This window comes from Lithobates pipiens, unplaced genomic scaffold (genome assembly GCF_037356315.1).
Source record: "Lithobates pipiens isolate NorthernLeopardFrog02 unplaced genomic scaffold, aLitPip1_a1.2 Scaffold_27, whole genome shotgun sequence".
Lineage (NCBI taxonomy): Eukaryota > Metazoa > Chordata > Amphibia > Anura > Ranidae > Lithobates > Lithobates pipiens.
Genome location: NW_027507788.1, coordinates 43,022,635 through 43,133,200, shown reverse-complemented (window position 1 = coordinate 43,133,200; position 110,566 = coordinate 43,022,635). Strand labels below are relative to the sequence as shown.

Below are 110,566 nucleotides of genomic sequence, written 5' to 3'. Positions count from 1 at the left end.
ACAAACCTGGTTCCTGCAACGGTCAAGCTGATGCGCTTTCTAGGTCATTTGACACTTTGGACGAGGAGTCCAACCCTGATCCTGGGCCAATCATTCCTACCTCATGCATTGTTGCCCATTCTACCACCCTGGAATCAAAAATTCCTCCTGGTAAGACCTTTGTTCCCACGGAGCTAAGAACTAAGATCCTTCATTGGGGACATGATTCCAAGGTGGCAGGTCATGCTGGGTTTCTCCGATCCTTCCTGCTTATCAGTCGTCACTACTGGTGGCCTAATCTCCGCTCGGATGTTAAAGACTATGTTAAGGCTTGTCATGTCTGTGCTCAGTCTAAATCTTCCACTCAAGCCCCTACTGGTCTTCTCATGCCCTTGCCCATTCCTAAGGAGCCCTGGTCTCATATCGCCATGGATTTTATCACTGATCTTCCACTGTCAGAGAATAATACGGCCATTTGGGTAGTAATCGATCGGTTCTCCAAGATGGCTCATTTTGTTCCTCTTCCTGGTCTCCCTTCTGCCCCTGCCTTGGTTCCCATTTTTGTACGAGAGATTTTCCACCTTCATGGTGTTCCTTCTCATGTCGTTTCGGACAGGGGTGTGCAGTTTACTTCTCGTTTTTGGAGAGCCTTTTGCAAATCCCTCGACATTACCTTGGATTTCACCTCTTCTTATCATCCCCAATCCAATGGCCAGACTGAGAGAGTTAATCAGGAGTTGGAGGTCTTTCTCCATACCTTGGTCTCTGCCCATCATGATGATTGGGCATCACTATTACCGTGGGCTGAGTTCTCCCACAATAATCATGTCAACGTCAGTTCTCAGAAAACACCCTTTGTCACTGTTTATGGATGACATCCTCAGCTTCCTCTTTCTATGACTTGTTCTTCTGACATTCCAGCTTTGGCTACTGTTCAGGAATCATTCAATTCCATGTGGGCTGACGTTCATGATTCCCTCCAGAAAGCTGCCAACAAATTCAAGAGTTTTGCTGACCGTCGCAGGCGTAAGCCACCTTCTCTTCAGCCAGGAGACAAAGTCTGGCTCTCCACCGGGAACATCAAACTCTGGGTTCCTTCTCTCAAATTTGCCCCAAGATTCATTGGTCCGTACACCATAATTTCTAAACTGAATCCAGTTTGTTTCAAGCTCCAGATTCCCAAAAGCCTCAAAATCTCTAACTCCTTCCATGTTGCCCTTCTGAAGCCTTTAGTCTTCAATAAGTTCTCTCGTCCTCTCTCTACCGTAGCACCGGTCTCTGAGGATGATCAGGAGTACGAGGTTAGCCACATTTTGGATTCCCGACTCTGTAGAGGCATTCTCCAGTACCTCGTGCACTGGAAAGGTTTTGGTCCTGAGGAGAGGTCGTGGATTTCGGCTTCCGAGGTCTTTGCACCTCGTCTGTTGAGGAAGTTTCATTTGAAGTTCCCCTCTAAACCTGGTCCCAGGCGGGGAAGGGGGAGGCCTCCTAAGAGGGGGGGTACTGTCATGGTTATGCAATATAGTTTGTCTGCTTACCTGTCTCCATGTGTTCATTTCTAGAGACCAGCCGACCCTCACCTGACTGCTTTTATAATCCATCCTCTGGCATGGCTCCACCCTAGCTCCTATCAGAGAACTCTATATTAACTTGTGCACTGCTAGCCAACCCTGCTGATCAACCTTTGTGTGTTAGCTTCCTATTACCTGCCGTGTGCTCTGCTATTGTTTTCCGTTACCAACTTTTGCGTGTCCTTGACTATCCCTGTTTGCCTGTGATCCTGACCTTTTGGCGTGTCCCCGACTTTTCCTGTCTGCTTGTGGCCCCAACCTTGGCTTTGTCTCTCACCATCCCTATCCTCCTGTTGCCTACTGTGGGTGTGAGCTGGGGGACCCTGGGGGTCGCGACCTGGAGCCAGTTGCAGCCAAGTCCTCCTCACCACTCGAGGCTCTGGTGAACACCTGCTGGCTCTTAGACTCCGCGCCCCAGGGAATCTTACGCTCTAACCCCGGTGGGATCCATCTTGGTGTTCTGGCGGCCCTGCCTTCCTATCACCTTGACCCCCGTCAGCAGCAGTCAGACATAGGGTCCACAACCTTGCGGTGCACTCCTAATCCCTACGGTGTGCATCTGTCACCTGGCCTCAAGGGGACCCGCCACCGAGTACCTGTCACAGTCCTTCAGAGTACCCAAATACCAGTCACCAGGCCATCAGAGAACCTGTCACCTTGCCATCAGAGTACCCGAGTACCTGTCACCAGGCCATCAGAGTACCCGAGTACCTGTCACCAGGCCATCTGAGTACCCGAGTACCTGTGACCAGGCCATCAGAGTACTCAAGTACTTGTCACCAGGCCATAAGAGTACTCAAGTAGCTGTCACCAGCCCATCAGAGTACCAGAGTACCTATCTGCAGCCCATCAGAGTACCCGAGTACCTATTTGCAGCCATGCCTCATAGAAAATATGTTTGGGTGTTTGCTTTCCAAAATGGGGTCATTTAGTAGGTAATTCCATTGTCCTGGTGCTCCAGGACCTTCAAAATTGTGATGGGTAGGATTGAAATGAGATGTGTCATTTATGCTCCTAGAACGCCTGAAGGTACTACTTCAATGTTCGGCCACTCTATGTGACCGGGCTGTGCAAAAGTCCTACACATGTGGTATCTCCATACTCGGGGGGAGTAGCAGAATGTGTTTTGGGGTGTAATTTTTGCTATATACATGCTATGTGTTAGAAATATCTTATAAATTGACAACTTTGTGTTAAAAAAATGTGTTTTCATTTTTTTCCACATTTTCCAAAAACTTCTGGAAAAAAAATGAACTGTTCAAAAAACTCATTATGCCTCACAGATTATACGTTGGGTGTTTGCTTTCCAAAATGGGGTAATTTTGTGGGCAATTCCATTGTCCTGGTACTCCAGGGCCTTCAAAAGTGTAATAGGTGGCTGTGAAATGAGATGCGCCATTTTTGCTTGTAGAACGTCTGAAGGTACTACTTCAATGTTGGTGCTCTGTATGTGGCCAGGTTGTGTAAAAGTCTCACACATGTGGTTTCGCCATACTCAGGAAGAGTAGCAGAATGTATTTTGGGGTGTAATTTGTTGTATGCATATGCTGTGTGTGAGAAATAACCTGATAATATGACAATTTTGTACAAAAAATAAAAATATATTAATTTTGCAAAGAATTGTGGGAAAAAAATGACAACTTAAAAAACTCACCATGCTACTTACTTAATACCTTGGAATGTCTACTTTCTAAAAAGGAGTAATTTGGGGGGTATTTGTACTTTCCTGACTTGTTAGTGTCTCAAGAAACGAGATACACCTGATGTAATGAAGGCCTGATCAGATGTGATCAATTTTCAGTGATTGGCACCATAGTTTGTAGACTCTATAACTTTCACAAAGAACAAATAATATACACTAATGTGGGTTATTTTTACCAAAGATATGTAGCAGTATAAATTTTTGCCAAAATGTATGAAGAAAAATTACTAAGCAAGCAAAATTTTATGACAGAAAAAAAGAAAAAGGAATTTTTTCACAAAATTTTAGTTTTTTTTACTTATAGCACAAAAAATAAAAAACCCACTAGTGATTAAATACCACTAAAAGAAAGCTCTATTTGTGTGGAAAAAAGGATGCAAGTTTCATATGGGTACAGTGTTGCATGACTGAGTAATTGTCATTCAAACTGTGAGAGCGCTGAAAGCTGAGCATTGGTCTGGTCAGGAAGAGGGTGTAAGTGCACTTTATTGAGGTGGTTAAATATCGTACCTGGGGGTGTCTATAGTATGCCTGTAAAGTGGCGCATGTTTCGCATGCTTAGAACAGTCCCTGCACAAAATGACATTTTTAAAGGAATAAAAGTCATTTAAAACTGCTTGCGGCTTTAATGTAATGCCTGGTCTCGGCAATATGGATGAAAATCAGTGAGACAAATGGCATGGGTACCCCCCCCCCAGTCCACTACCAGGGCCTTTGGGTCTTGTATGGATATTAAGGGGAACCCGCACCCAAATTAAAAAAAGGAATGTTTTTTGAAAATTTGGAGTTTTTAGTGAAACAAGGATTGGTGATAAAGCATCAGTGGAGAGGAGACACATTTTTCCCATATCAACTCTTACAGGAGAGAATTTCCCTTCCTAGGGGTAGATTTCATCTCACTTCCTGTTGTCTCCTTCCGTTTGCAAGTAGGAGACGTTTGTAAGTTGGATGTTTGAAAGTAGGGGCCTGCCCTATATGCTCTGCAGAAATTGGGGCCTAAGGTGTTGCCACAACACTGTAAGCCCTCACAGTTACTCTTGGTGGGCGCTGGAACACCCTGCTGTGAACTATTATATCAAGAATTGTAATTACATGCCATTGTTGAACAGTGGTAGAAAAATTGGGCTTTTGGTGGTGATGCTGGTGCCACAACACTGTAAGTCCTCACAGTTACTCTTGGTGGGCGCAGGAATGGGCCCTGCTGTGAAATATTAGATCAAGAATTGTAATTACATGTCCCTGTTGAACAGGGGCATAAAAATTGGGCCTTAGGCACTGGTGCCACAACACTGCAACACCTCACAGAAACTCTAGTTGGAGCGCAGGAATGAGCCCTGCTGCAAAGTATGGCATCAAAAATTGTAATTACACGCCCCTGTTAAACAGGAGCTGAAAAATTGGGCCTTAGGCACTGGTGCTGGTGCCACAACACTGCAACCCCTCACAGATACTCTAGTTGGAGCGCAGGAATGAGCCCTGCTGCAAAGTATTGCATCAAAAATTGTAATTACACCCACCTGTTAAACAGGGGCCGGAAAATTGGGCCTTAGGCACTGGTGCTGGTGCCACAACACTGCAACCACTCACAGATATTGTAATTGAGCGCAGCAACGAACCCTCCTGCAAAATATTGCATCAAAAATTGTAATTGCACGCCCCTGTTAAACAGGGCCTGAAAAATTGGACCTTAGCCACTAGTGGCGGTGCCCAGAACCAAAAATGTTCTTACAAGCTATCAGCATGATCATTGAGGAGGAAGAGGCTGGTCCCCCAGCATAACAGGATAGTCACTCAGCATAGGCAGTCTTGAAGGCATCTGACATTTAAAAAAAAATTATTCGGTTACATCAGCATCAGGTGCTTGGTAGCTGGTGGTGATCCAAGATTGATTCATTTTTATGAAGGTCAGTCGATCAACCGAGTCGGTGGACAGCTGCACTCTGTGATCGGTTACAAAGCCTCCAGCAGCACTAAATGTGCGTTCCGAAAGAACGATGGATGCAGGACAGGCCAGTAGCTCAATTGCATACTGTGCAAGCTCTGGCCAGTGATCCATCCTCAAGACCCAGTAAGCCAGAGGATTTTCGGTGGGAAAGGTGTCCAAGTCTGATCTTGCCCCTAGGTATTCCTGCACCATGTAAATCAGACGCTGGCGATGGTTGCTGGAACTGATCATACCTTGCGGCTGTGGACTAAAAAATTGCCTGAATGCATGTAATATCTCCATAGAGACAATCATGCTGGGATATGTAGTACCACAGCATCTTATTCTAGGCTGGGAGCTGAACCCCAGTTACTTACACAGTGCATGCTGGGAGTTGTAGTTCTTCATGCAGACAGAGATTGCTGGGACTTATAGTTCCTTTAGAGCCTGAGCAGAGGAGGCGGATCACACCGTGACCGGACTGTAGTCTGAACAATGGCTCCTCCCTCCAGAGCTCTGTGTGGGGGATGGTCCCTCCTCCCCCGCTCTCCACACACTGACACCCAACACCGAGGCTGGGGCTCCAACTGCCTGCCCTCCCCCACACACACACAGGGCTGATCCAGGAAATATTCGATCGCCAATCGGGAGGTCAGGAAGGAATTTTTTCCCCAGCTGGAGCACATTGGATCATGCTTTGCTGGGTTTTTTTGCCTTCATCTGGACCAACTGCCCCTCCCACAACCCAATACACCCACTCATCTACCACAAAGAGGGGACGCTGCCACCCTGGGCATGGAGGGAGTGTGGCCAGTGGAACTTCCCCCCTAGTTTCATCTTCCCTCACTCCCCCATGCCCAGTGTACTGGTAAAACCCCCTGCCCCCACCTACATGCAATCATCTACCACCAAGGGTGAAAATACATCAGGCTCTGCTACACCCACTCATCTACCATGAAGAGAGGATGCTATCACCCTGGGTAGGGGGTGATTGTGACCAGTGTAACTTCCCCCCAAGTTTCATCTGCTTTCACTCCCCCGCGCCCAGCGTACTGGTAAAAAACCCAGGCCCCACCTATATGCAATCATCTACCACCAAGGGTGACAATGCCTAAGGCTCTGCTACACCCACTCATCTACCACCAACACAGGGCTGATCCAGGAAATATTCAATTGCCTCTCGGGGGATCAGGAAAGAATTTTTTCCCCAGCTGGAGCACATTGGATCATGCTTTGCTGGGGTTTTTCGCCTTCCTCTAGATCAACTGCCTCACAACCCAATACCCCCACTCATCTACCACAAAGAGGGGATGCTACCAGCCTGGGTGGGGGGTGAGTGTGGCCAGTGGAACTTCCCCCCAAGTTTCATCTGCCCTCACTCCCCCACGCCCAGCGTACTCCCTGCTCCCACCACCAATGGTGGCAATGCCTTTTACTGTATAGTGTTTTCTACATTTGCAATATAGTCCCATCTGTGGGATTTTTTATTGGATATTGTAATAAAATTTGACTTAAAACTTAACAATACATGTCGGTGTGGTGTTTGTTTTATGTGAATAGATGGGGGTGGGGATTCCATTTGGTTTTCCTGATCTGCCCACTGGCTAATTAAAAAAAAAAAAAAAAAAAAAAAAGCACTTCTATGGCCAACCTTAGGGACTTTAGCAGCCCATAGATTATGCAATGGGTGGAAGGAAAGAAAATTGCTTGATTTCCCCCATCAACACAGATGGGGAAATCCCTCCCATAGTGCTATTGTGTTTTGGCGGTGAGGAGCTTTTCCTGCCGGTAGAACAGACTGATCACTGCCGGTGGCTAAAGCTGCCGGCAGTGATCACATAAAAAAAAAAAATCCCACAGACTGGTTGTACTGAAGTCAATCGATTTCAGTACAACCATGGATTGAATCTCAGGCCTGTCCCTGCTGAATCAACCGAGGTTCAATCCTTCTGTGGCCGGCTATAGATTGTAAGATCCGAGAGGGCTGATATGAATGTGCAATATAAATGTGTAAATTGTCGGCATTATAGAAATACCTGTGATAAATAAAGTACATTTATGTTTCAATAAAATCCCGTAAATTGAAAAGTTGTAGCTGGTAACTGGGTCTCTTTATGGGGTATTTAGTGAAAGCAATAAAGAGTAACAATCCTATGTAGGGACAAACCTGCAACTAAACATATATAGAGAGTTAGGGCCACACTTTACAGAGGAGCCTTGGTGGGCCGCTGCGGCTTCCACATAGATTTGCAAATGAGTGCAACAAAAGCCTCTGTTTTTACCCTGAATTGTTAGAAGGGACAATTTGTTTCTTTTGCTGGCTAGCTGGTAAGTCTGCTGGGAATTTTTTTTTGCCTATATTGTGCAATCTCCTTCCATGGGCAACCATAAAAAGACAGAGAGGGCGCCCAGACCTAGTGCTTTATCCTAAAACCATCCCTTTATTAATATAAAAAGTGGTAAGTATTATACTCACAAAATGACAAATGTATCAAGCACATCACATAGAGCACCATCATCCAATCCACATTGCATCATGTGGTAGGGGAAGGTGAAGATCCAATACGCTAACGCATTTCGAGGACTAGCTTCTTCAGGGCTCTGAGGAAGAGGCTAGTCCCCGAAACATGTTAGCCTATTGCCTCTTCACCTTCTCCTACCACATGACATGAGGCAATGTGGATTGGATGACGGTGCACATGTGATGTGCTTGATACATTTGTCATCTTTTTAGTATAATACTTACCACTCTTTATATTAGTAAAGCGATGGTTTAAGGATAAGGCTATTTCACATTGGGGCCGAGTTAGCGCTAAAGCACTGCTCATTTTAGCGGTGCTTTGCAGCCGATAGCGGGACGCCTTTAACCCCCGCTAGCGGCCGAAGATGGGGTTAAAAGTGTTCGTGTTTGCGGCACATCCAAATGGCTTTTCAGGTGCTTCGGAATCACTGCCCATTCATTCCAATGGGCAGGGGCAGTTTGGGAGCTCTGTATACAATGCTCCAAAACCTCCCCAAAGATGCCGCTTCCGGGACCTTTTGTAACGTCCCACAAGCGCACCGCCCCAGTGTGTGAGCACTTGGGTTTTCACATTCAGGCGGCATGGGAGGCAGTTTACAGGTGATATTTCTAGCGCTAAAACACCTGAAAACTGCCTCCAGTGTGAAAGGGGTCTACAGCACTTGGTCTGGGCGCTCTCTCTGTCTTTTTTTGGTCTCAGTTGTTCCAGACTCCCCCAGTCCTAAGAGGCAGCAAGACGAAGTGCATCTATACAAGCCGGGGGGATATATAGCCAACTTACATTGTGTGGATCCTCTCCCAAGCGCAGGAGGTTTTTGTGTGGATTTGCTTTTTGCTCCTTCCATTTGCACCTTACTATGAAGGCAAGTTATACATTGGGGTGGTTGCCATCTTTTTGTATGGCCTGCTCAGTGGATTTGACGTGGGGACACAAAGAATGCCTTCAGCTGCCATTGCGCTCTTGCTGGGTTTCTAATGTGTCCCTGTACCTTTAACACCTTCCCGCCCGGCCGTAAAATGAGGGCTGGCCGGGATATTCACCATTCTGGGTGGACGTCATATGATGTCCTCCCCAGAATGCACCTCGCACACCCCACAGGTTGTGCTGCAGCCGGACACAATGGATGACAGATCAGTGTACCGACGTGCTGCCGGTGCCATGTGATCGCTGTGACCAATCACCGTTGACCACATGACAATTTTACAAAATGAATGGCTTCTATTTATGCCATTCATTGTGTACTATTGTGTTGCTCTCTGTGATTGGCCACAGTGATCACACGGCAAAGACAGGCCCAGTCACAGCCTATCTGTACCATGTGATTAGATGTGGCTAATCACAATAGTAAACATGGAATGAATAGATTTCATTCATCAAAAATGGTTGCTTATACCAGTGAAATATAAGCAAATCATAGTGTGTAAAAAATAAAAATCCTGCTCACCTCCCCTGAGTAGTACAGTGTTACTATGTATGGGAAGACTGTATTGCTCTGGTCACAGTATGTAAAAAAATAAATTATAAAAACGAAAAAAAAGTCATTAAAAAAATTTAGAAAATTATTTTAAAAAAATTTAGAAAATTGAAAAAAGAATCTTACTTTTTTTTTTTTTTTTTGCATTCTGTCACCAGTGTCCCTGATCACTGCCACCCCAGTTATATGAGGACACTGTACTGCACTGGTGACAGTATGTACAAAAAATAAAATAAATTTTTTTTTCTTCATTTCTTCATTTTCCTTGCAAGAAAAGATTACAACTTCAAAAAATCCCCACTGTGCCTCTTGCTAAATACCTCAGACTGTTTACGTTCTAAAAAGGGGGTCATTCAGGGGGTATTTGTACTGTCCTGGCATTTTTGGACCTCAAGAAATGAGATTGGCTGTCAGTACATCAGGATTGATCCATTTTCAGATAGATATCCCATAGCTTGTGGACTCTCTGACTTTATATTCAAAGAAATGTAGCAGAATACATTCTGGCCTAAAATTATGAAGAATTATTATTTATTTGTTCCTTTTCATAACAGAAACAAAGAAAAATGTGTTTTTTAATATCTTCTGTCTTTTTTTGTTTATATAATAAACAAAAAAACCCCAGTGGTGATTAAATGCCACCAAAAGCTCTATTTGTGTGAAAATCTTTTTTTTTTAATTTCATTTGGGTTCAGTGTTACCTGACCGCGCAATTATTCAAACTGTGACAGCGCTAAAAGCTGAAAATTAGCCTGGGCAGGAAGAGGGTGAAAGTGTCTGGTATTGAAGAGGTTAATGAAAAGAAAAACAGCAAAATGGATCCCCTGCAGCTGACCCCCCCCCCCCCCCCCCCCACCAGAAACAACAGACCCCAGCAACAACAGAATTCCAACAACAATAGAGCCCCCCACCAGCAACAATTGGTCTCCCAGAAGCCAGCATCAGTAGACCCCTCCTTCAACAGTAGATCCCCCCCAACAACAATATAGCCCCCCACCAGAACCAATAGGTCTCCCAGGAGCCAGCATCAGTAGACCCCTCCCTCAACAGGAGATCCCCCCAGCAACAATAGAGCTCCCCACCAGCAACAATAAGCCCCCCCCCATCAGAACCAATAGGTCTCCCGGGAGTCAGCATCAGTAGAACCCTCCCTCAACAGTAGATCCCCCCAGCAACAATAGAGCCCCCCACCAGCAACAATAAGCCCCCCCCCCCCCATCAGAACCAATAGGTCTCCCAGGAGCCAACATCAGTAGACCCCTCCCCCAAAACAGTAGATCCCCAGCAACATAAGACCCTCCCAGCAACAACAGTTTCCCCTGCCAACAACAATAGACCCCACCCCCCTCGGGATAATAGATCACCCAGCAGCCAGCATCAATAGACCCTCCAGCACCCCATGGAATTACATACATTCAGCGCTGGAGATGCCGGAACTGCACTTCCCTGCATTAACACTGAATAAAGCCCTGTGCTTCGGGTGGTGTGAAGCCCGCCATCTAGGAAGAGGCAGGGCCCCGATGGCGCCATTATTACATTTTATAGACATAGAAAAAGATCTTCTCACTCCACTTTTTCAGAAAACCATAAATGCGGCTTCTGCCGACCGTCCATTCACCAAACCATCCTTAGACACACACATTGTACTACTCCCCGAACCACGCCAAGATATGATGCATTGCAATATTTAGCCACCAATTTCATGCATTAAACAGTTCCGTCTGCCCCATACCGGTTTTACTCCTACAGAGCAGCCGTGCTGCGCAGGATCACGTATTTGTACGTGATCTGTGTTCCCGAGCCAGGTATGCGCATGCCGGCCAGCCGGGGGTGCTGTGATTTGTTCCAGCACCGATCAGTCTTCGGGTCCAGGCCAATCATTTTTGCCCTGGACCTGCTGATCAGTTCTGACAAATCACAGAACAGCATGTGCCTGCATTTATAAAACACAGGCACAGGAAATGGCGGCCTCTTCTCTCTTGGAGCCTTTTACATTTCCGGAGATAGAAGAGATATTATCAGACAGTGATAAACAACAGCACACTGGACGGGCTGTGGCCAGTGGGAGAAGAAAATGTCCTGGCGTCAGTGGGAATAAACAATGCCCTATCATAGGTATTAGAGGAAGTAATAGTCCTCCCTGTTTTGTATAAGGGGGAGTAAACAATGCCCCATCATTGTCCCTTTCTGATCGATGAATGTGTGAGGAATCAAGACAGCTGCTGCGGTGTAGCCCAGGTGCCAGGACACAATTTCCAGCCCCCATTGTGACCTGGGGCCTGGGTTTTGTCGAGCCCTGGATTAAAGGGAGAAAAAGTGCCCCATCATTGGTAGCAGTGGGAGGAATAGTGCCCCATCATTGGTGTCAGTGGGAGGAATAGTGCCCCATCATTGGTGTCAGTGGGAGGAATAGTGCCCCATCATTGGTGTCAGTGGGAGGAATAGTGCCCCTTATTTGGTGTCAGTGGGAGGAATAGTGTCCCATCATTGGTGTCAGTGGGAGGAATACTGTCCTATCATTGGTGTCAGTAGGAGGAATAGTACCCCATCATTGATGTCAGTGGGAGGAATAGTGCCCCATCATTGGTGTCAGTGGGAGGAATACTGTCCTATCATTGGTGTCAGTAGGAGGAATAGTACCCCATCATTGATGTCAGTGGGAGGAATAGTGCCCCATCATTGGTGTCAGTGGGAGGAATACTGTCCTATCATTGGTGTCAGTAGGAGGAATAGTACCCCATCATTGATGTCAGTGGGAGGAATAGTGCCCCATCATTGGTGTCAGTGGGAGGAATACTGTACTATCATTGGTGTCAGTGGGAGGAATAGTACCCCATCATTGGTGTCAGTTGAAGAATAGTACCCCATCACTGGTGTCAGTGGGAGGAATAGTGTCCCATCATTGGTGTCAGTGGGAGGAATAGCACCCCATCATTGATGTCAGTGGGAGGAATAGTGCCCCATCATTGGTGTCAGTGGGAGGAATACTGTCCTATCATTGGTGTCAGTAGGAGGAATAGTACCCCATCATTGATGTCAGTGGGAGGAATAGTGCCCCATCATTGGTGTCAGTGGGAGGAATACTGTCCTATCATTGGTGTCAGTAGGAGGAATAATACCCCATCATTGATGTCAGTGGGAGGAATAGTGCCCCATCATTGGTGTCAGTGGGAGGAATACTGTACTATCATTGGTGTCAGTGGGAGGAATAGTACCCCATCATTGGTGTGAGTGGGAGGAATAGTACTCCATCACTGGTGTCAGTGGGAGGAATAGCACCCCATCATTGGTGTCAGTGGGAGGAATAGCACCCCATCATTGGTGTCAGTGGAAGAATAGTACCCCATCACTGGTGTCAGTGGGAGGAATAGCACCCCATCATTGGTGTCAGTGGAAGAATAGTACCCCATCATTGGTGTCAGTGGAAGAATAGTACCCCATCATTGGTGTCAGTGGGAGGAATAGTGCCCCATCATGTGTTCATGAAGGGTTAAAGCCACAGATATAAGAAGGTCATCGGCCAACACTTTTCATTACATGTCATGTAAAATGAACGAAAAAATGTCACCGAAGATAACGCTGTGAAGGTGACACCCGCAATAGTATCAGTAAATGATCTCTCCCCCCCCCACCACCTCTAATACTAGAGAGAGAACTACATTTCCCGTCATCCTCCTCTCCGGGAGACATCCCCAGCGTGCATCACGTGACCGGGCTCCTCCGGGAAGATGGCGATCTTCAGTGTGTATGTGGTGAACAAGGCTGGAGGACTCATCTACCAACTGGACAACCAGAACCCCCGAGCCGAGACTGAGAAGACCTTCAGCTACCCGCTAGACTTCGTCCTCAAAGTACATGACGATCGGGTGTTGGTGTCATTCGGTCAGAGAGACAACATCCGAGGTGAGCCTGAAGGGGAGGGGACGTCCTGCCTCCCTGCCCTTCCTTCGCTCTCCCTGCCCTCCCTTCGCTCTCCCTGCCCTCCCTTCGCTCTCCCTGCCCTCCCTTCGCTCTCCCTGCCCTCCCTTCGCTCTCCCTGCCCTCCCTTCGCTCTCCCTGCCCTCCCTTCGCTCTCCCTGCCCTCCCTTCGCTCCCCCTGCCCTCCCTTCGCTCCCCCTGCCCTCCCTTCGCTCCCCCTGCCCTCCCTTCGCTCTCCCTGCCCTCCCTTCGCTCTCCCTGCCCTCCCTTCGCTCCCCCTGCCCTTCCTTCGCTCCCCCTGCCCTTCCTTCGCTCCCCCTGCCCTTCCTTCGCTCCCCCTGCCCTTCCTTCGCTCCCCCTGCCCTTCCTTCGCTCCCCCTGCCCTTCCTTCGCTCCCCCTGCCCTTCCTTCGCTCCCCCTGCCCTTCCTTCGCTCCCCCTGCCCTTCCTTCGCTCCCCCTGCCCTTCCTTCGCTCCCCCTGCCCTTCCTTCGCTCCCCCTGCCCTTCCTTCGCTCCCCCTGCCCTTCCTTCGCTCCCCCTGCCCTTCCTTCGCTCCCCCTGCCCTTCCTTCGCTCCCCCTGCCCTTCCTTCGCTCCCCCTGCCCTTTCCTCCGCTCGCTCCCCCTGCCCTTTCCTCCGCTCGCTCCCCCTGCCCTTTCCTCCGCTCGCTCCCCCTGCCCTTTCCTCCGCTCGCTCCCCCTGCCCTTTCCTCCGCTCGCCCTCCCTGCCCTTTCCTCCGCTCGCCCTCCCTGCCCTTTCCTCCGCTCGCCCTCCCTGCCCTTTCCTCCGCTCGCCCTCCCTGCCCTTTCCTCCGCTCGCCCTCCCTGCCCTTTCCTCCGCTCGCCCTCCCTGCCCTTTCCTCCGCTCGCCCTCCCCTCCGCTCGCCCGCCCTGCCCTTTCCTCCGCCCGCCCTGCCCTTTCCTCCGCCCGCCCTGCCCTTTCCTCCGCTCGTTCAGGAGAGGTTTTAATAAGTCCGTGTACATGAAGCCTTACATGAATGAATCGGGGAAATAATGCATAGAGATCGGGGGGTTTGAATTGAGTGCCTTTTTTTTTACGATTAATCGTGCAGCTCTAACACACATGAACATAAATGCATGTGTCCGGGGCGCCTAACCACTAAAACATCGATTGAGCTACACGTTGCATATTGCCACACACGCTGGATTGAGAGCAATAATTCTAGCACCAGAGCTCCAACTGATGGGCTAAAGTGTTGCCATTTCACTGGCGCACACATTTAACATTGGACATGTTGGTTATCTATTACTTGGCACAATCTTATCATTTTATCAACATTGGATAATTATTACTTTTTTTTTTTCCCTAAAATGAACTATAGTGTATTTTATATTGAAGTTGTGCATTTTAGACCTTTTATGTGAATGTTGTGTAGCGCCGGCTCCTAAAGAGCATGCACTATGTGAAATTTTATGTTACACCTAAACTGCAGTTTGGGTTTAATTACTCCAAATTTTGACCTCAGCATCAGTGTGACTAGACTTCAGGATGTTCTGCCTGGCCACAGGGGGCGCTGTCACTTCTGGCAGTTATGGAAACACAGTCTAGTTGGGTGCTTTAAGGTTATTTTTCTCTCGGAACAAGCCCAGCGGGAGTGTCACTCTTGCTGTGCTTGCTGGGAGAGGGTATTTAAGATGCGGATGTCACGTGTTTCGGGGTTCCGGTCCAGAAGTATGTTCTGACTGCATGGTTCTAGTCCTCCTGACCAGCCCCCAGGAAGGCTATAGCCTGGGGTGCGGATCCACACGATGTTACGTCTTGGGGCTGGCTAACCCGAGGCAAGGGAACTAAAAGAAGGATTCGGAGGTGGTCCAGTGCTGTCTCAGGCTGTGGAGAGGCCCAGCAACTTCATAGTTACCCAGGGGAGGACTCTTCGAGAGAAGGCCATGCAAGAATTGGCTTCTCAGCAAGAGCCTGGTAAAGCAGAAGGACCTAAGCAGATCCAATCTCGTTTCCCTCACGTGTTCCATAGCAAAGTCTGTGGCAGAGACTTGTTCCTGATTTAAAGCGGGAGTCCGCCGGGACTCGACATTTTTTTCTTTTTTTAAAAGCCAGCAGCTACAAATACTGCAGCTGCTGACTTTTAAAATAGTGACACTTACCTGTCCAGCGCGCCCGCGATGTCGGCACCCGAAGCCGATCTCTCGATCGTCTCTCGGGTGCTGCCGCCGCCATCTTGGGTATGGGAATCAGGAAATGGAGCCTTTCGGCTTCATTTCCCGGTTCCCTACTGCGCATGCGTGAATCGCGCTGCGCAATAAGGACGGTCCCCGCTGCCTCTGGGATCTGTGTGTTTCCCAGCAGGCAGCGGGGCACTTGTGGAGAGGGGCGGGCACTTGCGGAAAGGGGCGTAATCTACGCCCCTTTCCGCAGAGAGCTATCCCGGAAGTGGGTGCAGAATACCTGTACTGTACAGGTATCTGCACCCCCCTCCCCCCTGAAAGGTGCCAATTGTGGCGCCGGAGGGGGGGAGGGTTCCGATGAGTGGAGGTCCACTTTAGGGTGGACCTCCGCTTTAAGCACCCTGTTGGCTGCTAGGCCTGGTGAGAGAAGGACTGTCCAACCGTAGTTGTGCTCTCCTGGGCGAATCGCCGTCATGGCACGTCGGCTGCTTTAATAGCTGTAGGGGGTGCGACGCTGGAGCCGATGGGGGTGGCCGCTGGCCACCCCGCGATTGCTCCGGAGACAGAATGGAGATCTATCAATGTAAACAGACAGATGTCCGTTCTGTCAGGGGAGGAGAGACAGATCTGCTCTTCCTACTGATTAGGAACCGCAATTGGTCTCCTCCTACATTTAGAAACATACATTGATGGAACACATTTAACCCATTGATTGCACCTTAGTGTTAACCCCTTCTCTGCCAGTGACCTTTATACAGTAATTGGTGGCTATTCTTGGTGTCAAGTGTGTCCAATCTGTTTGCCGCAATGTCACAGTCCTGCTAAAAATCACTGATTGCCACCATTACTGGTAAAAGGTTTTTTTTTTTTTTAAAAACAAATGCCATAAATATACAGTATCCCCTATTTTGTAGACGCTATAACTTTTTGCGCAAACCAATCAATATACGCTTATTGCGATTTATTTTTATTTTTTTCAAAAATATGTAGAATACGTATTAGCTTGATGGAAAAATAATAAGAAAAAAAAATGGGATGTGTATTATAGCAAAAAGTAAAAAAAAATTTTTTGGTCATTAAGGGGGCAAATTCTTCTGGTTCTTAATTGGTTAACTACCGTAATTTTTATTTTTTCTAGGGTGTCTGCTTTCAGAAAATATGATGTTTTGAGGGTTTTATGTCATCTTCAGGGCTAACGTGATATTTTTTTTTTAAACTTCTGCAACAGCTCTGGGAGCGACATTTGTCATTCTGGGTGGACGTCATATGATGTACTTCCAGAACGTGCTTCGCTCGCTTCCATGCCATGATCTGTCACTGGCTGTGTCCACCGGACTCAGCTGATGACTGATCAGTGTACTGGCCCGCTGCTGGTACTACGTGATCTCTGTGGCCAATCACAGCAAATCACGTGACAATTGTAAACAATGGATGGCTTCCTTTCATGGCATTTAGTGTGTACAATTGTGTTGCTAGCAGTGATTGGTCACAGTGATCACATGGTACAAGCAGGGCCAATGACAGCCCTTCTGTACCATGTGATTAGCTGTGACCATTCATCTGTACCATGTGATTAGCTGTGACCATTCATCTGTACCATGTGATTAGCTGTGGCCACAGCTAATCACAACAAAACACACTGAATCCGTTTCATTTAGTAAAAATGGTTGCTTATACCAGTGAAGTTCACAGGCATAAGCAATCCTAATGTGCAAAAAAAATCCGGGTTCACTTCCCCCGGAGTAGTACAATGTTACTATGGTAACGCTGTATTGCTTTGGTCACAGTGTGTTTTTAAAGTGGTTGCATATCCTTATTTTTACCTACAGGTAGCCTCATTATGTAGGTAAAATATCTCCTAAACTTGTACAGTTTAGGAGATATTCACTTTGATGCAGCCTCTGACGTCAGCGGCACGTGCACTGCGAATGCCCGGCAGACGCTTCCGGACCTTCCCGGGAAGAAGACTCCCGCACGCATGCGCGGGAGTGACGTCCTCGCGGCCCTGGCCACTCACAGCGCCAGAGCCATGAACCTGGGAAAAATGCTGAGGGCAAAATGTCAGCTCCCTCGGCATAGACCGGGCTACGAGGGGATCTCGTTCTAAGGTAAGTGTTTCATAATCAGCTAGTATACGGTGCATACTAGCACATTATGCCTTTGCCTTTACAGGGTGTTTGTCTGTTTTTTTTGCAATTCCCAGAGTTGAGCTTTAATAAAAGTGTAACACTATACTAGTGCGCTTTGTTTTATATTGTATTATAAGGATTCCCAGTCATGGATTCTGTGTATTACAATTCCAACAACAAAAGAGAACATTTCTCTGGAAAGACAATTCCCACTTCTCCCTGCACATTGTTTTTTACACTTGTGAGCCGATTGTATGTACACCCTATTGTCACCTCATTACATCTCAGCTGGTATACCCCTTTACTAATGGAAATATACTTGGTGTGTGATCACGTTTCATGTTTTGTCTCCTCTGAGATTTGTTTAGTAATAATTCTGTCTCGTATGTTTATAATCCCATATAGTTGGACACTCTGTGCTCTCTATCAATGGCATTGATGTAAGTGGAAGATATACAGCTGATGGGAAGGAAGTTCTGGAATTTCTGGGAAACCCCTCCAACTATCCGCTTTCCATCCGCTTTGGGCGACCTCGTCTTTCATCCAATGAGAAGCTAATGTTGGCATCCATGTTTCACTCGTGAGTTGCTGCATTGAGACGCGCAAGTTTACTGTGTTACCTTCACCCTGTTAATCCTGTTTGAATGCTTTGATACAAGTTTTTTTTTTTTTTTTTTTTGTTACGGTATCATAGAATATTGGGTAGCAAGGAAAGATGTAGGGATGGAGAGTAAGGCCGCCCATACATTATACAATTTTCTTCTATAGATTTCCTTTTAGATTTACCAAAACCATATAATATGAGGTCAAATTTGAACACTTTCAGTTTGTGTGCAATCAGGCAGACACAGTATGTATGGTGTATGGCCAGCTTAACACATTTTGCTAGAGGGAAAAGTAATTTTCAAATAGTTTTTTTTTTTTTTTTTTTTTTTTAATCCAGAGGAGACATTTGATTGAAGACCGGCTGCCCTTGTGTGGCTTCTAAATAATCTGTAGTAGAGAAAGCCAATGATGTGGCCGGAGGGAGGGTTCTCAATCCAGGAAGATTTGGATATATAATGGTTCAGTTAGATTGCTGTGCAAAACACAGATGGCAGCTGCAGTGTAATGCCGCGTACACACGAGCGGATTGGCTGTTTTTTTTTCCCAACGGAATTCCGCTCAAGCTTGGCTTGCATACACACGGTCACACAAAAGTTCTCTGAACTTCTGACTGTCAAGCCCGAGGTGACGTACAACACTATGACAAGCCGCGAAAATGACGTTCAATGCTGCTGAGAATGCGTGATTTTTTTTTTTTTTGCGCGTCCGAATTGCATACAAACGATCGCATTTTCGGATAGGAACTTTTACAGACCGAAAAATAGAGAACATGCTCCCAATCTTTTGCTGGCTGAAATTCTGGCAGCAAAAGACTGATGGAGCGTACACACGGTCGCATTTTCCGACAAAAAGCTCTCATCGGAGTTTTGCTGGTGGCATTTCCGATCGCATGTATGCGATATAAGGCTGGCCATACATTATAGAATTTTCCTTTAGATTTACCAAAATCATATAATATGAGGTCAAAGTTAAACACTTTCGATGTGTATGCAGTCAGGCAGGCCCTTCTACTACATAGATAAAGGTAAATCTAAAGGAAATTGTATAATATATGGCCAGCTGAAGTGTAACCATTGGGAGGCACCTACCCAACATGAGGCAGTTATTCCTCCCTGTTATACCACCTTTGGTGCTATAAAATAGTTGAAGCATGCAAATGTATCCAAGTGGTAATCCAGACATAATAGAATTCTTCTAGTATTGCAGTGTATTGTTATTGTAAAATGCTGCAGAAGCCACATAACCTTTAACAATTGAGCCGACCTCCAGGCATACAGATCAATACAGAGCGCTTTTAGCAATAGCTTTGTAATTTTTGTCCATCCTGTCCTCAGATTTACACAGCTGTGGGAGAGGAGTTCATCTTTCCCTGTTGCAGTTTTACCTACAGGTTAGAAATCTGCACAAATCTGAGTCTAAGCTTCTATCTTGTTTTCCAGGCTATTTGCTATCGGATCCCAACTCTCTCCAGAGCCAGGAAGCTCTGGCATTGAAATGCTGGAAACGGATACATTCAAACTGCACTGCTTTCAAACTCTAACAGGTAAGTGGTTGGGTTGCTGGAATGCTTTTTATTAATTTGTTTTGCTTTCCAGTGATGTATCTGCCCTTTGTGACTTAGGAATATCGGTGCTGGAAACATTTAGTATATCTCATACTACTGCTTTACAAGGATGCAGTTTCTTCCTAGATTTCAATGCCACTAGACACGGCATATCGGTGTCGCTGTGTCTTGTTTCCCAGCTAGAACCGGTACATTTTAAACATTCAGCCTGCATACTATTGTGATTATATATCATTTGGCTGCACAATTATAATAATCATTATATCATGAGATTCTATCAGAGTATACAGTATCTCACAAAAGTGAGTACACCCCTCACATTTTTGTAAATATTTTATTCTATCTTTTCATGTGACAACACTGAAGAAATGACACTTTGCTACAATGTAAAGTAGTGAGTGTACAGCTTGTATAACATTGTAAATTTGCTGCCCCCTCAAAATAACTCCAAAAATTTCCAAATTGGGCTTAATTTGCCATTTTTCCCTCCCTGGTGTCATGTGACTCAGTGTCACAAGATCTCACGTGTGAATGGGGGAAGTGTGTTTAAATCTGGTGTTATTGCTCTCTCTCTCATACTGGTCACTAGAAGTTCAACATGGCACCTCATGGCAAAGAACTCTGAGGATCTGAAAAAAAGGAATTGTTGCTCTACATAAAGATCTTGCTGCAGAGGTTGAAGGGGTTGAGGGGTCAGCCTGTCAATGCTCAGACTATATGCTGCACACTGCATTAAATTGGTCTGCATGGCTGTCGTCACAGAAGGAAGCCTCTTTTAAAGATGATGCAAAAGAGAGCCCACAAACAGTTTGCTGAAGACAAGCAGACTAAGAACATGGATTACTGGAACCATGTCAAGATAAGCCTAGATAAGCCTATTTTGTTCAGATGGTGTCAAGCGTGTGTGGCGACAACCAGGTGAGGAGTACAAAGACAAGTGTATATTGCCTACAGTCAAGCAGGGTGGTGGGAGTGTCATGCTCTGGGGCTGCATGAAGCTGCCGGCACTGGGGAGCTACAGTTCATTGAGGGAACCATGAATGCCAACATGTACTGTGACATACTGAAGCAGAGCATGATCCTCTCCCTTCGGAGACTGGGCTGCAGGGCAGTATTCCACCATAACGACCCCAAACACACCTCCAAGACGACCACGGCCTTGCTAAAGAAGCTGAGGGTAAAGGTGATGGACGGCCCAAGCATGTCTCCAGACCTAAACCCTATTGAGCATCTGTGGAGCATCTTCAAATGAAAGGTGGAGGAGTGCAAGGTCTCTAACATCCACCAGCTCCGTGATATCCTTTTTCAATCCTCCATGACGACTCCAGTGGCAACCAATGAAGCTCTGGTGAACTCCATGCCCAAGAGGGTTAAGGCAGTGCTGGAAAATAATGATGGCCACACAAAATATTGATACTTTGGGCCCAATTTGGACATTTTCACTTAGGGGTGTACTCACTTTTGTTGCCAGCGGTTTAGACATTAATGGCTGTGTTATTTTGAGGGGACAGCAAATTTACACTTTTTTACACAAGCTCTACACTCACTACTTTACTAGCTGTCATTGCCCATCTTCTTTTTTTTTTTCTAAGCCAGTTAGAGCCTCAGGCTGTAATCGTGCTTAAAAAACAAAAAACAAATACAGTACTGTACAGGGACACAACAGACTGATAACAGGTCAGGCTCACCACTTGCATTTGCAAAATTAATTTTAATGATGTATTAACCATTACAGAGGTGCATTAAAGCGGAAGTCCGCCGTTTTTTTTTTTTTGTTTTTTTTGTTTCTTTTAAAAAAGCCAGCAGCTACAAATACTGCAGCTGCTGACTTTTAAAATAGTGACACTTACCTGTCCAGCGTGTCCCGATCTCTCGATCGTCTCTCGGGTGCTGCCGCCGCCATCTTGGGTATGGGAATCAGGAAGTGGAGCCTTGCGGCTTCATTTCCCGGTTCCCTACTGCGCATGCGCGAGTCACGCTGCGCAATAAGGATGGTCCCCGTTGTCTCTGGGATCCGTGTGTTTCCCAGCAGGCAGCGGCGGACCTTCGGAAAGGGGCGTAGCTTCTGCAGAATCTACGCCGGAAGTGGGTGCAGATACCTGTACTGTACAGGTACCTGCACCCCCCTCCCCCCTGAAAGGTGCCAATTGTGGCGCCGGAGGGGGGGAGGGTGCCAATGAGCGGAAGCTCCACTTTAGGATGGACCTCCGCTTTAATGTATAGCTAGAGCTCAGTTTACTCAGAAAATGTCTATTTTGTTTGCAACATTTTCTTGTTTGTTTACATGTTTACTGTCCATTCCTTCTCTTCAGGTATAAAATTTATGGTTTTGTCAGATCCACGCCAGGCTGGCATAGATGCTTTACTACGCAAAATTTATGAACTGTATTCTGACTATGCGCTCAAGAATCCATTTTACTCCCTGGAAATGCCCATTAGGTAAGAATTATTTACCATGTTACTGTAATGCTTCAATTTTCAGGAGCTAAAATCGCACACTGTGCAGCAATCTTGGGAACCTACAGACCAGTCTTTTGAATGCCAACTTTAAGTGGATTTCTGGGTAAAAAGTAAAATGTCTTTTTATATTTTTATTATATATCTACACACCCATGTTAAAAGGTCAGGTTGCTGTGATGTAAAAAAAAAATGAGACCGCGAGAAATCATTTCAGAACTTTTTCTACCTTTTTTTAATGTGACCTATAAACTGTACAACTCAGTTGAACGACAAACTGAAATCATTTTAGGTGGAACAAAGTAAAAAGTAAAAAAACTAAAATAGGGTTGCAAAATTGTGCACACCCTTAATCACTTACTCAATTTTCAGCTTTCAGCACTGTCAAATAGAGCTTTATTTCGGTGGTATTTGATCACCTGTGCGTTTTTTCTTTTTACATTTACAAAAAAAAAAAAAAGACAGAATTTTAACCACTTCAGCCCCGGAGGATTTTACCCCCTTCCTTACCAGAGCACTTTTTGCGATTCGGGACTGCGTCGCTTTAACTGACAATTGCGGGGTCGTGCAACGTGGCACCCAAACTTGGCGTCTTTTTTTTTTTTTCCACAAATAGAGCTTTCTTTTGGTGGTATTTGATCACCTCTGCGGTTTTTATTTTTTGTGCTATAAACAAAAAAATTTGGGAAAAAAAAACACAATTTTTTTTAACTTTTTGCTATAATATCCCATTTAAAAAAAAAAAAAAAAAAAAAAAAAAATGTTTTCTTCAGTTTAGGCAGATACGTATTCTTCTACATATTTTTGGTAAAAAAAAAAAAAAAACGCAGTTAGCGATTATTGATTAGTTTGTGCAAAAGTTATAGCATCGACAAAATAGGGGATAGATTTATGGCTTTTTTTTTTTTTTTTTTTCCCCGTGATTGCGACATTATGGCGAACGCATCGGACACCTTTGACAGATTTTTGGGACCATTCACATTTACACAGCGATCGTGCTATAAAATTGCACTGATTACTGTGTAAATGTGACTGGCAGGGAAGGGGTTAACACCAGGGGGCGCTGCAGGGGTTAATATGTTCCCTATGGGAGTGATTCTAACTGTGGGGGGAGGGAACTCACAAGGGGAGGAGACCGATCAGTGTTCCTCTGTACTGGGAACACACCATCGGTCTCCTCTCCACTGACAGGACATGGATCTGTGTGTTTACATACACAGATCCACGGTCCTGCTGTGTTCCCGGGCAATCGCGGGTGCCCGGCGGACATTGCAGCCGCCTGGCACACGCACCGGGTCCCGAGCGATCGCGCGCCCCCTAGACGCCCGGGAATCAGAGGAAGTCCTATGACCCCCCCCTACCCAGGATGGGAGATCCATCTGTGGGCGTCATGTCTATAGGCCAGGGTTGAAGTGGTTAAAAAAATTTTTATTTTCTTTTAAAATTTTATAACGGTAATTTTTGTCTATCATTGATGTGCCCTGATGAGGCGGCACTGATGGGTGCCAGTTATGGGCACTGGTTACACTGATGGGGTGCACTTCTAGGTGGCACTAATTGGCACCACTGGTGGGCATGGATAGGTGGCACTTGTGGGCACTTAGACTCTATAAATGAGGCATAATTGCCTCTTCCTTTTCAGGATCGATGTCCCTTTAAGATAAGCCGGTGATCGTGGTGTTTTTTTTTTTTTTTTTTTTCCTCCTCTGCTGTCAGCGCGAGGAAAAAAAAACGATCACCAAGCTTTTGTTTTGAGCTGATCACATGGTATGGGACCGGGACCGGCCCCTTACTCAGATCGGTCATCACCTGAGTCTCAGTGACTCTGTGATCGCAGGGAGCGTGCACAGGGGAGGCTGTCATATGACGGCCTCCCAGGAATTCACATCCGCACTGTGGCCGTCATTCGGCTATAGCGCGGATGCCAGGTGGTTAAACGAATACTTTGTTGAAGCACCTTTTGGTTTTATTACAGCACTCAGTCTTTTTGGGTATGAGTCTTATCAACATGGCACATCTTGATATTGGCAATATTTGCCCACTTTTCTTTGCAAAAACACTCCAAATCTGTCAGATTGTGAGGGCATCTCCTGTGCACAGTCCTCTTCAGATCAGCCCACAGATTTTCAACGGGATTCAGGTCTGGGCTCTGGCTGGGCCATTCCAAAACTTTAATGTTCTGGTGAAGCCATTCCTTTGTTGATTTGGATGTATGCTTTGGGTCGTTGTCATGCTGAAAGATGAAGTTCCTCTTCATGTTCAGCTTTCTAGCAGAAGCCTGAAGGTTTTGTGCCAATATTGACTGGTCTTTGGAACTGAGAAAATGTGGTGAGATACAACTCAGAATGTGGCACCACATCTAAATGTGAATAGTAAAAGAAAAAATGTTGAGTGATACTGGACTTTAAATCGGTAGCCACCAGTAGACCAAAAATGAAAGGAAAAGCGCACTCAATAGAATTAAAACCCAAAATTTATTATGGCAACATTGTAAAAACCACTTAATCACAAAATAGATTCAAGAAAGGTAAGTACATATGGTATCGTCCCATGTGGGTAGATGATAGATGTACATGATGTTTAAGTGTTTTTAATGTCATAATACATTTTTGGATTTTTATTCTATTGAGTGCTCTCTTCCCTTTTTTTAATTTTTGGTCTACTAGTGTCTACCAATTTAAAGTCCAGTATCACCCCACATTTTTTTTTTCTTTTTTTCTTTTGATATTTTGATATTTTGCAATGTTCAAAATTCCCTCTAACTTTTCTGCTGTCTGCTGTTCGAGGTGAAGAAAAACAGCCCCACCATGCTTCACTGTGGGTATGGTGTTCTTTTGGTGACGTTCAGTGTTGTTTTTGCAACCTTGGTTACATCATACTAGAACACATTTTCCCACATGCTTCTGGGAGCCTTCAGATGGGCTTGGATGTTTTTCTTAATGAAAAATTAAATTGGGTTCAAACCACACATGTAAGGAATGGCCACGATCGTTAGAGCGAGAGCAATAATTTTAGAACTAGATCTCTCCTGTAACTCAAAACTGGTAACCTGTAGAAATTTTTAAATGTTACCAATGGAGATTTTAAAGTGTCAAAGTTTGTCGCAATTCCACAAGTGGGCGCAGTTTTGAAGCGTGACATGTTGGCTATCAATTTACTCTACGTAACATTATCTTTCACAATATAGAAAAAAAATGGGCTAACTTTACTGTTGTCTTTTTTTATTATTTTTTTATTTTAAAAGAGTGTTTGTTTCTTTCTCCAAAAATTGCGCTTGTAACACCGCTGTGCAAATACGGTGTGATTATGTATTGCAAACGACTGCTATTTTATGCTCCAGGGTGTCTTAGCCCCCCCCAACCCCCTCCCCCCCGATATTCATACCCAAAAAGACTGAGTGCTGTAATAAAACCAAAAGGTGCTTCAACAAAGTATTAGGGTTGCAAAAGTGAGCACACCCTTAAAACTATTTTTAGTTTTACTTCCTCCTCGCAAGAGAATTTTTTTTTTTTCTTTCAATTGAGTTGTACAGTTTATAGGTCACACTAAAGGTCCAAAAAGTGAAATGATTAATCTTTGTCTCATTTTTTTTTTTCGTATCACAGAAACCTTTAACAGGGGTGTGTAGACTTTCTATATCCCCTGCATATTTAACCACTACAATACAGGGCACTTTCGCCCCCTTCCTTCCCAGCCCAATTTTCAGCTTTCATCGCTCTAGCGCTTTCAGTGACAATTGCGCGGTCATGCTACACTGTACCCAAATGAAATTTTTATCATTTTGTTCGCACAAATAGAGCTTTATTTTGGTGGTATTTATTCACGACTCAGTTTTTATTTTTTGCGATATAAGCGGAAATTTGGATAAAAAACAATATTTTCTTTTTTCTATTTTAAAAGAAATCCAATAAAATCAAATTTTGTCATAAATTTAAGCCAAAATGTATTCTGCTACATGTTTTTGGTAAAAAAAATTCCGTTAAGTGTATAATATATGGTTTGTGTGATCACGGACATATGTACGCAAATGATCATGTACATATGTGTGCAGGTGATCACGTACATATGTGTGCACATAATCATTGGGACAAGTGATTTTAGTGGGACATATGTGGGGGACATGTTTTTATTATTAGGGACATGTGTTTTTATTTTTTGGGGACATGTATGTTTTGGGGACATGTGTGTTATGGGGACATATGTGGGGACTGTGTTTACACTGTGTGATGTGTTGTGTGTTTACACTAGACTGAAGATCAGTGAGTAAAAAGCTGTAAAAAACAGCTCATACTCACTGATCATCAGCCGGCTGCAGCGATCTGCTCTCCTCTCCTCAGCGATGACTTCTGTGTGAGGAGAGGAGGAGCCGATTGCCTAGCAACCGGCTGTTTGTTTACATCACATGACGGCCGTGATTGGACACGGCCGTCATGTGATCAGGAGGGCCAATCACAGAGCCCTCCTGCCGATCTGAGATGCGCCGTGTCCCTTGCGCATCGGGATCGCGCCGCTGCGCGGGCGATCCCGCTCCTCCTGATGGACGTTCCTGAACGTCCTATCAGGAGTAGACGGCTCCCACCCGGCCGTATATGTGCATTGGCCGAGTGGGAAGTGGTTAAAGAGGAAGTAAACCCTGCTGGGTTTTTTCTTTTTCTTCCTTCTTCCCTGCAAAGTAAAGGTATAATATGGCACAGTAAAGGTATGCATCGCATATGGCACATTATGTGACCCTTACCTGCAAACGAAGCCTGCGTGGTCCCTGCTGCAGGCCGCATCCATCTTCACCCCTCTTCCTTCCAGGGTCGTGGACTCCGGCTCTGTGACTGGCCAGAGTCCAAGTGATGTCACTCCCGTGCATGCCCGGGAGCCACCAGTCAAGGCAAACTTGCCTGAAGAAACGGCACAGGTGGCAGTTCCTTCAGAGCGCATGCGCTGATGACCTCATTGGTGCAGTAAACTGTAAATATCTCCTAAAAGGCACATGTTTGAGATATTTACAGTACCTATAGGTGAGCAGTATTCTAGGCTTACCTGTTTGTACAACTTACAAAGGGAGATTTATAACTTCTGGGCACTTAAACCCCCTTCCTAACCAGACCAATTTTCAGCTTTTGGTGCTCTTACACTTTGACAATTACTTAGTCATGTAACACTGTAGTCATATGAAATTTGTCCTTTTTTTTTTTTTAACACAAATAGAGCTTTCTTTTGTTTTTATTTAATCACCGCTGGGTTTTTTTTTAAACTTTCTCAAATCGCCTTTCAGGACAACCCCGGAGAGAGTGTAGCTCCACCTTGTCATTAGGAAACACATGCCCACTTTAAAAACCTCTTCCTCCATGGCTTCAGTTATTGTGTTTCCTCCTTGGAGGAAGCATGTGCCTGAACCAGGGAGAGCTACACTCTCTGCAGGGGAGTAAGGCTTACCTTTCGTTGCAGGTTGTTTCTTTTTGACCCCCAGCAGCATCTCCACGGGGAGAGGACTCCTGGAGCTCCTGGTCCCGCCATCTCACGGGAGTAAGGACCCTCGGAGTGCCGGCGTCGGGTGCCCGGTGTCCGCTGGTTAGCGAAGGGAGGTCTCTGTTGCTGGCGGAGGCCGCTGCAGGTCAGCGGCATGGCTCCGTTTTCGGCGCCGGGTCCCGGGCGGCGACGGCGTCGTTCACGGTGACGCGCGGGCGCTCTGAGGGGGCGTGGCGCCGTGGTTCAAGCACCTGGAACGCAGGGATCATGGGGCGGGTCAGGTGACCGCGTGCTTCCGCTTCCGGCCGGCCCTGATGACGCGGCGGCCGGGAAAATTTAAAATGACAGAGCTGTTTGTGATAGCTGCCTCACTCAAACGATGGAAGAGTGTAAGCCAGCTATGGCGGAGACAGGCGCCCCTAGCACCGGTCCAGCCCAGGTACGTAAGGTGCACTGGCACCCTCTGCTTTACTGTTGGGCTATGTCTTTGTCTGTTCCCCCCCTCTTGGGGGCCTGTCGCTGCAGGTCAGAGGTGGACTTCGCTCTGACCTTTTGCAGCCTAGTTCTGGGGTCTCACTAGTGGTCTGTTTGGTGGTGGGTCTCTGCACTGGCTTGGTGTTAAGCAACTGGTTGTTGAGAGCTTTTAGTGAGTTAAACCTGCATGTCGTTTCAGGAAAAATCGCTAGGAAAAGCTAGACCAGGTCAGAGAAAATGTCCTTCTTGCAAGACCCCCCTCAGAGATTCATGGCAGAAGGCAATGTGCAGAAATTGTATCAGAGAATTGGTGGAAGAGGAAACATCTCAACAATATAAGGATTTGTTTTCTTCGGTTAAAGAGCTGACAAACTCCTTGAGTTCAGTCAGGTCCATCCTGATACAAAACCCTCCCGCACAGACCGAGCCTCAGAACTTACCGCCCAGCCCCAGGGCGTTGTCATCCAGACAGGTGGAAACTGAAGAGTCTGGAGACGAAGGGGGTAGTACTCTCATCTCCTTCAGGGATTCTGAGGAGGAGGAAGAGGAAGAAGATAGCAGGGGCTCCAAATTCAAGCTATCACTAGAGGAAGTAGATGATATTCTTAAAGCAATCTACACTACTCTAGAAATTCAAGAAGAAAAAGTACAACTGTCAGTTCATGACAAAATGTACCAGGGGTTGGACGAAACAAAACGCAGAGTTTTTCCAGTCCACAGGGTCCTCTCAGACTCAGTAAGAAAGGAGTGGAAGGACCCAGAAAAAGCCCCTTTCTTCTCTAAAGCTCTCAAGAGAAGGTTTCCCTTCGAAGATAAGGACTCAGAGGTTTGGAACAAGAAACCCAGAGTCGATGCAGCTTTCTCGCAGGTATCCAGACGAACGGATCTAGCCTTTGAGGATATGGGGATCCTTAAAGACCCAATGGACAAAAAAGCTGACTCCATCCTTAAAAAGGCTTGGGATGCTGCGTCAGTCAGTCTAAAACCAGCAATGGCAGCTACGGTAGTGGCCAGGAATCTGGAATGTTGGGTAGAGAAGCTGAAGAGCCATATTGAGGTGGGCACACCCCGCAAGGATCTCTTAGAGTCCTTTCCACTGATCCTGAATGCAGTCAAATACATGGCGGATGCATCAGCAGAATCGGTTAAACTGGCCGCTAGGTCTTCGGCTCTTGTAAATTCAGCCAGGAGAGCAGTTTGGCTGAAAACATGGTCTGGGGACACTGCTTCTAAGGTCAAGCTGTGTGGTCTTCCCTTCTCGGGTGACTTGCTCTTTGGTCCCGATTTAGAGTCTGTACTGGATAGAACAGCCGATAAAAAGAAGGCTTTTCCAGTTAAGAAAAAGCAGATTGCCAAAAAGAATTTTCGTGCTTTTCAGCAGTCCCATAAAAAAGACCAGGAGCGCAAGAGCAGATGGGGTTCACAGAAGGGCAAAGGCAAGGGTGGAGTCCTCTTTAGATCTCCCCCAGAGCAGTCCCCTAAGAGCAAGTGACAATATCTCCCCAGTGGGGGGGGAGACTGTCAGCTTTTCGCGAACAATGGGACAGGCTGTCTCCAAATCTGTTCGTGAAGAGCGTTGTCGATCAGGGGTACAGGTTGGAGTTTTCAGAACTACCCCCGAGCAGGTTTTACGTGACAACATTGCCAAGGGATCAGGAGAAGGCCTCTGCAATGAAGCTTTTGTTACAGGAGCTGATACAGCAAGAGGTTCTGATTCAAGTCCCAGTAAACCAGCAGGGCGGGGGTTTTTATTCACATATTTTTCTGGTGAAAAAACCCTCAGGGAAGTACCGTCTAATCCTGAATCTGAAAGTTCTGAACAGGTTCATTCGGTACAAACATTTCAGGATGGATACAATTTTCTCCATCACAAAGCTGTTGACCCCAGAATGCTTCATGGCATCCCTGGATCTAAGGGATGCCTACCTTCATATACCAATTCATCAGGCATCGCAGCAGTTCCTGCGCCTGGCATTGAAGGTGGGGAGTTCGGTATGGCACCTCCAATTCAGGGCTCTGCCGTTCGGACTCTCGTCCTCTCCCAGGGTCTTTACGAAGATTATGGCAGAGGCTTTGGAGCCCCTGAAATTGAAGGGGATTCCAGTCGTCCCTTACCTGGACGACCTTTTGTTTTTTGCAGACTCCAGGGAGCAGGTCCTAGTCAATCTCCAGAGGGCCCAGTCTCACCTCGAGGGCCTGGGATGGCTTCTAAATCTAGAGAAGTCAATCCTGACCCCCTCACAGGAAATGAAATTTCTGGGGTATACGTTGAATTCGATTCTCCAGAAAGTTTTCCTGCCGTTGGAAAAACAGGAAAAGTTGCAGCTAGCTGTACAGCGGATACAGAGCAACCAGACAGTCTCAGTCAGGACGGCTATGGCAGTTCTGGGCCTGCTTACGGCAGCAATCCCGGCTGTTCAGTGGGCCAGGTTCCATTCCAGACCCCTTCAGAGGGAGGTTCTGTCAAGCTGGTCCCATCAGGATCCTTTGGAAAAACAGCTAAAAATTTCGTCAAGGACGAAAAGGGCTCTTTGGTGGTGGAGAGACCAGGCAAATCTCTCAAGGGGCCTGGTGTGGACCTTTCCTGTGGACAAGCGCCTTACTACAGACGCAAGTGCCTGGGGCTGGGGAGCCCATCTGGATGGTCAGACATCTCAGGGGGTCTGGTCCAAACAGGAAGCTCAAAGATCATCCAACTGGAGGGAGTTGAAGGCGATCTTTCTGGGATTAGTGGCCTTTCAGCAGAGTTTGAGAGGCCACCATGTCCAGGTGTTGTCAGACAACACAACAGCGGTTACCTACATTATGAAGCAAGGGGGAACCAGGAGCAGGAGCTTGATGGAGCTGGCCAATCTGTTGTTAGCCTGGGCAGAGCAGAACACAGCCTCACTATCGGCAGTGCATCTGAAGGGCTCTCAGAATTTGTTTGCGGACCTCCTTATCAGGCGCAAATTGCTAGAGGCAGAATGGAGTCTGAATCAGGAAGTGTTCCTGATGATCTCCGAGGCCTGGGGGGTTCCACAGGTAGACCTTTTTGCCAGCCAGCAGAACTCAAAGGTGGACAGATTCTTTTCTCTTCACCGAGGAGATGCAGCAATAGGGTTGGATGCATTGGCTCACCCCTGGCATTACCAGCTGTGCTACGCCTTTCCCCCCTTTCCTCTAATTCCACTAGTACTGAGGAAATTCAGGGAAGAAAGGACAGACTTAATACTAGTCACTCTTTTTTGGCCAAAAAGGCCCTGGTTCGCGGGTCTTCGAAACCTAGCCTCGAAGCCCCCATGGAGGTTACCACTCAGAAAAGATCTGTTATCCCAGGGGACAGTAAGTCATCCAGAGGTGGAACTCCTACAGCTAACCGCCTGGTTTCTGAGGAGGACCTATTAAAAGCCAAAGGTCTCTCAGATAAAGTAGTAAAGACCCTGCTGTCTAGTAGGAAGGCAGTTACACAGGCAATTTACAGGAAGGTCTGGAAAAAGTTCAACTCCTGGTGCAGTTCTAGAGAACTCAAGGTCAAGAGCACGGTGTCCGTCTTGGAGTTTCTCCATGAGGGAATGGAGAAGGGTCTTGCAGCCAGTACCCTGAAGACTCAGGTGGCTGCCTTATCAGTTTTCCTTGAAAAGACTTTATCTAAAGAAACTTTAATTTCTAGATTTTTTAGGGCTCTTGCTCGAAATAGACCAGTAGCCCTTAAAGACTTTCCCAGTTGGGATTTGTCTACAGTTTTACAGGGTCTCTCGGGAGAACCGTTTGAACCCTTACAGGAAGCTTCTTTACAGAAGGTGGTTTTTTTTTTTTTGGTCTTTTTGGTGGCCATCACCTCGGCCAGGAGAGTCAGCGAGCTCCAAGCTCTAGCTATTACAGAACCCTTCCTTAGAATTTATCAGGACAGGGTGGTACTGAGGACGGATCCAGCATTCCTACCGAAAGTATCCTCAGCTTTCCATCGATCGCAGGAAATAGTGTTGCCTACATTCTCTGCAACCCCAGCAAATGCAGGAGAGGAAGTTTTTCACACATTGGATGTGAGAAGGTGTCTATTACAGTTTCTGAAAGTTACTAAAGATTTTAGAAAATCAAACGCCCTCTTCGTGATATTTTCTGGATCACGCAAGGGGGAGAAAACTTCTAAAAGTACGCTGGGTAGGTGGCTTAAGTTGGCTATAACGGAAGCCTATAAAGCAAAAGGAGAAATACCTCCCTCAGGTATTGCTGCCCACTCTACTAGATCCACGGCAGTTTCCTGGGCTGAAAGGGCCGGTGCAACGTCTGAACAAATCTGCAAGGCTGCCACTTGGTCCAGTTATTCGACATTTCTCCGGCACTACCGGTTAGATCTACTGTCTGCAGCAGATCAGGCCTTCGGCAGGAAGGTACTGCAGGCAGTAGTCCCGCCCTAGGGTAAGTTTCTCGGTTATCCTCTCCGGGGTTGTCCTGAAAGGCGATTTGAGAAAGACTAAGTTAGACTTACCGGTGACGGTATTTCTAAGAGCCTTTCAGGACAACCGTTACTTCCCTCCCTAGGTTATGCTTAGTAAATGTATTAAGTTCTACCATGGTGTTGTGCTTTCTGTGCTTTGTTTTCCAGCGTCGGAAGGCCACAATAACTGAAGCCATGGAGGAAGAGGAGGTGTTTTTAAAGTGGGCATGTGTTTCCTAATTACAAGGTGGAGCTACACTCTCTCCGGGGTTGTCCTGAAAGGCTCTTAGAAATACCGTCACCGGTAAGTCTAACTTAGTCTTTTTGTGCTATAAATCAAAAAAGACAGAAAATTCGGTAAAATTAGTATTGGCGTGTTACACAGTGTGGCAGAGTGTTGCAGAGTATTGTCATTGAGCAGTACTATGGGCACTACACATCCAGCCCACAGCCCTGCTGCCATCTCTCCCCCTCGCACTGTAACAATTGGTACAGAGAAGGGAGGAACGCCGGTTTGTTTACAAGTGATGGCTACGTCTTTTGACAAAGTGGTCACATGGTAAACGGCCACTATCAGCAGCCGTTTACCACGATCTTTGATGCGCCGGGTATTCCGGACCCGGCGGTCACGGATGTTTACCAGAGCGTGCCCCCTGGGGCGCGCAAGAGCAAGATTCTGGGAGGACGTCCATGGACTCCCTCCCAGAATAAGCCGACTGCGCTGTAGCCGTCATTTGGCTATGGCCCGGTCGGCATGTGTTTAAGGCAGTATTAAACATAAAAAATAAAAATAAAATTTTGACAGAAGCCACACTATTGGTCACTTTAGTCATAAACCCTTCTCCTTGCCAGCCCAAGCATGTGCAGCTCAGCATACATTTACAGCATGGCTCTTTCCTGTAACTATGGGACACCTGTGCCCATTACATGATCATAATGTAGCCAGCCAAACTGCTGAAGAGTCATAATCTGATGGATGCAGAAGACCATTCAGCCTCTGTTCAGCCCATGCTGTTATCTATCACTTTGTCAGAGAGCCTCTCTGCCAAGCAAAGTGATTGGGGTCAGTGGCACATAGTGCAGTCTGAATGCTGCATGCATTGTTTGATTCGCTTGACATGGTAGCTGACAAATACAGAAGTACCGTATATATTGAACTGTTCAAGTCAATTCACATGGTACATCAGTTCAATGCTTGTGAGTGTGAAACAAGCCCTTTGTCACTGTTCATGCTGTGTACACCCCCTTAGCTGTGGGGTGTTCTGCTATTCTTATCTATGACCTGTAACTACATAACTCGGCTGTTTGTGCTGACAAGTAAAAAGAGGCATGCTTGTTGATGGCAGTGGTGGTTAATTATTAGCAGAATTAACTATCATGGGTGGACTTTGTGATGAAATAAGTAGATCACAATCCACTGGAATTATTTTATGCAAATCCATTTTATTGAACGGGCTATTCATGATACATTTCTAATGGTACTAAAATCTGCTGGGGAGCCAAATCTTGCATTAAAGCTATCCTAATTAATAACATTTATATACCGTATTTATTGGCATATAACACACCTTCATTTTAGGAGGGAAGTTTCAGGAAAAAACTTAAAATTTAAATAACTTTGAAGCAATAAAGTGGTCAGTGCCCATCAATGCAGCTTGATCAATGCCCATCTGCAGCCTCACAATTGCCCATGAATGCAGCTTGATTTTATAGCAGAAAGTAAAAAAAAAAATATATATATATATATATATATATATATATATATATATATATATATATATATATATATATATATATATATATATATATATATATATATATATATATATATATATATATATATAAAAAAAATTTTATTTTTATTTTTTTCAGAATTGTCAGCCTGTTTTTGTTTAGTGCAAAAATAAAAACTGCACAGGTGGTCAAATGGAATCTCTAAATTTTATTTAGGTACAGGGTTGCACGACCGTGCAATTTGTCAAAGTAACGCAGTGCGGTATCGTAAAAAAAATAGCCTGGTCATGAAGGGGGGTAAATCTTCCAGAGGTCAAGTGATTAAAGTAGAACTATCTTGTTAATGGGAAGGCTTTGTAACTCGGTCCCAATTTTCTGTATATCTGTTTGGTCCTCGGAGAGATGTAACCTCACATCCTGTCCAGGAAATATAACAGGATGTGAATGGAAATCCTCTCAAAGTGAAATTCCACCTTGGACAAGTGTTGTTTTGGTAGCAACTGTCAAATTTTAACTGCACTCACTTGCTGTCATCAGCAGCACATAAAGTAAGGCCTCATCTCCCAGTGGAGACTTGAGCAGCGATACAAGCCTCACATTGCTTCTGGCTTTTTCCTGAACTGGACATGTTTTTGTAGGTGCTTTATAGGGGCATTAAAATGATTGATGCTGGTAAACACAAGGCGCATTTAGCGCTTGAGCGTTCATTTCAGTGGCCAAAATTAATTCTTCTGGCCAATGAAATTAACGCCCAAGTTCTTGACCCCTGTAAATGCGCCTAAAAGCTTTAGACATTTTTACAAGCGCCAGGCTTTTTTTTTTTTTTTTTTTTTTTTTTGTCTGCCACAATGCTGCTGCCAAAAGGAAAGGCTTCTAGGAGCGTTTGCCCACTGTCAACCGATGTATTTTATTTTTTCATTTTAGGTGTGAGTTGTTTGACCAGAACTTGAAGTCTGCCTTGGAAATATCAGAGAAAGCAGGAACATTTGGACCCAGTTCCTAGCCTTAAAGTCGGTAAATAACAGTGTGCATGACCGAGCTGGAGCTATTGCTGGTCTGTGGAGTCTGAATCTGATGTACTCTTCACATATAGCATTGTTGTTTCATGTTAGGTGAATGCTACACACTGCCTTGCTTGTATATATTGTAAAGTTTACTAATGTATGGTGGTTTATATTGAAATAATAAAGGTTGAGTATGTTCTGTTGAAATGCTAATATATGTAGCAGTGTTTAAAGTATTTAAAAATAAAAAAATATATTCATGTCGGGTTTTCAACTTTTTTTATTTTTTGTTTCCAAATCCAAGTTTGGCCCTCCTCTTTTTTCTGTCTTATCTCAGTGCTGCTGATGTCTTTCAAGCTCTTCCAATCTATATGTTCTGGCTTCCCAATAATAACAGTAGAGTGTACTTGCCCAAAGTGAGGCTGAGTTCTCAGCACAGCTAGACCTTGCATTCTTGGTGTCCTTTCACGCAGGCTTGTCCGCTTGCTCAGCAGGGGAATCTATTCGCTGAGCAGGCGGATGACAGGTCCATCTCCGCTCACTGTGCTGAGACGGAACTATCGGAGCCCCGCTCTCCTCTATGGGGAGATCGGATGAAAACTGACTGCCTGTCTTTCATCTGATCCGCCAGACTGATGGAAAAAAGGGTCGCCATCCGTCTGGATTTCATGGATCGAATAGCAGTGGGGGTGAGCGCACATGTCACCACTGACATCCATCACTCCATAGGAGTGAATGGAGGCTCTAATTAGGTCCGCCTAAAAAAAAATTGACAGGCGGACCTGATCGGAAAGCCCCAGTGAAAGGGGCCTTGGAGGGTTATTTACTAAAGAAAAATCCACTTGGAAGTAAAGTCGCTGTAGATCTGAGGGGGACATGCAAGGAAAATAGCATTTTAGCTTGCACATGATTGGATAATAAAATCAGCAGAGCTTCCACTCAAAGTTTCATAGTTAGTAAGGTTGAATAAAGACACCAGTCCATCCAGTTCAACCTGAGTATCTACAATTGTCCCTATCCCTGTACATTGCACACTCACATCAGTCCCTATCTACACCTTAGATTTCCAGCGACTGCACTTATAAATGCACTCACAGTGCAAAGTGGATTTGCCTTTCGTAAATAACCCCCTTAGTGTGGTCAGTTTTTAATAGGAAAGCAGAGGGACTGGCCGGAACACCAGGGATTTCACACAAAGAAAGCAATACAAAGAACAGGAGACTCTCATACAAGTACACGGTACAGTGGGAATATGACATGTTGGGTTTACATATTTAACGTTAAATTTTCCATCTCTTTAAATCTGCAGCCTTTATTAAAGTAGTATTAAACCCTTTTTTAGCTTAAAGCGGTTCTCCACCCTAAAGTGGAAGTTCCGCTCATTTGATCCCCCCCTCCCCTTCCGGTGCCACAATCGGCACCTTTCAGGGGGGGAGGGGGTGCAGTTACCTGGATAATCCAGGTATCTGCACCCACTTCCGGGACAGACCGCCGCAGATGCACGCCCCCCCCCCCCCCCCCCGCACAGTTCCAAGGACACAGCGGGGACCAGCAGAGACGTGCAGCGCGACTCGAGCATGCGCAGTAGGGAACCGGGCAGTGAAGTCGCAACGCTACACTTCCCGATTCCCTGACAGAGAATGGTGGCGGGGGCAGCAGCGATCGCTTGTCATCTGCCACCGACATCGCTGGACCCTGGGACAGGTAAGTGTGAATTTATTAAAAGTCAGCAGCTCCAATATTTGTAGCTGCTGGCCTTTTAATATTTTTTTTAAAGGTGCAGAACCACTTTAACACATTGAGTGCAATAAAATGAACATTCCCCACTAAACTTTTTGTTAAATCCTACCCAAGCACTTGTAACTTAAAAATGTTGATGCTGATGGCTCTTGCACTCTGTGCTACTTCCCTGAACTTCCAGCATTCACAGGAAAGCCTTAACATTGGACAGTGTCATCTCCAGTCTGTTTGGAAGGGGGAGGAGAAGACCAGGAACTGCCTTTGACAGCTTGGGCACTGTGCACTCTGCAAAGAAACCCCTGCTGCCCATGGATGCATACATGTGGGTGTGTTAAAAAGCCCACCCTTTTTGCCACTGCACATATTCTGTAAAGATTATAAAGCAGACTCTCAAATGTTTTACCCTATAACCATAAACAAATTTTTCAGGTGACCCCTGCCTACAAATATATCTACAGCTCATAGTACATTAGTGATTGGTAAGTTGTAAATACAACAAGAGTATAGAATGAAATTTACCTGTAATGTAAAACCCACCCGTTTTTTTTTTTTTTTTTGCTGCTTTATGTTGGTGGGAGAAGGCGTCTTGATATTGGTGGTCAGTATAGTGCTGGTTTACCTTGGTGGGTCATTGTTAGAAGGTCCTACCCCTGTATTGGTGGCCATTACAGACAGGAAATAAAGATCAACTTTGTCCATGGTCACTTACCGTACAGAGGTGGGGAGAGGTTTTTCTGCTGACTCTGAAAAGTGACATCCGTTCCAGAACCAGACACTGTAGGGAAATAGATCTGTGTGCCTGAATGATAATCACAGATCCCTTCTGTTAGCCTCTTCCAACCTGGGTTTCTATTATTGAGCACTAAGAATGGGTGTACTTGGCGCACTGCTGTGTTGTGCTATTGAGAGCTATAAGACTACAAAATGTACTAAAACGGGTCGCTCACACCTATACACAATCTCTAAACGTGTATGAATTTTTAATGATATATTTAAGCTTCTTATGGTGCAGATATTTAAATATGCCTAACATGAGGTTTATTCTGCAAGAGATGTTCCTGAAGACAGGATGCAAGCCACTCTTGAGTGTATTTGACTTTATTTCCATTTCTAGTCAACACTTCCATTCTCAACACATGGCTTGACCTCTAACCTTATTCAAAATCTGGCTGCAGAGTACCTCTGAACATGTGCCTTCACACAACAAAATATACAGGAATCCCATTATTATCTGTGCTTGTTGTAGGTGGGCAGGTCTTGCATCTTGTTTTACACCTACTTTGCTCCAGTCATAAAATTCCAATGCTGGTGATAGCCATTCTTTTCTCAGATACAGTGTAAGCTGTTATCACCAAGAAGCAAAATATAGTTTTGGTTTCTTTTCAAACATATAAGCCTTACCTGAGGGTGGTTGGGGAAATGTAATATCACCGTTCTAAACTTTCCATGGTCAATTATAACAGTCCTAATACCCTTCCATCGCATTATAGCTGGCCATAGATGGGTAGAATTTCAAAAGAAAATCCTTAGGCAAAGAATAGTCTAAGAAGATTTGAAAAAAATAGGGCCACATCTCCATAAAAGGCAAAAAAACACAATAAAAGGGAAGGGAAAATATGCTAGAATGGGACTTTTGAAGCACACCATCTTGCATAAAAACAGGTTTTTCTTTAACATCCATAAAAATATTTTCCATATTGTTATACTAAAACATTATAGTAGACGGTACAGTTTTGATGGTGTGCCTCAATAGTCTAGTTTTAGTGTATTTTTTTTTTTCTTTCCTGTTTGTTTATAAGAAAGTTTGTTCATTTTTCTCATCATTAGTGGATCAAATGTTTGTTTTTTGACTACAATGGCAAAAAAAATTCCAAGGAGCAGGATGGCCTTAGCAACACAGATGTAAAATGTTTCTATTTGGTTAAAGTCCATTCTTTCCTAAATCAAATGTTACAAGTAAACGAAATCTTTCAAACGACATTCAGATGTTCTGAGAATATTCATACAAATTTTTCTATGGCTGCCTTTTAAAAGTGATTGTAAACATTTCTTATTTAACCACTTGAGGCTTGCGCTATAGCCGAATGACGGCTACAGCGCGGACCTCCTTTGCCGGGACTACGTCTATTGACGTCGTCCCGTGCACAAGCGGCCGGTGCGCTCTGTGATCGGTGAGTCTGAGACTTGCCTGATCACCGATCCGAGCAAGGGGTCGATCCCGACCCCTTATCACGTGATCAGTTGTCAGCCAATGACAGCTGATCATGTGATACAACTGAGCCGGTAATCGCCTATTATTCCTCCTCGCACTGTCAGCGCGAGGAGAAAAAAAAAAGAGCCGATCACCGGCGGCCGTGATCGGGACATCAGTCCCGATCACGGCCAGCCCTGCCAGTGCCCACCTGCCCCCTGCCAGTGCCACCTCAATAAAATATAAGTGCCCACAATCTGCCTCAACAAAGGTGCTGCACTCCAGTGCCACATATCCGTGCCATCTATCAGTGCTGGCCATCAGAGCCACCTATCAGTGCCCATCAGTCCCAACTATCAGTGGTACCTATCAGTGCCACCCATCGGAGCCGCCTTATCTGTGCCCACCAGTGCAGCCTATCAGTGCCGCCTCATCAGCGCACTTCAATGAAGGAGAAAAATGACCTGTTTGCAAAATTTTATAACAAACTATTAAACATGATTTTTTTTTTGCATTTTTTTTGTTTGTTTAGCAAAAATAAAACTCCCAGCTGTAATTAAATACCACCAAAGGAAAGCTCTATTTGTGGGAAAAAAATGATAAAAATGTCATTTGGGTACAGTGTTGTTTGACCGCTCAATTGTCATTCAAAGTGCGACAGTGCTGAAAGCTGAAAATTGGTCTGGGCATGAGGGGGGTTTAAGTGCCCAGTAAGCAAGTGGTTAAAAAAAAAAAAAAAAAACACAAAAGAACATGCATATACATACCTGCTCTGTGCAATTGTTTTGCACAGAGCAGCCCCGAGCCCCTTCTTCTGCGGTCTTCCATTTCCTCTTCTTTGGGTGCCACCATGGAAAGCCGCTTTCCATGGTAGCACTTGTGTGGGCTTGCTCCCAAGTCCTGCAGCTGCACCTATTGACAGCAGCGAGAGCCAATGGCTCCTGCCATCAATGAGAAGGGAGCCTCTGCTCTCATGCACATTGCTGGATCAGATCAGGCAGGTAAGTAAAAAAAGGGGGGGAGCTGCAGCACAGAAGGTTTTGCACCTTAATGCTTTACAACCACTAAGCATGAGAAGAGTAGGAATAGAACTGTAGGAAAATCTGACAGGTCACGTGTTCCAGTAACCCAGTTACAAAGGGTTTGTTCCAGTTTTGTTTATTTAATGACACTATTGTTCTTAGTTTTGTATGTGATAGGTGCAGTAGTATTAATTCCAGTTAAAAGTCTGATGTATCACAGTAAAAGGTAAAATGAACTTTCCTTCATAAAATCTAATAGATTTCACATTGGCTATGTGTAGTGTGTTATGACCCCGTTTTCTTCATGTCCTGCAGTCTGGACACTTTTTTGCCTCAACGGGGAAAGGCCACATGACTTGCTTGCAGCATCCAATCAGAACTCTGCAGTACTTTGAGTTGAAAAGAGTTAATAATTTAAAATCCCTCCCTCCACCTTCCGTCTGTTTTCCATGCTCTTCGGTGGAGGGAGCTTGAATTTCATTTCAGTCTGACTTCTTGGGCAAACGCCCCATTTTAGTCTGGATGTTCCTCAGAAGAAAGAAGATGATGGTGACTGCCAGACAGATCATCTCAGCAACCCAGAATGCCGCGTCCCATCCGTAATATTTGGCAACAGTGCTGAAGGGCAATCCTGCAAGAAATCCTCCAACTGAAAGAAAATAAAGAGTGCTAAAATGAGACACTTTATTTTATTTAAATGATAACAGTGAAGATATAAACAGAAGCACGTATAGGATTTTACTACAGTTTGTAACCCATTGTCACAGAAAAGAAGGTGAGAGGAAATTTTCTCATGAGAACACTAAAGTGTAAATAATTAAAGTGGTTGTAACAGCAAGTTTTTTTTTAATCTTCATGCATTCTTTGCATGAAGTAAAAAAAAAAAAAAAAAAAATTCCTGTGTGCAACAGCCCCTCTAATACTTGACTGAGCCCCATCTCGATCCAGTGATGTCCATAAATGCCTTGGTCATCCAAGACTCTCCCTCCTGATTGGCTCCCCTTGTTGTCAAACTCTGCCAATGAGGAGAGCGATGTGGGCGGACACTTGGAACTGCATCTTGGATGCCCCCCACAGCTGCTTTCTGTGGGGGCACGCAACAGGAGAAAGGGGCCAGGAGCTCCAGCCAGCGACCCGAAAAAATTAGGATCCGGGCTGCCCTATGCAAAACCATTACACAGAGCAGGTAAGCAGAACATGTTTGTTATTTTAATATATATATAGAAAAAAAATAGACTATACAATCACTTTAACTATATTATACCTGATAAGTATATTTATTGAAGCTGTTTTTATAATGCATATTGAATCCTAATATATAAAAAGAGTGTGTCCTGAACAGACTTAACTGCAAAACAGTTTAAACTAACAAAGAACGGCGCTGCAAAATAACGGATTGATCTAGTTTGGATAGAGAAAGGAATTGTTAAGCCGCGTACACACGGGCGGATTGTCTGGCCAACTAAGTCCGTCAGACAATCCATCCTACTTTCGAATGAACGGACTTGACCACACACGATGAACAAACAGTCCGTCGAAAGCTTGCGCGATGACGTGTACAGCACGTACGACGGGACTAGAAATAGGACGTCCAATACACAGCAATGCAACCTTTCGCCGTGTAAATCCTTTCTGAGCATGCGCCATACTTAGTCCGTCGAACTAGCCTACTCACGAGCGGACTGTCCGCTGAAACCAAAGTTGGACGGACAATATTACGGAAATTCCGAAATACTTAGTCCGCCAGACTGCATGCTGAAAAAGTCCGCTGAAGCCCACACACGAGCGGACTGTCCGCTGAAATGTGTTTCGGCGGACTAAGTTGGACAGACAGTCCGCCCGTGTGTACGCGGCTTTAGAAAGCCTGTAAGTTTTTTGCCATCTGTGTCCCCAGTGGGGTGGGGGGGGGGGGGGGTTCCTTTACTTCCTGTCCAGGATACACAACAGGAAGTGACAGCAAATTTAACCAAAGTAAGGGGAATGCCCTTTTAGACAACTGATACCAGAACAAGTGCCCTGTTAAAAAATAAATAAATCCCTCTATTACAGTTCTAGTGACGAGTCAAAATATTGGATTTTTTTCCTTGCTTTCAGTCCTGCTAATAATGGTCACCTGGCCAAATTGAGAGATTAAATCCCTCTCCTATGGAAAAAAAAACAGCAACAAACAGTGATTATAATACTACTGCTCTAACCAAAACTAAAATAAATTCTGTTGGATTTAAATACAGTTAAAACATTTTTTTCCTGAAAGAATAAAAAAAACTGTTGACGTAATCTCTTCAAAATGACTTGTGCATTGTCGATTTTGTGCACATCACTGTCTATGGACACAGGCGGCGTGGCAGGGGATCGAGCCTGTGGGTGTGCCACCATATGAAGCAGCTTATTATGGAGGAACACCAAGTAGAGGAGGGCCAGGAAGGCTGGCAGGGGACCTTAGAAGAGGAGGTTCGGGGTCATTGCCTTACCTGCACAGAGCAGGTAAGTATAAACCAGTTTGTTATGAAAACAACACTTTACAATCATTGAAATGTTACTAACTACCAATTGCTATACCGTGACCTGGATAAATGAGAATCTGCACAGACATATGACAAAAGGAAAAATGTCAGCAATTTTTCTGTGCGAGAAATATTCTGTATACATGATCAAGTAACAGAGACAGCAGAAAAGCGCCTAAAGATATACACTTCTATCCATATTTAGAATACACAATTTTTTGGTCCCTAAAACAAAAAATAGCACACAAAGTAATAATAGGCTACAAATTCATACTGTGTAGACACGATTTTCAACTTACCATTAGCAGAAAGAGCCACAATTGCATGAGAAGTGCCGCAGAAGTTGGATGGAGCACTTTCATTAGCAATAACGCCAAAGAGAGCAATAGGTCCATAGGAACAAAAGCCAAATATGGCGCCTAGGATGAGAATCCATACCTGGAAAAAAATTGTATTTATAATGAAAAATAATTCGCTTCAGATCAACACACAAGTAAAAAAGACCAATTATTCATCACTATTATGCTGGACATAGACAGGAGACGGTGACTGATGAATAAGAAATGTTGGGATGAATGAGTACACCTAACACCAACACACACGTGCATGCTTGTATCTTACAGTATAAACAGGAGGTAACAAACTTGCAACCTGGCCAGCCTTGCTTCTTATGGTGATAAAGACGGTAAGTTCACCTGTATACAACCACCTATCATACCTATCCGTTATGCAGGCACCAGATGTCCAGGGCTATCCAAAGGCTCACACAGGACACTTTGCAGATATAGTTTATAAACAAAATCTGATCTGACCATTTCTCTAGAATTCTGTTCCCACAATTTTGCTAATTTCACAGGTTTGTTATATAGGAGGAAATGGCTTGTGAAAAGGTTACAAAAGGAAAGCTTGTCACTTTTTTGTATATAGATTATGTTCAATAAAGCGTGAGCTTTATAAATGACATAATGCCAGAAAAGTGTTGTCACTACTTGAATTGCAGTCTGTGCTCATAACAAATGATTGTGGAATACATTTCTCAGTTGTAACTTGAAAATTAAAAAGAATCACATCCCTGCCCCCGACTAGTTATGGTCAGCCTTAAACCTTGTTTGTACGGGTCCCACGTCCATGGTACTCTCTTGGGGCCCCTCTCCTCTTCTTTCTCCTTTCTGTTTCCTCCTTCTCTTCATCCCCGTAGACTGCTGTACTCCAGGGTACAGAGTAATATAGCCCATGATATATGCGTAATTTTCAACCTGGTCCTCTACAGTCCTGCTAACAGGTTACGGTTATGTTACTTATTACGCGCTGTTACTTTACATGCCGTTCGATGTCGCCCGTTCGATGTCGCCCCTGCGTGGGCAAACCATGGCTTGTTATGATTCTTGTAACTTCAATAAATATATTGAAATAGAAAATTAAAAAGGAATCAAGCCCATTTCAAAACACAATTTTAAAATGAGCTTTCTTTATCATGGTCTTAAAAAAAAAAAAAATGAAAAAAAAAAATGAAAAAAAAAAATGTTTTCCAGCACATAGAAGGCATCATAAAGTGCCAGGTGATGCCCACTACTCTTCCATCCATTCCTCAATGATACCTGGGAACAATATTTTGTCTAGACCGAGGAATGAGCCATCCTAGACAAGTTTTACCTTCCCAAGTGATAGAAACAGTCCTGCAGCTCTCACAAGTGAATAGTCATGTTTTCAGTAGACTCAATTTTGCTGAACAGCAGGGCTGCATTACTAAAGACATTAATAATGTGCATGCTTGCTCTTTTTTTCCTTCCCAGATATTATGCATTTTATTAAACAATCAGCCTCTCCACCCTAGTCTGCTTTCAAGGCTGTAGGGAATGTGGTGCTACATATCTGGTGGCAGTGCCCCAAAGCTACCCGATTTGGGATTTATGTGTTCAACATGCTCAGATCAGCCCTGAACACCAACTTAATATGGAATCCCTGGGAAGTACTGCTGCACTGACCAGACCTTTTCAAACACAAACTAAACCTAGCAGAGCTGCCAGGCAAAAATTGGATAAAGTGTGGAAACAACCATCAATTTTGCATAGTTGAAACCATGAATAATGTGCATTATGGTGCACCAGATGTCTACTGCAATGCTTAACAACACTCACTTTACATTTCTTAAGTTAAAGTCTCCATGATTAAATTATAATAACCACATGAACCTTGACCGCTCTCTCCTTTCACTTCCCAGTACATTACAGAAGCCATGCGTCTCGCCAGACCCCATAGACCCCTCAGTTCTTTCCTCCTCCCCCCCCCCCCCCCCCATATATACCAAATCTCTTACTCTACTCTTTTCCCCTCACTCTTTCCACTTTTACCAGTTTTTTCATTTTATTTCCTTTTCTCCTCCTACCTCTTCCTCCCTTTTGCTTCTAGCCACCTGATGTATATCTTTATAAGGGGCTTATTTTTCAACATAGTAATACGGCTACAGATAAATTGGATATTTTCCCTCTTCTTGCTATACTCAGCAATTTTTGCTTTGCTAACCAACCTCTGATACCCATTTTGGTCATTTATATATTTATACATCTATAAGAAGATCATTGAGTATATTGACACTATTTCAGGCTTGGTATACCTTCCCAAAACCGGTTTAAAAACACAATAAAATCTTTGTGAAACAAGGCTGCATATTTCTCCCACAGTTGCATCATAATCTTTTGGATACTCACATAACCACTCTTTGGGAGGAACAAAGAGTACCTAGAGGCGATTCAGTTTGCATTGTGCTCTATACAAGTATTTCATTCATTCATTCAACAATTGACAGGGTAGGTTAGAAATCCTGAACATTTTTGTTCTCCTCATTATTTACTGCCTCTATATGTTCTGTGCCCTTTCCCTCTCCATAGAGAGACATGGGGCTTGTACATTTTATGCACCAACTCTAGTGCTTCTCAAGTTTAAAAGCTCTCAGATGCTGCACAAATATCTGACCACACCTGGACATTTTTAGGCATCTTCACAACCTGACCACTAGTAAAGTAAGGTGAGAGCAGCCCCTAGAACGCATCTAATAGGTAGTTGCAAACAAAGGTCAGCAAAGCAATCTGGTGCAAGAGCAATTTTTCTGGCCTTCCTCAATAATTACTACCCAGATACAATGATTTCCTGTGTATCAATAGCTAGATTACATCTCATGCAAATGGGCTCCCAAATTCTAGAGGGCCCTTGTGCAGCTGTGTAGTCCGCACCAATGGCCCCTTCACCCTTACTGTACAAACAGACATATTCCAGTTTTGTACAGATGAAGAGAGGACAAAGTGTAAATAGCCATAGTGAATATGCCAATATATCACCAGGTGACATCAGCAGAATGACAAAGTATTACTGGTTCAACCTATGACAACCCTGCTGCCTTATACTGTAGTCTGTGTGACCTATGCATAAATCAAGCACAGTCTTCAAGGTCTAAATCAGCTGTGAGATGGGTAGATCTGTCTAACCAAACATGGGCCATTGTCTTTGGTCATCTCCCTCCATATATGTCTGAAGAGACCAGCCATCACTGGCTGTGGGCTCCAGGAGCAGCAAGTATCTACTTAGTGTGAGTCTGAATATTCCCATCACTATCAGTCTGTGTCTGTATGTTGCTGTAAGGCACCAAAGCGTGCTGGATAAATGTGTCAATGACAGCTGGCTCGTCACAGGCAATGGGGCAGGAGATGCATTCTGACAACTCTGGTTATCTGAAATGGTAAGGATACACTAATACTCGTATCAGTATCGTTGCCAATACTAGCCATTTTTGCAATTATCGATGCTCACGAAAACGCTTTGATACTTGAAACAGATACCGGACGTGATGTCCCTTGGGAGCGGACCGCTTCCTCCTCCCCCCTCCAGACAGTGCCACCTCCACCTCCTCCTCCCAGTGGCATCACTACTCCTAACAGTCCACAAGCCTTGTCTCCTCGCTGCACACCCCCCTCCTCCAGCTCTGACTCCCAGCCAAACAGAGCACTTGTTGCGGGTTCTACCTGGCTGGATGCTGAGGCAGAGAACAGGGGGGCTCTGTATGAAGACACTGTACAGGCGGTATCCTTTTGTACTGAGCAGAGGGGCTCTATCCCTGTACCATGCCTGCAGTCTCTGACCGTCTCCTGTACCATGCCTACAGTCCCTGACTGTCTCCTGTACCATGCCTGCAGTCCCTGACTGTCTCCTGTACCATGTCTGCAGTCCCTGACCGTATCCCGTACCCTGTCTGCAGTCCCTGACAGTCTACTGTACCATGCCTGCAGCCCCTGACAGTCTCCTGTACCATGCCTGCAGTCTCTGACTGTCTCCTGTACCATGCCTACAGTCCCTGACTGTCTCCTGTACCATGCCTGCAGTCCCTGACTGTCTCCTGTACCATGTCTGCAGTCCCTGACCGTCTCCCGTACCCTGTCTGCAGTCCCTGACAGTCTACTGTACCATGCCTGCAGCCCCTGACAGTCTCCTGTACCATGCCTGCAGCCCCTGACAGTCTCATGTACCATGCCTGCAGCCGCTGACAGTCTCCTGTACCATGCCTGCAGTCCCTGACTGTCTCCTGTACATTGCCTGCAGTCTCCGACTGTCACCTGTGCCATGCCTGCAGTCTCTGTTTCCTGTTGACTCCTATTTCACTCTACCAGCTTTCACATCTGCCCCCATGCTTCCCAATAACCCTCCTATCCTCATCCTATTCCCCCCCAGCGATCACAGCCTTTTACATCCCAACTCTTCCACCTCACAATCCCTATTTTACCCCACTCTGTACTACTTTGCCCTCACTTACCCCTCCCCTCCCACCCTGCCGTCACCCAACTCCCAAACAACAACCCTCCGCCACCTCTCAAACCACCCCTCTTCCTAGGTGATAGGTATCGGTAATTGGTATCGGTGAGTACCTGCTAAAAAGTATCGGTACTCGTACTCAGCGTTAAAAAAAATGTTATGTAAATAAATTCCTGCAGTAATAATGGCCAAAGATTAAACAGGGCATGCACACACTGGAATAACTGTGTGCTAGTCCCCATCCATAAAATGTTTGCCTTGGGCCCACATCTGATGTAAAGCAGCCATAAACACACTTGACGTGATTTTTATAATTATTTTGAGAAAAGGAACGTGGAGATGGCAGCAACAGAATTTAATTCCAGCTGTCATCTTTCCACTGTCTATTGTTATACCCCCAGCATCACAACTTATAGCAAGAGATCATGTTGTTAACAGACACACAGCTGTATTGTGCTGCTGCACATGAAGCTGAAAGATTGCCTTACACATTCACAAATACTTCAGTCACTGAAATACCCTTCATTTGCTTGAAACCCTATTATTACTATTATTATTATTATTATTAATACAGTACACAAGCTCTATGAACATGTAAAATGACAAAAATGTAGAGACAGCTATGAAGGGAATGGGATGAAAACAAAAGATGGACAACAAAATATAGAAAGGATGTAAACCTCTTGTTCATTCAGACCCGACATCTCAGCAAGTGGCTCAAGAGCGAAAGATAAGATTCCATCAACCTGAGCGAGAGGACAGCAGGGAAGAAGAAAGAAGAAAAGAAAAAAAAAAACACGGAAATTTTAGGAACAGCAGCTGTTCACAAAGAATGAAAAGCACCCCAAGCCTGCCAACTAAAAATACCGTGTAGATGCAGTAACTCTATATTTAACAGAACTTCATTGCTGGATGTTTGAGCACTGAACATCAATTATTGGTACCTTGGGTGATCCAGGAGTCACTGTAATACGGAACAGAAACATGGAGCCCACTATTCCAGCCATCATTGAGAGAAGTAAAGCATGACGCGGGCTGCCATGGCTCTTTAACCCTGCCTATGAAACAAAGCCATTAGTGAAAAAAGAGAAAAAACATAAAAACAGCAATGCCATACATCAACTCAAGTTAAAAAATAAATAGATCAGTCAGTTGTAACAATCATACATTTTGATAGTGTTGATCATAAAGAAGAGAAAACAAAAAACAATTCCACAGCTTCATGAAGAAGAATGAATTACTTTTGGACTCAGAAAACAGCAAATGGATTCAATTTGTACAGTAAATTAATCAAATACATTTATTAAATTTAAGCAAATGTTGTAAGTATTTTTTGTTCATTAACACATATGTAAAGAGTATTGTGTAGCTAGGTGTCTTCTTATAAGAAATAATTTCCTAAACAGATTTACCGTATGCCCTTGTGTCATTGATGGTCCCTTGGCTTCGGTACAGACTACAGCTAGAAAATAGCTAGGATTTAAACTAACCCACCTCCTTTACCCCCTTCAAGACATAATACATGGTAAATCACAGATTGTGTTTATTGAGAAAAACTAACAAAAAATAAAAAACGGTTCCCCTCTGAATTACCTTACATGTTTAAACTGAATCCATGGTTGTATATGTGTACAAATTGAAATTTCTTTTGGGGACACAGGAAGTTAGGTTACACTCCCCCCCCCCCCCCCCCACAGGAAGATTGAAGATTGTACATTAGCAAACAAACTATAGGCCAGCCCAAGATAACCCCTCCCACTACCAGCATGCCTCCGTTTTATTTGCTAGTGTCTTAGAAGGATGGACCTCTTTTCTTAAGCTCTGCTGGGCGGAATGTTGTGTGTATGCGCTCCTTCTCACCATACAGCAAAGAGGAAATATCTCCCCGCTTCTACTCCTGCTTGCAGAGACTGAGTCATGAGAAACTCTGATCTTCAATCTGTTCCTGTTGCCTGCCTACAGTGACTTGTCACCTCCAGCCATCAGACCCTCATCTGCTACCCGATGACTGGGTTTCACGAGTACCTGAGGCCTTAGCTCTTACCCTGAGCCTAACCGCCACATGGTTCTGGCACTAGACATGCACACTACTACTGGGCCTGCTTGCAGGGTGCCTACTGATAGTGCTGACATTCACAGCCTGGTATCTTGTTGCCCTCTGCTCTTAGAGTTTGTTTTGTCATAGTTGTCAGCCATGCAAGACTTTATGGCCCAAATCACCTAGTTATTTGTGAACTCTGACTGCAGAGGGACACAAGCACTCTCCTAAGTCTTTTCCCATATATTCTCCGATTTATCCACAGCCTTGGGAGGCTTATGAGCCATTGCCACTGAGAGTCTGTCTGATTCTAAGTCCCTCCAGTCTTTGACTGATAAACTTGCCGAGGAGTCGCAATCCACTGCTATTACTCCCAAACTAAAAAGACTGTTTCGGTTCCTATCGATATGGAGCAGACCACTCTGAAACTAGAGGATCAGCCTGTTATTCCTACTAATGCCATTTCCAGTCTTGGGTCCTTTAAAGCTCTTACGGCCGCAAAAACTTTCACTTGCACATGCTTTTCTAACTCTTTCGCTGCAGAGGTTGGAAACATCCATTTAGGGAAGATTTTGAACAAAAGTGGTCTATTCCTACTGTGGATATGCCAGTGTTCAATCTTAACAAGGCGACTGACTACCCTAACTGGTGGAAAATGCACTTGTCTTTGGGGACCCAACCAATAATAGGCTGGAAGTCCACCCTGGAACCTGGTTCTTGAAACCACTACTGTAAAAATATCACCTTTACAGGGAAATCCTGGAAGTTTAGATAAAGGAATAAAAAAGAAATGTATCAACCACATTTACTGTTCTTGAACTAATGGGAAAAAGACCTGGGGCATACATTTATTTACATCTGCTCAGCTACAACATATTCTCAAATTTTCGTTGAAATCATTGGTTTGTATGAAAATCCGAGAGACCAACTATAAACTATTAACAAGGTGATACCTCACTCCACACCTCTTACACAAATATTACCCCACAATTACTGACCTCTGTTGGAGATGCCAGGGGGTCAGAGGAACACTACTCCACAGATTTTGGTCGTGACCCACTTCTTGGCAACAAAAAAAACACACAAAAATTTACAGAATATAATATTCCTGGTGATCAGGCCTTTTTCCTGCTACATGTCAACACCATCTAAGCCAAACTCTATAAAAACTCCATGGAATGCTTCCATTAATACACCTCTTGAATGCAGTAAAATCTTGAGCCCCACTCCATTGGAAGAAACAATCACCATCGGCCATTGCTGATTGGCTTCGTAAGGTTGAAGATATTAATAGGATGGAAGATTTAGTACTCACTAGCAACATCAACAGGAAAAATATAAAAAAATTTGGGGACTATGGAACCAGTTTGTCATTTCCCTCAGAGGGTGCTGCCGTTCTCGGGACATAATGTCACACATAAGTTCTGAAGCCCGATCACCTTAGATATCCTGAACCAATGCCATTTCACTCCCCCACCCTTACGTTTCTTCTCCCCCTTCTTTCCTCTTCCCTCTTTTTTTTTCTTCACTCCTTTTTGCTTTACCTTCTCTGATCATTGAAAATGAGAAAATAGTTGTGGGCGACAGCGGGTCTTGCCCCACAGCCCATGCTTCATCTTTTTTTTTTTTTTTTTTTTTGAAATCTGTTTATTAAATTTAATAACATTCAACAAAGAAAAAAAGAAACAAACATACATACATACACAGGTCACGACAGAGTAGACTTGCCAGGGTACCTACAGAGGTGCAACAGAAGGCAGATACTCATACAAGTTGAATCAGGGAGCACAAAACTGCACAAAGGCCGCAGCCGGTTTACTTTCAAGGGCCACAGGAACATCGCGGGGCTAAAGCATGTGTTCCAGGAGCAAATAATGCATGCACAGTTACATATTCCTAATTGTTAACTGGAAATACAGGTTAAGAAGGAGACGAGTCTGAGGCTGTGGAGGAATCTGCCAGCCATTTGGACCAAACCTTATCATACTTCTGAGGGCAACCCCTATTGGCATAACAATCCTTATATAGAGGCAGACTATGGTTGACCAGGCGTTTCCAGAGAGAGATAGAAGGAGGAGCGGGCTTACGCCAACTAAGGGCTATGGCTTTTCGGGCGTAAAAAAGAAGTAGCCCGATCAGAGTACGGCTTGCCACCGTGGGGATTATCTGCTCTATCAGGCCCAGCATACAGATTGCCATGGAGGGTTGGATAGAAAAGGTGGTGACCTGCTTGATGACCTGTAATATCTCTTTCCAGTATTCAGCAATGGCCGGGCAGGTCCAGAAAATATGAGTGAAATCACCCGGTACTGTTCCACAGCGCCAGCAGCCAGGGGGGGAGGCAGGGTTCATCATGTGCAGTCTGTGTGGAGTAAAATATGCACGATGGACCATCTTGAATTGTATCAGTCGGTCTCTCAAGGAGACCAGAGATCTAAAGGGGAAGTCCCACAAGTCGTCCCAATCGTCATTGTCAAAGTCGGGGATGTCAAGCAGCCATTTATTTCTAAGCTTGTCTAGAGAGGGAAGGGAGGTCATTAGTAAATGATTGTAGAGCTGCGAGGTGGGCTTATTCGCACACTTGGATCGCAGGAGGTCCTCCAGCGTGGATTGGGTGATCTGGAGGGGAGAACTGGAAAATTGGTGGCTGAAGGCGTGAGAAAGTTGCAGATATCTAAAAAAATAGGTTTGCGGGACATTGAAGTCGGAAACCAATTTGGGGAACGGAACCAGAGATTGATTGGAGACTACTTGGACCACTGTTTTAATGTTGAATTTAGTCCATGCATGGGGTTCAGGCAAATTGTAAATATGATCAAGGGTGGGGTTCAACCATAGGGGGGCAGCTGGTGAGAGTGCATTCTTAGGGTATTTTTCAAGTTTAAGGCCCGCCCCCCACGCCCGGAGTGTGGTGCGCATAGAGGGGGTCAGCGAGTATGGAGCCTTGGGGCCCCGAAAAAGTAAAAACTTCAGCGCCTCCAGCGAGCTCACCACCGCCGCCTCAACCATGGTGGCGGAGTTTGAGACATCTGGGGAAAGCCACCAGGCCGCCGTGACTAGCTGGGCTGCTAGGAAATACTTGTACAGGTCAGGGCACGCCAGACCCCCCTGGGAGGTCGGACGTACCAGTGTCGACCATCCGTATCTGGGGGACTGAGTTCCCCAGATAAAGGAAGCAAATAGACTATGTAGCCGGGTAAAAAAGGACTTGGGAATCCACTGCGGAGAGTGACGCAGAAGATAGGTAAATTTGGGCAGGATTTTCATTTTTATCAAATTTATCCGGCCTAGTATCGACAAGGGCAGTGCCTCCCAAGCCTTCAGTCTCCGCCTCGTCTCCTGCATCACTGGGGATAAATTCAGGGGCAAGAAGTCCGACGCCTGTCTCGACACCACCACCCCAAGATATCTAAAACTCTCAACCCATTGTAGACGTATATCGGAGGGGGCAGAGGTACGCGCCGCAGGATCTATAGGAAACAAAAGGGATTTGTCCCAGTTAACTCTAAGGCCCGTGAAAGTGGAGAATGAGTTCATAATCTCCAGTGCACCCGTGAGTGAGGAATCTGCATCATTAAGGAAAAGAAGGAGGTCATCCGCGTACAGGGCGACCCTCTCCTCCAGCCAGCCAACGTCCATGCTTCATCTTTAATGACAACTGACGGTAGAAAGTGATAGATTACTTCCCGATTCTTATTATTGTTACTCTTCATTGACATTTTCCTTGATATTTGCTAGTAGACTATATACTTTGGAACTGCTCTCTGACATGCATGTAAATTATATGTCTGATGTTTTAATGCCTTCACAAGTAGATGTAATGACCCATTTTCGCCCATTGTGGGTCTCAATAAAAATTATATTTGCAAAAAAAAAAAAATGTATATAACTTCTATGCAACCAACTGCTAACATCCTAGTTGTCTTGTCTAGGAGGTTATATATGCCAAACACGTTCATTATGAGTAAGTTTATATATATTTAGGTGTTAGGATGTGTTTATGCATCTTTTTTACCAGAAGTATCGTTTTGGGTAGAGTTTGTTTTTAATAATAGGTATGGCTTTTTTTTGCATTTCTTTATATACAAATAAATATATTTGTTAAGCAGTTGGTTGCATAAGAGTTCTATACATTTCTTTTATTCTTCCTTTATCTAAACTACTGTGGTAGCCCTATAAATGTAGATATGTTTTCAGTAGTGGTTTCTATAATTTTTCTGCTCTGGGTGGAGTTTTTTTTAGTTAACCCTTCAGGGTGTGGCCTCTAAGGTCTGTTCACAATATGGTTGTAGAACTCTGTTCTTGATGGTAGACCAAGCCCTTAACCCCATCCTGGCTGTGATTTTACTTTGCCAAACCAAGGCCGACGGGCCAATATCCCTTTAAAAAGAGATCTCACGCCTGCTATAGCTGATCCCTTGATTGTAGAATGTGTAGAGCACATGGCTGTAGCTTTCATTTTCAGTTGTCACAGTCTACTGGAGGCTTCTCAGCTTATCTTCTGCATATGTCCATACATATGTGTAAGTCACTTTGGTTGCAGTGCTGGAATGCAGAATCCATGTGCAAGAACCATTTAATCAGCATGGCCTTGGTGGTACAATTTCTCTTTGGATCTAATATTTAAACCATTATCTAGGATGCTACTGGTGGCAGGAGCACTCATTTCCCTTAGGGGTAGAAGCCTTAAGGCCAGACTGCAAAGTCTTCTCTCTATATAACGGTTCTGAAACTTTATTTGCATTTCCTCACTCTTGCAACATTTAGATTTCCCCAAGGATGGCTTCCAGTCCACCTATAAGGTTTGCCTTTCAGAGTCTGCCAAATCCTCAGACAAGTTTTCCTTGCCATAAAACTGCACCCCACTTTCCAGAGCAGGAACGGAGTGGCGTGTGCTATTTTCTGTGAACAGCTCCTTACCATCTCAGAGGCTTTGGTGCATGAGGTGGCGTCCCAGGGCTTCAAACCTGATTTTCGCTAATTGCCATCAACTTAGTTTCTCACCTCCAATCTTCCTGATGAGCAGCTCTCCTGCCTGACATTGCAGCCTCCTCTGATACCAGCTTCGATATAAGGCTGTTCAAGTGTCTGCAGTCAGTCCTCAGTTTGCTGTTTTCTTGGGCTTGTTACCACTTGTTTGCCAGGTTGCCCATGTCTTAAATGGACTTCTTTTTGATGTCTCAAAGATTAAAGACTTCCTGCTTCTCTCCATGGATGAAAAAGAAAAAAGGATTTTTGTACTTACCATAAAATACTTTACTTGGAGTCTATTGAAGGACACGGGTCCCTTGTGTCCCTCTGTATTTATGTTCATGCTCTCGGTACTTCATTGCTACAAAACTGAGGCTTTCTGGTAATGAAGGTGGTTATCCTATACTGGAATTCAGATTTTTGTTTGCCAGTGTTTAATCCTTTTGTAGGTGGTAGTATATTCCAAAAGGTTAAGGACTTCTGGTGTCCCTTCAATGGACACCATACTTTTCAGTGATTAGCTTTAAAGTTAATTTGTTGTTGTTTTTGGGTCATTTGCTTATTTGTTAATATTTGGCACGGCTTAAAATTTTGTATTTCTTTGATTAAAGTATACATGCTGCTCTGACAGCTGACACACATACTACCCAGACCCTGGACCATGGTATCTTCATGATCAAAAAGCTGCATTTAAGGTGCGGCTAGTGTGAACCTAGCTTAAAACCTTTAATCTAAACAAGCAAATTGAAGATTAGGTCTGAAAAGCCAAACCGGGGATTGCAAATTACTGAAGACTTGATGGTGAAAGAAAACCATTAAGAAAAATGTTTTTTTAAAGAATTACAAACAATGCACAAAGTTCTTACTTTTGCCACTGCTCTGTCAGACAGCAAACCTGCTAAGATACTGCCGACAAGACCTCCGATCTCTAGAGCACTCATGTAGGAACTTCCTGTAGGAGACATAAAAAATAAAACACTAATAATATTAAAACATTATACAGAAAAAACATACCAGAGTTCCTGAAAAGGCAATGCAACAAACAACACCTCTTTTAGATATGTCCTTTCTATGAATTGATTAGTGTACAAGTATTGTATACAGCTTATGCGGGCTGATATAATGTTAAAAACTTGAAAAATCCTGGTAACCATTTCAAGTCTGATGTCTATTAGAATTATGAATGTGCATTTAGGGCTCCATTACACTACTAGGGTAGAATCAATAAAAAAAGTCTTCTGCACAATTATTGGGTCTAAAATTTTACAAAAAAGCTACTTTTGTCTATGAACAGCATTTCCACAATACATGGTCTTAGCAGTCAAGGTGGTAAGGCAAAAGTTGGGGATTTTTCATCATTAACATGAAGAGGAGCAAGGTGAACCTAAGGACTGTCCTTAAAGGGGAGTTCCACCCAGAAGTGGAACTTCCTCATTTGTCTCCTTATACCCTCCAGTGCCAAATCCTGTCAGCTATCCTGCCCCCACTTCCGGGAGTCTCGGCCGTGGCCGTTGTCACCGCTCGGCTCTCTCCCCCTTCCCCCGCCACCAGGCCAGTAGGAGAGCACAGCAGGGTTCTTCGCACATGTGCAATAGGGACCTGGTGCGAAGCCGTAATGCTTCACTACTGGGTTCCCTTACCGGCTATGGTGGCGGCAGTATACGACAGCTGATGGAAAAATCAGCTGCAGTGCCGACTTTGCTGGACTCCAGGGCAGGTAAGTGTCCTATTATTAAAAGTCAGTAGCTGCTGGCTTTTACATTTTTGCAGAGCTGGGCGGACCTCCACTTTAAAAACAAGACCTGCAAGGGGCCGATAAGGGAGATGCCATATTGTGTGTCAGTGGGGTTGGTCTGGGACAGGTCACTCTTTATAGGGTTTATGCTAGTAGTAGTACCAAAGAAATTTCACTGCTAAAAGCAAATTAGCTTGATATCGTCATTTATATCTCATGACTTTTAATGTGAACTGCAACACAAAAGATTTTTAATAGTAATTCACTTCCCAAAAATCACTAATTTCATGACATAAAAGACTATTAGCCATTAATATTCTCTCTCCTCCATAAACTTGAATGAAACAGAAAATTAATTGATAAATATTCACTAACTTAGGAGAAACTTGGACAAATCAAGTTTACTCCCTGAGCTTATTATGAGACTGATGTCCTAACTATTACCCAATAATTATAATCTCCTGCAGTCATGTTAAACAGTATTTTTACACAATATACTAAATGTTTTTAAATTTCCATAATAAAAAAAATAAAAAATAAATCACCTGTGCAGACCTAGTCTTAGCAACATGGAATATCTGATTATTCAGCAATTATTATTGCCAGAAAAAGGAACAGTCCTTTCACCATGTGTACACTATTTTGATGTAACATATTCCAAATCATGGCGTATGCTGAAATGAGTCCGTGTTCCAAGAAAAGGAGAAATCCAAACAAGCACAAGCAGATGTTTTACCACTTACTATACTTGGTGAGCAATTTGCATGTGAATGGTTGACTTAAAACTGAACAAAAAACGACATGAATAAAATAGCCTATACTATACAAAAAAAAAAAAACTAAATATTTGTGAACATTTGGTACTACTATGGAGGGGCTTAACTCTTTCGCTGCCAAAGCTGTTTTTTGCATTTTATGCACAAATCATTTTAGGCCTGAAGATTACACAAAGCCCCCAAAACATTATATATTTTCTGAAAGCAGACACCCTTGAGAATAAAATAGTGGTAGTTCTAACTTTCAGTAAACAATGCACTAAAGTTAATTTTAGGGCACACAAACGCAATAAAGTACAACAATTTTTGGTAAGATATAAAAGATGAGGTTGCACCGAGTGAATTGATATCCAACATGTCAAACCTTCAATTTTTGTGTGCATGTGAAATGGCAACAAACTTCAGTACCCTATACAGGCATATCCCACTTTTAAGTACACAATCGGGTTTATTTACTAAAGCTGGAAAGTGCAAAATCAGGCTCACTTGTGCATTGAAACCAATGAGCTTCCAGGTTTTATTACCAAAGCTTAATTGAACAAGCCAAGGTTAGAAGCTCATTGGTTTCTATGCAGAAGTGAGCCTGATTTTGCACTTTCCATTCCAGCTTTAGTAAATAAACCCCATTGTATACTTAAAAGTGGGGTATGCCTGTATTTATACACTTTAAAAAACCCTATAGGTCATAATTTTAATGTTATGGAGGAGGTCAGAATTGACGTCTTCATGCGTAGGCACCCCCAAAACGTGCATTTACATTCACACGTGTATATGTAGGGAGGGGGGATCTAAAAAAAAAATCAGAGGATTTTATGCGTTTGTGTGCAACTTAATTTTTTTACAATTAAAAAAAAAGTCCCCTATGTGATAGATTTTTGGTGACAGGTTCTCTTTAATTAGATATCCAGGGTCTAAAAGACCCCTGGGTGTCTCCCCTGTGCTCTACTGAATGTAATGCAATGCAGATTGCATTACATTATTTCCCAGGTATGCTGGCTGGGTACATCGAGTGGCAGACACGGAAGTGACGTACAAAAAGCCAGCTTCCGGGTTAACAGGGTAGGGAGCTCTGCTCTCACCTCTCTACCTGGCGGCACCCGCTATGTTATTCCCGGCACTATTTGTCAGGATTACACACAATCCTGATGGCTGTAGCAACTGGGAATGTGTGTAAAATCCCCCACTGTTAGATTTGTAGGATGTATGGACCTGGCAGCGGAAGGGTTAAAGTAGAACCAGGCAAGCCAAACTACTCTTAAAAATGCTCAGTTCCCCCTTCTAACCACTATTCTGACTAACGTGTAGGAAAGATCTGTATACATACCTATTTTCAGACACCTCTGGTCCAGTTGCCTGATCTCCTCTGTGTTAGCCTGTGCCAACTGCAGGGTAGAGGAAAGAGCCCTTTGCAAGACTGGTAATGCCAGGGAGCAATGACATCATCCATAGTCTCCTATGGCCCATGCATTGTCAGCACTCCCTCCTCTACCCTGCACCTGCGGCTGGCTGACACAGGGAAGCTGGATCACACGGCCAAATCAGAGCGAGCTGAAGCTGAAAATAGGGAAGTATACAGATTATTTTTTTATTTACACAGGTTAGTCAGAATAGATGTTAGGAAGGGGATGGAGCTTTTTGTAAGAGTTTTTGCCTGGAATTCTACTTTAAGTTCAAATTGTATTTCATTATTTAGGATGACACATACTAACCTATTAAAGCAGATTGTCCTTTGTCTTGAATGAGAAAGAGTTGACCCCAGTCTGTACAACATGTCTTTACTCCAAACACAACCAAGTACCCGGTACACAGCAACCACAGGTATGGAGACAATAGAAACTCCTTCAATGTAGTCTCATCTGAAGCTCCAGAACCTGGGAAAAAAAAACATGTTCATTACATAGCATCCTGTGTTCTTATAACTGGTTATAAATCTCTATACAACTGACAGATACCATTGCATGACACATGATGGTGTCCTGAGACTAATCTTGCTAACAATCAAGTGTCTGAGTATTTCACCGGATCTTTTCATACAAGCAGATTAATCATGAGAGAATGGTTTGCAGATGTTAGCTAGATTCCATTTTTTATTTAACAAAAAGAAAACAGCCAATTGGTATATTTTATTCTTCACTAAATGTTCCTGTCTGCAATTAAAGCAATTCAATTCCTAAAGTGGAAGTTCAGCTCATCGGAACCCTCCCCCCCTCCGGTGCCACAATTGGCACCTTTCAGGGGGAAGGGGGTGCAGATACCTGTATAATCTAGGTATCTGCACCCACTTCTGGGAATAGCTAGCCGCAGCTATCTGCAGATGCCCTGCCCCCCCCCCCCAGTTGTGTTCTGGGAAACACACAGTTCCCAGGACACAACGGGGACCAGTAAAGGCACGCAGCGCAACTCGAGCATGCGCAGTAGGGAACCGGGCAGTGAAGCCGCAACACTTCACTTACCGATTCCCTGACAGAGGATGGCATCGCAGGACCCTGGGACAGGTAAGTGACCATTCATTAAAAGTCAGCACCTGCAGTATTTGTAGCTGTTGATTTTTAATATTTTTTGTTTATGGTGGTACTACTCTTTAAGCCTTGGATTATATTAGAAATGAAGAGTGGTTTTTGCTGTGACATATTTATTTATTACAACATTGAGAGATAATATAATCTGATAGGAACTCCTTTGCTTAGCATTGTAGTTGCTTTTTTGTTGTATTTTCTGTGTATTTGTTGGTTTGAATTTTAAACTGTACTGAATTCAGAGGTGGTGTTTGATTTCATAACAGAAGAGATGGGTTAGACCTTCTCCCCATTGAGAACATTTCTACTCATTTCCTCTCCCTGTCACCTTGACAGAAAAATGAGGGGAATCCCTTCTAAAAGGACACAATAGCAGGAAAAAAACTTTTCATATAGTAGAGTGGGGAAAAGTTAAAATCTCTATCAGTTTTGCATTGCTGTCTATATACACTAAATTGTTAAAAGTATTGGGAAGCCTGCTTTTACACGCACATGAACTTTAATGGCATCCCCTTCTTAGTCTGTAGGGTTCAATATTGAGTTGGCCCACCATTTGCAGCTATAACAGCTTCAACTCTTCTGGGAAGGCTTCCACAAGGTTTAGGAGGGTGTCTATGGGAATGTTTGACCATTCTTCCAGAACATTTGTGAGGTCAGGCACTGATGTTGAACAAAAAGGCCTGGCTCGCAGTCTCCACTATAATTCATCCCAAAGGTCTTCTATCAGGTTGAGGTCAGGACTCTGTGCAGGCCAGTCAAGTTCCTCCACCCCAAACTCGCTCATTCATGTCTTTATGGACCTTGCTTTGTGCACTGGTCCAAATCATTTGGTGGATTATGGTGTGGGGTTGTTTTTCAGGGGTTGGGCTTGGCCCCTTTGTTCCAGTGAAGGGAACTCTTAATGCGTCAGCATACCAAGACATTTTGGACAATTTCATGCTCCCAACTTTGGGGATGGCTCCTTCCTGCTCCAACATGACTGCGCACCAGTCTGACCTCACAAATGCACTTCTGGAACAATGGTCAAATATTTCCATAGACATACTCCTAAACCTTGCAGGCAGCCTTTTCAGAAGAGCTGAAGCTGTTATAGCTGCAGAGTGACCCGACTCAATACTGAACCCTACAGACTAAGACTGGGATGCCATTAAAGTTCATATGCATGTAAAGGCAGGTGTCACAATACTTTTGACAATATAGTACATCTGTGGGTGATTTCCCCTGCCTTCCTTTACTGGTGACAGTGTTGTTACGAACACAGAAGTCTTTCCAACTGGTTAACAGACAAAAAAACTCCTTGCTATCCTATGTTTGTGGGCTGCAAATTTTATTTTACTCCAAAATGGACAGTAAACGTTAAGGCCTCATGCATACAGGGCGTCTGTTTAAGTCCCTCTGAACTCCTAGCAGGAGAAAAGCAGATAAAAAATGGATTCCATTGGCTGGAATATTATTGTATTCTGGCCAATGGAAAGCAAAAATGCTCAAACGCTAGGTGTGTCTAGCATGTAGGCATGTTCAGCATTTTTTCCACTATTCAGCTCCGCTCCTGGTGTTTTTTTTCAGCCTGTAAACGCTCCTCTTCTAATACGCCTATAAACACCTAGATTTACTAAAACGGGAGTGCTCAGACTCTGGAGCAGCTGTGCATGGTAGCCATTGAGCTTGTTCAATTAAAGGGGTTGTAAAGGTTCATCTTTTTTCACCTTAATGCCTCCTATGCATTTTAGGTGAAAAAACATCTTACGATCACTGGCCCCCCAGCCCCCCCCCCCCATTTTACTTACCTGAGCCCTGGAAAGTCCCACATCGTGAATGCGCTCTTCCTTTGCTTGGTCTTCTTGGCTCTTCATTGGATAGATTGATAGCAGCACAGTCATTGGCTCGTGCTGCTGTCAATCAACTCCAATGACGCAAGGGCCGGGAGGGGGGGCAGAGTCCTGTAGTCGGCGGCTAGGGATGCCCAATACAGGACTCGGGAGAGCGCCCGCAAGGTAACCCCCTTGGGAGAGCGCTTCCCAGGGGGGGTTTATCAGAAGCGGGGAGGAGTCAAGACAGCCGCCGAGGGACCCCAAAAGATGAGGATCGGGGCCACTCTGTGCAAAATGAGCTGCATATTGGAGATAAGTATGACATGTTTGTTATTTAAAACAAAAAAAAAATATAAAAATAATTCAAACCTTTAGGGCCAGTTCACACCACATGCAGTCCAGTGTGTTTTTTTTCTGCATCAAAAGCGCATGTAGGTTATACGGTTTTGAATGGCATAGTTCACACCAGTGAGGTCAGTTCCAGTGCATTCCAGTTCCAGAAAAAAAGTAGAACATGCACATTTTTTCTGCACTGGACTGTACTGGAATGCTGTAAAACGCATCAAAAACACCGGAACGCACCTAAAACACACTGCAGCACACTTGTCCTTAAGGTTAAGAAAAAAGAGGAGGGGGAGAAAGCACTGGTCTGCATCAAAAACGCACCAAAAACGCATCAAACACACACTGGGGCGCATCAAAAACGCGCATGCAGAAAAGCACCTGGAACGCATCCGGGCTGCGTTTCTATGGTGTGACACTGGCCCTTAGTGTCACTTTAAGCTTTGACAATAAGTTAAGCTGATCGGCTTCTGTGTAGAGCTGCACCATATTTTGCATGCTCCAGTTTTAGTAACCCCCCCCCCATAGGCTTACACAGAGTTGCTTTTACAGGCTGAAAGAAATATGCCAAACACCTTTAAAAATGGCATTTTGTAAGCCTAGTGTGCATGAGTCTCAAAGAATTCTGATTTTCTGCCATAGAATACATAGTTGAGGCTCACCTTTCTTTCCTTTTTTGGGTCCTTCATCAATATTCTTCAGACCCACATCTGATGGCTCATTTTTAATGAGCATGAGACACACTACAGAGGCGGCAACACAGATCAGACCTGACATGGAAAGAGTGCTGCGCCAGCTGTAACTAGCTGCGACAAGGGTTGCAATGATAGGACCAAGGGTGCCTGCAAGATTCATGCTGCAAGATAATACTGCCCACCATGTGCCAAACTGCGAAGGCTCAAACCACTGGAAAACACAGAATATTGCAATTAGTGTAAATAAGCTGCATAAAACAAACCCAATTTCATGGAATAATATGCTGCACTAAATATATACAATTCAGTCCATATGAAAAGCATGGGGCTGAACTAAGCTCTGTACACACGGGCCGAATATCAGGCGGTATCAGCCGGTTCAATAGAAAATGGCCGACATTCAGCCCGTGTACGGCGGGCAGTTCGACAGAAGCCAACCAAAACTCCTTCTGACGAAGGGGCACGACTGAAAAAGGTCTGCCGATTGGCATCTGGTCAGTGCTCTCCGCCAATGGCTGGTGTTCTAGCGGTGGGGCCGTTCCCCTGTTAGAACACAATAGCTCAGTGGGGAGATCGTTGTACTAACATCAGATTGTTAGTACAGGATCTCCTCCCAAACTCTTCTGTTTTTTTTTTCATTCAGCCCACTGGGTTGAACAAAAAAAAGCTGCTAGTGTGTACCAGGTTTTAGAAAACGGAAAATTTATGTCAAATACTTACTGTAATTTTCCTTTCCTGATGGACTCCATGGCAGCCTACGTGTGGGTTTAGTCCCGCCTCCATTACCCTATAGGACGATACTCCCATAAATCTTTGCTCCCTGCCAGAGGCCGTGTTCGGTAACTATCCTATTCCTGCCATTTGGGAGGGAACTCCTGCTGCCATGGAGTCCATCAGGAAAGGAAAATTACAGTAAGTATTTGACATAAATTTTCCGTTTTCCTGACAGACTCCATGGCAGCCTACGTGTGGGAAATAACTCGCCAAGACACACCCGGGTGGGCAAAAATGCTGCTTAACAAAGATTTATTTGACACCGTCAAGCGACAAAACTTTAATTCCAAAGTCAACTGAGGATAGAGCCGCCGGCTCAACACAATAATGAGACATAAAGGTGTGTATTGAAGACCACGAGGCCGCCCTGCATATCACGTCAGGAGCCACGTGGCGAGAGACCGCCCACGAGGTAGAAAGACTTCTGGTCGAATGCGCCGTCACCGCCTGAGGAGGAGCCAAGCCCTTTTCTCTGTATGCCCACTGGATTGCTTGAACTATCCATGCCGCAATTGACCTGACTGATGCTCTAGTGCCCTTGTTCTTCCCACAGAACAGAACGGACAGGAAGTCCGACTGCCGAAATGGGGCTGTAGCTTCCAAATAGAGCTTTAATGAGCGCCCAACATCAAGTGGATGAATTTCCGAGCAATCCGAGGATCTGAATATGGGTAGAGAGATTTCTTGATTTTCATGAAAAACCGAAGTGACCTTAGGGTTTGACCCCAACATTGGAACTAGGACCACTCTGTCCGGAAAAAAAGTTAGAAAAGGCTCCTTGACTCCTAGAGCTTGAATCTCTGATACTCGTTTCGCCAAGGTGACCGCCACCAGGAATGCAGTTTTCAAGGTGAGTTCTCTGATGCAAAGAGCCTTACTGAAAAGTGAAAAGAAGTCCAGAACTAGAGGCAGATCCCATTTAGGGAATCTGGGTTTTTTCTGGGGTCTCAATCTTACTGCGCCTTTGAAGAACTGCTGGATAAGGGCATGCGTGGCCCACTGAACCCCTGTAAATGCGGAGATAGCCGAGACTTGAACCCGAAGGGAGCTAACTGACAAGGGTAAGTCCAAGCCTGATTGCAGGAAACCCAAAACGTCTTGAACTGTGGGTGAGACGTAGGAACTGGTTCTGGAGGACACATAAGATACAAATTTGGCCCAGATCCGTTCATACACCTTATTAGTACTTCTTCTCCTTGCACTTAAGAGGGTGGAAATGGCTTCCTTAGGACACCCTAGTGCTTCCAGCCTTCCCCTCTCAAGAACCAGGCCCTCAACTGAAGGTCAGCCGGACATGGATGGAGAATCGAACCCTGGGAGAGCAGGTCCCGTCTGGATGGAAGAGGAACTGGGTCCCGAAAGCTGAGGAGGGATAGGAGAGGAACCCAAGGCCTGTTGGGCCAATGCGGAATTATTGCCAACACCTCCACTTCTTCCCATCTGAGTCTCTTCAGGAACTGAAAGATAATTGGAATTGGAGGGAAGGCGTATGCCTTGTGGAACCACCACTGCTCTGTTAGGGCATCTATCCTGTAGGCCTGCGGATCCTTGAACCTCGAATAGAACCTCGTTAGCTTCCTGTTGAAACGGGAGGCGAAGAGATCCACTTCTGGAGACATCCCCGGGGATAGAACCCACTGAAACACATCTTCGTGAAGGGTCCACTCGTTGTTGTCTAAGTGGACTCGTGAGAGGAAGTCCGCTTGGACATTGAGAACTCCAGGCACATAGGCTGCTGTTAGGTTGGCCAGATTCCTCTGGGCCCAACGCATTATTGGATCCACTTCCCTCAGCAGAGACCGACTTCTGGTGCCCCCTTGCTTCCTTACGTATGCGACCGCAGTCATATTGTCCAGCCTGAGGACTACAGATGCTCCCACTATCAGATGCGGAAATGCCAACAGCGCTAGGGAGGCTGCTCGTAGTTCTAACACATTTGACACTATTCCCCGAGAGGGAAAGTCCCAAATGCCCTGAGCCACTTCCGATAGACAATGTGCCCCCCAGCCCTTGTTGCTGGCATCTGACGTCACTGAGATTCATTTGATTGGAAGAAGAGAGTGGCAATTCAATAGGTTCTCCCGACGAAGCCACCAGAGGAGGGAACCTCTCATGGTCTGAGTAATCTCGATGGACTGGACCTTTTCTCCCGACCATTGGCGAAGAAAACCCATTTGGAAGGGGCGCATCCTCCACTGTGCCCACTTCACCATCGGTATGGTAGACACCATGGTGCCTATGATCTTTAGGCATTGAAGAGCACTGAGACGAGACGAAGAGAGAGACTGTGTAGGAACTAACTGGCTTTTCTCTAAATTCAGGAGCCACCCGAATTCCTTGAGGGTTGCGATGACTTGATCCCTGTGTTTCAAGAGACAATCCTTGTCCTGAGCAAGAAGAAGCAAATCGTCCAGATAATAATGAATCCGGATTTTCCTGACTCTCAACAATGCTACGACTGCTAGAAGGACCTTCGAGAATGTGCGAGGGGAGGTTGACAGACCGAAAGGAAGGCAGGTAAACTGTAAATGAAGCTGGCCAATGGAGAAACGAAGAAACTGTTGGAACTCTGTGGCCACTGGGACGTGAAAATAGGCATCTTTGAGGTCTATTGAGACAAGCCAGTCCCCTGGCTGCACTGATTGTTGAATCGTGGACAGAGTTTCCATTTTGAATTTCTCCTTTCTTATGAAGCGATTTAGACGCGTCAAGTCTATTACGGGTCTCCACGTACCGTTCTTTTTCTGGACCAGGAAAAGAGGGGAATACATTCCCATGCCGCGTTGGTTGTCTGGAACAGGAATAGCCACTTGGAATGGATGTGGGAACACACTTGAGTTTGGGGACACTGCTGAACGACCAAGTGTGCCCGGAGGAGACCGTCTTGACGGTCCAAAAATCCTGGATCAAGGCCGCCCAGACGTGCCAAAAGTGGAACAATCGAGCTCCTACCCGGACCGCCTGGACGGGCCCGATCTCAAAAGGACTTAGTAGGCTCCTTTTCCCCCATCGAACTGCCCTTTGCAGATTTCTTGAAAGATGTCTGTCTGGACCTCCAAGATCTGGAAAATTTCCGTCCAGGCCTGTAAGTGCGTGCCTCCCTGGCACGATCTTGACCCTGCTTTCTTGGGAACGATCTCCTTTGATTCTGCAGGCGCCTATCCTGGGGGAGAAACCCCGACTTACCCCCGGTGGCTCGAGTTATAGCACTATCCAGCTTATTGCCGAAAAGGGAAGAACCATCAAAAGGAATACGGCACCAAACCTGCTTAGAAGCGGGATCGGCTAGCCAAGGACGGAGCCACAGGGCACGCTTGGCAGTTACAGACGAGAGCATGACTCGAGCCACCAGTCGGACAATATCGATCGAGGCCTCTCCTAAGAAAGCTGAAGCCAGTCTTAGTTCTTGAATGGGAGAACTCTTGGTCAGATCTTCTGAAACGTTCCTGAGTGTTTCATCAACACTATCAGACCAAACTTCCATCGCTCTAGACAGAGCCGCTAAGGCCAGAGCCGGTTTACAGGCCATGCCAGCCGTAAGATAGATCCTCTTCAGGTCAGAATCAATTCTCCTATCCAGAGCGTCCTTAAAAGAGACTGTGTCCTCAAGAGGAAGGGTCACATGTCTGACCAATCTCATTACAGCCGCATCCACCAGAGGGGAAGACTCCAAATTTTTTACTTCTTCCTCCTTAAAAGGGTAAAGTCTCTGGATCTTAGATAGAAGAGAATTCTTTTTCTCTACCTTGCTCTACTCATCCGAGATCACTTCTCCCAACTCTGAGAGGAAAGGGAAGCTAATACGCTCCTTCTTCAATTGCTTAAAAAACTTTCTTTGCTTCGCCGGGGCCGCTACCGGCTCTTCCCAGTTCAGCGTTTCCTTGATGGCTTTGACCAAAGGAGGAAGCAGGGCAAAGTCAAAACCTGAACCAGACTCTTCTTCCTCAGATTCACTATCTGAGAGCACAGCAGACGGATGGCTAGGCAAAGAGGAATCCCATGTGTCCTGGGCCTGAGCATCCCTCCCCGGAGACCTTGGAGACTCTATGGGAGACAACTGGGGGGCTTCAAATTTCTTTAGACTGTCCTTGACCAATCTTTCCACCATAGACTTCAGCTGTTGGTCAGAGTCACTCCTTTCACCCGTCGCTTTAACATAACAGGCATCACAAAGGGACTTGTCAGCAGGAACCTGCGTCCTGCATCCCCAGCATAAACCTTCAGCTGCGTGACTTGGGCAAGCTGTTGAAGGGCGGGAAGATTCCTGGCTACGGAGACTGGTTCTCGCAGGAGAATCATGTCATCTGGATCTGGAAGAGGAATGCCGGCGGTGGGACTTAGACAAATCACTTCCTCGGTGAGAACTCCGGCGCTGAGTAGACCTAGAAGGGCTGAAAAAGGGAAAACCCCGCAGTGTTAGTGGAACATCCCCTAGGTAGGTAACCCAAAAAAAGGTACCTCCTCCGAGAGGGCTGGCCACTAGCAGGCGGCGAGGCATCCAAAGGATCCATCAGGGCTGGAGATAAAACAGCCTCAATTAAACACAGAGAACAGCTAAGGAAGCAGAGATAAACTGACCTTTATCAAAGACACATACCTAATGCTGAAGAAACCAGGGCTCAGGAATGGCACTGCAGGCTTTACAAGCATCCCAGATTCTCTGTAAGCTGTTCTCTGTTTTTAAAACTGTCACCTTAATGACGTCACGAATTTCGTCATGAAAACGCTAGTGCGCATGCGCGAAGCCCGCAACGTGCATGCGCGAACCAAGCCTCGTCCTCGCGCCGGTCTCGCGCATGCGCAGAACGACCGAGCGGCGAACGAGGAAGTAACTGGGCGGCTGGAACGCAAGGAAACCAGCCGCCCAGCAAGCCAGATACACCGCACAGCGCTGTATGGGGGAAAAAAGACACACTGAAAAAAAAGAAACACACAGAAAATGACACAGAAAGGCTGCCATGGACAACAAACTGCTCACCACTCCTGTAGACGGACACCAGCCGAGGTAGGTCCCCAAACACATGCCGGACTTCTGGGAGGAGGAGGGGGGGGGCGAAAGTCACCTGCTAGTAGCTAGGCTCACGACTAATCACGCGGCTTCACCTGTCAGTGACCAGGCATACACCTCTTCAGCGCCTCTTCCATATGCCCCTTTTCCATACTCCGCTAGTAGCTAGAGCTTATTGGAAATATGCGACTCCAAGTCGCTCGACCGGTCCTTATCGCAGAAAAAAATGCAAGTCTTCAGGGTAAAAGACACATGCTAGGTCCTATGGAGGACAAAAAAAGAACACGGCCTCTGGCAGGGAGCAAAGATTTATGGGAGTATCGTCCTATAGGGTAATGGAGGCGGGACTAAACCCACACGTAGGCTGCCATGGAGTCTGTCAGGAAACTCAAAGTTATCATCCTAATTTTTAAAGTCCAACTCCATCCAAAATGTCTTTTTTTTTTTTTTTTTTATGGTGGGAAAGAGATAAAAGTTCTATCAGGTTTTTATCATTGTCTGTGACCCCACTGGGGAGTTTTCCCCTCACTTGTCACTCGTCCCCAGAGTTACAATTTTCTCCTCACAGTTAGGGTGGATTTTATTTAAATCAAGCCGATTTAAATCATGATTTTTAAAGAGCAACTGTCATCTGTCCCGCAGTGGCTCCTCCTCGGACCCGCTGTTGACTTCCCGACAGTACCATTCACTTTGGTGATGTGGCAGTGACAAAACAAGGTGAGAGACATGACGGCAGCAGGTGAGAGGATGCCCGCTAACAAGGGCTGCCATGATCGATCGGAAATGACAGGTGCTCTTTAAATGTAAGGACTTGTTCTTGCTGATAGTTAGAATCGTTAATATTTGAAAAGTTGTGGTTTGAACAACCCTAGTGTGGCTCGGGATATATATCCCTACTGCCTGCCCCGCCCTGTGGTGGGATACACTCTGGCCTAAATACTTCTATGTGTTTGATACTCAGCCTGTGCTTTACTACTATTTGTGAACTTTTTATTACCCTCGGAAGTGTTTTCCTTAGTTAATTGGGCCTGATACTGACAAGATTTACACTCTGCTATAATAAAATAAATTAAGAAATTATTTATAAAATGAACCCGTGTTAAACCCTCTGGGGTTTTTATGAGGCAAAATAGTGAAATGAAAAATAAAAATAATAAAAACAAAGTTAGAAATTATTTCACATGCTCTAGTGAAAGTGAAACACTGTGCCAAAAAGAGTGATTTGTGTTCCTGAAATTTCAAATACCTCCAGGAAAATACACATAAACCAAAATTACTGAAACAAAATTAAGAAAAATAAATAGATTGAAATAGTTGCAACAGCAAATAATTAATCGGAATACTTTCAATAATGCTATATAAACATGTATGTACAAGAGATAGACAGGTATATGCACCTATATATATCTCCTACACAATACTTTCTCCGTATACATAAAGTGACTGGTGCTTAATATAGTGAACAAAGTGGCTCTGTGCACTCCATGGAGATAAAGACCCCTTTCACACCACCGAGCCTATAGCTATAAAAATAGCGGCGTTTTACCGGCGGATTTGCAGCGCCTTTCGGCCGCTAGCGGATCGCTTTTATCCCCCCGCTAGCGGCCGAGAAAGGGTTAAAACCTCCAGAAATATGCCGCAATGGTGGCATTTTGCTGGCGATATTGTAGTGCTGCCCCATTGATTTCAATGGGGAGCAGTGGTGGAGGAGCGGTATACACACCGCTCCTTCACCGCTCCAAAGAAACCTTGGGGCTTTCACACTGGAGTGAATGGTGCAGCAGTTTGAGGGCGGATTGCAGGCGCTATTTCTAACGCTATAGCGCCTGCAAACACGCCCTCGGTGTGAAAGGCACCTGCAGGCACACAAGCGCGGTGAGACTGGGGCAACGTCATATGACATCTTCCCAGAACAACGGAGCATCCAGGCTGCCATCTTTTGTCTATATGGCGGGAGGGAGGTAGTCAAGGTAAAAAACCTTTAGCCTGTACATCCATTTTAAGCACCACCTGCTTGGGGAGCATGGGATAAGGTATTACAGCTTATTCATTATCCCCTGAGGGGGTACTTTAGAATGTAATTTTTTTATTTCATTTTGGAAGACCACAACAGTTGTCAAATCAGCTTGGTTAAAGCTTACCTTCCGGAGCACCTTCCCACAGGGTGGCCATCCAAATCCCTGAGCCAGTCCATTGAGGAACCAAAGTATAGCAAAGACGGACACACTGGAGCTCCATGAAAATGCAACGTTCACTAAGCCCACTAAACAGAGACCCGAAGAGAAGAGCCAGCGGGCACTTATCTGGTCAGACAGGACTCCACTTATAAACTTGCTGATTGCATATGCTGCTGACTGGCTGCTTGTGATCAAACCTGTGGGCACAATAAAATTTGCATTATATACACAACTGGTGTATGAGATATTATTATAAATATATATATATATATATATATATATATATATATACACACACACACACACAAACACTATATGTAATATTAATATTAAAATCTTAATTAAAAAACATAATTAAAAGAAAATAATAATAATTAAAATGAATCTTTAAAATTATTTACTAGTTTGTTATAGCTGCTTTTTAGCTAATATTTTCATTATTTTTAATTCATCTTTTAATTCTTGCAGAACACAGCTTCTTATAAAGATGATACAATAATTTTATAGAACATTGATAAATAATTAGCGTGCAGCAAATGTTTACAAATAAAATTGCAGAATGTAAACACCTTACTGTTATCTTTGTGTGAAAACCAATGTTTCTCCCTGTACAGTCTCTCAGTTTTCCCTATGGCAGCTTTCAATACACTGGGCACCAGAGCTGCCCTGTGCCCCCCTTCTTATAGTGAGAGGGCTGGATTATCCAAAAGCCACCTTATTGATCCTTCTTTGCCTGCTGAACACAGTCCAAATGCCATACAGTGCATAATGCTTTAAAAAATTGTTCCAGGCAAATCTCCAAATAAATTTGCCAGAACCATAAATTCTGAACCAGAATGCATTGTAGCGGTGACACCCTGAACCGCTTCCCAACTTACAAATGCGAAAACTGAGCACAGAACGCCAACCTTTTTGACTAAAAATCCAAACATATCTATTAAGGGGGAAGGTTTTCTCTCCCCTATGAGGAATTCATATGTAATTTGGCCTCATCTATTTACAGTACAGCATTAAAAGATAGAAGCCAACCTTCACCACACAGCATTTTAGCATCATCTGGAATATATGAAATATAAATATGTAATGTTTTTAATTAAAATTAATTCCTGATTAATAATGTCAAAATGTGCTGAGAAAAAACAAAAACAAACATATGCTTGTGAATAATCTGCAGCTGGATCCTGATCTCTCTTGTTCCTACTTTGGAGTTGGTGTAAAAAAACAAACTCGTAAATAACTTAAGGCTACACTCACACTCGTTCACTGCAGGAACGCACGCAAAATTGCACGCTTTTTTGCAACACACAAAAACACACAGCCCTATAGCAAACACATGACAATGCCATTAATTCTTAATGGTACTCCATGCATCTTACTAACACACGTGTTTTGGTGCAGCACAGTTTTTAAAAAGGGTTAAACACTTTTAGGGGTGTAGGGTTATATATCTATTAGTTCTTTTGTTATATTAAAATCCATGTTTGATAACTGGTCATTAATATGCTCAGTATACACAGGTCAACAATTGCTCATTTATTTAATCGTGACCAAGCAGCACAATATAATATTTTGTTTACATGCTGATAGTAGCCCAAATTATTATATAACTGTATTGCTACAATTTCACATATTGCAAATGACGTTGTTCTGCTATACCTTGCTGCACATGTCTTGACTTTATGTATGGTTACTGTTTTCTTTACAATAAACTTGCTTTTTTTTTTTTTATCAAAAGGATTAAACAATTATTTTGCGTATTTCTCACATGCAGGGCATTGAAATGAATGGGTTGCCTTAAATGCGACACTCAGAAACGCGAAAAACTACGCATGCGCACAAATCGTTCCCACCTGCAGAAGTGGGAATGAAGCCTAAGTCAGCTGTCACTCTTTTAAAGAAACACAGGAAAGTGACAGCAGAAAAAAGACCGACTAGTCTATTGAGTCTGCCCATTTATTTTTATTAATACATGTTTTGTATTTATTTTTATGTTTTGTTTGTTACCATACATTTCTCCTGTCTACTAGAAAGTATTAGTAGACTGTTTAAGGTGGGATGAACAGAAAGGAACCAAAAAGTCCTGCACAAACCAGCCAAAAAAAAACCTCTACTTGGATTGCACCTTTCTACTAGCAAATAAGGCTATATAATGAAGGGAGGAGGGCAGCATGGGCATCACAAGGATACTCCTGATCTTCCTTTATTATAAGCAACCAGATTGACCAAACAGAATGAGAGAGGGTGTCAGGCTGTCAGCGTGGACTGTAAAACTTCTTACGGGAAGTCTTCTTAAAATAAACCCAACATGCTTTGCAATGACAGAAGTATGAAAGCTTGTACTGAGAAATATTTTATGTATATTTATTTATTAAATACTTATAAACCAATAAAGTTTTTAAAAGCAATTTTTTTTTTTTAGGGCCTATTCACACAGGCATACTTGATCTGTACATCCATGTAAAGGGCCCTCTTTGCCCACACAGGATGCACAAGTGTTCCATTGACCCTGGCGCAGGCAGAATCAAATCATATCAATTGGAACGCAGTGGGGCTGAATGGGTACAGCCGCTGTCCCAATTTGAAATCTGCACTGGTGCTTGTCCCTGAACTCATACCATCTGTGGTCACCCACTTGTCACTTTGGGAGCAGCAGCTGTGTGCATGCAGCTGCTGCACCCCGAATAGACATGAATGGGATGGCCTGCATACAGATGCATGGAACACCTGTGCAGTTTTGTGCGGGTAAAGACGCCCCTTCGCATGAAATCATTACGCCTATGTGGATGAGCACAAGATGTCAACCATAGTTTGTTATGCACACAGAGCTAAACAATAATGTTACTTTTATTTGAAACAGTGTGACAGACGGGCAATTTAAAGATAGAAACATCTGTCTGTCTGACAATTCCCTTCTGGTGTAAAGAAGTTATTTATCATGCTATTACATATCTGCATACAATTACATAAATATTCTTTTCATGTTTTTCCCCTTCGAAACAAGAAAGTTTACTGAGCATAATGAACATTCCCAATATAAAATAAATGAGCGCAGCCACTAAAGTCTAGTAAAAGTTGAAATTCTATCATGTAAGTTAGGTGGGTAAACCAACCTACCACCTCCACATACAGAAAAGAACACTGCAGGTCTGATAAGGTTCACAATTTTAACCACTATCCTTATCAGAACATTTTGTTTAAAAAAAAAAACTGATACGATGCTGGACCTGATACTTGATGTGCAGGTTTTTGTTCCAGATCACCGACTCTACAAGGAATTAAAGAAGACCATGCATGATAATACAGGATTACTAGATTACTATTGTCATGGAAGGTCTGCTTTAGGGAGAATTATGGTCCTGAAACTGGTACCTAAAAACAAATCAGCAGCAGCGGCCCCATTATTTCTGCCATGACAGGTCCCTGTAAATCACTTGACCTCATGAAGGTTTTACTACTATACTGTAATGGCGGTGATCATCAACTTATTGTAGGACTGTAATAGGGTGGCGGGAAAACTGGTACTAACAGACACTATCTGGGAGAGTCACTAACTGACACTGATGTCGCTAGGGACACTAATACAATGATTAGTGATAATACTGTACACTGACACTGTACTAATGGCACAGGTTAGGAAGGGGTTAATGTCTAGGGCCAATGAAGGGGGTTAACTGTGTGCCTAACAATGTGTAATGTGGCTTTTACTAACAGATCTGGCTGATTTTTCTCCCTGCAGAAACAACCAGGTCAATGATCTGTGTAGAGCAGGGGTGCCCAACAAGTGGCCCGGGGGCCACATGTGGCCCGTGGAGCCCTCTCATGTGGCCCGTGACCTCCTGCTCTGGGATGGTGGTTTGACAAAGCCCAGATCGCAGGTTGCCGACCCACCATCCCAGAACATCAGTGTTGTGAATTAAGCCGGCGGTAGAGAAAGCAAGAAGCTACAGAGCCACATAAGGTGATGCTTCCTGTATAGCGCCAGCTTCTGTCACAATCGATACCAAATGCACTCTGCCTGGGACAGCAACAGCCGGGGAAAACTGAATGGAAGACTGTTATTGAAGGTGTGTTTGTTACTGAAATCAGTGTATATATGGGCATATCTGTTCTTCAGTGGTTACAAGGCTGCTGTTAAACTAATCCTGCACCTGCGGGTTACCTGCACTGAGCCATAGACTTCTGTTATTACCTGCGGGTTTCAGGAAGTGCACTATACCATCAGGATATAATAGAAGTCTATGGCAAAATGGCATCTAACCTGCAGGAAAGTCGCAGGTGCGCATGGAGCATCAGCGTGAAAGCAGCCTTAGGACCCAATCGCCCTCTATTCACCTCTTACCTTCAATCCGATATGCTAAAAAAAACAAAAACAAAAACAAAAAAACAGAAGGGGAACCGTCCCCTTCCGTCAGATTGAATTGGAGGGCCCATAGAGTAGCATGGGCTGTGTCCATATCCATTCTGCATATGCAGCGTACATATAGACCTGTCATCTGCCCATTACACTTATTTTGGCCCGTGACCGGTTACCAAGTCGCTTCAATGGCCCTCGCTCATCAAAAGCTGGGCACCCCTGGTGTAGAGTATGTATGTAAACACTGATTGACTACAGTGGATTAGCAGGTGTCAGCCATAAAGAATTGGGTGGGACATGTTGACAAAACCTGCTGTAGCCAGTGACAGTGTGGATTAGAAGCAGGTATGCGCATTGCACACCCCTAACCTGAAACAGGCTGGATGATGTACACCTATAGGATCCAGCCTGCCCATGCCACCCTGCCTCAGTAAATGTACAGTGGGTGTGCAGCAATCGGTTAAAGAGGAAGTAAACCCTGATGGGTTTACTTCCTCTTTGTCTCCCTGCAAAAGGTAAAGCATAACGGACTACTATGCATCGCATAATAGCCCATTATGTGTCACTTACCTGACACAGGAGCCGGCGATGTCACCGCTGTCCCCTGTAGCACGGAGCATCCATCTTCTTCTGGGTATCGCTGCTCCGACCACTCATAGTGCCAGAGCAGCATTAATGTCACTCACGTGCATGCGCATGGTAGCCGCCACTAACGTCATATCACCATTAGCAGCGGCATGCTCAGTGCGCCGTAGACAGCAGTGCCTGTCTTTTTGCAAATATCTCCTAAACCGTGTATGTTTAGGAGATATTTCATGGACCTACAGGTAAGCCTTAATCTAGGCTTACCTGTAGGTCAAAGTGGTCTGTAAGGGTTTACAATCACTTTAAAACACATATACATTTTAGACATACAAATGGAGACTTTGCATGAGGAGGAAATACATCACCACTACAAACATAGCTTGCTAAGGTGAGTCACATAAGGTTGGTCTTCAGTTATCAACATGTTACAGCTATTAAAACGATGTGTTTTCAAAGCCTTAGCCCAGATGTTACACAAGTCAAGCCCTTTGTAGAAAAGTATTAAAGCCTAGAGCACAAACCAGGACCTTTGCTTAGGCACTGTTCTAGAACACTGAGCTTAGTTTGTATTTTCCTGCCTCACTGGGACACGTCCATTCTACAGCACTTTACAAAGCTCATAAGGTGGTCCTGGTGGTCACCTATGACAGCATGTGTCCAGCCTGAGAAGAGGAAGGCCAATGGATGGTCAGGATGATTGGGATATGTAAGGGAGGGAGTTATTAGGGAGAGGGATGTGAGCACCCACCAAGGACTAACAGTTCAGGAGCCATATGCCTCTATTCCCAAAATGAGGGAAGCTGATCTGGCAAGGATGGTCCTGTTCCTTATTAGGTCCTTGGTATTATAATTCAGATATTTCTTTTATTTTGTCCATTTTACACCTGAACAATGAACTTCTCGTGCTAGCTACCTTTGGCTTGTAAAAGCGGTATTAAACACAAAATAAAAAATTTAATATTGCAGCTTACCAATCATTAAATGTGGTGGCTACATTAGTTTTCGTTTTTTAGGCTCCCCCCCCCCTCAGTTTTCACCTGGTGATCTGGCCAGAAACACATCTCCTGTATTAGAGTGCCTCCACTCTGGATGAAGGAGCACAGCAGCAAAGTCAGTCTGGGGGGAGGGGAGTGTTTAGCACATTTAGATACACCAATAAGCTATGATATAAGCAATATTTGCTTCTAGGTTTAATACTGCTTTTAATATGTCCAAAAAAACAAACAAACACACTTTTTAAAGCTGACCTTCAACCTGGTAAGGTACTTTGAGTCCCTGTCTTGTCTACCCTCCACTATCTTATAACTTTATTTGTTTTGTATTTTCCAGGCTTTTTTCTTGCCGAGTTCAATACCTCAAGCTCAAATGTAGACATACAAATGAGGGATTTAGAAGAGTGACCCATAATATGAAAACTCATAATGTTCCAAGAATCCTGTGTAAAGGACACACTCTGCATTATGTGTGTATTTCTAAAATCGTCTAAAAATGGTAAAACATGAGCATGATTTGAACTGGTTCTTCATGCCTTCCAAGCATCAGAGGAAGAAATATAAATACAAAGTGAGCTTAAAGCCAAAACTTGACTTCTTCTTGTGGCTGACATACAGAAATCAGTGTGCTGGAGCCAGATTCCCAACAGTTTCTGCTTCTTTGGCAGAGCTGATGACGGCTTTGTTGCCTCTGCCTGAGTGTCCATTTAATGTCCCCCCTTTACAGAGAGGCCACACAGGGGCATAACTACAAATCTTGGGGTCCCATAGCAAAATGTTGATGGGGTTTACATCCAATGGGGGGTTGATTTACTAAAGGTAAATAGACTGTGCACTTTTGCAAGTGCAGTTGCTCCAGAGCTTAGTAAATGAGGGGGAGCCCTGCTGACTTCCATCATCCAATCATGTACACGCAAAAATATGGTTTTCTTCTTTTTTTATTTCTTTGCATGTGATTAGGTATTTATTGTAAAGTGAAGCTTTATCTCATTCACTAAGCTATTGAGCAACTGCACAGTCCTTTTGCCTTTAGTAAATCAACCCCATAGTGCTGGAATTTATACAGCTTGAGCAAGGCTGGGTTCATTTCAGTGCTGGCAGGGGAGGGCTGGGCTGGGGGGCAGGGATGCAATTGCCCCCTGGGCTGCTCTGATATGCTGTGGCAAAGGCTGCTTTGCCATCAGCTCAAGAGCACACATGCGCAGATCTTGAGCTGGCCGAGTCCAGTACTGTGATCCAGCGATGTCTTCATTTCAGGGCTGACAGTCTGTGTTACACAGCACAGCCCCGCCCAGCCCCTCCCTCCTCCACACCATTGGCTGGTAGAGGCAGGACCTGCTTCTTTCCCCGCCCACACTCCGGGGCAGCCCGTGTGCTGTCTGTGAGGAGGATGTGTGGGCGGGAAAGTTCAATCTGAGCAGTCGGCTGGAATCCAGTGAGGCTCCTGGGAGGCTGAGACCATCCAAGTAAGTGAGCTCCTCCTCCCTCCCCCACTCTGCAGCCAAAGAGTTTTTTTTCTTCTTCTAGCAGCCTGAGCAGTACCTTCTAGGTGGTATGATGTGGGCTCACACTGGAATGCTGCGGTTTGGCTGCAGTGCTGGTGTTCTGGCAGTCTTCCTGCATGTTGTCCCTGGTCCCATAGAGGCTGCACATTTTTACTGCATGTTCTGAAAGTGCACAAAATGTCCTGCATGCTGCATCTTTGGTGCAATTCCAGAAAATGCAGCAAAAATGTGCAACCTAAAAGAAGTCTGGGGGACTGTGAAAGCCGCCAGTACACTCGCACTGCAGCACACTAAAGGCTTGTATTCACTTGCAGCAGCCACTCCTCTAAAAAGTGATCCATGCTCAGGTCACTTTTCAGAGGCATTTGACAGGCAGTGAGGAGTTGATATTACATTTCATCCCTGCCTGTTTTAACCCTCTAAATGCCAATCCCTGCAGGTAATTATACGGTTCACTTTGAACTCCACCTCATTTCAATTACTCTCTGTAGGTATTAGATGTGCTCTCACCTTATTGTTTGCACATCTAATATCCAAGGGTACTTTCACACTGGGGCAGTGTGGGCAGTAGTGGTAAAGCATTGCTCATTTTAGCAGCGCTAGCGAGGCACTTTTAAAACCCACTAGCAGCTCAAGAAAGAGTTAAAACCGCCTGTGTTGCTCATTTCAGTGGGCAGGGCACCTCTCCCAAACTGCCCCAATAATGCTGCTTGCAGGACTTTTCAGAATGTCCTACAAGCGCACCGCCCCATTGTGAGGGCACTCGGGGCTTTCACACTGGGGTGGCATGAGAGGCAGTTTACAGGCGCTATTTTTAGCACTAAAACGCCTGTAAAGCGCCTTCAGTGTGAAAGGACCCTAAAAAGAGTTCTGGAAATAAGGTGGAGTTCAAAGTGAATTTCTACACCTAAGTGGAGCGCTCCTTTCAGAAGATTTGATGATATTATTAAACAGAGACTGGTGGACTTAGGCCACCATAGACAGATTGAAATTCTGCCTGTTCAGCAGAAATTTCAATCAATCTATGTGCAGACTGGCTGCACAGAATTCGATCTATCAACTGACAATACAACCAGCTTGTCTTTATTTCTTTTTTTTGTGATCACTGCTGGCTGCCAGCAGTGATCACTGTATTCTGATGGCTTGAAAACTTTCACCTCAGAGCACACACCCACACACGGCACTTATGGATGCTTAGTAAATCAAGTGCCAGGCTTCACTAGCATTACACCTGTGTGACTCCGACCAAGTCTGGGCACAAGCTAGCACAGGCTCCTGGAAACATGGGAAGGGTGGCCAGTAAGAGGAGAGCTGGGAAATGACATTACTTGCCTCATATTCCTGCCACTCCTAAACCTGCTCCACTGCAGCACCAGGCCCACGATGCCCTTAATCTGGCTGGTGCCCCAGGGTGTGCACCTGCATGTGCTTTTCTCACTACCCGCAATTGACACAGGAGGAGCCTGCACCCTGGTGAATATGGTGGTCATGCCAGGGAGAAAGCAGGACTTGCATGTTTAGTCTGCTGAACTCGCTGTGACTCTCGGCTACTCTGCTGGCTTGGCTTGCCCAGTGGTGTGGTGCTCACTCACCAGAGAAGCTCCAGACTCCACAGGTAGCACTTAGTGTGGCGGCAGTGACAGAACAGTCTTTAGTCTTCACCTTCCTGCAGTCTTATTGGTCTTTTTACTGGGTGTGGGGAAGGGGCAAGCTCTTTTTCTCAGTCTCTCTGGGGCAATCATGCAGTCTCTCTCTGGGAGACTGCTCCAAAATGATTTCCCCCACAGGAAGTGACTGCTCCACACTGCCTGCACAGAGAGTGACCCCTTCCCACTGCCTGCACAGAGAGAGTGACCGCTTCACACTGCCTGCACAGAAAGTGACCGCTTCACACTGCCTGCACAGAGAGTGACCGATTCACACTGCCTGCACAGAGAGAGTAACTGCTTCACACTCCCCGCACAGAGAGTGACCGCTTCACACTGCCCACACAGAGAGTGACTGCTTCACACTGCCCGCACAGAGAGTGACCGCTTCACACTGCCCACACAGAGAGTGACCGCTTCACACTGCCCACACAAAGAGTGACCGCTTCACACTGCCTGCACAGAGAGAGTGACCGCTTCACACTGCCTGCACAGAAAGTGACCGCTTCACACTGCCTGCACAGAGAGTGACCGCTTCACACTGCCTGCACAGAGAGTGACCGCTTCACACTGCCTGCACAGAGAGTGACCGCTTCACACTGCCCACACAAAGAGTGACCGCTTCACACTGCCTGCACAGAGAGAGTGACCGCTTCACACTGCCTGCACAGAGAGAGTAACTGCTTCACACTGCCCACACAGAGAGTGAGCGCTTCACACTGCCCACACAGAGAGTGACCGCTTCACACTGCCCGCACAGAGAGTGACCGCTTCACACTGCCCGCACAGAGAGTGACCGCTTCACACTGCCTGCACAGAGAGTGACCGCTTCACACTGCCTACACAGAGAGTGACCGCTTTGCACTGCCTGCACAGAGAGAGTGACCGCTTCACACTGCCTGCACAGAGTGACTGCTTCACACTACCTGCACAGAGAGCGACTGCTTCACACTGCCTGCACAGAGAGAGTGACTGCTTCACCCTGCCCGCATAAAGAGTGACTGCTTCATACTGCCTGCACACAGAAAGTGACTGCTTCATACTGCCTACACAGAGAGTGACCGCTTCACACTGCCCACACAGAGAGTGACCGCTTCACACTGCCCGCACAGAGAGTGACCACTTCACACTGCCCACACAGAATGAGACCGCTTCACACTGCCTGCACAGAGAGTGACCGCTTCACACTGCCTGCACAGAGAGAGTGACCGCTTCACACTGCCTGCACAGAGAGTGACCGGCAGTGTCAAGCAGTCTCTCTCTCTCTCTCTCTGGGGCAATGTGGAGCAGTCTCCCTCCCTCTCTGTACGGGAAATGTGGTGTAGATGGATGGTCAGCTGATTCTGGGGTTCAATGGGCCACTTGACTGGACTTGCCCCCCAGGCCTAAGGCTGCCAGCCCTCCCCTGAGTGCTGCCAGCCCTCCCCTGAGTGCTGGCCAGGTTGACTATTAAGACAGTGAAACAAATTCTCCTTACTGCAAAGCCTGTAAAGGAGATCTGTTACTAGTGACAACTATTCAGATGTCTCCTCCTGTATGTCTGACGTCAGCTCTTGGACGGAAATGTCACAGGGAGTAGAAGGTCAGTTTCATTAGCAAACTCTGCAATCCTTAATACTAAAGTAATTGATATGCGTTATCTTCACACGCACATGCATTTTCTATGTTTAAATAGCCCCCCCTAATGGGCTCCTTTCACCCCAAGCCCCATAGAAGCTGCCATGGCTATTGGTACATCACTCTTATCTGCAGTTAAATAGCGAAAGTGTCGTGAGAGCATGAGCCAGTCCAACCTGGAGGGGCACTACTCCAGGAAATAAGAAAATAATTAAAAGTTCCACTTCAGGCAGCATTCCTATACAAAATCTGTCTGATGCCGCATACACACGATCGGAATTCTCGTCGGAAAAAGCTCTGACGGAATTCCAATGGGACTTCGCTGAAACTGCCTTGCATACACATGGTCACACCAATTTCCGACTGTCAAGAACACGGTGACGTACAACATGTACGAGGGGACTAGAAAAAGGAAGTTCAATAACCAGTAGCCAATAGCTTCCATCTCCTAGTTGAATCTGAGCATGTGTGAATTTTTGGCGTGTCGGAATTGCGTACACACTAGGTTTTTCCATCGGGAAAATTGAGAACATGCTATCAATTTTTTGCTGGTGGAAATTCGAACAGCTAAATTCCGATGGAGCATACACACGGCCGCATTTACCGATGAAAAGCTCTCATCGGTCTTTTGCTGGCTGAAATTCCGATCGCGTGTACGCGGCATTAGAAAAAAGATGAGACTGTTCTTTGCAAAAGGTAAACCCCATATCAAGGCATCTAAAATATTAAATGTGAACCAAGAATGCGGATTTATTTGTATGGTGTATAGCACTTAATTATTTTCATTTTAAATTCTGCTATGTTTTTTCAGGTATTATACGGCAGAGAGGGTGTTAAAACATATTTAAATCAAACAGACCTGCATTTTTAGCCCTTGTACACATGGTCGGACATTCTGACGGAAAATGTCCGATCGGACTGTGTTGTCGGATAATCCGACCGTGTGTGGGCTCCATCGGACTGTTTCCAAACAAAGTTTTAGAGCTGGGCTATAAAATTTTCTGACAACATGATCCGATCAGACTTTGTCCGATCATGTGTAGAGAATTCCGATCGGACAAAGTGCCACACATGCTCAGATCAAATTCCTAGACCAAAGCTATTGGCTACTAGCCTGAACGTAGTCCCGTCGTAATGAAATAACGTCACCACGTTCTGAACGATCAGATTTTCTGACAACTTTGTCCAACCGTGTGTATGCAACAGTTTCGGACAAAATCCGTCGGACAAAATCCAACGGATTTGGTTGTCAGAATGTCCAACCGTGTGTACAAGGGCTTATACAGCCAAATTCAGGTTTGGGCTACAGGTTCTGCATTGCATGATCTTTACAAATTTAGCATACAGTGTACATTAAAAAGAACATTAAAGCTACATATACAGAAAACTAAAATGACTATATATAAAGTGCAGTTATGGAAACATTATCTGGCCTGTTTGCAGAAAAAAAAATGTACAGAAACAACTCACCCAAATCATCCTTGTCAAGCTTGATTTCTTGCATTATAGATGGCATGACAAAAGAGAATGTCTTACGATTAAAATAGTATAAAGTATATCCCATAAACATGGCACTAAAAATGACTGTCCTGTAGTAGCCATATCCCTGTCCCTGCTGCCCCATTGTGTCCACGTGGAGATTTGTAAATTAGTTCCAGTAATTCATTTAAAAATGGTAAAAGCTCTTCTCCGAGTACTCAGCCTATAGATGCAGATATTATCAACGCAGCTCACATATAGCCAATAGACTTCCCAGCGAGAAGAGAGAGCACAGAACAAGCCCGATGAGCTGTAAGTAGAGAAGGTCCGAGGAGGGGAAAGGAGTCTGCCAATCTCTTCAGGGCATTCTGCTGAGTAGTGAGTTTGCTCCTTGTTTTCTATAAGGCTGGCAGCAAAAATACTTCAGGGAGAATGATTAACAGAGGCGTCACACCATACATTACCCTGCAGGGACAGAAGAGAGAAGAGGTTTTAAGTGACAGCAAAGGAATTTAACATTGCAACTAACAGTTGTTTACCTCTAACATTTGTCACAATGATACAGAAGGGCAAAGATCGATCAGAGATACATTAATTGTAAACAGACATTTGAAAAGCAAGTTAATGATAAAGAAAACAATCGATTGTTAGAACCTACTTAGCATTAAAGTGTATCCAAAACCAAACCTTATTGTTATCTTTAGATAGATAAGCCCAGCAACACTAGGAGGAGTCACACTCTGCTTGTCTTAGTTACCATAATCACTGGGAATGGAGGTCAGGAAAAGCCCAAAATTCCAGTTGTCACCGGAACAACCGCATTTTTCTCCAGGGAGTCACAGTAGCAGTATGCAAAGGTGGTGGAGCATGTATATATACACAAATCCAAGAGGCTACATGCTTACAGGCTGTATGCACCGCCCCAGGCAGGGAAAGTGTGTGTTCAGGGAGGTACATATGGCCCTGTACCCATGTAGCTTCATGGACTTCCATGTTTGCATATACAGTGCAGTCATAAAGTATTCAGTAAAAAAAATAAAGTGCAGCACTAAGCTAATAAAGTGCAGTCTGTGCAATGAAATAATGTGTTATCAATAAGAATACAAAAGACCTAAATCTTGAACTTATGTAAATAAAGTGCAATCAATATGTGTGATTTATGAAATATATATATTTTTAACAGTGTTATGATATATAATAAAGTGCAATCATGTGCAAAAATATGTAGAACTAAAGTCCATATAGGAAATCCCATGAAGAGAGATAGACAGTGTGTTGAAAATGAAGATCAAACACCCGGCGGCGTGACACCCATCACCAAAACTAAGATGGAGGTTTACCAGAAAGCCAGTGACCCCCTTTACTCAGGGAGGTCAAACAGCGCTTGGTCAGAACTATGATCCACTAAAGGGAAACCCGGTGTTGTGCCATATAGTGTCCGGCCATCATATAGTGTCCGCGTCGTACTGTGCATGCGCAGTACGGAGCAGACGAAGCTTCGGAAAATCTCCAAAGCTGAACGGTGCGTGCGCCGTGAGTGGAGGTGGTAGCCCCACCATCCAAGCGGACATAGGGTTGTGAATATTAGAGGGCCCCTCGCGGGCGAGCTTCGCTCACCATGCTTCAGGCTCGGCCTCGCTGCGCTCGGCTTTTTTATATTCCTACTCTATGTCCACGTGGATAGTGGGGATAGAACCTGGACTCACGGCGCAGGCGCCGTTCATCCTCGTCAATTTTCGGAATCTGTGTTGCTGTGTACTGCGCATGCGCAGTACACAGCGGACGCTATCTGATGGGGGACCTTATATGATAAGACACCGGATATCCTCTCTAGTGACCGCAGATGATGTATATCGGAAGGTCCCCAGTAAGCAATATTAGACACCCATCAATGGAGCTTGATACCAGAGGATGTAGGAAACATAGTGTGATACTGTATCAACATCCAATTTATTAAAAAGTAATGCACTTACATACAAATAGTAGAGTTCAGAGGAATATTCCTACATGCCTGAACTCTATCATTTTAATGTAAGTGCATTACGTTTTAATGCACTTAATGCATAATACATAAGTTTAAGATTTAGGTTGTTTGTATTCTTATTGTTCATGCATATTGTTTCATTGCACAGACGGCATTTTATTTTTATATTGTGATTGTGGCGGGTTTCTAGGTTATAGTGTACAGCTGCTGGTTGTTTTAGTTCCTAGAATAAATATATATGTTCTTTTCTTATAAACTTTTCAGACCTGCTCAAAATTTCTGCAATTTTGTTATGTTGCAGCCTACAGTTGCTTACAGCGGAGTTCCATCCAAAAATTTAACTTCCGCTGTCCCAATTCCTCCCCATCTCCGGTATCACATTTGGCACGTTTCAGGGGGGAGAGGGGGAGCACATACATGTCTAATACAGGTATTTGCTCCTACTTCTGGCGAAAGATCGCTGAAGTATCCGCGGCGATCTACACCATGTCCGACCCCTCCTCCTCCCCCCTCGCCTGTCTTCTGGGAGACACACAGGGCCAGGAATAAAAATTTCCCCTGGTCCTAGCCAAAAGGCTCGGCCCTAGAGGCAGGTGTGAAAAACCTGTGTTTGGTGAAGTGACCATGGTGTCATAAATAAAAGTGACCTTCACTCCCAGTGATTGTACGGCACCCCTGAACTGCCACTTCAGGGGCACATTCACCACAGGATTTTCGATGCATAGTAGTCCATTACGCTTTACCTTTGCAGGCAATCAAAGAGGAAGTAAACCCATCAGGGTTTACTTCCTCTTTAATATGAGCGGGGAGAGAGAAGTCCAAGATAAAATGGGGGTGGGGGGGGGTTGAGGTTGAAGTTGACCTTACATAATAAAAGTTAAATTAAAAGTTACCCTTTAACCCTTTCATGACTAAGCCTATTTTTGGAATTTGGTGTTTACAAGTTAAAATCCATATTTTTTGCTAGAAAATTACTTTGAACCCCCAAACATTATATATATTTTTTTAGCAGAGACTCTAGAGAATAAAACGGCGATTGTTGCAATATTTTATGTCACACGGTATTTGCGCAGCGGTGTTTTAAACGCAACTTTTTGGGAAAAGGGACACTCATGAATTAAAAAAAAAAAAAAAACAGTAAAATTAGCCCAATTTTTTTGCGTAATGTGAAAGATAATGTTACGCCGAGTAAATAGATACCAAACATGTCACGCTTTATAATTGCGCGCACTTGTGGATTGATGACAAAGTACGGTACCTAAAAATCTCAATAGGCGACGCTTTAAATTATTTTACGGTTACCAGATTAGCGTTACAGAGGAGGTCTAGTGCTAGAATTATTGCTCTCACTCTGACGATCGCGGCGACACCTCACATGTGTGATTTGAACACCGTTTACATACGCGGGCGCGACTTCCCTATGCGTTTTCTTTGCTTCGCAAGCTCGCGGGGACGGCGGGCGCTTTAAAAAAAAAATTTTTATTATTTATTTTAAAATTACTAAATCGTTTTAAAATAAAAATAAAAATTTGATCACTTTTATTGCTGTCACAAGGAATGTAAACATCCCTTGTGACAGTAATAGGTGGTGACAGGTACTCTTTATGGAGGGATCGGGGGTCTAAAAGACCCCCCACCCCTCCTTTACACTTCAATGTATTCAGATCGCCGAAAACTGCGATTCTGAATACCGTATATCTTTTTAAAACCGGCGCCATTGGCAGCCGAGTAAACGGGAAGTGACGTCATGACGTCGCTTTTGTGTTTACTATGAGGAGACTGGAACGAAGCCGATTACGGCTTCGTTCCAGTTCCTCCCCAGCAGCCGGAGGCAGCGCAACTTGAATCAATGCTCCCGATCGAGCGGGAGCACCGGTAACAGCGGCGGGAAGGGGGGACGTCCCCTCCCGCTCCTCCGGCATAACAGCCGAGCGGCTTTTAGCCGCATCGGTTGTTATGCCTGGATAGCCAATCGCCTGCTGAAAAAAACAGTACCGGGATGATGCCTGCAGGTGCGGGCATCATCCCGGTATACCCCCCGGAAGCCGAGTACGCACATCTGCGTACGCTCAGCGGGAAAGGGTTAATCATGCACATTTGTTATAGGAATTTGCAGGATCCGACTGCTGTCTGGTGTTAGTCATGGCGTCTTTGTCTGCTTTTTTTCTTTTATAAATGTCAGTCTTTCATGGATTTGACAGCTATGTTTCCCTGTGCAGTTATGTTTTGTACCGATCTTTTCCTTTTATGCACAGCTGTGACCCTTTGTCGAAAAACTATTGATCAACCCGTTGAAAGTGGAATTGGTTCAGAGTTTAGAGGTCCAGGGAACTCTCACAAGGGACAAATTCCACAAAATGTTTTTGGAACAGATTACACTTTGTGCTACAAAGCTGAGAACAAAACAAAATTGACATAGGTGTTAACTGTGTGCAAGGCTACATGGACAGGCCAAACCAGATCCACAGCTCACCGCCTATAAAGACAATAGGACACAGTTGAACAAGCTTTTTTCCGTTTCCAATTATGTAAATTTAGTACGCCTTGCTGTATTGCTGAACAAATGTGTAGCCTGTGGAATGAGATGAAAAAGAAAAGCTGATCTGTATGTTTATTTTAAATTAAATGAAAGTGTTAATTGCTCGGAGTAAAAGATTCCAAGTTTTATGACAAAAAAAATACAAACATCCCAAGAGGGTGAATAATTTCATAGGGACAATACATACTCCATTCAAGGTCTCCAGGGCAGGAATCAGAAATAATAAGCTCAGGAAATCCCTCCAGAAACAGATCACAAAATACTCAGGGAAGGAAGGCACTGCCTGCATATGTTCTGGTAAGCAATAATGATTACCTCCAACCTACAGTGCCTTGCAAAAGTATTCACCCCCGCTGGCATTTCTCGTGTTTTGTTGCCTCACAACCTGGAATTAAACATGGATTGTTTGAGGATTTGCATAATTTAATTACAGAACATGTCCACAACTTGGAAGATGTTTTATTTTTTGTGAAGCAAACAACAAATAGGACAAAATAACAGAAAAAGTCAATGCGCATAACTATTCACCCCCCTAAAGTCAATACTTTGTAGAGCCAACTTTTGCGGCTATCACAGCTCCAAGTCGCTTTGGATAAGTCTCTATGAGCTTGGCACATCTCTTCACCAGGATATTTGCCCATTCCTCCTTGCAAAACTGCTCCAGCTCCTTCGAGTTGGATGGTTTGCGCTTGTGAACAGCAATCTTTAAGTCTGACCACAGATTTTCTATTGGATTGAGGTCTGGGCTTTGACCATTCCAACACATTCACATGTTTCTCCTTAAACCATCCAAGTGTTGCTTTACCAGTGTGTTTGGGGTCATTGCCCTGCTGGAAGGTGAACCTCCGTCCTAGCCCTAAATCACACACAGAGTGGTACAGGTTTTGCTCAAGCATATCCCTGCATTTAGCACCATCCATCTTTACCGCAACTCTGACCAGTTTCCCAGTCCCAACCGCTGAAAAATATCCCCACAGCATGATGCTGCCACACATGGTGTTCTTTGGGTGATGTGATGTGTTGGGTTTGCGCCAGACATAGCGTTTTCTTTGATGGCCAAAAAGTTACATTTTAGTGTCATCAGATCAGAACATCTTCCTTCATACATTTTAGAAGTCTCCCACGTGTCTTTTCGCGAACTCAAAACGTGCCATTTTGTTTTTTGCTGAACGTAATGGCTTTCTTATGGCCATAAAGCCCAACTCTATGGAGCGTACAGCTTATTGTCATCCTATGTACAGATACTCCAGTCTCTGCTGTGGAACTCTGCAGCTCCTCCAGGGTTACCATACGTCTCTGTGCTGTCTCTCTGGATAATGCCCTCCTTGCCCGGTCTGTGAGTTTTGGTGTGCGGCCGTCTCTTGGCAGGTTTGCTGTTGTGCCATATTCTTTCCATTTGGTTATGATAGATTTGATGGAGCTCCTAGGGATCATCAAAGATTTGGATATTTTTTTTTATAACCTAACCCTGACTTGTACTTCTCAACAACATTGTCCCTTACTTGTTTGGAGAGTTCCTTGGTCTTCATGGCAGTGTTTGGTTAGTGGTGTCTCATGCTTAGGTGTTGCAGCCTCTGGGGCCTTTCAAAAAGGTGTATATGTAATGACAGATTATGTGACACTTGGATTGCATATAGGTGGACATCATTTCACTAATTATGTGACTTCTGAAGGCAATTGGTTGCACCAGAGCTTTTTATGGGCTCCATAACAAAGGGGGTGAATACATACGCACTTGCCAATTATAATTTTTTTATTTCTGAAAAATACTTTTATGTATATATTTTTCTAATTTTACTTCATCAACTTAGGCTATTGTGTTCTGATCCATCACATATAATTCAGATTAAAAAACAACATTGAACTAAAGGCTGTAATGTAACAAAATAGGTGAATACTTTTGCAAGGCATTGTATGTGACTCCAGCCACACCATGTGGAAACAGGAACCACATCCACAGGGATCCCTTATACCAGCCTTGTTCCAAGTTAGGATACCAACATGTTAATAGAGACTTGCAGGAACCTTCAGATTATTTATTGATATTATGTGCTTGTTGTAAGGAGAGTGTGTACAGGAGAGTGAGGTCACTGACTATTATCATAGTAACTGATAACTTCATAGCTTGAAAACAGTTTTTGTTGTTTATATTAAAAGGCAAACTAAAAGCAGCAGAAAAAAATACGCTTGTAATGGGGCCTCTCTGCATTGTAAAGGTTAAATGCTTGTTAAAGGGGGGCTCCAAAAACTGTAATTTTAGCTGCTGACTTTTAATATTAGGGCACTTACCTGCCCAGGCATCCCGCGATGTTCTCACCTGAACCAATTCTTCACTCGGCAATCGGGTGCTGGCGCCGCCATCTTGACTAAGGGAAACCGGCAGTGAAGCGCGTTGCTATTTGTAAATGGGCCGCAGTCTTCTGAGACCTGTGAAATGTCCCAGAAGGCTGCAAGGGGAGGGGGGGGGGGGCGAACTTCTGGCTCAGTTTGCCACAGTGAACTGAGCCAGAAGTGGGAGCAGGTACCTGTCAAAACCAGGTACCCCCCAAAGGTGCCAAATGTGGCAGCGGAGGGGAGGCAGACAAGCAGAACCTTCCCTTTTAGGTGGAGCTCTGCTTTAAGTCTAGGGACAGAGGAAAGATTGTCAGGCTTACACTACATTGTATGTCTCCTGATGCCTCTTCTCTTGGGTGCTCCATCAGCAGTCACATTCTGGCCTCATCATGTACAATGCATGACCAGCAGCCCTGCATTGTGACAATGCTGATGGCCCACCAACAACCAAGAGCATCAGAGAGAAGATTACAGCACCAGTGGCTATTATTAGTATTAGCTAGTATTACAGCTATTCCTCCATCTACCCCTCAGACTTAATTTGGCCATAGATGAGCGATTTTTCTTTCATCCAGAATATTTGCTGGATCCCCCCCCATCAACACAGTAATTGTTGATGGGGGACTTCCTCCCATGGAGCTATTGTTTTCTCCCAGGGGGGAGGGGGGAAGCTGCCCCTGCTGGGAGAACACTGGGATTATTGCTAGCGGCTCTATCCGTCAGCCCCCAGAGCTGAAAAGCTGAATGAACACAGAGGTACTGTGTAAGATGCCCAGAGGGACCAGGCAAAAGTCAAGCTTTAAGGCCCAAGCAGTGGCACCGCTGAAGACAAAGCCACATGGCAAAGTTTTTCATCTCGTTTTTTTTTTTGTATGGTGAAAACCACTGCCCAGGCAACTGATTTTTTGATGAATTTTAATTTGAATTTGAATTTTGTTAAAGAAAAGTGGCCTGACAAGCCTTAAACCACAGTTCAGACTGGCATGGAGCATCTTACCATGCAACCGGGATTTTCTATTGTTGAATGTTTTGTTTTGACACACTCGCACTCCTTTATTATGCCTGGTTTATTGTAAACAAAAAAAAAAAAAACTATTGGGAAACCCCAATAAAACATATTGTGAAACAGACACTCACTAAAAAATGTTTTTACCACTGAGCTAATTACCGCAAATATCACAGTTCAGACACGCTGATTCTGTACTGTATTTGGACTATGTGGACCATAACCTTGCTGCCTGCGGTTTGTGAACTACTTTACATTGTAATATGTTATTGTATGAGTGAAACACAGTATGACGTCTATCAGTAATGTAGTATAAATACTCAAGTTATTTTGGGCATTAAGGTTTTACTTGCTCTTTAAGTTGAATGCCTAACTGGCAAGAGCAAGAATATAATGCAGCATTTAAATGGTGGGGACTAAATATAAAACATGCTGAGCTTTTCAGCTCTGGGGGCTGACAGACAGACATCCTTTCACAAATAGCATCAGTGCAAATGTGAGCGGGCAGGCTGGAAATTAACCCTCTCCTGTCACCAGAGTATTAGTGTCATTATAATGTGCATATGTGTAACTACAATAATGCATACAGTACATAATATTTACAGTATCTCACAAAAGTGAGTACACCCCTCACATTTTGGTAAATATTTTATTCTATCTTTTCATGTGACAACACTGAAGAAATGACACTTTGCTACAATGTAAAGTAGTGAGTGTACACCTTGTATAACAGTGTAGATGTGCTGTCCCTTCAAAATAACTCAACACACAGCCATTAATGTCTAAACCGCTGGCAACAAAAGTGAGTACACCCCTAAGTGAAAATGTCCAAATTGGGCCTAAAGTGTCAATATTTTGTCTGGCCACCATTATTTTCCAGCATTGCTTTAACCCTCTTGGGCATGGAGTTCACCAGAGCTTCACAGGTTACAACTGGAGTCCTCTTCCACTCCTCCATGATGACATCACGGAGCTGGTGGATGTTAGTGTTAGGGTTTAGGTCTGGAGACATGCTCGGCCAGTCCATCACCTTTACCCTCAGCTTCTTTAGCAAGGCAGCAGTCTTCTTTGAGTTGTGTTTGGGGTCGTTTTGTTGGAATACTGCCCTGCTGCCCAGTCTCCGAAGGGAGGGGATCATGCTCTGCTTCAGTAGATCACAGTACATGTTGGCATTCATGGTTCCCTCAATGAACTGTAGCTCCCCAGTGCTGGCAGCACTCATGCAGCCCCAGACCATGACACTCCCACCACCATGCTTGACTGTAGGCAAGACACACTTGTCTTTGTACCACTCACCTGGCTGACGCCATCTGAACCAAATAAGTTTATCTTGGTCTCATCAGAACACAGGACATGGTTCCAGTAATCCATGTTCTTGGTCTGCTTGTCTTCAGCAAACTGTTTGTGGGCTTTCTTGTGCATCATCTTTAGAAGAGGCTTCCTTCTGGGCTGACCCCCCACCACTTCAACCTCAGCAGCAATGCTGGCAGCACTCATACATCTATTTCCCAATGACAACCTCTGGATATGACGCTGAGCACGTGCACTCAACTTCTTTGGTCGACCATGGCGAGGCCTGCTCTGAGTGGAACCTGTCCTGTCCTGAATGTACTGTGACATACTGAATCAAAGCACGATCCCCTACCTTCGGAGACTGGGCCGCAGGGCAGTAGTGCAACATGATAACGACCCCAAACACACCTCCAAGAAGACCACTGCCTTGCTAAAGAAGCTGAGGGTAAAGGTGATGGACTGGCCAAGCATGTCTCCAGACCTAAACCCTATTGAGCATCTGTGGGGCATCTTCAAACAGAAGGTAGAGGAGCGCAAGGTCTCTAACATCCACCAGCTCTGTAATGTCATCATGGAGGAGTGGAAGAGGACTTCAGTGGCAACCTGTGAAGCTCTGGTGAACGCCATGCCCAAGATGGTTAAGGCAGTGCTGGAAAATAATGGTGGGCACACAAAATATTGACACTTTTGGCCCAATTGGTACATTTTCACTTAGGGGTGTACTCACTTTTGTTGCCAGCGGTTTAGACATTAATAGCTGTGTGTTGAGTTATTTTGAGGGGACAGAAAAATTGCACTGTTATGCAAGCTGTACACTCACTACTTTACATTGTAGCAAAGTGTAATTTCTTCAGTGTTGTCACATGAAAAGATAAAATAAAATATTTACAAAAAATGTGAGGGGTGTACTTACTTTTGTGAGATACTGTACCATACATACACACACAGAGGAAGCAGTTGTACCAGGCTGCAGCTATGATCCTGGTATAATTTCTTAGAGCTGGTGATGGGCTTGCCAGTAAAAGTGATTGAGCGGCTTTATACAGCTGCCCAGTCACCTGACAGGCCTCCCCCTCCCCCTCCCTTCCACCGCTGTTCCTGGGTAGGCGGCACACAGAGGCGAGGAATACCTATCAGCTGTTTCCCTCTTCTCAATGAAGAATGAACCCGGAAGTAATGAGGATTTCATCACTTCGGTGTGCGTTTCAGTCCAGGGAAGCAGCCAATCAAACAGATCTCCGTTTCATCGGCTGCCTTGGAGGGATCAGGGATCTTATAGACCCCTGATCTCATTATAAAGAGTACCTGTCACTGCCCAGGCTCTCACAAGGGCTGTTGTCTACCCCTTGTGATAGCAATAAACTATAAAAAAAAATGAAATAATTCAAATCACCCCAAACCTCATGCAAACAATGATTGCACTACATGTTCGATATCGCCGCGAATGTCAGAGAGCAACAATTCTAGCAACACGCGTTCAACTCTAACGTGATAACCTGTAGTGCAGGGATATGCAATTAGGGGACCTCCACCTCATCCCTTTAAACCCGAACACCTTTGAATTACACAGGTTCTGAGGCTAATTAAATGCAGATAAGGCACCAAGTGAGTTTATTTACCACATTAATCAGCCACAGAACCTGTGTAATTAATATGTGCTCAGATTTAAAGGGATGAGGTGGCAACCATACCTCCAGCTGTTGCAGAACTACAAGTCCCATGAGGCATAGCAAGACTCTGACAGCCACACGCATGACACCCAGAAGCAGAGCATGATGGGACTTGTAGTTGTGCAGCAGCTGGAGGTCCGCTAATTGCATATCCCTGCTGTAGAGGCCTTTAAAGCGCCACCTATGGGTAATTGTAGGTACTGTATGCGTGTGCAATTTTCAGCCTTGACACGTTTGGTATCTATTCATTCGTCACAACACCATCTTTTACATTTTACCAAAAAAAGTGGATATTATGTTTGTTGGTACTAAAATATATTGTGTGTGAATTGATTCCTAAAAACGTATGTTTGCTAAATGGTTGCGCAACTATTATGCATCATGAAAAATAGCAACAACTACCATTATAATCTCCAGAAAATGTTTGGGGGTCCTAACCAATTTTTTTTTAGCATAGAAATGCAGATTTGAACAAGTGTATGAAAAATGCCCCCCCCCCCTCCCGGGCAGCAAGGGGTTAAGTTGGTGGCAGGATCTTTGCATGATGCTATGGCGCGCCCCCTGGCTGCCAACACCTACAACTGCATTTCATTAATGAGAAGAATGGCGCGCCACCCACTGGTGAGACTGCAAACTGAATGTCAGTGAGTGGTAGGCAGAGAAATGGAGAAGTAATAAAAGTATCCGGGTGTCATGCCCTCATGTGTGGCCCGGCGGGCGGGCGGACACCGGGAGGACACGTCACTCACCTCGCCCTCCACCGACCACCTCCCGCGCCTCTCCCCGCCACATAACACTACTATGGAGGTGTCAGCCACGCCCATATCTTCCATATGCAAATGAGATCAGAAAGGCGGGCCCTTCGGTAGCTCCGAGAACGAGTTCCTGATTGGGGGAGATAGAGCGCCCTCTACCCTCCGCTCGGCTTTGGAAGTAAATGGAGGAGGAGCGCTTACATTGTATCGCCTTGTGTGTTCAGCGCTGGCGGAATAGACAGTGACCAATCAGGAGCAGAGATCAGAGATAAGATCCAATACACAAGGCTGTGGGAACTAAATAGAAACATCCCTGGCATCCCTGTAGATGTGTCATGCATTCAGCTCGCCACTAGGTGGCAGGTACGTCTACTATTCTGTGCTGCAGCCTCTACTTGCCAAGCACAAAGACTTATGCCGCATACACACGATCGGAATGTTGGTCGAAAAAAGTTCTGATGGTTTTCCGAGAGGGATTTCGCTCAAGCTGTCTTGCCTACACACGGTCACACCAAATTGCGCCAAGAACACGGTGACGTACAACACGTATGACGGGACTAGAAAAAGGAAGTTCAGTAGCCAGTAGCCAATAGCTTCCGTCTCGTAGTTGAATCTGAGCATGTGTGAGTTTTTGCGCGTTGGAATTGCATACACACGATCGGAATTTCCGATAGAAAGTTTTTCCATTGGAAAAATTGAGAACATGCTCTCAGTCTTTTGCTGGCGGAAATTCGGCCAGCTAAATTCAGATGGAGCATACCCACGGCCGCATTTTCCGACGAAAAGCTCTCATCGTCCTTTTGCTGGCTGAAATTCGGACCGTGTGTACGCGGCATTACAGTATAAAGGAGCCTGAGCTCATTTGTCTGGACTTCTCCTCTGGATCACAGGAGTGTAATTCACTTTGCATTCCTGTGACCCGTTTTCAGCAGAAGTCCGCTCTCTGCTGATGTCACAGGAATCAGTCCGGGCTTCGCGTCATCCCGACAATAAAGTCTGGATCCGCCAGGTGCCCAGACTGATACCCGTCTCAATGAGCTGCTCCCCGCCCCTTAAAAGCTCAGCACTCCAATGAGCGAGGAGGGGGCGGAGTGGAGAGTTGTGATGGACAGGCAGCAGCTCTCTGCTCAGGGATCTGTGAGAACCGAGCCAGCGGTGGTGATCGATCGCTCAGTTCTCAGTGCAGAGGCGGCGGGGGACAGATGCAGCATCAGTAAGTATAATGGGCAAAAAAGAACAAAAAACATACTTCACTATTAAAGTGGTTGTATACCCTTTTTTGTAACTTTTACCTACAGGAAAGCCTATAATAAGGCTTACCTGTAGGTAAAAAAAATATCTCCTAAACCTGTACGGTTTAGGAGATATTCCCCTCGGTATGCGCCGCTGACTGCAGCGGCGCATGCGCACAAGGGGATTCTCGGCCTGAAAATCCGGCAGTGGCCGGCGGCCGGAAAGAAATCTCCCGCGCGCATGCGTGGGAGTGACGATATCGCGGCTCCGGCCACTCACAGCGCCGGAGCCGCGATACCCGGAAGAAACGCAGAGGGAACATGTCAGCTCCCTCGGCGTGTATCGGGCCAGATGTCGGGGCCTCGTTCTAAGGTAAGTATTTCATAATGAGCTAGTATGCGGTGCATACTAGCTCATTATGCCTTTTGCTTTGCAGGTGTTAAAAAAAATAAAAAAATAGCGGGTTTACTACCGCTTTAAAGTGTATCTAATCCCAAGGACAAAATATTGTGGACTTGCAGTTTACCAATCTTTAAATGTGGTGGATACATTTATTTTCTTATTTAACCACTTGCTTACTGGGCACTTAAACCCCCCTTCTGTCCAGACCAATTTTCAGCTTTCAGCTGTCACACTTTGAATGACAATTGCGCGGTCATACAACAATCTACCCAAATTACATTTTTATCATTTTTTTCCCCACAAATAGAGCTTTCTTTTGGTGGTATTTGATCGCCTCTGCGGTTTTTATTTTTTGCAAAAAGAAATTGAAAAAGAACGAATAAAAGAAAAACAAAAAAAAATTATATTTTGTTATAAAATTTTGTAAACAGGTAATTTTTTTCTTCATTGATGTACGCTGTTGAGGCGGCAGTGATGGGCACTGATTGCAACACTAATATGCAGCACTGCTAGGTGGCACTGATTGGCACCATTGGTGGGCATTGATAGGTGGCACTATGAAAAGTGGCACTGGTAGGGGGTATTAAATGGCACAGAGGAGGCATATGTGCCGCCTTCCTCTTTGGGACCGATGTCCCTTTAACATAAGCTGGTGATTGGCTTTTTTTTCTCCTCACACTGACAGCGTGAGGAGAAAAAAAATGATCACCAAGCTTATGTTACAGCACCCAAATTACATTTTTATCATTTTTTTCCCCCACAAATAGAGCTTTCTTTTGGTGGTATTTGATCACCTCTGCGGTTTTTATTTTTTGTTAAAAAAAATAAATATGTAAAAAGACCAAATAAAAATAAAAAAATTATATTTTGTTATAAAATTTTGCAAACAGGTTATTTTTCTTGATGTAAGCTGATAAGGCAGCACTGATGGGCACCAATAGGTGGCAGTGATGAGCACTGGTTGGTTACACTGATAGGCAGCACTGCTAGGCACTGGCAGGAGGCAATGGCAGGCACAGATGAGGCAGAATTGCCTCTTCCTCTTCGGGACCGATGTCCCTTACCCATAAGCCCGTGAAGAAAAAATAAATAAAAAATTACCAAGCTTTTGTTTACATCATGTGATCAGCTGTCATTGGCTGACAGCTGATGACGTGGCAAGGGGCCAGGATCGGCCCCCTTACTCGGATCTGTGATCAGCCGAGTCTCAGTGACTCCATGATCACAGCGTGCGCGGGGAGTGTGCAAAGGGGAGGCCGTCGACATGACGGCCTCTTGGAAATTCAGGTCCACGCTCGTTCGACTATAGCGCGGACGCCTAGTGGTTAAATCGGAGTCAATGGCTTGGTATTTTAGACAGCTATTTTATCTAAGAGAAATTCCCAAAACATAGTCTGTTGGGGGTACTTGAGGACTGAGGTTGAGGACCACTGTTCTACAGGATCTTCTGGAGACAGATAATGTTGTCCCTGGACTTCCTTCCCATGGATATCTGCACACACATTGGACAGAAAGCCAACACATTGAGCTTAGTGCTCATGCACACGGACGTTTTAAAAAACTGGCTGCAAAGCTAGCTCCGATGCCTGGAAAAATCGTTGTTAAAAACGTGATTTTTACCACGTTTTGCATTGGCGTTTTTGCGCGTTTTTTAGCGTTAGCGTTAAGTAGCGTTTTTTAAGAAACACATCTCTTGGCTATAGCACTCAGAAAACAAAGAAAATATGTTGCGCGTTTATGCGCGTTTCCCGCGATTCGCATTTTTACAGCTCTAGCTCCACGCCACGGAACGCACTGGTCCTGGGTTTTTTTTACAACTTAAAAACGCCTATGCCATTTGCAGCTCAAAAACGCCTAGGTGGGCATGAAGCCATAGACTAACATGGACAGCCGTTTTTAAGCTGCAAAAAAAAGCTCAAAAAAGTGGCTGTAAAAACGTCCGTGTGCATGAGGCCTTACCCTTAAAGCAGACCTTTACTATAAAACCACTCTTTAATCCACTGCAACCCCCGCTATCTGAAATTTTTGAAATTGTGAGGCTGGTTGGTAATGAACCAGCAACCAGAGCTAAATTCCGGTATTGCCAGGTCAAATTCCCTGGTATGCTGAACAGCTTATGGGGGGGGGAAGAACTTTGCCAGGAAGTTTAGTGAGAAAGAAACGACAGCTGGCAGACTCAAAATCCTCTACCTCCATTAAGCATAGAGAAGGAAATAGCAGGCACGTCTAGGGTTGCCACCTTATTCCTTTAGGCTGGGTTCACACTGCTGCGATGCGGGAACACTGCGAATCCGCTGCGGGTTCCCGCATCGCATGCCTCCCAGCGGCAGTTCACGCTGCCCTATGCGAACTGCTGGGAGTGTCAGTGAAACGTTAATGACACCTCCAGATCAGTTCGCATATCGCAGTGCGATCTGCAAACTCGGACAGGAATCGGATCACACGGTGTGAACACCCATGCGATCCGATTCTGCTGCGGACCAAAAAAAAAAGGGTCCTGTGCGAGTTTGGGCCGGATGCGATGCGAATTCAGCCATACTATCTGTATGGCTGAACTCGCATCGCACAGAGATCGGATGTGATTTGCACTGCAGTGCGGTGCGAATCACATCCGATCTCATCACCGCAGCAATGTGAACCCAGCCTTAAACCCAAACACATAATACTTACACAGGTTCGGTGGTTAAGGTGCTAATTAAACTCACTTGGTGCCTTATCTACATTAAATTAGCCACAGAAACTGTGTAATTCATATGTGTTCAGGTTTAAAAGGGATGAGGTGGCAATCCTAACCACGCACTTCCTGCTGTTTGTCACGGTTTCTCTGCTCCCTGTGTTACTTGTACTTGTGTTTCATTAGTGCTACAAAAAGGGAAGACATTTTCTTTATATTATTATATATTAACAGAAATCCAGGAATTTTCTTTATTGAACTGACATTGGTCTAGATCGGAGATATGCAATAAGCGGACCTTGAGTTGCTGCAGAACTACAAGCCCCATGAGGCATAGCAAGACTGACAGCCACAAGCATGACACCCAAGGCAGAGGCATGATGGGACTTGTAGTTTTGCAACAGCTTTAGGTCTGCTAATTGCATATCCCCGGTCTAGATTGTTCCAACATACTGTAGCTTATATTTAAAGGGTTGCTGAAAACCACTGTAGTAGTCTGTGCTACAAAGGCAGGTCATAGATGATTAGATTTTCTTTCCTGGGACCAGTCAGCATTGATGGGAGAATCCCTCCAGCAGAGCTATTGTGTTCTCCTGGCAGAAGTAGTGATTGCTATCAGCTATAGCCACTAGCAGTAAGAGCATGTAAAAAAAATCTGGCATGCTGGTTGTACCAAAGTCCATTGATGGATGAGCTTGGGGGTACAAAAAAAAAAGCCTGCCCATAGATAGTTCAAATCTCAGCCAGTCCCTGCTGAACCAACAAGGATTTAAACCATCTTTGGCCATCGATAGCGTGACCGCCATGACCTCCCAGGTCCTGCATGAGTTGCTTTCCCTCTGCACAAAGAACAGAGGGTGTCACTTGCTCAGCACTTCCTTCATTTAGAAAATGCTTTGTATTTTTTTCCAACAAATATAAAATGTTCTCTTCTTAATTGGACAGGGTGGAGAGGCGGGGCAGCTGATGTCACAATGTATCCTCTTTCAATCATTTTAATTGAAAAAATACAAAAAGACATCTCTAAAAATGGCAGCAAGACAGTGACTCATTGTTCAGTATGCAGAGGGGAAACCGCTTGAGCAGGCTGGTTTACATCCAAGTGCCCCCCACCACATATTAAGTTAAAAAAAAAAAAAAGTTACATTGAGTTATTTACCCTTTCTTATGCTCCAGAGCTGCCCTCCACCAATCCTGGTGGCTGCTCCTCTTCCAGGTTATGCGATGCTAATCACTGATATCAATGACACAGTGGCCTCAAACTATAACATTGCATAGAACAGTGTTCTAGAGAGGAGAACCAGCAGCAGAAGAACCGGGTGGAAGATGTCAGCAGTGGAGAGACAAGAACCGGAAGATGAAGACCGCACCGGCGGGAGCAGAAAACTGGCAGAAGAGACACTGGAGCTGCTTTAGTAAAATTACTTTGTCCAAAAAAAACTGTGGGGTTTTTTTTTTTTTTTTTTTTTTTTTAGGTGAATGGGTAGGGGTACTCACAAAGAGGGGGGGGGGGGGGCTGGGATCTGGAGGATCCCATGTTAAAGGGGGCTTCCAGATCCTGCTAAGCCCCAAACCTGCAGGCCCTGACAACCACCAGCCAGGGTTGTCAGGAACAAGGGTACAAGGTGCTTTGGGGTAGGCGCACACAGGGTGCCCCTGCCCCCCAAAAGCACCCCCCCCCCTACATATTGAGGGCATATGGCCTAGTATGGTTCAGGTGGGAGCGGAGGCTCGCTCGTCCCCACACCCTTTCTGACCTGCCAGGGTGCATGCTTGGATAAGGGTCTGGTATGGATTTTTGGGGGGCAGGCACGCTGTTTGCTTTAGCATTGCTGTTCCCCTTAAAATCCATACGAGACTGGTATGGTCTTGGAGGGGGACTCTACCATGTTTTTTTTTTTTTTTTTAGGCGTGGGCTTCCCCTTCAAGATCAGAGCACAAGTCACATGCAAAGTCGGATCAGTTAAGACGGTGATCCAACTTCAACGAGCTGTAGTAGGATCAAAGTAGAACTAAAGTAGTGCAGGAACATTTTTTTCAAAGTCAGACCAGATAAAGAGGGATTCCACCAAAAAAAAATATTAAAAGCCAGCAGCTATAAATACTACAGCTGCTGACTTTTAATAAATGGACACTCACCTGTCCCGGGTTCCAGCGATGCCGGCAGCCGAGGCTGATCAATCGGCTCTCGGCTGCTGTCGCCACCATTCTAGGTGAGGGAATCAGGAAGTGAAGCGAATCGGCTTCACTTCCCGGTTCCCTACTGCGCATGCGCGAGCCGCGCCATAGGAAATCTCCGCGCTGTCACTGGGACCGGTGTGTCCCAGCAGACAGCGCGGCAGGGCAGGAAATAGCGTAGACTCCCACGGGAGTATATGCCCGGAAGTGGGTGAAAATACCTGTCTTTGACAGGTATCTCCACCCCCCTCCCCCCTGAAAGGTGTCAATTGTGACACCGGAGGGGGGGAGGGATCCGATCAGCGGAGGTTCCAATTTAGGGTGGAATCCCGCTTTAAGATGGCTCTCATAGGGAACCATTCATTTAAAACATGCCATGCGACTCATGCTCTCAATGTCGGCGCGTTAATTGTACCCATGTGAACTCAGCCTTACTCTGATACCCCCAAGTAAAATCTAGTGGAACCAATTGCCTTCACAAGTTACCCAATTAGTAAATAGAGTGCACCTGTGTGTAATTTAATCTCAGCATAAATACAGCTGTTCTGTGAAGCCGGCAGAGGTTTGTTAGAGAAGCGTAGTGAACAAAGCGCATCATGAAGGCCCCTAAGATACACTATACCCTCAGTTCAGTTAGCAGGTTTGTTCGCTATGCTGTTGCCTATCCCTCAGTTTATTTGTTTGGATACGCCTCATGGGCTAAGAAAACAAGCCCTGTGCTCTGTATTTTAAGATTAAAGCAATAGGAATTTTGACTTGGTATTCTGGTTCTTCAATTAACCTACAAACGCAAAGATGTATTCCAATACCTGCAACCTCAATATTTTGCCCAATCTAACAGGAAACCAGATTGTACCACTCAACAGTTACAGCCTTTAAATATAAAAAAAAAAAAAAAATTATATACACACACACACACACACACATCCATCTCCTTTTTTTTTTTTTTTTTTTTTTTATAATATATATATATATATATATATATATTTTACTTCTGGTAACACAGACCACTCTCTCCCCCCCCCCCATCTGTAAAAATGGAAATCCAACATCACAGAAACTTAGAAACAAATTTAGAACCACTGTAGTTAAAAGGTTGGCTCATGTGCTGGTAGTAGAGACCAGCTATAAACTCATCTTTTGGCGGCATCTGGTCCTTTAAAGCCAGCCTATTTGCTGCTTTGCTTCTGAATGTGTTGCACCAACAGTATGTTCCTAGCACATCAAGTGGAGCCGCCTGAAAATCAAGCACTCTGGATTTGAGTCTATAAAATTACTATACATTAAGCCCCCCTTCACACCAAAATCATGCCACAGCTCTGTTCAGAGTGGAGGGGGAACTGACCGATAAGTTTTTTTTTTTTTTTTTTTATTAAATTGTTAGAAAAGTTTTAAGTGTTTATTGTGTGACTATTAGAAAAAAAAATTCCTGATTTTAAAACTTACTTCTGAGCACATTGTTGTATTAACTTGTATTGTTTTGTCTTAACTAACTCCATAGTAAGTTGTAGGATGACTAGGTTTAACCATATATGGTAGCATAAGATTGTAAAGGAAAGACTAAGTTAGACTTACCGGTGACGGTATTTCTAAGAGCCTTTCAGGACAACCCCGGAGAGAGTGTAGCTCCAACTTGTCATTAGGAAACACATGCCCACTTTAAAAACACCTCCTCTTCCTCCATGGCTTCAGTTATTGTGGCCTTCCGACACTGGAAAACAAAGCACAGAAAGCACAACACCATGGTAGAACTTAATACATTTACTAAGCATAACCTAGGGAGGGAAGTAACGGTTGTCCTGAAAGGCTCTTAGAAATACCGTCACCGGTAAGTCTAACTTTCTTTCTCTTTCTTTCTCAAATCGCCTTTCAGGACAACCCCGGAGAGGATAACCGAGAAACTTACCCTAGGGCGGGACTACTGCCTGCAGTACCTTCCTGCCGAAGGCCTGATCTGCTGCAGACAGTAGATCTAACCGGTAGTGCCGGAGAAATGTTGAATAACTGGACCAAGTGGCAGCCTTGCAGATTTGTTCAGGCGTTGCACCGGCCCTTTCAGCCCAGGAAACTGCCGTGGATCTAGTAGAGTGGGCAGCAATACCTGAGAGGTATTTCTCCTTTTGCTTTATAAGCTTCTGTTATAGCCAACTTAAGCCACCTACCCAGCGTACTTTTAGAAGCTTTCTCCCCTTGCGTGATCCAGAAAATATCACAAAAAGGGCGTTTGATTTTCTAAAATCTTTAGTCATTTTCAGAAACTGTAATAGACACCTTCTCACATCCAATGTGTGAAAAACTTCCTCTCCTGCATTCGCTGGGGTTGCAGAGAATGTAGGTAACACCATTTCCTGCGATCGATGGAAAGCTGAGGATACTTTCGGTAGGAATGCTGGATCCGTCCTCAGTACCACCCTGTCCTGATGAACTCTAAGGAAGGGTTCTGTAATAGCTAGAGCTTGGAGCTCGCTGACTCTCCTGGCCGAGGTGATGGCCACCAAACAGATTGTTTTTAAAACCACCTTCTGTAAAGAAGCTTCTTGTAAGGGTTCAAACGGTGCTCCCGAGAGACCCTGTAAAACTGTAGACAAATCCCAACTGGGAAAGTCTTTAAGGGCTACTGGTCTACTTCGAGCAAGAGCCCTAAAAAATCTAGAAATTAAAGTTTCTTTAGATAAAGTATTTTCAAAGAAAACTGATAAGGCCGCCACCTGAGTCTTCAGGGTACTGGCTGCGAGACCCTTCCCCATTCCTTCATGGAGAAACTCCAAGACGGACACCGTGCTCTTGACCTTGAGTTCTCTAGAACTGCACCAGGAGTTGAACTTTTTCCAGACTTTCATGTAAATTGCTTGTGTAACTGCCTTCCTGCTAGACAGCAGGGTCTTTACTACTTTATCTGAGAGACCTTTGGCTTTTAATAGGTCTTCCTCAGAAACCAGGCGGTTAGCTGTAGAAGTTCCACCTCTGGATGATTTACTGTCCCCTGGGATAACAAATCTTTTCTGAGTGGTAACACCTCCATGGGGGCTTCGAGGCTAGGTTTCGAAGACCCGCGAACAAAGGCCTTTTTGGCCAAAAAGGAGTGACTAGTATTAAGTCTGTCCCTTCTTCCCTGAATTTCCTCAGTACTAGTGGAATTAGAGGAAAGGGGGGAAAAGCATAGCACAGCTGGTAATGCCAGGGGTGAGCAAATGCATCCAACCCTATTGCTGCATCTCCTCGGTGAAGAGAAAAGAATCTGTCCACCTTTGATTTCTGCTGGCTGGCAAAAAGGTCTACCTGTGGAACCCCCCAGGCCTCGCAGATCATCAGGAACACTTCCTGATTCAGACTCCATTCTGCCTCTAGCAATTTTCGCCTGCTTAGGAGGTCCGCAAACAAATTCTGAGAGCCCTTCAGATGCACTGCCGATAGTGAGGCTGTGTTCTGCTCTGCCCAGGCTAACAACAGATTGGCCAGCTCCATCAAGCTCCTGCTCCTGGTTCCCCCTTGCTTCATAATGTAGGTAACCGCTGTTGTATTGTCTGACAACACCTGGACATGGTGGCCTCTCAAATTCTGCTGAAAGGCCACTAATCCCAGAAAGATCGCCTTCAACTCCCTCCAGTTGGATGATCTTTGAGCTTCCTGTTTGGACCAAACCCCCTGAGATGTCTGACCATCCAGGTGGGCTCCCCAGCCCCAGGCACTTGCGTCCGTAGTAAGGTGCTTGTCCACAGGAAAGGTCCACACCAGGCCCCTTGAGAGGTTTGCCTGGTCTCTCCACCACCAAAGAGCCCTTTTCGTCCTTGACGAAATTTTTAGCTGTCTTTCCAAAGGAACCTGATTGGACCAGCTTGACAGAACCTCCCTCTGAAGGGGTCTGGAATGGAACCTGGCCCACTGAACAGCCGGGATTGCTGCCGTAAGCAGGCCCAGAACTGCCATAGCCGTCCTGACTGAGACTGTCTGGTTGCTCTGTATCCGCTGTACAGCTAGCTGCAACTTTTCCTGTTTTTCCAACGGCAGGAAAACTTTCTGGAGAATCGAATTCAACGTATACCCCAGAAATTTAATTTCCTGTGAGGGGGTCAGGATTGACTTCTCTAGATTTAGAAGCCATCCCAGGCCCTCGAGGTGAGACTGGGCCCTCTGGAGATTGATTAGGATCTGCTCCCTGGAGTCTGCAAAAAAAACAAAAGGTCGTCCAAATAAGGGACGACTGGAATCCCCTTCAACTTCAGGGGCTCCAAAGCCTCTGCCATAATCTTCGTAAAGACCCTGGGAGAGGACGAGAGTCCGAATGGCAGAGCCCTGAATTGGAGGTGCCATACCGAACTCCCCACCTTCAATGCCAGGCGCAGGAACTGCTGCGATGCCTGATGAATGGGTATATGAAGGTAGGCATCCCTTAGATCCAGGGATACCATGAAGCATTCTGGGGTCAACAACTTTGTGATGGAGAAAATTGTATCCATCCTGAAATGTTTGTACCGAATGAACCTGTTCAGAACTTTCAGATTCAGGATTAAAACGGTACTTCCCTGAGGGTTTTTTCACCAGAAAAATGTGAGTAAAAACCCCTGCTCTGCTGGTTTACTGGGACTTGAATCAGAACCTCTTGCTGTATCAGCTCCTGTAACAAAAGCTTCATTGCAGAGGCCTTCTCCTGATCCCTTGGCAATGTTGTCACATAAAACCTGCTCGGGGGTGGTTCTGAAAATTCCAACCTGTACCCCTGATCGACAATACTCTTCACGAACAGATTTGGAGACAGCCTGTCCCATTGTTCGCGAAAAGCTGACAGTCTCCCCCCCACTGGGGAGATATTGTCACTTGCTCTTAGGGGACTGCTCTGGGGGAGATCTAAAGAGGACTCCACCCTTGCCTTTGCCCTTCTGTGAACCCCATCTGCTCTTGAGATCCTGGTCTTTTTTATGGGACTGCTGAAAAGCACAAAAATTCTTTTTGGCAACCTGCTTTTTCTTAGCTGGAAAAGCCTTCTTTTTATCGGCTGTCCTATCCAGCACAGACTCTAAATCGGGTCCAAAGAGCAAGTCACCCGAGAAGGGGAGACCACACAGTTTGACCTTAGAAGCAGTGTCCCCAGACCATGTTTACAGCCAAACTGCTCTCCTGGCTGAATTTACAAGAGCCGAAGACCTAGCGGCCAGTTTAACCAATTCTGCTGATGCATCCGCCATATATTTGACTGCATTCAGGATCAGTGGAAAGGACTCTAAGATCCTTGCGGGGTGTCCCCGCTTCAATATGGCTCTTCAGCTTCTCTACCCAACATTCCAGATTCCTGGCCACTACCATAGCTGCCATAGCTGGTTTTAGACTGACTGACTGACGCAGCATCCCAAGCCTTTTTAAGGATGGGGTCAGCTTTTGTGTCCATTGGGTCTTTAAGGATCCCCATATCCTCAAAGGCTAGATCCGTTCGTCTGGATACCTGTGAGAAAGCTGCATCGACTCTGGGTTTTTTGTTCCAAACCTCTGAGTCTTTATCTTCGAAGGGAAACCTTCTTTTGAGAGCTTTAGAGAAGAAAGGGGCTTTTTCTGGGTCCTTCCACTCTTTTCTCACCGAATCTGAGAGGACCCTGTGGACTGGAAAAACTCTCAGTTTTGTTTCGTCCAACCCCTGGTACATTTTGTCATGAATTGACAGTTGTACTTTTTCTTCTTGAATTTCTAGAGTAGTGTAGATTGCTTTAAGAATGTCATCTACTTCCTCTAGTGATAGCTTGTATTTAGAGCCCCTGCTATCTTCTTCCTCTTCCTCCTCCTCAGAATCCCTGAAGGAGATGAGAGTACTACCCCCTTCGTCTCCAGAATCCTCGGTATCCACCTGTCTGGACGACGACGCCCTGGGGCTGGGCGGTAAGTTCTGAGGCTCGGTCTGTGCGGGAGGGTTTTGTATCAGGATGGACCTGACTAAACTCAAGGAGTTTGTCAGCTCTTTAACCGAAGAAAACAAATCCTTATATTGCTGGGATGTTTCCTCTTCCACCAATTCTCTGATACAATTTCTGCACATTGCCTTCTGCCATGAATCTGAGGGGGGTCTTGCAAGAAGGACATTTTCTCTGACCTGGTCTAGCTTTTCCTAGTGATTTTACCTGAAACGACATGCAGGTTTAACTCACTAAAAGCTCTCAACAACCAGTTGCTTAACACCAAGCCAGTGCAGAGACCCACCACCAAACAGACCACTAGTGAGACCCCAGAACTAGGCTGCAAAGGGTCAGAGCGAAGTCACCTCTGACCTGCAGCGACAGACACCCAAGAGGGGGGGGGGGGGGGGGGGGAACAGACAAAGACATAGCCCAACAGTGAAGCAGAGGGTGCCAGTGCACCTTACGTACCTGGGCTGGACCGGTGCTAGGGGCGCCTGTCTCCACCATAGCTGGCTTACACTCCTCCATCGCTTGAGTAAGGCAACTATCACAAACAGCTCCGTCATTTTTTAAATTTTCCCGGCCGCCGCGTCATCAGGGCCGGCCGGAAGCGGAAGCACACGGTCACCTGACCCGCCCCATGATCCCTGCGTTCCAGGCGCTTGAACCACGGCGCCGCGCCTGCGCGTCACCGTAAACGACGCCGTCGCCGCCCGGGACCCAGCGCCGAAAACGGAGCCACGCCGCTGACCTGCAGCGACCTCCGCCAGCAGCAGAGCCCTCCCTGTGCTAAATCAGCGGACACCGGGCACCCGACGCCGGCACTCTGAGGGTCCTTACTCCCGTGAGACGGCGGGACCAGGAGCTCCAGGAGTCCTCCCCCACTGGAGATGCTGCTGGGGGTCAAAAGAAGAAACAACCTGTAACGAAAGGTAAGCCTTACTCCCCTGCAGAGAGTGTAGCTCTCCCCTGGTTCAGGCACATGCTTCCTCCAAGGAGGAAACACAATAACTGAAGCCATGGAGGAAGAGGAGGCGTTTTTAAAGTAGGCATGTGTTTCCTAATGACAAGGTGGAGCTACACTCTCTCCAGGGTTGTCCTGAAAGGCGATTTGAGAAACCCTGATTAGCCAAAAGAAAGTATCATCAGGTACCAGACACGTTATCTATGTTTCCTCAGCCAATAGAAGCATAGAGGTGGGATGGAGGAGGAGGGAGGAGGAGGGATAGACACATTCTTCTGTGGGACTCTTATTGCAGCTTTTGTTCTGTAAGCATGTCTCCCTTTTGTGGGCCACATCAGAAATAAATTGTCTGCTTCGCAATACAACTGGAGTTTTGACTGATCACAAGAGAAGATTCCTAACAGAAATTTTAATTTGCATGTAGATTCCCAATCTTGGAATACACCACAGGACTTGTATTCTTAAACCATGGGTTATACTACCTTCAAGTTAGTGGGCACTTGCAAAACATGCTAGGCCAGTCTCCCAGTGCACTCTGCTTACTCCATGAAACTCAAGTTTTTTTTTTGTCAGCAAGTAGTAAAGCATCAAGTCACAGGGTTAGATGCCTATATCCTGTACTGTACGTCAATAAAAGAAAAATGTATTTTAATCATACATTACACACAACTTTTATTGTGCGTTCATGGTACATAATCAGGTAATCGTGAGTTGTGGGAAACAACTTGGCAAACAGAACTGCCAAAGGGCCCACAAGAAAAAAAAAAAAAAAAAATCCCCTAAAAACACGCAGATAACAGCTTAGAGGACCCTGTGGCCAAAGCTTTCATCACTTGGGAGGACAGAACATCTACCTGCTAGAACTTAGGGAATGTGTGAACAGAGGACCTGGTGGAATGGGCTCCGATAGGAAGATGAGAAACTCCCTACCCAAGGCTGCATGCAATGGAAATGCCTTGCCTGATCCACCTAGCATTGGTGGAACAAGAAGCAGGACACCCTCAACTTTAGAAATGGAAGCTGTGGCTTTCAGGTAGACTATAACCACACATTCAAAACAGGATGATTTTCTAGTCGTGTTTTGGAACAGGATAAAAAGGCAAATTGAGGAAGAAGGGCTCACTTTGGGTAGTAAGCAAAGTGTAGGTCTCAAAAAGACTGTTTGTGAAGAGCACGTTTTGCCAACTAGAAACACTCAAAAGTTTTAAATAGCTACCAGGAAGACAACCTTACAAGTGAGGTCTTCTGAACAAATATCTCCAGTTGGTTCAGGTCTCTGAAGTACAGAGGACACCAGGTTGAAATCTCAGGGTGGCACAGGAAGTCAAACTAGTGTATTTATATGATCAACTCCCTGAAGAAAAGCCTCGATGAGGGGATTGTGAGGCAAGGAGGTTTGTGGAACAGAATTTGAGACACAGAAACCAGCCCCTTGAAGGTATTCAAGGCAAGATGCTGGCCAAGACCAGACCAAAGAAAGGTCAAAATACAAGTTACCACTTGAGTGATTGGAGAGGAGCGCCCAGTGTCCAAAAAAAAAAAAAAAAAAAAAAAAAAAAAAAAAAAAAAAAGAAAAAAGTCTCACTTAATGATTTTTTTTATAGTTGGTTTATTGAAGATAAAATGTATACAAGTGAAGCCAATGCATTTTAGTGGAATTGGCTTCCCCTTCTTCAGGTCTATTTCTTTGAGAATGGTTAAGCTCTGAATATATACAATCACAGCAGCTCTGCAGTATGCCAGCATTGTGGAGCAGAGGCAACCATTATCATCCAGTGAGGAGACAGAGGGTCACTCTCACAGAATCCTCAGGTCTTCAACTTCCTGCTTGATTACATATTTGATCACTGTAGCCCAGAGATTTATGTCAGCTTGTGTCGGCCTGAAAAAAGGCATTGATGTCTGCTGCAGAGTCCAAGGAGCTCTCGGTCATGCCAGTAAGGCTGTGTGCCACTGTCGGATCCAGTAGGGGAGGAATGCCAACTGGTCCTGAGGCTGCTGCACTGTGTCCAGGAGAGTATTCACAGCACTTGATGTGCAAGCCACCCCTCCCTTCTGTGCTGCTTTGCCAGGAGTCTTAGAAGGCACCACGTTAGCTGGCTCGAGACAAAAGCTTGGTACCGATTGGGACTGAAAGTAACAGCAGGGGCCTTTACTAAGAAAGGCATGTGCTGATGCAGGTGTACAGCTGTGTAGAATCTGCAGAAAACCCACCCCACTGGAGACACAGGATTCATCCGGCCACAGCTTCACACCCCCAACCCACTGTGAAGCTTTTTTGTTTTAAAGCTCTGAAATACAGGATGTGAATTTGGAAGAAGTGGATCGCATGGAGCAGTGTACACTGTAACAAACCTCAAAACTCCAATACACCAACCCCAAGGTAGCCAAGTGAACCAAAACACAGAGCTGCATTCACACACGATACAAGTTCAATTTCAGAAATATAATGCTTTTATTTTTCCTAGAATCTGACAAGTTAAAAACCAACAATAGACAAGAAATGAGAAACAAACTGACAATTAGCCAGGGTCTTTCCAAGCTCTAGTATTATGTGCAGAGTAATTTTTATCATTATTCCAGCAGTAACGGTCAACTGTGCATCACTGAAAGAAAATGAAGGCATTTACATTTTACTGAATATATTTCTGAAGCTTGTTAAACTGAGTAGGCATCTTTATGATCCCAATTACTAAAAAGGCTTAGTTGTCAAAGATCAAACATGGACAACTGCACAGCTGTCATTCATCTATTTAAAGAAAAAAAAAAAAAAAGCACACTATGATTTAACAACATATTTAATCCATATTTTGTAAAACAAAGCCAGCACTATGGACTAAATATGAGGTAGACCTTGCTTAGGCACTATATAAACCTCAGTTGAAAAAAAAATAAAACAGAGCAAACCTGTTTCAAAGCATAATTGAAATGTTGATGAAGGAACACAATGCAAACCATCATTACCAGTGGACTAGAAGCTTTGAGCAAATCTGTCACTATTTTTGGTATTCTTAAATGCCACAATTATTGGGTTACAGGAACTACAGATAAATACCTTTATTAGTAATATAAGCTCCCTTTTAAAAATGCTTCAGAAACCAAGGAACACGATGGAAAGACTTTAAAGCTTCAAATCCTAATACATGTACCCCAAGGACCTATAAATGGGGTGCATGCTAATACTACTAACTTCTCTCCCATAGAAATAAAACACAGCAGGTTCCTGGGTTCACAGGCTATCAGGATGTGCTAGGGGAAGATTGTGTGTTGGTTAGAAAGTTATGGCAGTGTAA

The 110,566-nt window shown here is 44.8% G+C and overlaps 2 protein-coding genes across 4 annotated transcripts; one reads left to right on the top strand and one right to left on the bottom strand.

Moving 5' to 3' along the window:
* The first annotated feature begins 12,861 nt into the window (after nucleotides 1-12,861).
* Nucleotides 12,862-35,341, top strand: TRAPPC4 (trafficking protein particle complex subunit 4). The gene is made up of 5 exons (XM_077456899.1): nucleotides 12,862-13,075; nucleotides 17,768-17,942; nucleotides 19,408-19,511; nucleotides 21,845-21,971; nucleotides 35,002-35,341. Exons 1-5 carry the CDS (start codon nucleotides 12,901-12,903, stop codon nucleotides 35,078-35,080), a joined length of 660 nt encoding a protein of 219 aa, XP_077313025.1. The 5' UTR covers nucleotides 12,862-12,900; the 3' UTR covers nucleotides 35,081-35,341.
* Nucleotides 35,342-40,154: 4,813 nt separating this feature from the next.
* On the bottom strand, nucleotides 40,155-94,072 carry SLC37A4 (solute carrier family 37 member 4). 3 transcript variants are annotated; one of them, XM_077456897.1, is made up of 10 exons: nucleotides 93,935-94,072; nucleotides 82,351-82,824; nucleotides 70,146-70,378; nucleotides 62,190-62,433; nucleotides 58,568-58,729; nucleotides 55,214-55,299; nucleotides 48,283-48,396; nucleotides 48,019-48,084; nucleotides 42,838-42,976; nucleotides 40,155-40,683 (listed from the first exon to the last, which is right to left on the bottom strand). In XM_077456897.1, exons 2-10 carry the CDS (start codon nucleotides 82,502-82,504, stop codon nucleotides 40,517-40,519), a joined length of 1,365 nt encoding a protein of 454 aa, XP_077313023.1. In that variant the 5' UTR covers nucleotides 82,505-82,824; nucleotides 93,935-94,072; the 3' UTR covers nucleotides 40,155-40,516. The 3 variants fall into 3 exon arrangements, with proteins under 3 accessions (XP_077313023.1, XP_077313022.1, XP_077313024.1); XM_077456896.1 differs by lacking the exon at nucleotides 93,935-94,072 and adding an exon at nucleotides 83,117-83,238; XM_077456898.1 differs by lacking the exons at nucleotides 48,019-48,084; nucleotides 93,935-94,072 and adding an exon at nucleotides 83,117-83,237.
* Nucleotides 94,073-110,566: the final 16,494 nt, after the last annotated feature.

Bases quoted from the DNA above. Each gene is read 5' to 3' on its own strand.
- TRAPPC4 (XM_077456899.1), top strand. From the start codon at position 12,901: ATGGCGATCTTCAGTGTGTATGTGGTGAACAAGGCTGGAGGACTCATC. The intron at 17,943-19,407 runs GTGAGTTGCTGC...CTTGTTTTCCAG, and splicing joins TTGGCATCCATGTTTCACTC to GCTATTTGCTATCGGATCCC. The intron at 19,512-21,844 runs GTAAGTGGTTGG...CCTTCTCTTCAG, and splicing joins CTGCTTTCAAACTCTAACAG to GTATAAAATTTATGGTTTTG.
- SLC37A4 (XM_077456897.1), bottom strand. From the start codon at position 82,504: ATGGGGCAGCAGGGACAGGGATATGGCTACTACAGGACAGTCATTTTT. The intron at 48,085-48,282 runs GTACCAATAATT...CCTCTCGCTCAG, and splicing joins TGACTCCTGGATCACCCAAG to GTTGATGGAATCTTATCTTT. The intron at 40,684-42,837 runs GTAAGTTGAAAA...ATTTTCTTTCAG, and splicing joins TGTGGCTCTTTCTGCTAATG to TTGGAGGATTTCTTGCAGGA.